This window comes from Myzus persicae, unplaced genomic scaffold (genome assembly GCF_001856785.1).
Source record: "Myzus persicae strain clone G006 unplaced genomic scaffold, MPER_G0061.0, whole genome shotgun sequence".
NCBI lineage: Eukaryota > Metazoa > Arthropoda > Insecta > Hemiptera > Aphididae > Myzus > Myzus persicae.
The window spans coordinates 1464744-1608922 of record NW_019103933.1 but is presented as its reverse complement, the minus strand read 5'-3'; the positions used below and the strand labels follow the sequence as shown (position 1 = coordinate 1608922).

General features: G+C 29.6%; 6 protein-coding genes across 11 annotated transcripts; 2 read left to right on the top strand and 4 right to left on the bottom strand.

The window, feature by feature from the left end:
• The first annotated feature begins 2349 nt into the window (after positions 1-2349).
• Positions 2350-4695, top strand: LOC111036546. Its single transcript, XM_022318600.1, has 4 exons — positions 2350-3535; positions 4066-4134; positions 4192-4281; positions 4341-4695. Exons 1-4 carry the CDS (start codon positions 2711-2713, stop codon positions 4404-4406), a joined length of 1050 nt encoding a protein of 349 aa, XP_022174292.1. The 5' UTR covers positions 2350-2710; the 3' UTR covers positions 4407-4695.
• A 2741-nt stretch (positions 4696-7436) lies between these two features.
• LOC111036562 (cathepsin B-like) lies at positions 7437-10444 on the bottom strand. Its single transcript, XM_022318625.1, has 6 exons — positions 10279-10444; positions 8869-9093; positions 8602-8802; positions 8138-8297; positions 7929-8039; positions 7437-7855 (listed from the first exon to the last, which is right to left on the bottom strand). Exons 1-6 carry the CDS (start codon positions 10399-10401, stop codon positions 7650-7652), a joined length of 1026 nt encoding a protein of 341 aa, XP_022174317.1. The 5' UTR covers positions 10402-10444; the 3' UTR covers positions 7437-7649.
• Positions 10445-13448: 3004 nt separating this feature from the next.
• Positions 13449-16665, bottom strand: LOC111036568 (cathepsin B-like). The gene is made up of 5 exons (XM_022318631.1): positions 16416-16665; positions 15963-16340; positions 14682-14838; positions 13836-13943; positions 13449-13761 (listed from the first exon to the last, which is right to left on the bottom strand). The coding sequence occupies exons 1-5, from the start codon at positions 16512-16514 to the stop codon at positions 13550-13552; spliced, it is 954 nt and encodes a 317-aa protein (XP_022174323.1). The 5' UTR covers positions 16515-16665; the 3' UTR covers positions 13449-13549.
• Positions 16666-28114: 11449 nt separating this feature from the next.
• Positions 28115-35538, top strand: LOC111036516 (sodium channel protein para-like). 3 transcript variants are annotated; one of them, XM_022318550.1, is made up of 13 exons: positions 28115-28315; positions 28392-28602; positions 28879-29009; positions 29081-29364; positions 30563-30736; positions 30946-31068; positions 32547-32669; positions 32746-32940; positions 33043-33187; positions 33703-33806; positions 33887-34157; positions 34229-34533; positions 34681-35538. In XM_022318550.1, exons 1-13 carry the CDS (start codon positions 28297-28299, stop codon positions 35470-35472), a joined length of 2877 nt encoding a protein of 958 aa, XP_022174242.1. In that variant the 5' UTR covers positions 28115-28296; the 3' UTR covers positions 35473-35538. The 3 variants fall into 3 exon arrangements, with proteins under 3 accessions (XP_022174242.1, XP_022174241.1, XP_022174243.1); XM_022318549.1 differs by lacking the exon at positions 30946-31068 and adding an exon at positions 31635-31757 and having other exon boundaries at positions 28117-28315; XM_022318551.1 differs by lacking the exon at positions 30946-31068 and adding an exon at positions 31635-31757 and having other exon boundaries at positions 28117-28315; positions 28376-28602.
• Positions 35539-38941: 3403 nt separating this feature from the next.
• On the bottom strand, positions 38942-39538 carry LOC111036517. Its single transcript, XM_022318552.1, has 2 exons — positions 39242-39538; positions 38942-39165 (listed from the first exon to the last, which is right to left on the bottom strand). Exons 1-2 carry the CDS (start codon positions 39421-39423, stop codon positions 38985-38987), a joined length of 363 nt encoding a protein of 120 aa, XP_022174244.1. The 5' UTR covers positions 39424-39538; the 3' UTR covers positions 38942-38984.
• Positions 39539-40573: 1035 nt separating this feature from the next.
• On the bottom strand, positions 40574-103447 carry LOC111036515 (sodium channel protein para-like). 4 transcript variants are annotated; one of them, XM_022318544.1, is made up of 25 exons: positions 102788-103447; positions 60433-60526; positions 60011-60239; positions 59728-59760; positions 56698-56853; positions 56253-56458; positions 55602-55730; positions 54899-54990; positions 54571-54783; positions 54434-54500; positions 54203-54347; positions 53841-54005; positions 53491-53772; positions 52940-53083; positions 51920-52168; positions 51760-51856; positions 51245-51313; positions 47054-47361; positions 46744-46917; positions 46492-46654; positions 46241-46428; positions 45061-45265; positions 44044-44166; positions 42769-42883; positions 40574-42230 (listed from the first exon to the last, which is right to left on the bottom strand). In XM_022318544.1, the coding sequence occupies exons 3-25, from the start codon at positions 60161-60163 to the stop codon at positions 42224-42226; spliced, it is 3483 nt and encodes a 1160-aa protein (XP_022174236.1). In that variant the 5' UTR covers positions 60164-60239; positions 60433-60526; positions 102788-103447; the 3' UTR covers positions 40574-42223. The 4 variants fall into 4 exon arrangements, with proteins under 4 accessions (XP_022174236.1, XP_022174237.1, XP_022174238.1 ...); XM_022318545.1 differs by lacking the exon at positions 59728-59760; XM_022318546.1 differs by lacking the exons at positions 40574-42230; positions 59728-59760; positions 60433-60526; positions 102788-103447 and having other exon boundaries at positions 42765-42883; positions 60011-60163.
• Positions 103448-144179: the final 40732 nt, after the last annotated feature.

Genomic DNA, 144179 nt, shown 5'->3' with positions numbered 1-144179 from the left:
CTTAAAATAAATTTGCAATAAATAAACATCATTCTTCTATGAGTACAATATTAATGTTCCGAAATTATTCTTTCATGAGCCCGTTCCGTCGTTTGATTAGAGATGTCTCTGGTCGCTGGACGGTTTGCTGAATCAGGGATGCCTCTTGTCGTTGTCTGCAGGGGCGTAATTTGGGGGAGGAAGCAGGGTGTGCAACGGCACCACTAACTAAAACAATTTTAACATTTGGCCCACCATTAATACTCTAATGCGCCGTCATAATTCACTTATATATTATGATTTTATACATAGGTAATATAAATAAAGTATATATTTTTTCAAGTTTTTGTACATTTTTGGTTTATCAGGTTTATTGATTATACCTTATTTGCGTTTTTTTGCAAAAAATAGTGAAATGGCTTTATAGCTGGTTGCTTTAATTGCTTATAAGCTTTTAATTCTTTGAATTGCTAACTACTTAAAAGTTGTATCAGTCGTTATGAGTTTCAATTGGAATTATAAAAGGGAAGGAAAGAATATTTACATAGGCTTGCATTGGTTATCTACATTTGTATACATAAATATATATATTTTTAATGACCTGGTGAAATGTCAAAATTGGCCTGCCTAAGAGTTTGCATACCTTGAAAAAGAACTAAAGTTATGAGGGCCCCGGATAAAAGACTTGAGAAATAAATTGCTTGATTAATTTATTGTCAAATATAATTGTGTGTATTTGTATTTGATTATACATTTTAAATTCTGAGCGAAGCAATGAATGTAAAGGTTTTTCATTATTTGTGTGCTATTTTTGGATCTACCTCCAGCTTTTGAAGTTGTAAAAATGCTTCAAACTTCAACTTCAACTTTTAATTAATTTTTTTTGGTAATAAAGTGGACATAGTTGGTACTTTAAGGAATTAAAATTCCTTGCAGTAACTACTTTTTTTACGATCGGGGGAAAAAAAATTAGGGAAAAACGGGAATTCTTACGAAAATTCTATTTTGTTATATTGTATTATAATTTAAGAATAATAAACTGTAGATACTTGAAATGTTCACAAACATTACATTTTGTTTGTATATATTTATTATTTAGTAATATTGTAATATTTTTGTGTTGTATTTCGTGTGAATTTACTTTTTTTATTTGAAAATGTTAAGAAGATATTTTATTTTTTCAAATGAACATCAATGGCAAGAGAGGCAGATGCCTCCGATTAACGGATTTTACAACTTATCAAGTATCCACAGAAGGATGAAGCGAAGAAAAAATCAGGATTACAGTCAAAGGTGTTTTATATAATTTAAATAAGATGTTAATTTTAAACGGTACACATGCATAAGACGGAACCATAGGCCAAATCGAATATTTAAACTAAAAAGAACAATTTTAGTTGTTTCGTTATAGTTAAAAAAATATTATTCGTTAGAACTTGAATTTTTTCGCTAGTTTGTATATTATTTTTAATTTATAAAAATCATAATTTTCAGCTTATTTTGATTAATTTTAAGTTATTTATATGACAAACTAATTCAAGTGTCTACAGTACATCGATATTGATTTACATATTAGTTTTTAACAGCTAGTAATATCATAATAGGTAGCCTGTAGGATAATATGCTATTTATTTTTTTTCTTTCAAAAATTAGTTCAACCTACTGCCACAGTTAGAAGAAATAAATCACTTATGAAAATATCATTAGAAGAATAGCTTGAATGACCGCATCCTGTCAAAATCGTTTTCCTTATGATTTATAATGATTTTAAATTTATCATATCGCCATTACAGTGACCAATTGAATGAATAGGTACAATCCTCACATGCTATATAGCAGAGTGATTTTCCCAGTTTTTTACGATGTGATTTAAAAACGGTAAACTGTAGAGACTTGGATTTTTCTCAAGACATTTATATAAACCTTTCTAGCCATAATGTAATATTCAAATTATTTTGTTTTTTTTATGATATTCATATACATTTTTATTAATCTATTGATTCATGTATAATATAATTTTTGTTTTTAAGTCTAGACTTGTAACATTAAAAAAACGTTCCCAAAAATAGTAAGATTTTTTACTAAAATTAAAAAAAAATTGGACGTTTGCTTCAAAAAAAATAATGCAAATAATTACACATGAATTGTATTGTATAATATAATATTTTTATATGATCTAATGCCTAAGGGTAAACAATAAATTTGTTAATATCATTTTTTCACAAGTTTTGGTTTGTGATTAATGTAAGCTCATTTTTGTAATGTATGTATACATAATACATGTATAGGTACATAATACTACATGTGTTTGAATTTCAAAGTATTTTACGTAATGTAAAATTCATTATTGAATAACTCAAACATGGACTCTTTTTATTATTATTAAAAAGTGTTTTTGAGGGTGTACACTGTGCATACAGAACATGTTTATTTTAGAAGTGTTCTAAACTAATCTTGTATAGGTGAATAGTTACATGACCTAACCATTCATTGTATTCATGTTTACATATTCACTTGAGCCTTGAGGTTCAAGAAGCGGTATATCACTCGAAGGTTATTTGCTACCATTAATCGATCTTAATGATTGAAATTCTTATATTGTTGTAAAAAGTAAACCGAAATTCTTTACTATACGTCTGAATCAAATATTGCCTGTAGTATCTATCGAGAGAAATACTATAGATATTGTACTTTGTTCATATAATTATTTCGCTTGAAGTACGCATTCACCATGCAACCGTTAAACTGCCGCATGAAACCGATGATGTATTTCTGCCACCTGTATGGTATGGGATTATACCGTGACGGTTTTCGGATCGTTTATTTTCTATTTATATTCGTTAATTTGTCAGTAAGTATTTATATATACTACGAAATGTTCATTTATGTCCAAAAGAATCTGTCGGAAATGTTCGACCTGTCTACAATAACGTCCGTGGTTCGACTCCATATCAGGTTTTTAGCGCATCCGATAATGATCGTATTGTTGTGTGTCAAAAAGACAACCATTATGAACTACATAAGCGATTTCGACGATCTCGTCTACAGAATCAATGATGTCTCTCTAAAGCCGTATATGATACACTTCTTCGGTTGGCTGTCGATTACCATGGTCGCGGAACTCATACAGATAATGGCGTTTCACTATCGCACGGACTTAAAATTTTTTTCGATCACTGCCACTGCTCAGTTCGTCATCTCGAACGTGTGGTTAGTAACACCAGTATTGATGTACATTTTTCTCATCTCCTTGGTCTCCCGCGGTATACGAGAACTCAACAGTGACATAACCTCGATCAGGGTGTGGAAAACGCACAGTCTCAAATGGAAAGAGCTCCAACACATGGGAATAGTTCTAACGAACACTGTGTTTGGAAAGATTATCATTATTTTTATTATGTTCACTATTATGGAATTAACCTTTTTCTGTTTTACGATATATTTAAGTTGGAGAGCTAATTCTCCTAATGAAATTGTTGCATACTTCATAAACCTGTGTGTTCGGGCCAGCTTGATGTTTGAACTTTTTCGAACAAGCCATAGCTGCAAGATAGAAGTAAATAAATTATTAAAATATTGCATGGTTGTATTTTGTACATAATTTGTTTAATGGAAAAATTTAGCTTCAATACAGTGGATTCCGCTTAATGTGGGCACGTTGGGACCAGCCCTGTTTGCCCACATTAAGCGGTTGCCCATAAAAACCGAATTAACATTGTTAATATACATTTGTATTGGGACCAGCTCTGTTTGCCCACAATAAGCGGATGCCCATATTAACCGGTGCCCACAATAAGCGGATTCCACTGTACTTTGCAGTAATTTCAATACTAAAATTTTTGGAGTGTAAAAAGTTTCATATATTTTTTAAACTCTTTGTAGTTCGTATACATATATATCCATGTATTCTTCAATATAACTTGCAATAATAATTAACTAAAACTATTTTAGATGGAATATAAAAGATTACAATTTATTTTTGAATTTGGGGCCATAACTTGATTGTAAATAATTATAATTACTAATTCATTTATAAGTAGTTTTTTTTTTATTTTCAATAATTTGTCTAATTTTTTTATTTTTAAGAAACAGATGAAAAGGACACAAATACTTTTGAATGGTGCTGTTAAAACTACAGTATCAGATTATAAAGAAGTAGATATGCAAAAGTAAATCGAACAATATTATAATAGCTAATTTTATTTTATTCAGTTTCAGTTCACGTCTATGTACATGCTGCATACTGATTTCAGTTTCATGCCGTGTAATATTTTTGATATTACCTATAGAAACTTAGTTACAGTAAGTAATTATTGAGTTATAAATATAATAGAAAATTAAAGTAAAATTAATTTTTCTAGATATTCACCATTATTGCTGCATATTCGATTTTTCAAATTCAAATGAAACCAGGTACCCCCAGCTAAAATAAACATTTATTAATATTTGTGGAGTTATTTAAACATATAATAATTAATAACGTGTTTTTTCTTATAATCAACTATACATCCAAATAGCATTCAATAGCATAATATATTCTAGAATTTAGATTCTGAGCGATATGACGTAATAATTTTACAATGATGAGTGTGATTATTTTTTTGTTAAATAAAAAATGTTTTGCTGGGTCGAAAAGTTTGAAATTGTTACATAGGGTTCCTCATAATTTATTATTATGGCAATTTAAAATATTAAAGAAACATAACTTCAATTATTTGCATATTTTAGTTATAATTAAAATAAAATGAGATATTTAAACTATGAATAATGATTTTACTTATATTGTTGTAATTAAAAATTCGAATAATAGAATATAATTCGTTGTTATTTGAAACATTTAAAGTTTATTATTATATGTTATACACACTAAGACATTTGAAAATTGTTTTTGGTAAAAATTAATTCAACCTATACTGTAATAGTAAAATAAATTACTTTAAAGTAATGATATCATAAATTATAATTAGCAATATATATTGATAGACCTTCTTCAATCAGAATAGTATACTTTCGTTCATATCAATTATTTATAATAAGTACAGGAAAGTGTAACACTATAACAGTATGGCATAATATTATATCGAAAGTATGTATGACGTATGTTATAAGTAAAATATACCTACTTATATATTATATATAATCAAAATATTTCAATATCGGATTGATCACAGGATATCTCACTAACTTGACGCTGCGCTTGGACTCAATCACGAACATAACCTAGACTATTAATCCATTTTCTAAAACAAAATAATTAGTAATTTGTGTTATTGTATAAAATAATACATACAAAAAATGATGTTCCTCTATGTTTTCATAATACCATAAGGTAAAATATATTGTGTAACTAATGGCCTGTGATGTCAATGTTGTTTTTGGAATCGATAAAAATAAAAATAAAAATATTAATCCTATAAGTAAATAATAATATGTATCTGTATACGATTCTTATTATTCAGTTAACATTTCAAAAATTCCGTATAATGTTAAGTTATTGTTGTAGATTGAATGTAGTAAAGTTATATATTTTGCTAAATTTAAAATTGATGTATATCTATATATTATTATTATGTGTATAGTGTATACCTATTACAAATCTATTATATTATGTGTATTATAAACCGACAGACGGTATAAGAATTCAAAATGTATAGTCGTAGATTTGCATGCGGTGTTTAGTATATCATATTAATTATAACATAAATAATTATTTTTATATATTAGTTTATTATATAAATATAATAAACTTTTACAGTTTTTTCGTCTGGGCGTACCAGTGATTATTTGCCGTGTGAAATATTACCCCCCCCCCCGTGAATATCACTAGAGATTAGGAAAGTAAAATTTTCGGGCTAAAAAATTGTCATGTCCTATCAAATTTCTAAATTACCAAAGTTAATTTCACAACGATAAGTGTGAATGATAATTATATTGCTTTTAAAAATTATGTTTTTGACATCTATTGATTTTATTAATAACTAATTAATATAAATATAACGTACTTTATAATATAGATTTTACTATAGAAAGCCTTCATCTACGGAATCACTCTATAAATTCACAATTACAGATAAATAATTTTTCACAAGAACCTTATGGAGCTAATAAAGATGGAGTCGCGGAAGCAGTAAGATCTTAGATGAAGGTGCTTTCTCCATTTATAAATAATAGCGTAATAATATTACACTGTAAATTAATGATAACAACTACGTGGAATAACAAATACACAAAGGCGTCACCAGACTTCTATAACCTGGGGTGCTATAATTGTAAAGCACCCTGATACTAAAATTACATAACCTTGTAAGTTATAAATCAACAATAATCGATATTTAAAAACTTCTTATACATATTTTAACACACGACTTTTCGTTTGAGCAATGATATAAAATAACATCAAATCACTCGAAAAAAATGGGGATGCTAAATTAGAACTTGGCCGAAAGGGTCTTTAGTACCCCCCAGTTGCGCCAATGATAATAAGATGACACGGAGTTATAAACGTTCAAATTTATACACAATCAATTATGAACAATTTGATCACTTATATTGTGTCATTTGTTTGATGTGTTTAAAATGCATTAAATTTTGAACATTTAATGCAATTTTCTTATAAGCTCACTTTAAAATAATTTTAAACAAAGTTTATTGTAAAGCCACTTTTTTACACTCTGGTAACAAAATAGTTTATTAAACATTAAAATATTTGAATAAGTAGAATATAATAATATAGTTATAGGACAAACGTTTTCTTTCTACATTGATCCATGCTATTAAATTGCATACGCATATTGCCGTATTCTTTTATTAATTAGAATATTTTGTTTTTTACAACTTTGAAACAACTTTGAATAGAAACATTGAATCTATTAAAAATGTTCTTATAAAATAAATGTTTTTAGACAATTTTAATTTACGCAGATACTCGGTTTGTTGATTAGTAGTTTTAAAGTAATTATAATTTATAAGAGCAATCAATTTGCTGAAAAGTAGTTACAAATATACCAACATACCAATGCACGATTAAATGCATCAATTGACAATGGCACAGTACCAAGGTGTTGAGCGTGAACCACTTGCAGGATGTTTTTAATATCTTATAGACAATTATTAAAATAACACATAAAATATTATGTTCTATCTATATATTATGATATACATATACATAATATGGTCGCTTCTGGCTGTGAAGAAATCGTTGTACAGCTTATACAATCTATCAGCCCCGAACAAAACTGATCAGTCAGTAACCAATCCTGCATTGTACGAGACTCGTATTATCATGCAGCTAATCCACATCAAATAGTCGTGATAAGGATTATAAATATTTTTGTACGAAAATATATATATATTTTTTGATTTGTACATATATTCTTAGTTATATATTTATTTTAATTTTCATAACTTGATGATAGTTATTTGATTTACTTCGTTCTTGTATAAAATACCATTTGTAATTCTTAAGTGTTACTAAATATTTATTTATAAGTGTTATTTTTAATACAATTAATACGAAATTGTTTGTTGAAAAGTATAACGTATTATTATTATGTATATAGTCATAGATTTGAAATCCCACATGGCCCCATATATAATATGTATATATATATTATATATTGTTTGCTAATGTCTAGTATATTATTTCATCAACGAGAACTATTACGTTTACGTTATAATACTGGTCTTCCGCTTATAAAATAATCTTCAAACAAACATTCATTGGAACCACGACGGATTTTGAAAAATCCTTTGTCTCCCCAAGATGTGCCCCATGAATTGGCAGCCAACCAATATTGAACGCCTCTGTTTACACCCCATCCAATGACCTTTACCGTAATCTGTCCAAGTAGCTTACCAGTTACATGTTGATAAATTCCTGAATATAAAAATAAAAATTTAATTATCTAAGAGATATTTTTTGTAAGATTAATTATTATTTTATATCATACCTGACTTGTATGTTAGGAAATCTTCATAAACACGCATTATAGCAGTTGCAGGTCCGTGTTTTTTCAATTCATTCCTGATTGTGCCAGGACAGTTCCAATCAATTCGTACTCCTAATATAAATTAAAATATTTCAATATTTACGAAAAAAATAGTTATGATATTAATAAATTATTAATATCTAATTTGAAAGAGATTTTCCACAACTTACCTTTTGAAATGTCTTTGAGGAAGGGTTTTGAATAGTTTGGGTTGTAGCAATTTAAATTGCATTTTGGTGTCTCTGATTTATATTTTCCGCACATATATGATGGACTTCTTTCGTCCATAACCGTATGGTTACATGGTGGTATTAACCATGGTTGACAGCCCTACAATGGTGTAATTTTTTTAATTTATTATTTAAATCTATACATTATAATCTATATTTTAATAACATCTCACGTAGTGAAAACATATTGGATTGCTTTAAAAGTTTTTAAATGTATGGAACTCTAAAATTGTGAGCTTTATTAAAATTTCTTCAAGAAATTGGAAAATAAGGAAATGTATGATCTATCATTCCAATATCGAGTTGATATATTGCGTGAAAATGATTGCTAAGTGAAATATATGAGTCTCAAATTTATTTCGTGTATTTAATATTGAATATTGATCAAGAGAAATTCAAATTACTTCATTGCTACCGTAATCGCCTCCTGTGACCAATCCTCTTTTCATCCAATATTGCCACGCGGCTCCGGAATAGCCGCCATTGCATCCATCACCACAGTCATCACAACATGACAAAAGTTTTTGTGGAGAATAAAGCACTGTAATATTTTTTTTCGACTTGATACATATACGGTCGTTAATAGCCGAAGTGACGGAAATCGCCTGAAAAAATACATTATTCACTGGGCACAAGTTTTGATATTGAAATTGAATAAATCAAATACGCACCCAGTCGGCAGCACAGTTTCCCTGGTTCCATATGTGAGCAATAGAAACGCATTCAAACCATTTATTTCTGGCGTCGAAAGTTTCCGGCATATCGTTTGATCCATCATCCGTACCGTGATTATTGTCTTTACGACCGATAATATCGATCTCTTTACCATTTTTTTGAAAGCCCCAAGTTCCAACTATGTTTTTGTAATCAGACGTACCAAGTTGGTTAATTCCGGCCTACAAATAAAAATTGTATATTAGATGGTCCGAGATTCATTTAAATAATTTATTTGTATTAGTTTTCACAAACTCTGTGGGACTTATGATTAGTGTTCACAAATTTCGTGAAATATAAAATTGAGACATTTTAATACATTTTTTTTTCGAGTATCTAAGTTTATTTGACTATAAGTACCTAGGTTATAGTATATAATATTATAGGTATCTAATAATTTTTCAACATTGTTTGTTTCTATTTTATCTATTGACTTATTGTAAAATATTAAAATTACTCAATTGCAGCGTATTCAATAATTTTAAATTAAAATGACTACCACTTTTGAGAGCTATCTTTCATTGTCATGGAGTTCAATATAATTTGTTTGCATACATTTCGAAATAATACTACGCACGGGAGTGTTACATTATTTTCATTAAATTTTAAAATAATTAAAAATTATTGGATTTGAAAAACATTTCTGAGTGATATTTCTAAGAATAATTAAATGCTTACATAACTTTCATGCAATAATTGCGGTAACCTGAATATTAGTAAATTTGAAGTTGAAACTTTGTATTGACTTTTAAATTGAGACTTGTAGTAGCCGATTCTAAAAATCGTTTTAATTTAAATTTAAAATTAACTTAAGTAAATTAAAACCATGTAATAAAAGAAACCTAAAAAGTAATCTCATAATTATATAAGGGTGATTAATATGAATATGTATATGTGATAGGTTTGTATTTAATAAATATTTTACCATACATAAATTGTTAGCTGAACATGAAAAATGCTTAGAAAATAATTTTAAGCTATATATAAAAAATCGTCATAAATATTAATATTTCAAATCATTAAAAATGCTATGGTATAATTTTGGATGAAGTGAGTTAGTTGTTTGTAGGTTTCATGATAATTTTTTTTTTAGATTTTTTTTAGATTTCAATATTTTTTAAAAAACAAATGAGATATATTTTAAGGTACAGAGTCAACAAGTTTCTAAAAAAAACCTATTTGTAGTAATTTTAAAGCCTTCAAAATAATGCGATTTGTAATAAAAATAGTACTGTCAATAACTTAGACATATGAAGTATGAATAATTGTTATTTTATTAAATAAACGTGAACTCGTTAATGACATTTTATCTTAGTAGTAGTATCTTGTTTATTTTAATTTATATATAATTATATTGTCGAACTTACTTCCCATGGTACGTTGGCACGGTTTACGTGTTCGACGATGTGTTGTAGCTTAAATGTTGCATTACACGACAACCAAATATTGCAAAATAATAGTAACAATAAAATTGTATTATTTCTCAACATGGTGATGATTGAAATTATTAATTTCTATTGTAAGGGAGTACTAAAAAATAATGTATACTGATACTGATATTTATTGTTTAATGTTGACTGATATTGTAATCTTTTAAAATAACACTTAATTTTAAGTGTCATGTACGTTTTTAAGCAGATTTATGTATTTAAATAGGTACTTATTTATTATAAATTAAAATGACATTGTATACTTATAATACAGGTATAGGTATTGTTTAAGAGTAAATTGTATTTTGTCAAATCGTGTAAATAGACTAAATATTTTTTTAAAAATAATATATAGATAAATCCATTTAGATAAAATATTATCTGATACTTCATAGTAAAATATGTAACAGGCACCTACGTGTTAGGTAGTATATTTTTTAATATCGAATAAGTTAAAATTAGGTACACTAATTACACTGTTTAACATTTGAACTCAATAATAAATTATTATATTTCTTGTACGATTGAAAACGTTTTCTAACGGAGACCGTCTTTCAGCCTATATTTCTCAGGATATTTTATTTCATAATTAAATTTAAATTATTAATTCAATAGGTTGAACTAGAGTTCCTTGATAGAGAATCTCTTTCAAGGCACTCTAGGTTGAACTAATTTTTGCCAAAAACAAATAGTGTTTATCATAAAAATGTATCACACTATTATTATTACTATTACTATCTGTTACCTGCTAATTATTATATGTTTATACTGACGTAGGTACCGTGGTGGCACAGTGTGAATAGGTCCATATCATAAATAATTTAAAACAAATCTAAATATTTTTTAATTTTCATTACAATGTAATGTGTAACTATATTTAATTGTACTATTAGTTTGCAAAAAGTTTCAAGTATCTACCTCTTTCCTATAAATAATATTATTTAAATAACAACATCATATTATTTAAAATAGTAATTTTTGTTTAAGTATCCAATTTTTTCAAAATTTGAATTTGAAATAGAATTTTTACCGCTCTAAAAGATGATGATGACAAGCAAGATAAAAATAAATGAAAAGATAAAACACATCAATTTAATATCAATACTCTCTGCTCAGAATCGAATAAATTTGAGACACCTGTCATTTTTGTCAATTCTACTGATATATTAACTTAGTGATGTGATTAAGTTCTGAAAACCAATATATTAATATAGGATAATAATTATTATATATATATATGTTAATATGATGAGCTTACTAGAATGTGTGCTCTTCCCCTTTTATCTAAAACGAGTTTTAAATTTGAATTTGTAAATTAAAAATTGTTATATTGTAAATTATATTTTTTCAATTCATGGTATAATTAATTTATACCGAATTTAATAAGTTTTAACACAACTTAGGCTATTTAGTCCAAACAAGTGTCTTATGAATTATGACAAATTATCATAAACTGATAATAGTGACTAGTGAGTAATGGTATACTTTTATGTTTTATTGATAATAGTTACTACTTACTTACTAGAATTTCATTTTCTATTTTAATATTTAACACCTAGGTACTGTACTTACATTAATAATATATTTACAGTTTATGTATCAATTCCACCTTAGCTATATTTTATTGAAAATAGTGAATCTTAGTAACTTACCCACCAAGTGTTTTGTATTTTATATTGTACAAGTCGCACATTACATTCTTCAAACTATATTATGGCGTTTCAAGTAGGTACGATGAGTTATATACTTATATGTTATTGCCGATACCTAGTGAATAAATAGTCATTTTATTTGTATAAACTGTATTATTGTATTGTGTATATTTTAAGTAAACCATTATGGAACATGTATTTGAAAAACAAATAATTTTTTTCTTCCATTATTCAACATTTGTTTTGTATTTTACATTTAAAAATATATTATTTGGCCATGTTGTCCAACCTCTGGAAAGATAGGTAGCGGTAGGAATAAAATTATAAAGCTGACGACAAAAAGTACTTTATATTTTTTATTTTTACCCGTATAGCACCACACTAAAAGGACTACTGTCTATACTCTATACTTAATATTCAATAGTATGTTGGATTAAGGTGTATTATAGACTTATTATCAACAGTGTAAAAAATCTCAACTCGTGCAGTCGTGCGTAATCCTCTACATAAAATTGAGGAGCTTGAGAACTTCCACATATAGTTAAAATAATAAGTGTTAAGTAAATGATAATATATTTTTAAAATATATATTATGTGTGTGATTAATTAGTTTCTCATATAACTAGCTGATTCATCAATATTCGCTATTGGTGGATTTCAGCGGATTTCAGTGTATATCTATACTTATTATACATATAAATTAATGTTTTTCTGTTGTTTAATACCTAGAGATTCAAAAATTATTGGATCGTTTTCAATAAAAGTTATATCCATGATTTCTCGAGAGTTGGAGGGTGTTTATAGCGTAATTTATTTAACTGGAAAAATGGCACGACTGGCGAATTTTCAAATTTTATTTTGCTGGACAGACGAAGCTACGGTTGTCTTACCAGTCAGATAAATTTTCATAGAAAAAACCAAAACATTTTTACTATTATTATTGTATAATAATATGTAACCTAGCAACAATTTACAAGCAAAAAAAAGAATTTATAGAAAAATTGAATTTGAAAAAAGCCTTTCATTTTCCTCAAATTTACTATTATTTTTACTTAATTAATTATTATTTAATATTTTTAAATAATTGTAGTAATATATTATACCAGTAAAGTATTGTACAATGATTCTATTATCTGGTTAAAATAGTTTTTGAATGACCGCATTAAGTTCTTTTATATCTTTAGTGTTTAGGATTATTATGTAAGAATAAAAATACTTAGATATCCATGAAAAAATTATTGATTGTTTTCAATAGTAAGTACTTAAACAAAATGTAAATCGTGGTCTTTGAAGTGATAGGATTATTTATTTTTATTTTAGAATCATGTATTATTTTATCATGTTCATGTCAAACATGTTAAATATATTACATACCTATTTTGAATATTAGGTACTAGGAGCAAACAGTACAAACACTTGAATGATTATTTTTAATTATATTTTATATATATATATATATATATATTGTTGATGTACATATTTATATTTTATAATATTTATCGTTTAGTCGAACATTAATTGATAGTTATCTTATGACATCATGAACAATACATTTATTAAAATGGTAATCCAGCGTACATTTTTTCTTGGAAGAAGCATCCGTCATTACCTCTTGAAATCTTAAAAGTTCCGTGATAACCCCAATCCGTACCAAACGAGTTGGCTGCCAACCAGTAAGGGGAGCCGTTTTCTTCACCCCAACCGAAAATCTTTACACTATGGACGGTAAAGAAATCGACATCTGACTGCTCATCGTACTGATATACACCTTGAAAGTTAAAAAAAAAAATGTATTATAAAATGTAATTACCACAAAAACGTAATATCGTATAATTTACATACCAGATTTGTAATCAACTAAATCTCTGTACATATAAAACTGAGTTGTTATCGGGCCGTTATCAAAAATTTCTTTCATAGCCATGTAAGGAGATACTTTATAATATTTACCTATAGTTATAAAAACAATAATGACTAAGTACAAGACATAATATAAGTATTGGTACATTATCAAAATTAAAAGCAATTGACAAGATATTACATGTTTTGCTAAGATACGGCTGAAACATTTACTGTTATGATATAATTAATTCAACATGAATGATAAATTCATGTATTAAATAGGTAGACGATTAAAGTGGAACTGAATTTACTACCTATACTGTTGATAATTGTTTTAACATTTTATATAAACAGTTTCAATCGTAACATGTAAGTATGCATGAAAAAGTAAAATACAGAAAACATATTTAAAATGCACTGCGTATATTAACAATATAAAGATATCTTAAATGTAATTTCTGTAAATTTGGCAGTTTGTTTTTATTTTTTAAAATAAATAAAATTCTAATAGCAACTATACATTGTTTCAAATGTATGATAAAGACATGTTACATTTTTAAAAATCTTTTTTTGATTCAAACAAGTACCTACTCTATTATTTTCAATGAATTTATAAATAAACGTTTTTTTTAAAGGATTTATATGATTATTGTTCGATCATTTGTTGATTAATTATTTTGATTAATAGTTAGAATTTTACCTATCTAAAATATAATAATCAATTTGAGTTAAAATAGAAAAAATACGAAACACAAATAAAACAAAACAATAAAAAATCACACAAATCAAACTATGTACGATCATATTAATATAATTTATAATAGGTATACTGAATTATAAATCTACCCCTGTAAATATCGGCTCTGAACGAAGTGTAGTAATTTGGGTTATTACACTTTTTTTCACATGTTGGTGTTTCCTCTCTGTTAAATGTCGTACAGCTGTGTCCAGGTGGTTTTTCGTTTATTAGTTTACATGGTGGGATTGTATATGGTTGACAACCCTAAAAAGTAAAATCTGATTATTAAAACATTTTTCTTGTCATTATTTCTTAATTATTGTTCATATTAGTTATATCTATTTCTTTTAATACACTTTAACCATGACGCCATAGTATCAGTTTGTATATTTCTTATTCTGGTATACATTCTGTGTTCTAGTGACTGATGCTCCAATTCATTCCCAAGAAATAGGGGTTATTAATTATTACTACAATCCTACTTGAAAGTTGAAGCATTTGATCAAATTATCAGTCCTTCAACATCATTTTTTTGTCGTCGGCCGTCACCAATAATTTACCGAGATACAGAGTAATTAATTTATGTACGATTTAACGTGTTTTAAACAAACAGGTCTTAAATTTATATTTTAAACTATACTACTCTAACTTAAATTACTATTTTCACCAAACTAACTTCTAACTAACTAAGTTAGAAATAAATTTGGAAAATAATAAAACTAACTAATATTCCAATTTAGATAGTTTTTGTATCAAAGTAATTTAATTTTAACTTGTTGAAAAACAATGACTAACTTCTCCAGCTTATTGAAAATTAATTTGTTGATAAAAACATATTATTATGTACTAAGCTTACGGCTGTAGGTTCATACAAAATGTTCTTTAATGTTTAATTTAGTGTCACGTTTTTTAAACTGTATCACTAAAAAGGATAAATCAAGAGATCATAAATATAGGATAGAAAACCAATGGGTTTACATTCAGAATCTAAAATTATAGCGTTATTATTAAACACCAAATACATTTTAATTAATAAATGTTTAATTAAAATTTTAAAACAAAATGTAAAAATGTTTAGGATGAGAAGTTTATTTCGTTTAATCATGGTGAGTTTTTCTACTATGAAATCAATTGGTAATTTGAAAGTTAAATACTTTGTATTCAAATCGGTATCTAAACCTATAGTATGGTTTGAAAGATTGACGTCAAATTAATATTGTTTTGTATCATTATTTTAATTTTTAAATTCCACATATTCTGGAATTGATAATTTGTCAACTTTATAGTGACATTGAATTTATGTGTGAATATATTGAGGAGTGACTATAGCAATAATTCCGATGGCTAGCAATAGATTAATTAAACGAAATATGGGTATAGAATAATACCTGGTTAGAGTTATATTCTCCACCTGACACAAATCCATGTCTCCTGTAAAAGTCCCACGACTCGAATAGTGATCCACCATCACATCCATATCCACACAAATAACAGCAAGAAATTATCTGTTGTGCAGACATTATAGGATTTTTTGTGCTGTTGGAATGGATACATATCCTATCAGACGCTGCAGAAGCTGCCGCTACAGCATAACTCGAACGACAGTTTCCTTGATTGTAAATATGACCGATCGATGGACAATTTGGCCATTTTTTCCTCGAGTCGAAATTCGTTGGTAGACCATTTGTAAAATAAACACTATTGCCTCCTCCACGTAGGTTCGACATTGTATCACTTTGGCTGTTAATCGCTAGTTCTGGAAAAACCTACTCAAAATGTGTGTTATTGTAAATACTTTAAAATATATTACTTTTTAAAAACCTATTAAAATAAGAGCTAACCTTGACACGATCGTCGTCATCATATTGGTTATTCGATTTAGTTCTATCCCCGGTAGCATACGCAATAATAATCAAAATAAATACCAATTTTAAAATCATTTTTTTTAAAAATTAAAATAATACAAAAAAGTTGAATTTCAAAGTTACAACGCTACGTTGTAAAACTATTCAGGAACAGTTGCAGTCATGTATAACCAAATAGTTTCTAGAGTGGCCCTATATAAAAAATAAAAGATTACTTAGTACTTATGAAGTATTTAGGCCGCCTATTAAACTTTTCAAATAGGTTTTATACTACGAGAAATATTGATTACCAGAATACATATTACTATCGTATTAAAGTTATCATAATTGTTTGTACTGTCTGATGTTGAATATTGAGACAATATACTTTTAGTTTTAAAATAATAGCATTATAATAATGGTTTTATCTTCCTATGTATTGTCTACAAGTAACTTCTTAAAGTACAAGTGTGTAAATATTTGTTACATACGAATTATAAAAATATAAGTTATTTGAATAATAATTTATTATTTGCATTCCTAATCAGGAGTATACTCCCTATAATATAAGTTATTGGTATTTAATATTGGTATTTCAAAAAATATATATTTTTATAATAATGAATGTAGAAATGTGAGCTTGTGAAAACAATTTTTTTAGTTGATGATATCCTGTGAATTATAAAGGCAAATAATTAAGAATTCATTACGAAATTAGTATGTTTTTAAAATTTAATTAAGTTAGTCTCGTTATTCGTGATATTTTAGTATATAACATTAGTTTGTACCGTGATTCCTGATTACCTTGGTTTTAGTGGAGGTAGTGAAATTATTCCAGTTTAACAGGCAGATGTTTGTTGTCAATATTTTCTAATTAGTCTTATATTAAATTTGTTAAGTTTATTACAGTAATGTTATAAATTTATCAATTGTAAGGAAATCTGTAGTATTTCGAATTGTTTTGTTCTGTATTAATAATTGTAAATCTTTCATTACCTTGTTATACTGTTTTAATTTTTAACCTTTTACCTACTTAAAACTTTCTAAGATAATTTAAAAATTCAACTCGCTCTGCTGTATAGATTTTGAGTGCATTTCGTAATTAAGTAGGTCCCTGAAAATTGTAATGGATTAATTCAATTTGTATTCAATGATGAATCATTATACCTACACTAAAAACAATTCTGAACAGAGCCATATTTATAGTAAATATATATGTATATTTTTATTATTCTCGGTACAGCTTAGCTTACAAAAATATTTAATATTATGTAACATACAAATATAGATACATTGGTTTTATTATATTGAACTATACGTATACATATCTTTAAGTAGTAAGATGATTTTGTTTCCGTTGTTTTGCCATGGGTTCAAAAGTTCAAAGAGGTTGTCTTAAGTTCCTAGACAACTTTTGGCTTCTATTTGGTTTCAGCAGTAAGCAATGAGGTGATTGAGTGTAAGGGGTTCACCACGAGTTAAGCATAGTGTTTGTTTTTCTTTTCATATTAGATGTCCACGAGACATCTTCGAGTGACCTGATAATATATCTATATTAGATGATGATGCCTAGAAGTTATTTATTTTTCTACTAATAATTTGAAAAGTAAATCTAATTTTAACCCATAACTATCAAATATTGCATCATGTATCCAGTATAATCAAATGTTTCTTATAGTTCTATACATTGTGCTAGTAAGATCTCAACTATAATATGGATCCGTGATTTGGAACCCATATAACTATATCAATTACGTTAAGTTGAAAAAATTGAACACATTCATAGGCGTTTATAAATTATATGTGTCCTACGATGGAAGCTGGGCAGACAGGATGATGAGAAGATATTGCTAATGAACTCAAATTTAGAAATTTAGAGTTATGATTGAAATTTATTGATGTACTATAAATTTATAATCTTATAAATGAAAAAAATAGACTGCTCTGAACTTTAGGGTCGGTACCAACTAATGTGCCAAGGTCGGTTCATGTGCTTCACATTGCTACCTTAATTCTATACACCAACATTCTGTGGTAATTATAGGATTAATCCACCATTCAATGGTGCATAAAAATCATGCAATGTGATAAAAGAAAACGATTTATTTTATGATGTTCAAACCAAGTTGAGGTTAAAATGCTTATAATAGATTTTTTTTTAATAGTTAAAAGTGAATAGAATATCGAATTTATATCAAATAATTAAAATTATATTATAAATAGTTGAATTAATAATCACTATATTATATACTATTTTATAAAAATAGATTTGTAGATAAAATGTATTTGTAATTTTTAAAAACTTACATACTTACACATAATATCTACAGTAAATTTTATTTAATCTAATTGTTTGTATGGCATCTTGTATTTTTTAGGATAATTTCATCTGAATTTGAAAAATCAGAAACGCCGTAATTAATGTAGCAATCTTAAAAAAAAAATACTTTTAAATTCGATTAACAATGATTATTTTTATTAAATTGAAACATACTGATCGCAGACTTCGGTAGTTCATTTCAAAAATATTGCAAGGCATGAAACTAAAATCTGCATGTAACATATGTAAAGAAGCATATTTTATCTGAAAATAATATGTTATCACTGGACTGAAAATTAAAATATATAGTTATTTATAAATTCAACGCGTTCCGTTATTGTTTTAATAACAATACACTTTAAATGACATCATTTCACAGCAAAATGAAATTAATTTTTAATTAATACGTGTTTTAATAATTTATTTTAATTATGATTATAATTCATTATAGATACAGGATAATTATTTGAACAGTCATTAAATACACTGTAGAATTTTTTGAACAATTTGTAACAGAAATTCCAACATTTTATATTGAAATATGTTCACTAAATTATTCTTATATTTTTTTGTTGGTGAAGTCACTATATAGCTTTAAGTATTTCTAAATTAAAACTTATATTACTAATTGAATACTCTTCTAAAAATAATTATTTTATTTTTTTGTTACTCAATCTTACTTTATATTTATAATTTACCTGTCTGTAATCTGAATTGAAGTTAATGCTAATGGAACTCAAGACTTTTTGTGTTTTCAGTAGCTAATTCAGATAAAAAAAAAATTATAACAATAAATTAATTAGTATTTTATATAGTCTAAATTATTGAAACCAGTTAAAATTCCCAAGAAAAATTAATCTTGTAAAAAGTACCCAGTCCTTAAGCACTCGGAAAAAGGATCTTTGAGTGTAAAAAATTTATGTAGTTATAATATAACATCACATTTGTATTAAATTTCTTTAAAACGAATACAATCAACTAGAAAAGTGTGTGTCTAGATTTGTTGAAATGTTTGAAGGAGTTCGGAAAATAAGAAATATTCTTAATTCGGTTACTGCGTAACTGAGAAACGAAGACAGTAGAAGACGATACGACAGTTATATAAGTCCATAATTATTGTTATTTTTGTTCATATTTTTTTTTCTTGGAGAATATATAGATAAGATTATAGATTATTTAGAGATTTTATAAAAAATGCACCGGAAAGTGCCCACCTCTAGTTTGCAGTTTTTCGACATGCGGATCACTTCAAACATCCAAGAGGCGCTGAACAAGGCATTGATGAAGTAAATGGACATTCGCAGTGAGTTCTTTTGATTGTATCCGAACAAGTATAGCATGAACTCTTAGAATACGATCTCCGCGATCGTGCACACGATAAACGCGACAATGGTGACACCGAACTGGTGGCGGGCCAGTTGGACTGCCAATTGTCTGAGGTCATCCCAATGGCCACGGTACGTCCGCCATTCAGCCACCGTGGTTAGCCGGCCGTTGATGTCCTGAATGGACATTCGGATCGTGTCCATCAGGAACACGTACATGAACAGCGGCACCTTGGACCATACGTTGTACACGAGAATCATGCCGTACTCGGTCATCGTGAAGTACACGAAATCGGTGTCCAGATGGAACATAGTGTATCCAGCGAACTCGATGAGCACGGACATGCTCAGCCATCTTGCCAAGTACCAAGCGAACGGTTTCAGTGGCGTGGCCGCGGCCGTTTCCGTCATGGCGTGGTCCAGATCGCGCACGGCGTCCGACAGCGACCGCTTGTTGAACTGCCACATGATCAACATCAGCGGCGGCGTCAGCAGTTACGTGTACACCTTGGCCACGCTCATCACCGTCGTGATGTCCCACACGAACGGCATACGTTGCTGCACGAGGGACGTCACATGATCGTACCCATACGCGCAGTACAACAGATTGGCCATCACGATTAGGACGTCCACGGCGGTGCCTACCGAACCGTCTGGCTTGAGCCCCAGCCCGAACAGCCGGCTGACGTTCATCGTGGAGTTCAGGCGTCTACGCAACTTTACCATTATTATGCAGCCGTTTCGACTGTCATCGTTATAATCATATCATCTTCGTCATCATCATCATCATCACCATTCTCCTCCTTCTCATCATCCTCCTCCTCATCATCATAATGTTGGATATTGTTATAATATTATATTAATTGGATAAGGGTGTTCTGGTATTTGTTTTGACTTTCAGTGATTTTTTCGTATTTCTTGTCTCGTAGTTGGAAGTTTAAAAAAATCAATTGGGAAAAAACTTCTCTGACCAAAGCTTGAATGAAAATTCAATCGATTAAACGAAAAACTATATTGCAGTATCACTATTCTTACGACGTGCGAGAAAGATAGTCGCACCCGAATAACCATAATGTGATATTATACATAATATTGACTTTCATTTTTCTAATAGATTCGCGTCACGGTTGGCAGAGCTAAATACATACTTCATAATCTAATAAAAGGTTTTTGATACTTTTGACGTTTTAAATTGTTAATACATTAATGCTCGAAAAACGAAAAATAAACAAAAATAAAATAAAATTTAACACGTAGATGCAATCGAAAATAGTCGTAGTATGATAGACAAAATATATAAATTACATTATTTTAGACATATACCTACACATACAGTTAGATGGTTTAATAGACTTAACTATTGTAAGGAATTCGGAAGGGTTTCGAATCGTTTTGTTCTGAATGAACAATCGTTTATCTTTTTTTTCTATTATAATATATTAATTGTTTACTTTTAACTATTACCTACTACCAGGGTTGGGAATAGATTACTACATTTTTCTCTAGATAAAGATGAAGATAAAAAGTAAATATTTTATCTAGATAAAATCAACATAAATTGTTAAATATGAAAATATATAATTTTTACTAGTTTTACTGCACTATTTTTATAACCAACACAGCTACAGAATTCAGTGCCCTTTTAATATAGTAGAGAGATCTGGATACATAACAAATATAAAATAGATATTAATATTTGTTGTATAATATAAGTTTTGAGTAATAAATCACAGGCCACAGCCAATGACTATCTACTATAAATAAAGTCTCATTTTTAAGGTAGAAACAATTGTAACATTTTAATTTAAAATAACATTATTATGTTATAACTAATATAATAAACTTTTAATATGATTGCACGTGAGAAAATATTTTAATTTTAAGTAACGCAATTATACACGAATAGGTACGTACTTATCGTACTCCATTTCATAATAATGAAAATTAAAATTTATATTGTATGTTCCAGTCCAAAGTCCTTCGCGCTATAACCAAAGCACCCTTCTACGCATTAAATCATACATTACATAATGACCTAGCCATCTCTCCTATCAACGATGTAGCTTAGACCTTCTACAGACGTTTTAATTTCAACCTACAAAATCAAAAAAATCCTTTAATCAAAGAACTTGAGTCTATAAATATACCCGGAAACTCACAAAAGAGGTTGAGAAGGCGGTGATGAAGGGACCTATTAGTCTAGACCAACCAACTTCTTTTGCTCTTATTTCTATATCTACCTTTGTTATTTCTACTCATCTTTCCTTATAATATTTACTAACATTGTTTAACACTTTTTTTTTTTACATCGTTAACTGTAAAAGTGCCTTCACTGGAAGGTATCTTTAATCCGTCCTTCACGCCATAGTTAGCTAATTCATCAATTTCACTTATTGTTCAAAATTTATGTAACAGATTGTAGAAATATAAATTAAGTAATAAAAAAAAAAAAAAAAATACTGTACGTAGTTTTATCAACTTAAAGTACCTTCACACTTCAAGCTGCCACAACATTTGTGAACGTTGAACATTTTTTCTTGTTTCAGTATTTGTAGTACGAACAAAAACTTATATTATAATATAACAGTGGCTTGGTGAGGCGCGGTCGTACGCTCAATCTACGACAACGCTCTGAGCGTACATACCGTCCGTCGTTGTTAGCACTCGGATGGGTGACCATCTGGGTTTTTATTAACACATCGTTGCCACACATACAAACTTGTCAGCTTTTTTTTTTCTACTTATAATTATGTTATATACTCTCTACCACCATCACAAGCATGTGCTTAAAGGTAGTAGATAATTTTTGTTTTTCTTAAAAAAAAAAAAAACATACAAACGTGTTCCAACCAACCGTACCCTCTCCCCCTCCAGGTTATCACTGTAACGGTTAAATTAAATCTGCGTTCAATGATGAATCATTGAACCCCCACAAATATAATTGTGATCAGAACCTCTATTTCGGAGATGGCGAACCTATGACACGTGTGTCACAGAGTGACCCGCTCACACTATTTTAGTGACACACACGAATATGTAAGTTTGATAATATTAAAGTTTTTGAAAAAAAATTTGAGGGTTATCGAACGAGTTGACACGCAGGAAAAACAAAATCCTACCAAAATTTTTATTTGACACGCTGTTACGAAAAGGTTCGCCATCCCTGCAGTCTATTTCAAAGAATATTTGATACATTTATTTTATTTGTGGTCTGGTACAAAATCAACAACTTAGCTTTTTAGCTTCACAAGTATTTATTGTTATGCTACATCGCTACACATGAAGATGTGCGTTGGTTTTGTTAGATTGAATTATATATATCAATATCTTTAAGGAATAAGATGTTTTTGTTTCCATTGTCATCGCTTGGGCTCAGAACTTCGAAGTGGTTGTCTTGAATTCCTAGATTACTTCTGGAGTCTATATATTTTCAACAGTAAACAATTTTTAAAGTGTCAAATTTAGGCAAAATCCTTTATCTATTGTGAGTGATTTGTGACTGTGTGTGAATTCTGATTTTATCTAATTGTATGGCATCTGGTATTTTTTAGGATAATTTCATCTGAATTTGAAAAATTAGAAAGGCTGAGACTAATGTAGCAATCTTAAAAAATAAATAAATTCATTTGCATTAAAATAGTAATCATGATTTTTCATAAATTATTTAAATTTTAAACATACTGATCTCAGACTTCTGTAATTCATTTCAAAAATATTGCATGGCATGAAACTGAAATCTGCGTGTAACATGTACAAAGAAGCATATTTTATCTGAAAATAATAAGTTATCACTAGACTTAAAATAAAAATTAAAGTTACTTATGAATTCATAGCATTCTGTTATTATTTTTTTTACAATTAACTATAAATGACAACATTTTACAGTGAAAATTAAATTTATTTTTAATTGTTACTCGTTATAATTAATGATCCTAAATACGAATTAATAACTATGAATATAATATGCATTAATTATAGATACAGTGTCATTATTTTAACAGTTGAAGTTTTTTTGTATTTCTTGAACAACATTTTATGTTCATTTTAATATTTATTGGAGAAGCTTCAATAATTATTTTTAAATGGAAACCTATGTATTATTAATTTAATAATCTGAAATAGAATACTTAAAAAAAAATGTTTATACATTTATTATGTCAAATATTGTATGAATAGTATTTATTTATAAGCATTACGCATTAAAGAAGCTTTCTTATTTTCATTTTATTATTATCATTTATCTATTTGTAGTCTAAATTGAATCAGTAATCACCTACAGTTCTCATAAATAAAAACCATCAGCTAGCGCAACTGGACTTTTGGATTAAATTCCAAACCTCTAATTATTTGTGAGTACATACTCGTATAATTCAAAGCCCAGATATGAGACCCATAAGGCCATAGTTAGGTGGGTATCTCCTTAGTGTTAATATTAAGATAAAATATACATTTTTAGGTAATAACCTAATGATTGTTAATTTATTAGTCAAACTTACAGTATATTTATCATTTACCTGTCTGTGATTTGAATTAAAGTTGATTCTAATCAAATTCAAGACTTTTTGTGTTTTCAGTAGCTAATAAATAAAAAAAATAAATACATTAATATAACTATTGAATAAGTATTATCTGTAATCTAAATTATAGTAACCAATTGACTTGTCCTTAGCACTCCGCACTCCGGAAAAGGGTCTTTAAATGGGTATAATTATTATGAAACATTAACACATTATTATGAATGACAATTTTTATAACATTTACTTTAACTTTTAGTTTTAGAAATTTTTCATTGAAATTTATCATTACTTTTGTTATTATAATATTATGACTATTATGATTATTATTTATTTTAAAAATTGTTAGTTGGAATGTATTTTAAATTTTGAATAACTTTAGAAAGTAATCACTTTGATAGTGATTCAAGAGTAAGTAAAATGGAAAAAAAATAAATTTTTCAATATTCTATGGAAACGGTAATGCCACGTTAAAATACATAACATTTTTTAGAAGTTTTAGAAGAAAAAAATATTTACTCAATTTTTTTAAGTAGTTTGGTAGATATTTTGATTTATTATAGTTTTTTAATTACATAACACATGACATCAAAAACTAAAATTATTATTTTAACGTTCAATTTTTTGATCTTGGTAAAACGATTTTCTAGAACTAAACTTGTGTAAAATACTAAAATGTATTATAAACATGCGGATAACTCGATAAGAGTGAGTTTCGTTTGTTAAAACGTATGAATGGGTTCCTAAAATAAGATATATTTTGAACTCTCCTACTGTAAAGGTACCAACCAAGAGATAATGTGTTACGACAGTAATAGTTATTCAAATCCATTGTAATTGTAAAAAAAGTATTATTTTTTTCTTCGATGAACAAAACTATATTAACATAAATCGTAAAAAAATTTCAGGACGCGTTAACCTCTAGTTTGCAGTTTTCCGACTTTCGGATGACCTCAAACATCCAGGCGGCGCTGAAAAACGCGTTGATGAAATAAATGGATATTTTCGGTGCGTTCTTCTGATTGTAACCGTAAAAGTACAGTATGAACGCGTAGAAAACGATTTCCGCGATCGTGCACACGATAAACGCGACGATGGTGACGCCGAACTGATGGCGCGCCAGTTGGACTGCCAGTCGTCTGAGGTCATCCCACTGTCTGCGGTACGTCCGCCATTCGGCCACCGTGGTCAGCCGACGGTTGATGTCCCGGACGGACATTCGGATCGTGTCCATCAGGAACACGTACATGAACAACGGCACCTTGGACCATACGTTGTACACGGCGATCATGCCGTACTCGGCCATCGTGAAGTACGCGAAATCGGTGTCCACGTGGAACATGGTGTACACGGCGTACTCGGTGAGCACTGACATGCACAGCCACGCGGTCGAGTACCAAGCGAACGGCGTCAGCGGCGTGGCCGCGGCCGTTTCCGTCATGGCGGTGTCCAGCTCGTGCATGACGTCCGACAGCGACCGCTTGTTGAACTGCCACACGATCAACATCAGCGGCGGCGTCAGCAGGTACGTGTACACCTTGGCCTCGCTCATCACCGTCGTGATGTCCCACTTGAGCGGCATTCGCTGCTGTACGACGGTCGTTACGTGATCGTACCCGTATGCGCTGTACGACAGGTTGGCCAGCGCGATCAGCACGTCAACGGTGGCGGCCACTGGACCGCCGGGCTTGAGCCCCAGTCCGAACAGCCGGCAGACGTTTATCGTAGAATTTAGGCGTCCGCGCAACATTTACATGAACTACGCAATTGTTTCGACAGCTATTTTCGTAATCATCATCATCATCATCACCACCACCATCGTCATCAAAATAATAATTTTTATAAAATTATATAAGTCGGAGGAGGGTGTTCTGGCACTTGTTGTGTACTTCAGTGTTTTTTTTTCGTGTTTCTTGTCTCACGGGCACGTGAATTTTATCTTGAACATTTAATTTTATGTGGTTTATTTTGTATATGGTAGCGATTTTTAGCGACTTTTTACTTGATTACGAACTTTACGAATAGCAGAATAATAATATTGTACATCGTTGGTAAAAAATCAATCGGGAAAAAAACTACTTTGTCCGAATCCCGGAAGATTATTCAATTTATAATAAGGGGAAAACCATATTTGTAACTAACATCAGCCTTTTTGCAAATAACGCGCAAGGAAAATAGTAGCACCTGAATAACCATAATATTGACTTTTTTGACCATAATGTGATATTATACATAACATTGACTTTCATTTTTCTATTAGATTCATGTCACGGTCAACAGAGCTAAACACATATTATATAATCAAATGTTAGGTGTTCGATACTTTTGACGTTTTAAATTTTTAATAGTTTAATGTAGAAAAACTTCAATGAAAATTATTAAATACTTAAAAACATTTTTTAGCTTACATTATTTTATTTACAATAATTTCATTTTATTATTCGGAATACGAGTGTTACTTTTTACTTAAAGAACATAGAGGTAAACTTTATTGTAAAGTTATCTAATAATATTTAATTTTTTATCTCATATACATCTATATACCCTTCTGACTGAAGTCCCAGATAAAGTATTTGAAATAAAAGAAAACCGGTACCTACTACAAAATTAGAATTTCAAAAAATGTTGACATATTTTATTATATACTGCTTTATAATTTTTGCTTCTAGATTTGTATAGAGGCTCGTGTTAAGAATGACAGGTTTGCTTAAAATATTGTTTTCATTTTTAAAATTCAACTCAGCTATTTAGTATTAAGATAAACATATTTTAACACCTACTTAAATAATTAAAAATTTAAAAAAAACGCTTCTAAAATTAATAAACTATTTTGTTTTTATTAATATTTTTTTTTTGCTGCTTTTTTCTCCAACATAATTCCAATCTCTAATTTTCAAACTTTATTCATAATTTATATGCACCAAACATCACTTATCAGTCCTTCCAGTTTTGTTATCATTCATCCTTAATAATATTACTCTAAAAAACAACAATACATTTCAATATAATTGAATTAAGTTGCAATTTAAAATGTATAGGTTATTTATTTTTGGATAGTTGTTATGTGTTTTAATAATAAATGTATTTATGTACCTATATATGAATGTATGTAACGTATACGTTATCTATAGATGCTAACTGTAAATAAAATGTCTTAACATTTTTTTTAATGAATCATAATATTGTACAGCTTATCTATTGCCAATTTAGTTAGACTTGTTTTTGATACAAATAATGATTTAATTATAATACTAAAAATCAGTACTAAGTTTTAGTAAAACGGTTATATTTTGAACGTAGGTACGGTAAAACTGTTTTTTTGAAAATGGAATGTAAACATGCACTGTATTTGTATAAAATATAAAATATAAAGGTATTATTTTAGTAAACAGTTAATTTGTACATTTCCAAATAATTTACATGGACGTTTTTAACCATTGAAACATTAAGTAATGAAACAAAACACACAAATAGTATATTTAATATTATTACATTTAAAGGCAGTGGACGTATCCCAGGAGCGCTCCCGCGACCTCTTTGAGTAACGATAAAATCAATAACATGGACTCCAGTTCGGTTTACAATGTAGGTTAACTCTCGTGTTATTTACATTATTTCTAACATATGATATTTTCATTTGTTTACCAATCAAAATAGTAATGTGATCGCTTAAGTTTTTAATATAGTATAGTAGAGTGGTCAACATAATATAGTTGGAGATGAGTGTGTACAGTAGTGGTGAGTACCTACCTATATTACTCGTTTTTTACTTGTATGGTGTGCAATAATTAAAAGCAGCCATTTTTGTGTTCAGAGGAACTCCTGGACGCTGGAATCATTTATCGGAATAAAAAAGAACAACTAGATGTGACCATAGGCGATGGAATGGAGTTACTTATACGTGGAGAAAAAAATAAGAAAAAGAAGCCACCGACGAGTAGCTCGTATAATTCGTTTGGAATGCACCAAAGCAGTACGGACGAGAACTATTACCTAAAGGATAAATATGAATATGATACTAGAAGGTAACATTTTTGTTTTTATTAGTTGTACGTACAAACTATTTTACAGAATAAAAATATAACAATACAAATTAAATAAGTTTTATTTCTACAACGTACTTGTATCTGTACGTTTTTTTAGAATATTGACTAATTTAATCTACTGCGTTCTATAGGTTGAAAATAATTGTCATTTATCAAATTTAAATAATATAATAAATATAATAATTTAGTCATTCGTATTCATTTATGAAGCATCTGTACAAAAATTGTAAAAAGTTGTATTTATTGTTTTAATAGTACTAAATCTTATGGAAGCCATGAGCATGATCCTTACGATAGCGAAAGTCATAGAGGAAGTAAAAGAAGCTTACACAATGCTGAAGAAAAAAAAGATCCTTGCAAAGAAGACGTCGAAACCAACCAAAACGGTGTGCTAACCTAATCAACCTAACCGGTCGTTTAAAATATTTTATTAGAAATATTGTCAATATTGTTTTAGTTTTGGGAGGTAATGACGCGATCGCCGCAGAAGAAATTAATGACGACGAATACAAAGAACAAGGTCCTGTCGAAATGGTTGAAGACGTATTCGAGGAAGAAGAATACCCCGAAGACTGTTTTCCTCCGAACTGTTATAAAAAATTTCCATTCCTGGCTGGTGACGATGAAACACCATTTTGGCTAGGGTGGGGGCAGCTCAGACTGAAAACATTTCAACTTATCGAAAACAAATACTTCGAAACAGCTGTGATTACTATGATTTTACTTAGCAGTCTGGCACTGGTACGTACACAAACGCTCATGTTATAAAAGAATATAAATACATTGCACACGCCTACTTTTCTCACAAATATGGAAATAAATTGACACATTTTTTCCAGTGTCTTTCTCTTCCCAACGGTCCAAGGCGGGCGTATGTTATTTGTGTAATTTGATAGCAATACTAATTGCTAATATCAGTAATAACTAATAACTAAAAACTATATGTGCAATAGACATACAAATCATTTACCATGTTACGTTATTTACTAGATATAATAAATAATATCACTGTCAATATAAAAATACAGATCGACGTATTCCTAGGTCATAAAAAGTCAACTAATTTAAGACTCATTAAATCATTAAAAAGTTCTAAAAAAACATAAATATAGCAACTATATAAATACAAATATAAAGCATTCATCAAGGTATCATGGATTCATTTGAAATTAATTCATTAATAAAAAATAATACTATGTTATTATAATAATTGACAGTTTAATAATAGTAATAATAGTAAGAACAGTAATACAGTAATAGAAACACTGAGTATCTATTGATTATCAATTTATTAGTTATTATTTATTTCATATTTGTTCTAAGATCAATATTTTCATTATTTTTTTCAGGACGTTTCTTATTTAATTTTTGTGTAGATTCAATTTGTTCACATTGACAGTTATTTATTATACTCTATAAATTAAAGATATTGTATGTTATCTAAAGAATATTAAAAGTAAATCTTAGTATTTATATGTGCAGTAAATACAGTTAGGAAATTTGTAATAATCTCTCAGCAAGTGATATTAAAAATGTACATTGAAATCATCAGTGAATATTATTAAAATATTTTTAACTACTGACCAAAATTAAAAGTCACAACTCTCTTTCATAACATTTATCTAAACCATGCGAATTTAAATGATAAAAAGCAAATTCAAAATAGTTCATCACATTTTTTCTTAACCAAATAGCATTTTATAAAAATGTGCTTCCTTTAATAAAAATACTTTATTATTGATTTCAATAAAATCGGATATTAGTCAGATAATATATACAGGAAATCAGGTTTATTATATTTTTGAGTTTTTATTAAAGTATTTTTAAATGCATTTAGTTATTACTTATTTAATTTCAAAAACGAGCTTTAAGATTTTCAAAAAATGACAGTTAATTAAGCTAAAATATATGTTTGTAAAAAATAATTGTATATCCATAGGCCCTAGAAGACGTACACCTCCAGCACCGACCGGTATTACAAGACATTTTGTATTATATGGATCGGATATTCACTGTTATATTCTTTTTGGAGATGTTGATCAAGTGGTTGGCGTTGGGTTTCCGCAATTATTTTACAAACGCCTGGTGTTGGCTGGACTTCATAATTGTTATGGTAAAAGAAAATTTTTTTTTTTATTGATTTATTACATGTACCATACTCGTTAAACTTTAATCAATGTTCTTCGAAATTTGTTTGAAAAAAAAAAAAAATGTGTAATAATTTTGAGCTCTATTTTTGAGAGGAAAAATATTACTATCGCCGCCGTTCTGCGCCATGGTTTTTGTATACATCGGACACCACTATAATATTATCTTATGTAGTTGTCATTAGTTAACTTGGCTGCAATATGGGCTGGGGCGGCAGATATACCAGCGTTCAGGTCAATGAGGACTCTTCGGGCTTTAAGACCCCTGAGAGCGGTATCTCGTTGGGAGGGTATGAGAGTAAGTACGAGCTGCCGGAAAATTTGTGATGTGGACATTTATACTCACTATCTGTGTTATTTTCTTTCATTGTGTACAAATATATATATATATATATTATATATATATTGTATAATGCGTTTGTTATACTTTTTCTTATATGGCCACAATAAATAAATACAAAGCCATAACAGCTGCTACACGATGTTAAATTGATATTTGACTTGCAGTGATTTTTTTGCCTGGGATGCGATTTTGTGTGCGTATGCGTGTGCATTTGTTTCGTTGCAAAATCGGCCGTCGGGATCTTCCCATAGGTGTTATTAAACGAATCAATAATAATAATAATTATTATAACATAGAAACACGTTGGATTCGTTTACGAATGTAATATTTTCTAAGTGAACAATTATTATAAACCGTCCAAAGACCGACCGGATGATGCCCTATGTTGAATATTATAATATTATAGAAACTTTATTTTAGCCTAGAAACGTACATACCTATGTTTAAGGAAACACAGCTAAATGATTTTTTTTTTTTGCTCTACCGTTGTAATGCATTCTCTATGGCTCTACTTCACACAGGTTTCTCTGATAAATTTTGTTGCTGCCTTGTTGGGAGCCAGTGGAATCCAAGCTTTCAAAACTATGCGAACTCTAAGAGCTTTGCGGCCACTGCGAGCTATGGCTAGAATGCAGGGTATGAGGGTACGTGATCGACAATATATAATAATGAAATACGGTTTTAAAATCCAGTATTATTTTTATTGTTTATATCTATACAGTATACATATTATATTATTATATAATTATGAATTTTAGTTTCGGTATTTTTCTCCAAACGCTATACTAGAACATTTAGATGTGATAAAATAATATTTTATTAACAAGTTCGTAAAATTGTCGCAACACTGTAGTGCTCGAAGAAATTAATTGATTTTTTTTTTTTTTAAACGTTATTAATAGGTTGATTACATTTATTGATATTATTATTATTATTTTTAATCAATTTTTGATACGAACATAATGTTATTAAACTCGTGATCATAATATTTTATCATTATTAGGTATGGCAACATGTTATAATATATCATTATGTATACATATAGTTAGTTATAATATTGTGTATATGGTCTGCGCGCGTTTCGAATTGTTTAGGTAGTTATTTTAATGTGCGCAGATATTAAAAACGATTATACTTACTTACTTGTATGAACTTGGCTGTCATTCTACTTAGATGAAGACCCGCATACCCTTATTAGCGCTGTTTATTGTAGTTTCGCACCGTTTGGCTTGCTAGTATATGCTGTGTGGTTTACATCCTGTGCATGCAATATGGTATATTGGTATATACCATATTTTATTACTAAACAGCATGTATGATTTTTACTATTAATGCATCATTACTATTCTTATATTTGTATGATATAACTAGTTTGGTTTTAATAATATTAAACTGTTAACCGTATTCGTATTTACAATATCGTGTTATACCAGGTGGTGGTTAACGCGTTAGTACAGGCCATTCCCAGTATCTTCAATGTGTTGCTGGTGTGTCTGATATTTTGGCTGATTTTTGCTATAATGGGTGTACAACTTTTCGCTGGCAAATATTACAAGGTATTACTAATATTGTCTTTTTAAATGTGCCTTATACATATATTTTATTTTCAATATCTACCAAATATTTTTGCAGTGTGTCGACATAGACGGGAAAACGTTGAATCACGAAATTATACCCGACAAAAACGTCTGTATAGCTGAGAATTACAAATGGGAAAACTCTAAAATGAACTTCGATCATGTGGGGAACGCTTATCTTTGCCTCTTCCAAGTGGCTACTTTCAATGGATGGATGGAAATAATGAGGGACGCTGTAGATTCGAGAGACGTAAGTGTATACAAATATTTAAATTAAAAGACTTACCTACATTAGTTTATGATGTGAGTATCTAAAGGCCTCGATTTATTACAAATATTTTTTTTTTTTTAGACGTATGGGAAACAGCCAATTCGTGAAATCAATAATTATATGTACTTTTATTTTGTCTTTTTCATTATTTTTGGTTCATTTTTTACTCTTAATTTGTTTATTGGTGTGATTATCGACAATTTCAACGAACAGAAGAAAAAAACAGGTACCTTAATATATTATACATACAGACTCATATTTTAGTATTAGTTAATATTTTTTTTAAAGTAACTTGAAAAATACTGGGAAAATTTCGAACCTGTACGGTTGCCATTTTATAATCAACTAATTCATATACATTAAATTTACAAAACTCCCAGAAAAATGTTGTGGGTTAGTTACATGTCTTCAATCTTCACTTGAAGCACAATTGCTCCCTCTCTAACGGTATACATTTGAATACTAAATATTACATTAAAAAAATGACGAATAAAAGTAAGAACAATTTCCTCGGCCAAAAATACTGAGAATATTGGTTGAATATTAATTTATGGACATATATTAGGAGTGTATTATTATTTATTATTAATCAATTTTCAAACAATATATAAGTATATTGAATTATGATACTGGGAAGGTATTAATGGTACCTAATGGTAATTGTTTTCGCTAATCAACTTTTATATACCTACAGTCTTCAGTAAAATATAATTAATCTACAATTAAGTTATGAAATTTCAGGTGCTTCCCTTGAGATGTTTATGACGGAGGACCAAAAGAAGTATTACAATGCTATGAAAAAAATGAGTTCCAAAAAACCACTCAAAGCAATTCCCAGACCTAGGGTGAATCAAACAATTTATACAATAACTATATTATTTTTTAATAACTAAAATTATAATGTAAACGTTTAAATATATTTTAGTGGAAGCCACAATCTATCGTCTTCCAAATCGTAACGGACAAAAAGTTCGACATGCTAATCATGTTGTTCATCGGATTTAACATGTTGACTATGACACTCGACCATTACCAACAGACCAAACTATTTACTGACGTATTAGAACGTCTTAACCAAATATTTATCGCTATATTTTCAACCGAATGTCTATTAAAGATATTTGCATTGCGGTATTATTATTTTAAAGAGCCGTGGAACCTATTTGACTTCGTTGTTGTCATACTTTCCTTAGCGGGTACATAGTGAAATAATAACATTACATTACATGCAATTTTCTTTTCATAACACCTGGTTTGTCTTCTACAGGTTTGGTGTTGAGCGATTTGATTTCCAAGTATTTTGTGTCACCGACGCTGCTTCGAGTGGTCAGAGTGGCCAAGGTGGGCCGAGTGTTGCGTTTAGTAAAAGGAGCCAAAGGCATCAGAACTCTACTGTTCGCTTTAGCCATGTCACTTCCAGCGTTATTCAACATATGCTTGTTACTGTTTCTCGTCATGTTCATTTTCGCCATATTTGGTATGTCGTTTTTTATGAACGTAGATAGCCACGGAGGCTTGGATGACGACTACAATTTCCGTACTTTCGGGCAATCGATGATACTTCTTTTCATGGTAAGTTGCTATAGAGTGAGTCCCATAAATGTCTAATACATGTCACTGATAAAAACAGTGTGATCCTATAAACTATTATATTATAATACCATAACATAACATAACCTAGTCTATCAGGTTGTTGATCAGTTACATAAATACTTTCAGCTGTCTACGTCGTCCGGTTGGGACGCCGTACTGGATGGTATAACGAACGAGGAAGACTGTGATAAGCCGAACTTAGAGATGGGTATCACGGGCAGTTGTGGCAGCAGTGCTGTGGGCACGGCGTTTTTGCTGTCTTACCTGGTGATCAACTTCCTCATTGTCATAAACATGTACATCGCGGTCATCCTGGAAAACTATTCTCAGGCCACAGAAGACGTGCAGGAAGGCCTCACGGACGACGATTACGACATGTACTACGAGATATGGCAGCACTTCGACCCCAACGGCACCAGATACATTCGGTACGACCAGCTGTCGGATTTCTTAGACATTCTGGAACCACCACTGAAGATCCACAAGCCGAACAAGTACAAGATCGTGTCCATGGACATACCGATATGCAAGGGCGACCTAATCTACTGTGTAGATATCCTAGACGCGTTGACCAAGGACTTTTTCGCGCGGAAGGGTAATCCCATCATTGAGACCGTGGCCGAGATCGGAGAGATGCAAACGCGACCCGAAGAGGCTGGATACGAGCCCATTAGTTCGTCTCTGTGGCGCATGCGCGAAGTTTATTGCGCAACAATTATACAGAGCTCGTGGCGCAAGTACACGATGGCCGCCAAACAGCAGACGGCGGACGATGACCGGAGCGACGGGGCCGCTTCGCCGGACGGTCGTGAAACCGCCGTGTTGGTCGAAAGCGACGGGTTCGTAACCAAAAACGGTCACAAGGTGGTCATTCACTCGAGGTCGTCGTCAAAAAGCTCAAGACTCGCCGACGTCTAAAACGCCACACAATACGTCCGTATTGCGAAAACAATGTATTTTGTACGTTATTATTATTATTATTATTATTAATGATATTATTTATATTTATTACGATTATTATGGCAAAATTTACGATTGAGGCTTCATATTATATAATATTGTTATATTCTTGATTTTCACTTAACATTTTGAACACTCTTATAATATTACTATTGGCCAACTGCTGTGATATATATATATAAATTTAAAAAAAAAATATTTTATAATTTGTAGTGTTTAAGGTTTAAACGAGAGCTTAAAATGATTATTAAGTGATATTATGCGTTTGTTAACGATGTTATTTTTTTTTCTTAAGCATAGTGTTTTGTATCCAGCAATGAAGTTAAATTACTCAAACAAAACTTCACGGCTTATACACACCATATTAAAATACTTGTATTATTGTTACTATTATGTTTATTATTTTTCAAATTTCATAATTTTATTAATGTAAAGTTTTTAATATAAAATACACAAATATTATTATATTTTCACATGAATATGTCCAAAAAATTATTACAGTTAAAACAAAAATAAAAAAATGTATTTTGTTTAAAGCATCGATACTTGGACGTTGGACGTTGTTACTGAAAATCGTTATGTAATAAGTTATGTGCTTTTTATGAGCACATACATTTTAAATTTATTTATTGGGGGCCTTTTTGGGATAGCCATAGACCATAGCTCTTTTAAATTTTATACTTCCTAATAATGTTGGTATTTTAATCTTAAGAGGTTAAGACTTTTAATTTTTAATTTACCTAGATTTTGTAATGATTCTGAGCAGAATAATAATTTTAGTTCTATAGATCATGAATTAATAATAATATAGTTGGTCCTTTTAAAAGTACAGGCGTTGTGCAGAATAATTTAAATACCATTACTGGATTTAATACACTTATACAATTGTTTAGTTTTACGAACATAAAATAATTAATAATAATTAAGTTGGATTGAAATTCAATTTATTTTTGACCATAATAATATTATGTTTTCAATTTTACCTTCCCAGATAACAATTTGAATGTTATCATGTTTGGATTATTCTCACTTTCATATTCATATGTTATTTTGTGAGTTCAAGTGGTATAATTAAGAATAATTAGTCCTTAATATATTTTTAAGAACATAAGAAGCAATAACAATAATACTATGAGGAATATGCATGTATATTAAACCTATAAAGTAAATGGTAAAATCTATATGATACTATTTAAGAACAATATGACTGCAAGAGGAATGATATTTTCGTACTGAATTATAATACATCAAGATAATTATATAATATATTATTATTATTTAATTTAGATGTTTAATCTATATTAAGCATTATTAGTAGGTATAATATTATTTCATAATATACTATACAATTCTTTTGAGTAAAGTCTATGAAACCATCGAACATTTACCGAATCGTATGTGGTTGACAAATTTAACAATATTTATGATGTTCACGATAATGATGTAGGAACAATTCCAACCATCCAATATATCCGATTTCTACCACCTCATAACTTGTGACACATTTTTATGAGAATATGTGATATTTTGAATCACTAATTAAGTTTTATTTAAAATATTCGTATAATCTATGAATATGCACTAAAAGTTAGCAAAATTATAAACAAATAATAAACAATAATGCAATAATTTGCATTTAGATTTGTCCCTTATTTATGAGATTTGACTAGGACATAGGTTAAGGATCTAGGACTAAGGTAGTGGCCGTAATTTATTGGTTAATACGTACAAATTAACACACAATAGATAACGTTATTCAATTTTGCAATAACAATTATGATGAATTTGACACTCAGAATGAAACTTGAAACTGAGCCTAAGCTTCATAAGAAATTAAGCAGAAGATATCCATTGAATATTATATTGTTAGAGTATTATTTTTTCTTTTCATTTCACAATGCTATACAAAATCTGTACAAATTAAAGCACAATGAGCATATATGATAATGGCTATAATACATAATATGATGACTGGCACTTGATTGGGATGTTTGGTTATCAAACTGAATCATTATTTTTTTTCTCCCCTTGGTTTCCTAGCAAGTCCCGGGATCAGTTCCTTTTTGTGGGCGTCGCCTGGGGTCGCCAGGTAAGGTTTGGGTGGTACGTTTTTGATGAGTTGGTTTTGGTGAGTTTGAAAACGGGTATGAACATTTTCTTTTAATCTTGCAGTTTCTTTTGACACATTTTTAATTAAGAGGTCTTTATAGTGTAATTGGATACAAAGAGTGGGGCATGCGCTGTCTTCCTAAAGGCTATATTCTGGAAGTGTTGGATGTTTGTTGGTATTGGACACTTTTGCAGTACCTCATAATTTAAGACTATACGTCCATAGTGGTTCAATAGTAAGTAAGTAACGTTTTGTGCATAAGAACTTTAACTTTTAATCTTTAGTGTAAAAAATCCTGTGGATACGGGCGTTTAACTTCAGTCTCTTAATACGGATATGTCTATTCCAAGTGTGGCGCTTATCCAAGTTAAGTCTTAGGTATCAACTGGGTCAGATTTGGGAATAATTATTATAATATATATTGAAGCGTAGCATACTTTTTGTTGAATTACACAATAATGCATACAATGCAAAATTTAAAATGGACATAATAACTATCAAAAAATATTACATTTGTAATATTTTTAGTATTTGAATAATATGCGTAATAGCAGGTATACATTTATATAAAATTAAATTTAAAAAAAAAAAGCCTTTGAGTCAATACCAACTCATCGTAAAACATTCATTTATGTTTACGTATACATAATGTCTGGTCGGTGGTTCTAAATACACAATACCATACAACAATTAATAATCTAAATATTTTGAAAATATCATTGTGTATCTATATAAAATATATAATAATATATTTAAAAGTTTCAAGTCCCTTCGAATAATATTTTTGAATTGCAACAACAAATTTCAATCATTATTCATTGCTTAAACATTTAATTTAGACTAAAATTGAGCTTTAAATGTTTATGAAAAAAAAATAGTGTTCAAGTTGGTATTTTAAATATTTCTAAGTTTCTAAAAGAATATATTTTGAGGAATATTGTATTTGAGTATAAAAAATGATAATTTAAATAAACGATGCACATAATGTTTTCTTCAGTCCAATTGATTTCCCCCCCGGACCCACAGCACTGAGAGTGAGTTAAGGTCGCTTCAACTAATTTATACGAAAAACAATGTTTCTTCGTTTAACACTTTTTAAGTAGGTACAACAAAATAACTAAAACCAATTGATGAATCATTATTGTTTTTTTATATCTGTGAATCTCCAATTGTGTCAAAATGTATACCTTTAGTTGGTCATAAAGATATTTGTGAAAAGACTGTAAAATTTTTTTGAATTCAAGAATATAATCAAAACATTTTTTTTAACATTATTTTTCTTAAAAAAAAATAGAACTTATTATTTTATTCAAAAATATCACAAGCATATTTTGTGAAAAAATGTAACATTTCAATGTTATTATGATTTAGGCTGTCGTCGTTTTGGTGGTGTTTGTTTATTTGATCTTTGTGTAACACAACATTTGTGATTTTCTTCGATTTCTTGTAACAGTTTGATAACCGCACAGTTTACTCCTATAAGAAGCGATTCTGATGGTGCTGGAACATTTTTGTATGCATTTTTCACAAAAACCAAGTTTCTAAAACCGACGAGCGTAGCATAGGTAATCGTATGATTCCATTAAATATAATCGCTTACTATGAATTATGACCTACCTGATATGAACACAACTGGTGTCTTCTGGACTGGGCGGTGGTTCGTATTGAGCAGTTGAAGTAGAAGGCATACTGTAGTCACAATTATTAGCCATGAATGAAGTAGCTGGTTGCTGTTTTTTAGAGTTATTAAATTTAATTGTTTTTTTATTTTGACAATTGTTTTCGTCGGGCGATGACATGTCCAACACTAAATACAAATACCGTAAGTGATCGATGATGTTGTTTTTATTTTGTTAATGCGTAATAATAATACTTATATGAGTAAAAATAATATGTTTTCACGAAACCACTAATCGGCAGTAATTATTATTAGGTAGTCATTAAAAATACTAGCATGATGTTTAGTATACATAGGATGATGTAACTATAGTAATGACTTGGAAACAAGAATGGTTGTTTGTCATTGATTATACAGGTATTAATTTAAATGTTAAGTATTTTTTTTCATAAATTTGATGCTGCTGTTGTAAAACAAAAATAGTGATTGACGTTTTTTTTCAGCATGGTTAACAAAAGTAGAATATCAAGAATTTGATACTAAAGAATTTCTAGTTTATCCTAAGAGTTTAAAACGTAAAAGAAAAATGTGTTATCATAATCATTAAATTAATGATGGTTTGTAATGACGAACAATGTAATAATAATAATAATAATAATAATAATAATATGAGTAATTGTATTATTAATAATCATTTAATTATATTAATAATACATGTTATACTGAATACCATCTTCAGAGATTTCGCAGTTTCGATTGCGTTTGTAGGATCCTGTAAGTATACGAAAAATTGGCAGTAAATAGGTAGGTAGGTTCTACATTTTAAATGCAAATAACAGTAATCTATAAAAATATATATAACATAAAAATCATGGTATGGTCCAAATAGTGGGTTTAAAAGAATACACTTTTTTTTCTCAATTTTTTTTATTAAAGAGACAAACAAATTATTGCAAAATATGAAATGTACATTATTAAAAAATATCCGTAGGCAATATTATCCGACAATTTTCGTACCGCCAAAGAGGGAAGGACATGCCGGTGCGAAAAACGTCGCATACATATTTTGTTTACATTATTCAGCGTTGTCCTTGTCTCAGATACAGCAGATAACAATATAATTAAATTAATTTGGTTATTAATTTGTTTAGTATAAATTTACCCCGAAACAATAATAATAACGTCTCTTAAAAAGTATGCGTAAAAACAATAATTTTGTTAACCCTTTAAGCAAAAATTATAGGTAAGAGGGTGTTTACACAATACTTATCATCCATCAATTAACAATTTTTTACAATATTTTCTAAATCTTAAAACTTTCAACAATATTCAAAAGTGTAACAAAACGATTTTTCAATATTTTTTTTCAGTAGTACAAATTTTGAATCTAAAAATAACAGTGCGTTTAGGACGAGTTTAATTGGTTGTTTTCCAATAAAAATGCATCGTTACAAAATTTGTGCGTTTTTCGAGTGATTGAGTCAAGCGTTTTTTTTTGTTCTTTAAGAAAAAAGGTCATATTAAGTATTTACGCTTCGTTTTCTTTAAATATTATTTTCTCTCCAAAAACTGATAGTTATTGAATGCTTTTAAAGCGAAAGCGACGTCATTTTGGTAACTCTAATCTACCTAACACATTTAATCTTGAACTAAAAACTTAACAGATTATAACAAATTTAACTAAAAGCTATGTTAAAATTCATTCATTATTAATAAATTAAATTTATCTAAAGCGCTTGATGTTATTTCTTTCTTTTCATTTTGGTGTTATCGCTTGTTCAATGTTAAATCCCATATTTTAAACACGTATGTATATATATATATATATATAAATAAATAAATTTATATATTATATATATATTATATATTTATATATATAGGACTGAATAAAAGCAATACAAGGTCAAGCCAAAACGAAAATGAATAGTGTCTACAAAGTAGATTATTTTATTATAAATCATCAATATACGTTTAATTATTTTTATTATTATTATTAAACATTTTTACAAATAAATTCGTTTGTTATGTACATTATTTTACTTTCTCTTGAAAAAGTGTTCGTCCGTAGACAAAAAACAAAATACAAACAAAACAAAAACGGGCGAAAATAAAATAAAAATTCAATCACAGATACGACGTATATAGAAATATCACAGATCATTTTATTTTAAACTGCGTATTTATTATTATTAAATATATGTAAATGTAGGTAATTAACTTTATTTTTAAAGGACTGTCAAATAAAGCCTGGTTTGCTGAATTGTTTTTTATGTGTTCTGATAATTATTTTTGATTGTATTATATTTTACAGTCTATTAGAAAAAACTGTTTTACCGGTCAAACTGTATAGTGTTACAATATTGAAAAGCGTGTCGAGCTTAATTACTAAATAAGTTGTTTTTATCGTTTAGGTTACCAAAATGACGTTCAGTATAATGTATACAATAAGTTAAGTGTGAATATACTTTAGCGAGTATAACTTAAGCTCTTCAGTGTCATTTTCACAGACCTACCTAAAACAACACCACAGGCTTTTGTAAGTGCATGTGCAATGGAAATATTCAAACATGCGTAAAAAAATCACATCTGGCACGGTAGGGATCGAAACGTTGAATTACCGAATAATTTTTTTGATTGTGTTTTCAATTTAGTAAACGCTTACAGACATATCAATTATTCACGTTGGATGAAAAGAAAAGAAATACCCACTGAAATTTACACGGAAAAATGTAATAATTCGATCCCTAGAAGTCGTGGAGAAAAACATCGTTATTTTTTATCCAATAACAGTGCACGTGTAATTCATTTATGGCATTTCTTACAGAACAAATGTAGTAATTTAAATTCTCAGTGCTTTGTTTCGCTTCTCTTTTATTTGTTCATTATTTTCATAAGAAAAAAAGAGAGAAAGTGAGCTGTTTTCCTAAACAGCGTGGTGTGTAGCCGGCTGAAGCGGTTCTAACAGCCGAGTTAATTATATGCTAGCATCTGAAATATAAAAAAGAAAAAAAAATTAAAAACAATAAAAGTGACATGAACAATAAATATTAATTATTTTTTAGTCAGGTATGTATTTTAATTTTTAATACAGTTTTCAAAATAAAACAAACAGTTATTTTCTATTTTAGATTATGAGTGTAGCGATGAATGTATTGGTTTCAGTGTCATATTTGGTTTTTGTCTATGTATTATCATCTTTTTGAACAGTAAAAATTCTTAAATTTTCAACTTTCAGAATGGTTTCTGGTAGAAGATAATTTGATATAAACGGTAAAAATAGTCATTATAAAATTAACACATCCAAAGTTGCCTACTACATTGTTACTTTCAGTGCCTACTATACAGCAGAACAGGTCACTGTTTTTTTAATTTCATCCTATCGAAAAATAAATTTGTTTCGTTGTTCCAATCGTATTAATATTAATGTAAAATTAAAATTTCATGCCAAAAATAATATCCTTTTAAGACATTATAATTGTATGATATGAAGTGTATGAATTATTTGTATAAATTGATTTATCATTACTTTAAACTATCCAGGTCGAAACTTTCCTTTTTGTAATCGTTTCCAACTTTGTTTCCTTGATGATTTCCGATCGAATTCCCAACTTGATTCTTTTTTGTTTTTTGTTTTACATCACCTGTGTTCACATAAAATGTATAGATAAGACGGAATTACAGATATTTATCATATTCTTATCATCTATCATTGTGTTCTTATATATTTTAATGAATTCTGTGTACATGAAAAAATCCTCTAACTCAATGCCGGGTTTTATCAAAACAGCTTACGTTTTTATTCGTTAATATAATTCCATAAAATTACTTTAAGTTTAATATAAATATATAATTGTGTAGGCATGGTTCTAAGTACCATACACACTGTCCAATGTAGAAAAACGAGAAACTTCTGAAAAAGAACACTGAAGGGAAATTTAATTTTAAAATAGGCCAATTTAAAAAAAAATTCTTGGAGCCATGGGTCTTACGTTTAAGATTTGGAATTCCGATGAATACAATATTTATTTTCCATTCTTAATTTTATAATGAATTTTTATTTTATTAAACTTGTAAATGTATACATCTTATTTTCACATTTGCCTTTTTGATAGACAATAAATATGTTTAATATCATACGTATCTAACACTGACCAAATACTCAACTATTAAATAAATACTTTTTTTAATCATTAAATAACTTAACTTCCTTATTAAACTCTAATAATAATATTCAATTGAACATAAAATGTTAGTAACTCATATTAATAAGCATTATTGAATGATTTTGAAATGGCCAATGTCTCAGCTATAGAACATATTATGTAGACAATGTCAAGATAATCCCATAATATACACTGACACACATCGATCTATTAAAGTAAAAATGGCCAGTGCCCCATGTATCGAACCATATCATTCTGTATCGAAGACATTGGTAGTTTTAGCCCAAGTAACATAATAAAATATTAAAGACATTTGCCAAATAATCTCAAATTTGTCCTATGTGACATTGGCCCTATTCTTGTAACAAGCTATAGAATTATTTTTATTTACCTTTACAGTTTAGTTACTAAAACGTATAAAAAAATTATATATTCATGTACCTGCTATATTTTATATACTGTTTGAAAATGAAAAAATAATTGTAGCCCGTTAATTTTTTTATGTTATACACATAATATTATGACGAACAAATAGTGCATTTTTATTGGCATTGATAAATGATGTCATTTATTTCTCAACGAATTGTTGTGGTAATAAATGTAAAGATATAGTAGTATTTTTAATTATATAAAAGTACCTGGTATTGTGAATTCCATCCCGTCACCAATTGTCATCTCCACTGGTTCTTTAGTGTCTTTAAATGGCGCTATAACGTCTACAATCGTTTCGTCAACAGGCAAGTCAATATCTCTGTCACGACCTATGAATTCACAAACGTAGGGATAATATAAGTAATCATTTTTTTGTTGATATCTACTACTACAGACTACAGTACTAGGTGTAATGTATAATACTATAATATTACACACGATATACATAATATATATATATGTTATACATTTTGATTTTATGCATAGGTATCGGTTAAAAGAAACGATGCGAAAACACATTATTTTATCAGTGGGTATCTATGCGTTTATTCATTAATTATTATAAAATATAATTTACGTATGTTATTATAATTATTATTATGATTAATTTAGAAGAATTTTGTTTTATTTATTAATATCTTTATGTATAACTTCATAATTATTAACTGGATAAATCATATTAAGAGGATGCTGTACAAAGATATATTTTGTCATCTCAGTATTACACGAGCTTCATACACCGAATGTACTCTCAGCAGATCACGTTTAGTTTTGTTGGATTAAAAGTTGGAGTGAATTGACCTATGCCTATACCTAACTTGATGGTAAAAATATTACCTGTATATAGATTGAAGATTTTTTACCAAATTTTTTTTTAGTAAGTTATGAGCATTTTAAATTTTCGTTGTATCATATACTCAAAGCTTGTTAAAAATTGAACTATCGTAAAAAACCCACCCACACACATATATTATGTTTTCAGAGTAAAAATAGGATGTGTGTATTATAGAAAATTCATGCACTCATGTACATATTGTACACAGTGTTATATAAGTATAAAATGTGTATATTATATTTTAATGCTATTGTATACTCAATATGTGAGTTCATGGTTTATTATGTTGAGTTCCGATAAAAAAATAAAAATAGAAAATAATTATGATTTTGTCATTCAATGGGAAGTAGTTAGCCTTTATCCAAATCTGGGTTTAAGCACTTCTCACCTGACGCTTGGACCGATATCTGATTGGTGAGTTTCGCTCGGATTGCTTTGAGGAAGTCCATTATACGCGTTTTCACCCATTTATTGAATCGGCCAATACGTTCGAATGCTTCTGTGATCTTGTTCGTATCGCTGTCAGCCGTAGGCACCGATAAATTCGACGAGCCAAAATTACTCAGCAACAACGCCAAGAAAAGATTGAGTACCTGAAATTAATGATTTATTTGAGCAATGTATTTTTATATTTTGTGATATTGTTATATGATACGTATATATTAGATACGTAATTATAGTTAGTAAGCCCTAGTTTAAGTTTTGATGCAACCCCTATAGTTACCCCCTTTGAAAAAAATGTGACAACTTCTTGGATACAAACATTTTACAATATCTATAACTTACCTACTAAAACTCTACTTTTAATACATACATGTGACAATGTGACATGTAAAATCTTTAGGTTTCTTCTTTATAAAAAAATTAACTAATTTAGTAATTTTATAGAAATAGAGTGGATTTTTAAAAATTTGTTGATGACTAATTTTCAAGGATCCGCACCATGTAATTTTAGACTAACTTGTAGGTTTATTATGTAATGTTGTTTTTAAAAAATCAAAAAATTATCTGGCATAAGTCTAAGAGTAATAAAAATAATGAATATAAAAATCAACAGCTATATATACCATGATTGAAATTTAAAATTTCTTATCAATAACTAGGAATATATTAGATTCATAGATACAATTAAAAATATTGTTTTGATTTTCGAATTACTGTGTTAAACTATAACATCACAGATTATACATAATAATTTGATATTATCGATGAGTTGTGATCATGGTTTTATATACTATATGGATATAATAATAATATTTTATTAAGCATAATAGTAAAAATTAAATTATAGATATTTTACAAAGACAATTGGTTGAATTTGTATACAATTTAAGTATGATCGTGATTTTTACATTATATGATTTTGGTATGATAAAATATGTTCATGTAAGATACATGAATTCAATGAATGATAATAGAAGATGGTTGTAGGTTCTGGATAGCAATTGTTGCACCAATAAATTCCTAAAAAATTGACACCTGCTAAAGTGTTATTTAATCGCCCTACTAAATTCTTGCCCCGAGTAGTACATATTTATCATTCATGTATAAATAGTACTTATACATACCACGAAGTTACCAATGACAACAGTAGCCAAGAAGAATGGTATACACGTTGGTTCTCCGACGTGTAAACAGTCCCACATTGATTCTATCCATTCGCCACATAATACACGAAATACTATCATAAACGAGTGCAAAAAATCGGTGAAGTTCCACCGGGGAAGCTCGTGGTCTTTGAACATGTACATTTTTTCTATAAAAGAATATCATTTCATTTATGTTTTTCATTTGTGTGTTTGAAAATAGTATACAGTACCTGTGTAGTTTTTTCCAAATAACTGCATACCCATGACGGCAAATATAAATATTATTATGCACAAGACAAACGTTAGGTTACCCAAAGCACCGATGGTTCGACCTTTTATGGATATTAAAAGATTCAGTGTGGGCCAAGATTTTGCCAACTTAAATACTCGAAGCTATAATTGAAAATTTCAAAACATTAGTTTAGTGTAATGACGTTATTTTATCACTATATGGCAACCTTAAGAAACCAACAAATACTCACCAAACGAAACGAACGTAATACGGACAGTCCTTGGTAACCCGCTGAGAGCAATTCTACTACAGAAAGAATTACGATGATGAAGTCAAAGATGTTCCAGCCCATTTGGAAGTAATATTTAGGGCTCATCGCCATCAGTTTCAGAGCGGCTTCGACTCCGAATGTCGCACTGAAAAACTGCAATCGTATTCGGAATTAGTCAGAAACTCAATATGGTAAGCTTAATATTATCACTTTCAAGTTTCAACCATTTAATATTGATTTTGTTTCATAGCTAGTCATTCTACGATTAATGCTATATTGCATTACTTACAACGTTGGCCTTGTTGAGGATGAAATCCAATTTGGGATCCATTTCGTGATGATCGAGGGCCATAAATAATGTGTTGACTACAATGCATAACGTGATGTAGAGTTCGACGAACGGATCGAATACTATGAAAGCGAGTCCTTGCTGAAATTTGAGCCACGGCCATCCACAGTCCCACACACAAAATGTATCAATGAACTTCAACAACCATACTTGGAACTTTTCCCGAAAAGTCGGTTCCTCGTCTTCTTCTCCTTCATCCTCGCCATCTACCGCATCCTCATCTGTTGGAAACACGTACACCGTGGACACTGTACCCCAGACACCCACGAGAGTACCCCCCGTTATTACTATTAATATAACATACATTTACTATCTCAGCACTTTTTTGTTTTAATTGCTTATAAAATATTATTCCATCATAATTCAATGTATAATAATTGATTTTACCATTTTCATATTAATCATATTAATACATATTTTATTCAAGAGTCTGTAAAAAAAAATAATTTATTAAATCCACACTCAGTCTTTTAAAAGTATAAAAAATATATATTTTATTCACATTTATTTATTTTTAAAAACGTCCTAGAATAGCTTGATTACGGATTTTTCGAATTCTAATCTAAAGTCTATTGAATAGAATATTTTATGCATAGATCATTTTTTAATGTGGAATATAAAATAATAAACAATCAGTGATAATAAGTGATTTTAAAAACGTTCTTTCATCATTTTTTATCGTTTTGTAATTGTAATAAAAATCCATCTGTGTTATAATCATAGGCAATGTGACTAGGCTTCCCTCGCAGAGGCAGCATTTAATGTTTACTGCCATTAAAATTGTTAGCTCCTTAATTTTTAAAACTAAGTTAAAGATAGTTATTCTCTATTAATCAGTTATTTCCTTAGGGGCAAACTAGTAACAAGGTTTATTTTTTCATCGGTAATTTTTTTCATTACACTAGGCTAGTGGTTTAGTGTAATAATTTTAAGTGGAGCAATTATCGAATATATCGAAAGTATAATTAAAATGTATACAGTTTAGAACATATTGTAACTATCACCTAATAATTGTTGTTCGAATATGTAAATATTTTCTTGACTATTGACCGGGCGTGGTGGTGATTTTACAAAATGGCAGAGGCAGCACATGCACCTCTGCTTCCACCGTAGTCACGCCTATGGTTATGCTTATAAAATACTTTAAAATATATTTAAGACACGTTGTCAGAGTAAGACATCATGAGATCAATGTAGTGGTTTTTTTGATATATCAAAACTTTTCTTGTTCTTAAAAAGGTAAGTATTCTAAAAAATGTGAGTATGAATGTCATTATTTAAAATCGTTTACATACAAGCGAATTATTGTAATAACATTAAATATAATTTGAAAAATTAATTTGCCATCCAGTGATAAATATTAGTAAACACACGTGTGAAGTATAAAAAATAATATTTAATTAATAATGAATTAAGTCAGTTTGATAAACTTATTGATTCTACAAGATTATTATTGTAATTTAAAAAATATAAGCTAATAAAATGTTATTAAATTGGCATTAGTGCAGTATGAAAAATATAAAATATAATAACCTCCAAGCGAATTTACATGTACTTAGAAAGTAAACATGTTTGGTTGCGTCATCGTAAATAATAAAATATAATTATAGATAAAATAAAAAATTTATTTAGAATTTCACTTAAGAATTATGAAATAAAGGTTACAATTTTGTATACGATTGTCACTAGGTATCTACTCTGATTAGTAAGCTGACATCAACTTATGGAATATTTCAAATTATAAATAGGGCTATTTGGTGATAATCATCTAAGTATGTATAATTAGTTTTATTCTTAAGAAATAAATAAATCAACGTAATTAACAGTGAAGTTGTAATGCAGCGTGACTGTCATACTATATTAATATTACATTTCACATTTGTATAAAGTCTTATTAGTAAAATTATCTTTAGAGAAACCATGTATACTTTACGGAAGTTATAAAATATCGTATGAATTAAAAAAATAAATAAAACTATCGATTCCTTTAATTTGTTAAAGTGCAAAATGTTTGATTAAAAATTTAGGTTACAGCTATTGGAAATTAAAACTAAGGTTTTTATAATGTAATTATCTGTAAATATGTTTGTGCTCTGGCTTACATTTGTAATGTACCTAGGGTAAACAAATTGATAAATTCATAAAATAATTCTATTAATTTAGAATTAATTTATTATTATTTTAAACACTAACTTTTTAAAGTAGTCACCAATTCATAATGAGAATGTGTTCGTCAATCACTCAGTAAAATTCGTTCAAAATATTGATGAAACTTAAATTGTATTAAATTTCGATAGCGTATAATTACAATATATTTATTAACAATTACACTATGAAAATTAATTCATAATATCCAATGTTTTATATAGATTGGAAATTGTATTACCTACCTTCAAATTCGTTATGCATGTATATATATATTATATATGTATATATATATATTGTATATTTTGTATTGTATTACATAAAATAAAAAGGTAAATGTGGATTTAATTATCAAACATTTAATAATGTTCAATGGGTTGTCGCTTCGTATTGATTTTAAATATGTTAAGAATAAAAAATGTTGGGTAGCTCGACCCAGCTTTAAAATTATTTATGGTATTATAATAGTTTATACGTTGCTTATGTTATTTATCCTAACTATATATTATATATAATTATTTCTAACTACAATAAAAATATCTAAGTACTGTATAACAACATTTCAATTTTTCTAGTCATTACTATTATTGTTTGCAATCTACATATAAAATGTGATTAATAATATATTATGATACATAAAACAAGTGAAATAAAATATATTACGAAGCTTGATTAGTAGCTAGAGTAGTAAGCTTGATATACCCAAATAAAGTTAAAATATACAAACTATAAGTACTACCAAGATGATATTCATATTTCAAAAAATATCAATCTACGTGATATAATACTCCATGGTAGTTTAAAAAAACCCAATGTAGTAAAACGATAAATATTAATAAAAAAAAGGCGATAGTTATTTTTCTTTTATGGTATAAACTAAAAATGATTTAACGTTCACATAAATATTATTATGATCGCAGACTCTTGGATCTTTGTATTTCATTTCAAGAAGGAGAAGAATTAGACGCCATATTATACTGTCATGCACGGACAAAAGTACTGATTAGCAATTATAGTTATATTAAGAGTAATAAATAATAGAAACACCTTTTGTCTAATAATAATAATAATATTATACCGCACACATGTTCGTGAATTGTTTTTCGTTTGTGGGCACGATGAGTGTGCTGTACAGGGATGGGCTGTATCTCAAATACTTGCGCATATCTAAGATACTCTATCTTTGATAAAGTTTATTTATCTTGTGTCTTTGATTTTATTATTTTATTTAGTATTTTGTAGATTTGTTTTTAAATGTTTTTTCTTGGCTATCTATTTTTTAAAAATTGTATTACGTTAAGATAAAATTTTTTGTTTTTAGAACTATGCAAAAATTTGTTCGAATAATTTGTCTAAAGTTCTTCATGTTATTTCCAGAACTGATTGACGAAATCACAAATATAATCGTAAAACATGCTTCTACTGTCGGAACTTTGAAGTGTATATATTATCATTACTTGTAGTATTAATATTTCTTAGTTTTCAGTCTATACAACCAAAAACTATAGGTACCTACCAAGATAAATAATTAATAAATAACATGGAATTATTTTAGATTTTAGCAATATTCTATACTAAAAATAAAAATAGTACAAAAAAAATTTTGTATTTAAATGTAAACATTGATTTAAGTAACTAATATCTTAATCTACATTTTAAGTATTTTGCCCATCCCTGAAATAAGATAAACCAATAGAACAATAGAACGAAGTGTGCTGCGTCTGGCGAAGGACAACAAATCGTGTCGACAGAGATATAGTGTATGAGCACATATTTTAACATGCAAATCTATACAGGGTGATAGCAATGTATTGTTTGTACAGCGTTTTTTTTTTTGTCTTGGGACATGTATTACGTTATCACAAACACGACGCGTACGACATAAACATAAGACATAAGTAATTACATTATTATTATTATTATACACATTCAACAACGACAACAAAAACAATAAGAAGAATATAAACCATTTGGTTAGGTGCATACCTGCTTTTTCGCTACCTCTACTCTGACGTCCAGCTGCCTGTTCAATGATATCGTTCAACACCATCACGTCTGAAACAATGATCAGTATTATACAAATATATATTATAGCTGCTGCCGATCATTATAATCATTATTGTATCTTTATCACCTGCACACAGGTGTGAATCTATGAATGAGAAAAGAGAGAGCTAGACTCCAAATGTATATAGATACCTGTTATTAACTTAATAATTCATGCATACACTCTTAGAAGCATAAATGTTTAATTATACACAGTTTGAACAAGTGATGAACCTCAAATAAACATTTAAATTATAATAGCTGATACAGATTGATAAGATCATTACATATTTTAATAAATCAGTTAATAAACGAGAAAATAATCTTTGAGAAACCATCTAACAATAATATAAGCTGCTCATCGTCATCATCATCATTATTATTTTATGACGTTAACCCCCTGCGGCCTGCATATAATAAAAAACCCTATAACTATTCGGACACGATCGGTTTACCTCTCATGTCGACAACTGTGTGCTTTTGCGAATCGTTGTACCCGCACTCGTCCACTTGTTGTTTCGATTTGGACATGGAACTCGAATCGTAATCGTCCTGAAATTCAATGCATGATTAGTTAGTACTTGTTAGTATATTGCTACTGTCTGGATGACTTACGTCTCGGTTGTATCTCTGATCGGATGGGTTGAAATAGTTTCTGGCCGACCTCGACCTCAGCTGCCTCTCCTTGGTCATAGGTGGTTTGAACAGATCCGCGTGCGATGTGTACGTAATTCGGGACGTGTGAGACGTATAACTGCTGTGCCTCGAACCGAAGTTCGCGTATGACACGGGCACGATGATGGCGCCATTTTCCTCGCTCATTGGCGTCACAGCGTTCGAGTCGTCGGCGTACGGTAAGTGTTCCTGAAAGTTAGTGACTTAAAATATTTGGAAGCAACGCTAATCACAAATAATGACTAGTCAAAGGAAATAAGTACCCAAATAAATAAGGCCTAAAAAGTGATCTATCTACAGTCCGACAAAATTCTTAAAATCTAAAATTGTATCTAGAAAATTGAAATAATGATTGTATCTGGCTATTGTAAGATTGACGTATGGTTGCGAAGCTTGGACGAAGACAAAAAAAATAGAGAGAAATTTGAGAAGTTTCGAGAACAGAATTTGGAGGAAAATATGTGGACCTACGGGATCCTAAGAAGTCCTATGATGAAACAACAGGGAACTGGTAGAGCCGGTAGAGGATATATAATAGAGAGCTGTACGATATGTTGAAACTAGCACCAGTAACAAGCTTTTATACAATGATTAGGCTGAATAATGAGAAGAGAAGAGAACAAAACAGTTAGAGTAGAATTATAATGGAAACCACATGGCAAGCAATGTGAAGGAAGACAAGAAATAGTGGATTGAAGAAGATTTAAATGATCTAGGAGTTAAATACTGGAGAGAAGCAATACAAGTATAGACAAAAAAACTCTTAAAGACTAGACATGACAGAAGAAGAATAAAAATGTACAATTGAATATAAAAATAGTTTTTTGGGATAGTTCTATCACCGAATTCCTCCCCCCATGTGTGCCACTGCGATAGTCGTTTACACTCCAGTTTTAGTCAGACAAATAGATAACGTAGAATCGAGAAAGGTCGGAGTTTCGTATCATCTTTCACACTTACCTCCGCGTCAAGTAACGTGTTTAAGACCAACGGCTTGGTATCCGCTCCGGTGAACCTAGGTCTACCGTTTCGGTGGGACAGTTGGTGGCTACCACGTGATGCTCGTCGGATGTTGAATGGCGATCCTGGTAGGCTGAGACTGGCCTGGAATTAAAATGAAAAGATGAAAAATGAGCTAGAAAGTAGACTTGGCCGTATAACTGCTGTGCTGGGAAAAAACTCCACTTGTTAACCGATGATCAAAGTTTATAAGAATTACACATATTATTTAAAATTGTGAAGTTCCAATAAATAATATATCGATTGCATACATTATTAATAATAATCGTAGTATAAATAATATCGTTTGTCGATACTAAACGATCATGACTACTCTTGTATTATTGATGTTAAAATAAATACACCTACCGTTTGACTAAAGCAAAATACTTGAACTATATTGACGTAATTATAATAATTTGCAACAATTCAAAACTAAAAATTAATCTTTGTGTTTTTTCCCAATACATTTTTTAAGACGTTGCGACCAGAAAACGAGCACAGCGGCGTACTTTTCTTGTTTTGCCGCTCTGCCTATCCACACTCCCGGTGTCCGAGTGTTTGTCGTGGCTAGTGATCGACACCGATCGCAGGCTCATTTTCTCTCGATGATGATCGTTACCCATCCCCCGGTCTTGGCCACTGGCGAACATATTGTCATAGCTTTGGCACGAAAAGTCCGAAGGCGATTTCGGATGTTGGGTGACGTGCCGCGCTCTCTCCGCACGCTCCGCCACTCTTTCCTCGTGAGCTTGCCTCCGGACCTCCCTGTCTTTAGCCGCTTGTTCAGCTTCCTGAATATTATACATAACACGTTGATTACTACACGTTTTGGAGGTCAATTTCATTGCAAACAACTCACTCTGATCGCTTCTTCTTCGGCTGCCTCTTCTTCCTCTGCTTTCTTCTGCAACTCGTCGTATGACATCGCTACGATAGCTAATATCAAATTGACAAGATAAAACGAACCGAGGAATATAATCACAATGAAGAAGAACATATGCCATGGTCCAGCGGCTCTTAACACCTAGATATGAACATTTCATAACTTTTTAGAAGATAAAATCTAAGTATACGGTGTACACATAATTTAACCATACGTGGTATAGGTTTTTGTGATTCATTATAAATATTTATGTATTATGGATACAATTATTTATATTCATATATATAATACGTGTCACATATAAAAAAAATATTATATAGACTGCCAACGTCAAGTACCTGTTGGTATAATGCTTCCCAGTTGTCTTGAGTCATTAATCTAAATGCCGATAGTAAAGCCCATGCAAATGTATCAAAACTTGTATACCCATAATTAGGATTTTTTCCAAAACCCTGGATACACATATAACCTTCTTTGCATTGACTAAATACAAAGCAAAAATATAAATGAATAATAATTACAATCTAAAATGTGAATATGACGTTACTCATCTTATAAATTATACTTACCCAGCGCCTGTACCGTTTCCGCATAATGGATAATCTTCTGGTTCCTCATCACCGGGCTGCCAATTTGCTAAATTACACGAATAAGATTATAATTATTACATTATACTCAAATAACTAATGGCTACATTTTTACATACATTTATTCGACATGAACGCAACCCAATTTTCATTGGTTAAATTTCCGGCTGAACCGTCAAGGGGAAAATATTTTATACATTTTTGTGTTAGCACACCCATATAAATTTGTAATCCCAGTAATGCGAACACAGATAGTGAAAATATTGTTAATATTATGACATCCCTGAGGTTTTTCACGGATTCTATCACAGCTCCAACGATAGTCTTTAATCCTAAAAATTAAATCATAAAAAACTTAATCTTTAATCTTTGTATACACAGTATCAACTATATATGACCAAACAAACATATGAGTATAATATAATATTTATGTCGTTTTATATTTACCAGGCACAATGGCTACAGTTTTGAGCGCTCGCAGTACTCGAAATGTTCGAAGAACCGCTAAATTTCCAAGTTCTATACCCATAGTAACGTAACTGAAAATTACAATATTTAACTACACATGCTATAATTAAGTTATTATATTGTACTAGTTAATTTGGATACCGATAGTCCACAAAATATTTAAACCTACCTTCTAAAACAAAGGGCTATAAACTAAGTATGCTAATTAGATAACAATGATATATACTATATATATATGTATGTAAATATAATATATATAAATATATATATTTTAATATGGCTATGTTTAATTAAAAAACCCGATTCTAAATAGTATCGGCTATTGGTCTAAATTCCGAGTAAAAACGATTACACTAAAACTATAAACAAAATATACATTTATATATTTTGAAATTCGATACAAAAAACAATAATAATATATCGACATATACGTCTATTGACATTAATAACGTAGGTACCTAGATACGTAAAATAAAACAAAATGTATTTTCCCATTTTCAATTAGCGCCATTTTTTTTTTTTTTTTTGAAAGTAAATAAACTAAAATTTGATTTTATCGTATAGCGCCCTGCCAACCTTAACCCCCTCCCCCTTCCATCACCAAAACACAAATACATTATATTTTCAATTGTGGTTATATCGCCCTAATAACGGTATCTACAAATCTACTTCTACTACTCACGCTAATGCAATAACAATGAAGTCTAGCCAATTCCATGCATCTCTAAGATAGGTGAAGTGTTCTAATATGAAACCTCGGGCCATTACTTTCACAGCCGATTCGAATGTGTAGATGCCGGTAAATATTACTCTGGAAACGATTAGATTACAATATGAAACATAAATTATAAAAATCAATAATCATCCTAACGCTACATACACATAATAACACTATCCTCAACAATTTACCAAGTTTGCTAGCGATCTAGTATGTATAAGCTAAGACTCACTAACGTATAATAATAATAATAATAATAATAATCATTAATTATACAAATTTCGGTTCTAATAAAATATAATATAAACCTAAGGTTGAATAAGATTATAAATTAAACATAATATATGTGTGAAACGTTAGATATTATTATAGGATTTAATAACAATAACAATAATACCTAATAGTAATAATAACAATAATAACAATAATAATAATAATAATAATAATGATAATAATAATAATAATAATAATACCTAATAATAATAATAATAATAATAATAATAATAATGACAATAACAATAATAATAAAAATGAAATAAAAACAAAAACAAAAATTAAACAAATAGACTGTAAGATTTTAATAAAAACAAGTTTTACTATAATTGATTAACTTACTCAGACGCTTCAATAGTCGGAGTTGGGGGCATTATCATGAACACACAGTTTGTAAGTATAGTAGTGATGATTGTTACAGAAAATATCGGGTGGACTAATATGTAAATAGCCACCCGGCGGATAGGGTTGAAGGGGTCGAGTGCCCAGAGGCCGTCGGTGGCGCTGAACCTGAAGATATCTTTTCCTTTGCTAATTACTACAAAAGTCTGCGAAAACAAAAACGAAAAATGTGATGGATGGTCGTCTTAGGCAACGGAGTGTCACCAAACGACAGTATTTTTAAAACATGTACGGACGTGGCATTATACATTATAATAATAGTATTTATATGTACAAGCAGTGACCACTCTGCCACAGACGTCTCCACCGCTGCCCCTAGACCGGAAAACGGCCTTCTGCGGCAGTGGAGACCTCGTGAGGTGGCGCAAACCCTGGCCGTACTTACTTTTTGATTGTGATAGTAAGGGTCGATATCCTCGAGCGGAACGGACGCTAATTCCGGCGGAAACGTGCCGACCAGACGGACCGGCAGCGGAGCTCCTTGTTCCAGAGTCGCGTCCGGCTGGGGACCTTCATCTTCGTCCTCGTCCTCATACCGAACCTGTTAACAACAGAGCTGTACGACTGTCGAGTCTAGGTCAAACCACCGGTGAGTTTCGCCGGCGAAACCCGACCGAAAGGCGTTTGCATATGACTATGTAATAGCGCTATAATTATAGTATGATAATGTTAGTATAATGACAACAAAATAATACTGCCTATAAATATATATTACAAATTATACGACGATGCAGCGACTATTATACTTGTTGTCTTAGCGTGTTTTATTATAATATAGTTGATGGTATATGAAATGTCGTGAACACTTGTGTACAGATCAAAGGCGAAACTAGAGAGGGAAGGAAAGGGGTGATCGAAGATAGATTCTCGTATTAAGTGGACGCCATGCCCCCGAACTTAATATTTATTTAATACATAATATATAAAATATTTATAATTATGTACACTATACGCACGTCTTGACGGTGTCAAAATTTTAGATTTTCCCTAATCACTGGCTTTAGATAGAGTAATATCATAATATATTTAATGAACTACAGCGGTCATCGATATCGGTCCTGATGTGTTTTGCCGTGGGCATATGATGTTTTTTCAGACGACGTGTTGTTCGCCCTAACCTACAGTTGTTGTTTGTTTATGGATGTAATTTTAATGAGTTTAACTCTGTCGAGTTTATTTGTCAATGACCAGTGACTGCCCCACGTCAATTATTCATATTTTTAATGTTATCTGTGCGACCGTTTCTATCAAACGACGACCTCTCGTGTGTGGCAACATGGCGTTTATATAGGCTCGCAAGTGTATACGAGTAAATATAGATAAAATGTCGAAACGTTCAAAACGTAAAATCGGTGTAAAAGTTATTTATCAGTTAGATTCCATTTAATATCGATAATATTTATTTTCTGAGCACGCGCGTTATGTACTTTACGGACACCTATAATGTGCGGATAATTGAATGTGGACAGCCCAACGAGCGCAATTCACAGTGCACTTTGACGGTATAATTATGCACGTCGTGTCGGCCGCATACATTTTATACGATGTTCAACCGATTCGATACGACACACGATTTTGTCACGTTAAGTTGCACCACATTGTGTTCGACCACAATGCAAAAGCAGTTATATTTGTTCACGTCATCACCTGGTACACCATAGTACACCGGATCGGTGTACAATACAATGCACTCCTATTATTACGGCGCATCGTAGCCAAACGCATTCCAATATTCCAATTATTAAAGGTCGTGACAATTTTTTTTTCGCACAGCAGGCGCAATCGATATAACGTGCAGGTATATTAATTGAACGTGGGTTTTTCAATTTTATTTTTCACTCGCCGCGTTTAATTCAAACTCTTCAGATGGGTTCATTGGTGGGTGGCACGTCATTGTTTTAGGATACGGAAAATTGAAAAAAAAACCAACACATTTTTTCCTAGAACGAATGATAAGTAACAAAATGTTTTGTTCTCATACAAAAACAAACATCATTAAGTTTGTTTAACCGTTAAACTATTTGCATAAAATGTTTACATTAAGTTGTGTTTTGAACGTTAATGAAAGTAATTTAAACAGCAGTCATATCATTCATGTACTGTAAACTTATGTTGTTATTAGTTTTTCTTATATTAGTTACGTATAAAAACTCTTTAAATGTATCTTAGGATGTAGCTAATTGCACCAGTAGTATAGATATTGATAGGAAAAATGTTTGATCACATTTCATGAGAGTTATATATTTTATTATCTATAAATATGTAGCTTTATTAAATGTTAATTAATTTGAATTTATTTCACAGAGAAACCAATTTTATCGTTAACGTTGTATGTTAAATATTATTTAGCAAACAAAAATTGACCTATTGAAATTTGTAGGTACACAAATAAAAAAAGAATATTTTTTAAAAACGTTTTATGGAATCATATTTTTTTTCACTATATGGTATTGTATTTGAAATTTAATTTTGACTTTTTATCAAAGAACTTGAAAAGTGAATGGAATGAGTATTCACTATAAAGTTCATATCCATTATTATTTATTAGCTTTTAAATTCTGTTGGAACTGTTAAATGAATATAATTAATATCTCATTCCTATAATATAGTAACAATTAATGCAATTTGAACTTACAATTAAATACATAGGTTTTGTCATAAAATTATTGTTTCTATATATTTTTTTGGACTGATGACTAATGTTGATATAAACATTTGTATAATTATGGTCCAACCAATATACATTTATGGTTAATCTTTAATTAAAGAGTAATTCCTTGATAAGTTTATTAATCAAGTTTAATTAATCAGCTGAATTAACGATAGTCATTATAGCGTTTTAGTGTTATATCATTACTTTAATAGTTTAGTTCAGCTCATTCCTTTTATTTCGAACGTGCTAACTTACGTTTAGTCTAGCGATAACAACTATTCTAGAAACTACTATAACTATAAATATATGCACCTTAATAAATTACAATAACTACTTTAACATTTTAATACAGACCTAACTAAATGTACATTACAATATAATAAAGGTATGTATCAATATATTTAAATATATTATATGTATATATATATATATCTTTTATAACAGACTTTTTGCTTGTTAAGCTCATGTTCATGACTCATGAAACTATACATAATTTAGTATAATAAATTACTTTGACATTATGGTATGTGATACTAAGGATTTGTGTGATGACATGCTTTTTGTACATTTGCTAAAAATATTAAATAGCCAGTAAATTAGTACGTACCTATTATGTACATGGTAATAATAATAAATGTAGATATAATGTATAATATATTATGAATATATATTATATCATGAGACATGAAAAATGTATGAATTCTAGCCTAGTTTGTGGCCTAACTATAAGTATTTCCGCTATTTTTTTTTCTACTTGCTTACGTCTTTATTTTTATTTCTCTTCCATGGCAAGGGCTGTTGTCAAATAATAAAACAAACAACATTAATATTAGATCGTTTCCAGAACTTGGCACAGATATACACTAGTTCCGTCTTAAATTCCACATTTAAATCACATTTAAAGCTAATTGTAGTTTTATTTTGGACGTCAAAAAGTGTTCGGCTATAAATTACGCTTCCAAAAATATGGTGGTAGGGTCAAAATTTAACGACGAGAACGTGGGATGGACTCTGGCCGACTTGGCCAGAGTTCAACCAAACTCACCTCCCCTTCAGCTCTTTTTTCCTCAAGTTCTTTCTGTTTAGCATGGTCTTCAGCTATGCGCTGTTCGATGGCCCTCAGTGAATCGCGGGTGAACGGACGGAATAGGCTTTTTTCTTCACTGGAGAATGAAGAATCGGTGTCAGCAATGGACATGGTCGAGTGCACCTCTTATACCCTCGTCGGCCTGCCCCCTCCGGACTGCTGGAGAGGGCTCAAGCACGTTAACCCTCTGAAAGAATAATATAAAGTGCTCGAATCAATACTTAATTGACAACTTTTTACTGTTCGGTTATACATAATTTTAGGACCCAAATACGAAAAAGTTTTCTGACATTAATTATGAAAATGGTTTTCAATCGATACATTTTTAATCTTCCATTTTTCATAGTTATTATTGGATAATTTAATATATTAATATTTACCTCTCGTCCATCCGGAAAACGGCACCTGTGGCTCTCTATTTTGGATACATCCCTTAAACAAGACAGTTTGAGCAGGGTTTGTACACTTAATAATCTGAAAATACCAACAAATTTAGATTAAACCATATACCAACTATTATTTATTAATTATGATGACTTAGCTGAAATTAAAATTATTTTTAAATGATTAAGTTTAGGTAGTTATTAAATGTTTAGTGTTTTATTATAAATTTTAACAACATAAATATCTTCTGGACAAGTAATAGATTAAAGATTTAGAGTTATAGATTTAGACTCTAATGAAGTATGCCACAGATTTCGGTTTAATAATGGTTATTGAACACATACAAATTAAATTAAATTTATAAAGGTTTTTATTTAATTTTTAATTATAGTTATTATATTATATCCCAAAAAAACCATGATATATGGAAAATATATAGCTGGGCTATCTTCATTTAAATGTATTTGGGCAAGGCGTAGCAAATTACATCGATTTCTATTCGGCCGAACCGTGTACTATACCGTAACAGTAGCAGGAGTAGCATGAAGCGACAATACACGGCAAAAAAAATAAAATGAAAGAGAAAGTAGAGAGAAGTATAAGGGAAGCTAAAGATAAAGGGAGAAGTGACGGCGGTGGAAAAGAAGAGATAGACAGAGGAAACTACCAAGAAAAAGAGAGAAGGAGGTTGTTGACCCGAAACTCTCCCAGGTCTCGCTTAAACCAAGTACTTTATCCGCATACGTAATTATTGTTTTGTGTTAAAAAAAAAGTCACTACACCCAATTTTAAACTTTATGACATGAATGTCGTTCGAAAGTCTCGAAATTAATGTCCTACCCGTTGTAGTAAACGAGTAAAAAATGACCATTAGCTGTTTAGCATAATATTATCTTTGAAATATCTATAGGTTAGGTAATATACGTTCTTACAATATAAGTAATTACATTTAGTATGAGAAATTATTTACAATAACGATAATTTTTATTTTTGCGAGCTTAAATATAACAAGCAAATTAAAAAATATAAATTTCCGAATGGAAACTCCTCAAATTGTTGACATTATAGAGTAAATGCTGGACGAATCTATATCGAATTATAATAATTATAAAAGAGAATTGTCCAATGGTAAGTACCTTACGTCCTTACCATCGTCGTTTCTATTGGTGCATACATTTTACTTTGGATATTTTAATACTATAACTATAGACAAACCCATTAATGACATTATTATCATGTTAATAATTATCATTACCATTATATATTTCATTCACTCATTGTCCGAACAGCAAATGCAATATCTTGTCCCATAATATTATTTGTCGGTCTAAATGTACCCAGAGGAATCGTTGTCACTTTCATGAAAACATCGTGAACTCTATGTACCCTAGGTACAATAAACGAACCAATAACAATAAAGTATTTCTTCTTGCTCAAGTATTGTACGAATAAAATGTACTCGTATGTATTTCATAACAATACATACACAAATATAAATATATATATATATATATATATATAGAGGTACCTACGTTATTTATAAATGTATATATATATATATATATGTACACGAAACAACGCAGGGAAGTACTATCGTAGGTATATGTATGGTATAATACATGTATGCATTTACTCCCGAACAAAGCTATAGCTTTTATAATATTATATATTTTCTAAAATGTTTATTGATTATTTCTTACAGTTTTATTACATTTCTAAGGTTGGTTGAAGAGGGCGTGTGTACTTGCGGGTACAAACAATTGGCTTTGTCCTTGCGCACTCGAATTATATGCGTTACGAAAGTATACGATGCTTAGTGAATATTTCATTGCGAGTTTTATCAATTGTTTACAGAGGATTTATAACATATGAATATGGGGGACGACTACACGTGAGTCTTTTTTTTTATATTATGTTTACCTTTTTTGTACAGTCCATTCAATATTGAACATGGTGTACATGATAGATACACAACGGACGTAATGGCCTTAATAAATCTAAGCTATTATATTAATTGGGCGGTATTGGTATTCTCTATAAGAAGTAGATGTAATGGTAGGTGGGGTACGCTATAATAATATTATAGACTGAACATACAAATAATGTAAAAAACTATTGCATAAATGCATTAGTATAACTATTGACTATGGATGCAAAATAAACATTAAACAAATAAATAAAAAAAGTAGCAATAGTAATGGTTTTCAGAATAACTACATTATTACGACGTGTGCTCTTATTATTTTTCTGTAGTGAAGTTGTTCATGAGCAAAAGAAAAATCGTTAATACAACAGATGAATTATTACATAAACTACTGAGGAGAATGAGCACAATATATACTTCATAATATTTTCTCAGTATACTAAATCTCAAAACTAAAAACACATTAAGACAATATATTTTCAATAAAATATATTATGATCGTATGACGAGTTCTATTTCATACAGTACAACAACATCATTTTTATAAGAAACTGTTAATTATTTTAAAAATACCCTACGTTAAATTATCCTAGAACATTTCGAGTGACCATTATCATATGATATATTTCATAATTTTATAATGATGTGTGTAATTTTTTTGTGACTGTCACCATCTTTTATAGGAGTAAAAATGCTTCAATCAACAATTGATATAAGAATAACATATATAACTAAACAGAAATTTTCTTTTTCTTAACAATTGTGAAAAACAAAAACAAAATAAGGAAAACGGGAACTTTTGTGCTCAGCCAATTTTAAGAAAATATTTACAATGACATTTAGATTAACTCTAAACGATTGTCTATTTATACTGTATTACTGATAGTAAAAAAAATTGAAATAATAGCAATATATTTTTTCCTTGGCCTTTCACTCCCGACTTTATGAGGTCAGCAACCTTTGTGAGTTGTCCTAAACCTCATCAGGGCACTTTTTCTTTACTTACGCCAGCTATTCTGTATATTCATCTTTCCTCCGGTCTTCCCCTTCCCCTCTATACCAACAGTATGCGTGTATAATAAAATATACCTACGTAGTAATAAAGGCTGGCAGATCATCTCGGCTCAAAATTGTTTTTCGTATTCAGTGATTCATCATTGAATTCAAATTAAGCGCATACATTACAGCTAGTGACCTACTCAATGATGAGGTATATTAGATACATACTGTACATCTATGTACCTTTTTACTATCTTTTTATTATTTTTACTAATTAAATATAACAATTGTAACATAATATCTTGAAATAGGGTAGGTAATTTATTAGAGACGATGTTTGGAACATTAATTACCCTAGACATTTTTTGTTTGGTTGAATTTTAACGTAGAACATCATTCACAAACGTTGTAGGTACACGTTTTATTGTTTGTACTGTTGAACTACCTATAGTTGAAGTACGATTGTTCTATAGAAATTAAACTCACTTCGAAATAAACTTTTATAGTAAATACAAAACAATTTTTTTACATCGTAAGTATTATCATTTATCACAGAATATACGAAACTGGTAATATTGACCCGTCAGCGGCCTACTGGCCTTTATATTTCGAAGAAATCATTCACATGGCGTGTTGTCTCAGAGTTACTATAGCATATCCTAGTATAACCTAGAACATTTTACTTTCAGACAAATCTATTTTACTCTATTATTTTCATATTGAAGTAAATCAAAGAATATTATCTAGAGTTCAGCGTAAGATGTGTATGATATTTTAATTTTTAAGAAGTTATGACTGTTTTAAAATGTACATACAATAAACGATTTTAATGGGTATTCCTGAATTGGTATATCTTAACCATACCCGAATTACAGTTGAAAAATAACAACTTTAAATCGATATTTTAATAATATATTGTTGATCGTTGGTTTTATAAAAAAAGTTTCGTGTCAAATATGTATTTATCTATAGGTACATTATCAAAAGCTTCTGTTCTAATGTAGGAACTTTTTTACACACTGTCTGGGTCGGCAAGGAATTTTAAAACATTTTGACTTTATGGGTCGTGACGATTTTTAGGAATTGTTTCATACTGTATATTTTATTATCACTTGTCTTTTACCCTAACCATTCGCCAATAATTGATATCCAAGTGGGAGGTATAAATGGTGTCTAGCGGCGCCGGAGTTTGATGGTATAATATATAAATTGTTATACCCACGCGAATTCGACTATTCAAAATAATAGTGCCGAAGAATGATACCCGATATGTGGACTTGAAGTTTTTGGGGGGGCGTTTGGGGAGTTTGGGTGTGCGAGAATTACCTTTGAATCTTATCAACTTCAGTAGTATAATAAGAACCGAATAATATACGATATGGTGAACGACATAACAGTGAAAAATTTCAATTACCTATTCCTGTACAGTTACTTATACACTATATCGATTTGCCGATTTCGTTATGTGGAAAAATAATGAAAAACACGACTTTTGAAACTAAAATTGTAATGGTATGTAACTGGATTTATAAAATATGACTTTTGTTGGCATTATAATGTATAAATAGCACGCACTCTGCAAGTAAGGTATACCTTATACATCGACAGCCTACGATGGAATTAAATTAAAAATCTATTATTATTTCACAGTTGCAGCCACAGTCACAGTAATATTCAAGAAACACGTTTACAGTAAAAATGAGAATCTCATTGTTGAGTTAAATACATATAAGACTCGATTCTATTTCCTGTGGACAAGGTTGGACCAATAATATAATAAGATCGTTCTATCGTTTTTACAGTACAGAAGACCACGCATTTTTCAAAAACTTGTTTATTTTATATTGCAGTTGTCCTGCCTACCTACGCACTGTTCTGGTATCTTTTGTATCCAAAAATCGTGTAGAAATTCGTAGGTGTCGAGTACTATACTGATACATTTTTACAGCTTTGTGAAATTTTCGTGACACATCGATAGAGTCGCTTGTAAAATATAAAAATAAATAGTGGGTGGTGTTTGGGCGAATACCTAGCAGCTTTATTGCGCTGCACGAGGCAACGTGGTTCTGGCGTAAACTCCATGAACCCCAATTGTATAATAGCAATATATAGTACAGGTCACGCAAACTACTATGGTCGTCGCATTGCAGCTTCTCCCAACTTTCCAAGTGAGGCATGCACGATTCGACGATTTTTTTCTTTGTTTTTAACGAAAATAAAAACGCACCAAGAAAGTTATTTTCACCATGCGATTAAATTATATAGAAGGGGTGAAACATTTAAATACACTCTTTCTTACTCATTCTCTCTCTCTTTATATACATATATTTAGCATATTATATATTCTAATACTATGTAGTATGGCACCACGAATTATTTTTATACCATCGTCGTATTTAACTTCAACAATGCGCCGAATATATTTTATTATACGCGCATCGCGTGCTCGCGGAACTCAACCGACGAAATTGCATAAAAGTTCATCACTACGACGACAATAATAATGGGACACCATTCAGCTGACGTATGTGTCATTTGTGTGTAGAACTACAAAAAATAAAGAGAAAAAAAATAATCGTAATAACGACGTAAAAAATACATAATACATTGTACGTATTTGTGCTGTGTGGTGTTAATAAATATAATAACAAACTTCTTGTATACGAGCATGGGTTCCGAACAAAATATGTAAAGCTTTTAGCGAATTTGATATGTAGGTAGTTTGTACCGGTAAATGTATAGTGTAGTAGAAAGTTGTCCGTGTATGTAAATGTAATTTTATCACCTCTTGTGAACAAAACCAAAAATAAAAAAAGCCTCTGCTAAAGTCCATGTGTACCGTGTAAGTACGATATACAGTATACATTTTGTTTTTACATTGTTTCATTCGATGGCCTCATTTTATTTTCTAAAAAATGGATATGTATAAAATAGTCTGTTGCTGGATCATTACATTCCGTCAACGTTATTCATGAAATGTATTCACCTCGTCCTACATGGTAAAAAACTTATTTACCTCAACTACGTATTGCTGTAGCGTTCACGTACAGAAAAAAAATTTTATAAAATAAAAAGAACAATTACACACCTAACTGAAAATCAGTTTACTGTAATTAAGTTTTATGTTTTATATTATTTCTCTTTAATATTTGCAAAATAAATTGAAAATTCATAGTAATTTTTGTTTTGTATAATATGATACAATTTCTATAAGAGTAATATAAGTAAAATTAATGCAGTCTGAAATAAGGAAAAAAAAACGTTTCAAGAAGTAGCTTTTGTAATTATTATTTTTTGAAGTTTTAAGTATAAGAACTATAATAATACAAGTAAAAATAAAATATAGAATATGTAAAAAAAGATCAAAGTTCAAAAGATTTATTATTTTTCTTTCCTTGGTATTATTTAAATATTCCATAATTTTAACTTCTATGAATAAACTTAAAAAGGTATATAAATATCACAAGGCAAATTAATCACCAAAAATTGCGTTTTGATTTTGATACTTTTTTAGTCAATCTAATAAACAAGAAATTCTTTATATTAAATTTGTAAACTTAGAGTAACAATTATTTTCGTAGAAAAATAAGGTGTTCGAAGTGATGTATAACGTGTACTATTTATGCTCAAAACATACATAAATAGTTTGGTATTTCATATAATATATAAGTATAAACCATAATATAGTATTACACTATTATACACTGACAAATAATATGAAGATAAATGTTTTAAGGAAAATTGTTTTTATATTGAATATGAAATTCAATGAAACAAAAATTATGCATACTCATTATAGTTAACTGGATAAAAAATACTAAAATTTACTTTGAATTTGTTATACATTATGCTTTCTATAAGCTAATACAATATTATATTTTTTACAGTTATCAAAAACTGTAATTATATATTTTTTAATTTTGCATTTTTATTTTAATTTTTGAAATACACGTTGTTTTATGGTCATAAATATTCATTATACTTATACGCAACAAAACTAACACGATATCTACACAAAAGTGGTCACAAAATAAGTAAAATCGAAAAAATAAAAAAGGTAATATACACGAATATTTATTATATATACTAGAATAATACTCAGTGAAATTTAACATATTTATATAATTTTATATTTTTCTTATGCATGAGAATTAAATTTTCATTATCTAAAATAAATATTTAAAAAGTATATTACTCTTAATCTTATGATTCCATGCGTATTTATGATTTTATAATATATTGTAGTACCTTCAAGACATTCTTAATTTAAATCCATAAATATATAATATACATACATAATATGCCTATATCTAATATACTTTACAATTCAAAACCTTTTAATATTTTATCCACCCAAGTTCACTAATTTATTAATGGTTGATCTATTTTTAGGAATCCACTAGTTTATTAATCAAATATGCTGCCCACTTTTTATTCTTTGTCATTAAAGTGATCAATTATAATTAATATTTTATTTAGTTTTGAAGAAATACATTAGTGTGAAATATCTATATTTTTATCTTATCAATAAAATATAATAGATATCTGCTGTGTGATTTTTTTCATCGTCTATTCTTAACTTATTATTATATTAATGAGTGGGTTTTAGATTCACATTGATTAACGTATTGGTTTAATAACTATGTATGTATTTTATTTTATTTTTCGTGACTTTTTATCTGTTTCTGCTGTTTTAAAATAAAAATAAACATTTGAGATTAATAAATCTGTAACAGGGATTTGTCAAAAACGAGATACACTTTTGTATAGAATTATAAAAGGTGAGTTTTAACTACAAATTATAAAATTGTAAATTGTATTTAAGTGTAACACAATAAAATCATATTTCAAGAAATTAAATTAATGAATTATTGAGTTATAGAAACATAAGCCAATAACTATTTTTCTTTAATTATACATAAATTCAAAATTTAACTTTGGAATTTTGAAGTATACATACTAAATGATCATATTTTCTTATTTTTGAGATTTTCGTACTACTTGAGTAACTAATAAAGAGTATTTTTCAAATTAGAACTTTCACATCTTTTTCTAGATACTCTAAATTATAACCTATTTATAAAATAAATTAATAACTTATCAATAATTAAAATCATTCAAAACTTGTGTTTTCATTAAATTTAGTTAAAAAAAAAAATATACATTTTGATAAAATAAAATTGAAACCAATATACCTTCCTACTGATAGGTTTTCGACTATTTTCGATAAAAGCTCTATACGATTATGATTTATGATTATATGGAATTACATGGATATTATTATAAAATAAAAGTCTTTCGGACTACGTCGTGAAAGAATGGATCTTAAAATAATTATTATTGTAAACAGCGGGATGTTCTTATCCTATCGTTCAATCTCCTCTTAATCCAACGAGTAATTTAAAAGTACCACACTTTTAGAGTCAACGTTGTAATGGCTCCCAAAGCACTTTGACTAAAATAAATTGTCACATCCGCCACTTTTTGCCCTCTTAAGTCCGTTGAGTGGTACCCGAGTACCAACGATTTTAAAGCTCATTATATATTTTTACGTTGTAGACCCGTAGTGAATTATGATAAAAAAAACCACACACGTTTGTAATATGCAATATATCTGTACAGGCAAGACTTTTCATCTCGAAAAAAGCACCCCATGTGATTATAATAAAAGGCGAGGACGTTTTCTTTCATTGTTTGTATCAAAATAGCGCATTGATTCGATATACAACAGTCAGACAATACGCAGACGAAGTGGGTTATAGTGATTAATTACTAGCTACTACAAGCATACAATTTAATAAACCATAGACTATAGTACACCGTCTAATATATATATATAAGTATATACTACTAAGGTTAGCTTAATGGATTCGAATAAGGTGTGTGTGTGTGTGTGTGTGTGTGTGTGTATGTGTGTGTAGGGTGTTGGCGCTCGATCGGCATGTCGTTGGAAAAGGGTGAAAAAAAGAGCTCACAGTCAAGGTCCACCGCGAAAATCTTTAATCATTGTTGTTTGCCAGCGAGGGGGGGGGGCAGTCAGGGTGAGACCGCGTAAGTCGCGACGGCGGTGGCGGCGAAGAAAAGAAACCCGAAGAAAGCGCATTTGTCAAAGTTTAATTAAAACGAAATAAAAGTAAGTGTATATAGAGCTGGCCACCACCGTTCGAAAAACAATAAATTTTAATGGATATCCGACAGATGGGTGTATAATGATATAGAGGTATTGTTTGTGTTGGTGTGGTGGTGGTTAGGGGGCCGGATAGGCGTATTAAATGAATGCCCAACGTCGTGGTAGTATTATTAACGTAGTTGTAACGGCAGTAGGTCGTTATGAAGTCGTCGTTTTCGTCATCGAAAATACCGAACAATATAATATTATATTATGTGTATATTGTACATTATACATAAAGGGGTACAGCAGCGGTTTCCGAACTTTATCCGCCAGTCAGTTGTTATGTCGACAAAATTGACTTAGACCTTACTCCTTATCCATGAATGTACATTAGTCGAATTTTCGACCGAAGCCACACACATTATACAGCTTATTACTATTATATACGCTGTGGTATTACGTAACCCATCTAACCATCAGAAGTTTTAGCGAACTCCAAATACATGTACATGTACTTATAGTTCTACCGATTCATATAAAAAAAGGTTATTGGCAAAGTAGAATGAAATATAGCAAATCTAACCGTCTTGTTTGAAGAATAACACTTGAATAATTTTTTAAAACTATGAATTAGTGTATTGTGCCTGTAACCAATTTTTTGATTTGAAGCCGGTGCTTCAAAAACGTAATCTAACGTTTACACATAAATAATATGATTTAATCTTAGAAAACTTAATAATTTATTCTATTGAGATTCCAGTTAAAAACCATACGACCAACGAAAATGTTGTAAAATGTGTATAATACCACATTCATTTAAGCCACTGCCATTTATGTATCATTGAACCATTGAGTGGAACTATTTAATAATACAGAATTTAAATTAAAAGACTTAAACTGATTTTTATTTTATTGGGTTTTCAATAATTTTAATATTTCAAATACAATTGAACTTTGACAAATGTATAATTTTATATTTTGTTATTATTCATTAGTTTATTACAATAAAATAATACTGTATTACTGTTCCATATGTATAAAAAATAAAATTTACCAACAGTTGAAAATTATATTCGAAAATATATTTCTATATAATTTATTCAATAAGGGTTGTAACTATTACTTTTTATTTAACAAATTTAAGTTCGTAATCCGGAACAATACATTGCATTTTTTTAAACTGATAAAATACATCACAATTCCTTTAAACAATAATAATTGGCCCGATTATGAAGTGATATTAATGATTAATGCAAGAACAGACTACTTCAATTTATTAATTGCCTATAACTTATAAGTGTAAAATAAAAATACAGCACTCGTAAAATCATTTTTTTTAATTATGTACATATTATTAATTAAAAAACTATAGAAGTTTTAGGTCACAATACGAAATATATACTAGAAACTCGTTATAGACTTGTTCTTTATTTTGATTTATTAGTATTATACTTAAGACTTAACTAAGTATGTGCAAACGAAAATAAAATCTAATTTGTCTAGGATTTATATCATGATATTATAATATCATACATATCTAGTGGATTTTAAAAATATTTGAAATCACATTCTTTCGATGACTGATTTAATGTGTTTCATGATTATCAATGAATTACTGTGTGGTAAATTGTAAATTTATTCCACTAAATATAATAATGACATAATAATGTTATAAACAAAACAATAAGAATAAGTATAAAATTATGTTTCACGTATTAACAAAACAATAATGTAGTGCAGATACCTGTCTATTAATTAATAATTACTATACTTTTATATACTGTTTATATTCTATCAGTATAGCATTAATCACTCAATGCTGAGTTATAAGTTTTTGCAATATATGTATTTGAAAAATGTTTTTTGTGGACGGTATTCGTTAATTGAGTGACAACTGATTGGTACTACAGTCTAGACTTCTAGAGTCCACACTCTACAGTAGAACTCAATAACTACCTAGTGACTTATGTAGTTATATGATTGATGTTTAAGATGAAAGACTACTATTCTGATTCCCAACTTTTTACACGAAAACAAAGAAAAATACGTCCATTTTATCAAAGATTGTTAACTAAATACGTTTAGGAATAGTTTTTTTTCGAAGTTAAGATATATATATATTTTTTTTTTTTTGATTCCATAAGTTTCATGGAAAACACGTTTATCAAGTATCAACACATTTATTTTAATATATATTTATGATATCGAGTTATCCGTATACAATACGCACCATAATTCGTTTCATAACAACAATATAATATTTACACAAACAAAATATTTTTAGAAACATACATTTTCAGCAAACACAATATATGAATAATGAATAATATTATTATGTGTGGATTTATTTATTTATGATCCTCTAAGAGTTAAACAGTGAGTGTACAAATAATCGTGTTTTAGATACGTGTTTTAAATTAATTATGGTTCAATAATTCAAGACCTTTTGGTAAATGTGTTAACCACTTTAATTGGCTTGATAACATTTTAGTATTTCTGTACTGTCAATATAAACCATGGCATATTGCACAATACGTATAATACAGATGCATGTTGTAAAAGTTTACATTAAAAAAGTTTACTAGGTAAAACGGTTTGATTCCAAGTGTGTCGGTCGTTGCATGTGTGTAGTTTAACACGTGCGGACTTTAAGGAGTTTAAACGACTCGGGGGGTAATCACCGAGGCTCGATCCTTTAAACGATCGGGACGGACAGATGTACAGATGGACAGTAATCGTATAAAATATAATGTATAAGGTAGTTAGATTTATCGATATATTATTATATTATGGATCGAAACATCGTCAGGTCGTTTAAAAATCGTTTTTCCAAGTACTCACTTGGTGCTCTGCATGTGGCGTACCTGTACAAGAATACCGTGTCAAAATGTCTCCACACACACGTGGACTCTCATTTTGTATTTTCTTCGTTATGGTCTGTTGGCATGTGCGCTTGACATGCATTTCTGGGAATTCAAGATGAGCGAAGAGCGTACAAACCCAATTTATTTGTTTTACCGACAGATGTGATACAGGGTGTATCGTCAAGCATGGTTACTTCCATTTTTTTTCCTTTGATAATGAATTTGTACAAATTCTAATTCACAGGTTTTCTAAATATCAATATTTGAGGATCGCATTTCCAATTATTTAAATTGTTATATCGTTTAAATGGTATTTTAAAAAATTAGAATCAATAATGATTCATTTTATGCATTTAAATACAGTGTCAACAAAAAGTTTCAAGTTATGGAAATGTATAAGTAAGCTGAGAATAGATATTACTGTATTATTAATCCTTAAAAGTGATACTTATTACTAAAATATAAGATGGTTGTAACATTGGATCTAGTATTTATTACACATGGGCAATTTTTACAAATTGTACAGATTATAAAATGTTGATAAATTATTATGAATTACCTACTAAAATGTTCAAATCATTATGCCTAACCTATTACTTTCGATGTACAATGTTACAGTTGTAGTATATGACTCGAAAACTACTAGTCCTAATTTCAATTTTAATATATATAGGTCCACATTAAAAGAAAAGTCACACGATTAACAATTTACAAGAACAAAATGGTGATCCTCAATTGAAAAAAAAGAAGTACCTAGGTATCGCAACAGCACGCTCATTAAACGGTATAAAAATCAAAGTATACGGTCATATTATGTTCTTTAAGCATATTTAAAAATTCCATGAATCAGAATTTGAATAAATGTATTATCGAAGAAAATAACGGTGGTGACCACGTCGGTTGAACCACTGAACCACCCTGTACACTTATATACACATACAATACCTGTCGAACCTACATTGGCAGTGGTGTTGATAAAATATTGACGTGTGGTTTTCTGCCACCACCGTATCATGAAAGTTTTATAAAGCTGAATTTATGTCCGCGCGATATACCGAAACGTGATTGCCGTCGAACATACAGTGTGTATGTGTGTGTACAAAAAGTATAAAAACGTTTTTATAACGTTTTCGACCTTTTTTGGCTTTTTATGACTGACGTTTATTTCATATCACTTTTCTCCTACATTTTCCCAGTAATGACATTGCATTATATAGGTGTCGTATAGGGAACGACGACGACGACATTCTATCCTTTTACTTAATTTTTTTCAGTTTTTCCCACGAATACATTTTGACATGCCGCTGTCACCGCCTTGTTATGGGCACACACACACACTCACACAAACACACACATACATATATACACACATACACATACATACACGTACATACACGTCTTGTCTCGTCCTATTATAAACGCATGTGGTCATCGCGTTCTATATGAGTTTTACTGTATAGGTACGTCATGCTGCAGTATCGGGATTATCGTAAAGTAGCTTTCACGAGGAGAGGAAAATATCATGATTGCCCTTTTGCACATTTCATAGCCCTCTAATCGTACATATGATTTATGACACGGTTGATGTATTATATTCCGAGTATTGATGCAGACCAAACTGAATTTAGCCCCAAAACTATGGGTTCAATTTGTCCGCCTTTTAAAAAATAAAAATTAATCTAACTAATGGAGTGTGGAGCTCGACTAAACCGGAGGAAATAAATATAAATCGGCAATGTTGGAACTCTGTGCGTAAAAGATAATAGATATATCCACTACAGACGTCGAGATCAGTGCCACGCATTTGCGTATTGCGAAAAGAAAAATAACCATCTATTGAATCGTAATAATTTTATAGAAAAACTCGTTACTTATAATGCGTATCAATGTTTCATTAATATATACGGGCGTTCAGTACCATTGAATTTATAACCATCACTTTGTTTCATCAATTTAGCCTTATTTTCATGGTACAAATATCAATCTTATGTAACTCGTATAAAATATAACGATAAACACTAAAAATATTTGGAAAAATGAATCAGTAACAAAAGACATTTGATCGAGTGTTCAAAATGTTTTGAATAAATTATGCTTACTATTTCCAATTAATAATCAAATAAACAATAAAAATGAAATATTTAAAATGATGCAGGTTGATTTGGATGTATAAAAAATAGTTTTATCATAAATCTGCAGGTAGCCTAATTTTAAAATAATATTTTTTTTTTTATCTAGAACTTCTTATAATATCTATACCAAAGAAAAAGTACAATAATCATAATGTGTGTTTTTCAAATAAACAAATGAGAAAATTACAATTTGTAAAATTAAGAACAGTAAATATGTTTGTGTGGGATTCAATAAAAAATTAAACTGGATGACTTGATGGGGCACCTGGTTTCACTACTTCAACCTGATTGAACAATAATTTTTTTATGTTTGTATTTTTAATTATTTAGAGATCACGAAGTCGATTTCATTTTGAGTGACAATGAGAATTATACTAGATAGTATTAGAAAACATATTAGATAAAAGGTAATTCAGATGATTTATAATATTAGTGTGAACATTTATATAGTGTATAGGAATATTATAATATCTTTATTAAGAGTGATATCGCTATTATATAAAACTTACGGAGCTATAATTAATAAACGTTGATTAATTTTTTAGAAGACAATACAGTTTAGGTTTGAAACTTTAGTCCGTTCACAATTTTGATTCCATAATTCGTTGCACCATGAATCATTTGCTCTTAAAGACGCAATAAATTATTAAAAAAGATGTTTGAACCGATAGGCTTGGGTTATTAAGTTTTAATTTAAGGAATATTTATTTTTATTTTAATGTAGGTAGCCCAAGTTAGCCGTTTATTCAGACGGATAACTAAATATTCAACTGAGTTTTTTTATTATTTAATGTTTCTTTAATCTTTAAAATAATATTATATAAAGTCTTGAATACCACGGCATGTGTGACCAAAGGCTAACTTCATGATTGAAATACTTCAACAACTACTGCCATGCCGATGTCGTGGACTGTTTAGGAACATAACTGAACTCATTTAAACGGGTCGCTGAAAACTACCCATGTACAATGTACATCAATGGTGTTTTGAGTAGTATTATTTTTTGTAAATAGGATAAAATATTTATCCCCCCATTTCCTAACCCAAACATTTATGAAAGTCGATCATAATGGATCAAATACTTTATTTTATTTTTCACTGAGAAAATAAAATAACAAAATAGGAATTGGAATACACGTATAAAAAGACACATCATTCAATATTTACCACACTATTGCACAAGTATCTAGTAGCTTACAGTGTCAAAAAAAAAAAATGTACTTCATAATTATAGCATACGATATACCTAAAGTCATCACTGGACTGAAATGGATTTAAAAAATGCCGAGAAAAATAACTATTGATTTCAAAGCTTTATTAAAAAGTTCAGTTTAGTAGAAATTCTGTGTTTTTTTATTAAGGTGATTGACCCACTGTTTCTTAACCTACAAGTGCATTTATTAAAACTATTAACCTCAAATTCTAGGCACGGTGCTGCATGCGGGAAGCTACCCATAATGTCGACATTGATGTACATTCCTAAATAATTTTATTTTTTGAAGACAACTGAAATGAAACTGATGCGGTCAGAGTTCGGTGAAATTTACTTTTTCTTTTAGGAATTATTGTTATCCAATTATCTCTATTAACTTTTATACCTTGGCGGTCGGATATGAAGAGTGGTAGTGCGTGAGAACGGTGGGGGTGGGATTCAGTAAAATTGTTCTCTTTTCTTTTCGTTTTTCTTTATATTTTATTTTAATAATATGTTTATATTATTTTCATACTAGGTACGCATAGTATGTATATGCACACACACGCGTAAATAATGTTCAATAACAGCGACCCGGAGGATCAATACCTGTGGTTATATTTGTGTTTATGTGTACCTTGCTAATTCCAGTTGCTCACGAACACAGAACGCGAACGTCACGCCAGTAGAATAGTCAGTCAAAAAATATTAATTTACACTAAGCATTGTGTGACCTGCGGGGTTCCCGTGCATAATAAAATAAATACATAATACAACGATATGTTAAATATATGCACGTGATTATGCGGTTTCATTTACTAATTACTGTAATATACGAGCTATTATACATACCTACGTCATATTATAATAATATAGTTAAATATTTATTTATAATTTATATTTAGTAGATGAGAAGTGGATCGGTTAAATATATACATTTGACCAATACACATTCGCCTTTGCTCATTACTGTATGAGCATGTGTATTGACGACTTTCAAATACATTCGTTTTTCTTTTTTTTTTCACCATAACAATAATTATGATTAAATTAACAATTTTAATTTTAAAAATATTTACATTTACTTACTTATACTATGTAATATAATTTACAATATTGGAGTTTATAATGTTTCAATACATTTTATTCAGTTTTAACTTTAAACAATAAAAAAAAAAACCGAAGCAATAGTTCTTTATTAAATAATAATAAGAAAATTATCAGTGTCTAAAATTTAATAGGTATTTAAATAATAATTGTAATATATTACAATTTATGTATAAATAATTTAAGAATTTCCTAATTTAATAACTTTAAACTATTTTTGAATGAAGCGTTAGACACAAAAAAGTCTTACATTTAGACAATTTTTAATGAAACTTTAGTAGCTTCACAGTACTTTATATTGAAACTTTTAAACATAACTGAATAAAATAAAACTTTGTACTAATGATTTTATTGGATAAAATTCAGTCCTAAAAATATTACGCTATTGCACAATGTTTTCATTAGTTGTGCCATTGTTTTAATTACACAAGTATAAAACAAAATACTTGACCTTTGCTTTAAATGACATTTATACGTTTAAACCTCGAATTCATATTAATATTGTCATTACGTTGCGATCCATGACATTTTGTCACTGAGTTTTAGGTAATATGTTTTCATAATAATATATTATACAGATTAAAATTTTGTCGCAAGTAGTAATGTTCATAAATGAGTTTGCTATTAATTTTGTTTATAGTACATTTATTTACGGATTTTTCAGAATACATTTTAAGTGTTTAAAAATAAAATGTAGGCATAACTCTCTAAAAATTATGTTTGGTCATTCGTTTTTTACCATGCATTCAGAAATACTTGGCGGATACTGATAATAATAACAATCGTGTGGCATTACATATATTTTCACATAGGTACAATATAATAAAATGTGTTGTCTTGCCGTCCAGATATAATATGATATTATGTAAAGACATCGTACAACACGTATATTGTCAGATACCTATAAACATTGAAAACACGAAACTTGATTTTTGACTCAATTGAAATTTTACTTGTGACAGCAGACCTAACATTATTAATTATTTTGAAGCATAATATGACCATAACGAGTAAGGAAAAATATTGCTGGTGTATGAATGATTAAATGCTGTGCGTACAATGTACATAGGTCCTATGATGTAAGAATTATACAGTGTAAATACTATGAGTATACATGACTATACAGTATACTTATTTAATCATATTTTATAACTTGATTCAATATTTATAGAATATTAAAGTGTACTTAGAGAATAATTTTTATTTGCGAGGTTTCTTAGTATGGAACATTTTATGTTCAAAAAGATAAAGTTATAGAACGAAAAACCATTTGTTTCATGGGTCACGTATTATGAAGTCTTTGGCCCTGTAGGCCGTAACACGTCTTGTCTTGGTACTGAATAAGGTGAACATTTTGAGGCCAAACAAAATAATAAATTATCCATTGCTTAGCTTATTTTTCTCTATTCCTTATTTATTCATTCTAGCGTGTAACAAATTGTATTTCAGGAGGATTATGGATAATAACGCATAATTTAATTAAACAGCAAGATTACCGCATAAGTGCAATAATTGTGTTATAGCGTTAATCTAATTAAACAGTATTAAAGTAGTCGACGTTTTCTCAACATTGTGACTATAGTAGAATAAACAATATAATCCAAACTGTGAAAATGAAATGCTTATGCTATAGAAACGCATTCAAGTATGTACATACTTATTCATAAATCGATTAATCTTACAACGTCGTATTTATAATCGTTAATCACTCATATAATACCTAATTGAACTCTGAAGAAATTGTATTTAAAATATTGTACATAAATTATGTATGTGCCACCACATAGATACCTATATTAATAATATTAACCCTACATTTGTTGCGTGATATTTTGTAACGTTATAGTTGTCTCATGGGATATAATGAATTGTAACAATACCAATTATTGTTCTAAAATCGAAATCATTCAAATTATTTTGAATCTATAATTTTTTATTGACCTTCAAACAATAGTCAATATTTCAACATTATTTACTACTGAGCAAATTAATACCATGATATATATCAATGGAATACAGAATTATAATTTTATTATTCAACTTGGAAAATAAAACCTTGGAGTACATATGCACAAACGAAGGGTTAAATTTAAAAGTTTTACTATAAGACAACTCATATTTTTGAATCATATTATAATTTATTACTGTAATTAAGATTATATTCTACAGTTCTTTAAAATAAATTTGTTTACGAATATCGAGAATTCTACAAAACAATATCCTACACAGAACTACTTCTTGAACTTGTTGTTTGGGGTTTATATCGACGACAACAGAATACATGGTCTTTGTTGCAGGATGTATTCGGAGACTTCGAAAACACTTATTTTCCCTTAATTTTTCATTAAAATACAGTAAAATAATATAATAATATAGCAGTCTTTTAAAAAGGATTTAGAACAATATCTTTTAACCCTATATGTAGTACGTCGTGCAAACTGAAACAATACCTGTATAATGTATACGCATTTCTCAATTTGCATATCAAATTGTTCAAATGAAATAAACAAGAGCAATACATAATTAAGTACAACATTTTCTAATTTGTTATTATTATAACTATTGCTCTACGTTAGAAATTTTCATGTTTTTATGAATACCATTTAAAAATTACAAATAAGAAAAAGAAAAATATAATCGATAATATTAATTTCTTTAATAATTTAAATATCAACGTGTTATACATAGACCAATATATTATTAATACCACTTTCAAAGAAAGTTTTGTGCATTTATGTAATTACGCATAGTTAATTAGAGTAGTTTGTCTGTTGACTAAGAAAAATAAAGAGCCGTTTTGCAATAGTAATGAACCTGTGACACTGGAAAAAGAGGAAGAGTTGGTATTATTATTTGATAGATATACATATAACACAGTGGAATTTAATATCACAATAATATTTACAATTTGGTGTACATCCTCTATACATTTCTGAAAGAACAACTCACAAAATATTTTCTATTAGATGTACAGAATTTTTAAACGAAAAATTAAAATCTTAACTAGATAAATTCAAAAAAATATGGACAAGTGGTACCACTCTGCTTTTCAGTAATTGTCGAGTATGTCATTGTAATGGATGTGTTATATTTTAATTCAATGATAAATCATTGCACACAAAAAACGATTTTGAGCAGAGACGTTGGGTTATGCTACTATACTAGCAAACTTGTATAATTAATAATCAAATTTAATTGTAAAAAAAATTAATAAAAATCAATAATATTGTGTTATAGCTATACATTATATGGCTTAATTTTAGCTGAACTTTTTTTTGATAAAAGTAGAATAACTGAATAACTAACTGGGATTCTTCTATTAGAATTCCTAATGTTACCTATGAGAAGAACATTTATATGATTATGCAAATGTTCAAAATTTTGATGAATTTTGTCAAAATTTGAAATTTAAATGCATATAAAAACAATCGTGATTACGTATCTTTAATATTTTTGTTCTGCTATCAGAGCATCTTATGAGAATTCTTGCATTAAATTTTCAATCTTTTTCACTAAGTAATAAATTTACAAAGTCAAACATTTTCTCAAGACTATCAATAATCCAAAAAGAGTCAAAATATTTCGAAAATGTAAAAATATATGAAAATGCTGGAATAAATCTATTTTGAAAATGCAAGTATCTACGGTTATTCGTTTTTGAGTTACATCAAAAAAATAAAATCAATCTCAAAAATTAGTTTTGCGTAAAATTTTTTTTTTTTATTCTCTACGCTTTTTAAAACAACTGAGAATTTTCAATTTTGAACTCTTTAAAGTACCAACTATATTTATTTTATACCAGAAAAGATACTGATGTTGAAAATTGTTGGTACCCCAAATTTTGATGAAAGACCGAAAAAAAAACATAGATACACATCGTTGTAAATACTAAATATAATACATTCATAGCTATAATACGCTCAAAATCTAAAAACAAAATCCTTTAAAAAATATTGTCGATTTTCCAGTGCTTTTCCAATTCACCAAGAAAAGTTCCGTATATGTTATATTTTTGTCGTAATACTTAACGTCCTAACCTAACTACCAAAGTATCAGTTTGATGAAATTCACCATCAAAAATCATCCTTAAGAGTTAAGATTCAAAAAATAAAATAATATTATTCCAGGCGATTAAATAACGCCTCACTAACTAATAATATAGAATTATAGATACCATGTCTTATATTATTATATTATGGTGATGGAGACAGCATAACATTTTCATCATTATAGAAATAACAAATACTGATTTTATTGACAGCTCTTGTTTTTTTACGTTTTTGTTACGTTCGATATTATATTTTTGTAGTTATAAATTATCGTTGACATACGTCATCTAATAAGAAAATATTTTATTAACACTAGGTCACCATATATTTACAGAGCTAACGAACAGAATAATATTATATCTGTATACATAAACAAGAGCGATTTTTAGTATTTGACCAGTTGTAGTTATTACTAATATCACATATTTTATTATTACGATACCCGGTTAAGAGATAACGTTATTTCCGAAGCCTTATTTTTACCAACTATTTTCAAACCCAAATATCCAACAAAGTTAATCGAACTTTACCAAATATTTTCAATAAAACGTGTACAGGAGTGATGTAGGTGTTTAAAAGATTTTACATTACAGTATTATACACAATATTATTGTACTTGTACTTGAACATCTCAAACACAAATATCGGTCCGTTATAGAAGACAGGATATTTTGAGCTGTGAAGTCGACTTCGAAGATTATTTTAACGGTACGACGATCAATATGAGTTCAAAACAAGTCACGATTTCGTTCTCTAATGTTTTATTATAATATGCATATATCGAATCCTATCAGACAAAAAATCGATCTAAATGTCTGAGTGGGGAAATGGGGGGGGGGGGGTGACGTCGATGCGGTGTTGTAAAACGATTTATGCTCTTCGCGCATAGATTTGGCGGACGTTTGGGAAAAATAAAAATCAGACGCCTCTTCCCGGCGACATGATAGTTTATGCGTGGTGATGGTATAAACGGCCAGCCGACGGTAGATTTGTATTCTGATAGAGCGGTCGTATGTACTAGCGTTGAAGCGTTATCTAATATATATATAAACAACGTGTTTGCACGCACAAAAACACACATTTTCATAGGTACGTTTTTATAGTCTCAGGTAAGTAAGGTAGGTATGTAGGTATAGGTAGGTAGGTGTGGGTAGGTTCTACGGCACGACGTGTGTGCGTATGTTCTATTCCCAAATGGTGGGTAGTGTTGTAGACGGTACGCGAAAATACGAAAAAAAAATATATAATAAAATAAATAAATAAAAAAGAAATAAGACGACAAAAGGTACAAAAGGACAAACCGTATTCATGAAAGAAGCGAAGAAGACGAGGTAGTCGAGACGGTGGTGGTGTGGTGGAGCTGATGGTGGTGGTGGTAGTGGTAGTGGTGGTGGTGGTGGTGGTTATAGTAGTGCGAGTACTAGCACTAGTATATAGTATTCTGTATTAGTAGTTGTAGTAGTGTATACAGTACCTAGTATAGTAGTAGTAGTAGTTGTAGTTGTAGTTGTAGCAGTATAGTTATAGTATAGCAGTGGTGGTGGAGGTGGTGATGTCGGCAGCTGGAAGTCGGAGGGAGGGCACACCGGTACGAACGGCGTGTGGGGGATGGGTGGGGGGCGAGCGGAGGTGGCACGCAGGGAAACAAGCCCGGACGACGCCCTTGCCACGCGAAATGTACGAGCGCGTGCGCGCGCGTGTGTGTGTGTATACATGTAAGTGTGTCTGTGTGTTCGTTTGTGTATGTTTGTGTGAGTGTGTGTGTATGTGTGTGTTTGTAGTCGTGATCGATACGGCGGCGTCGAGGCGCCTGGCCCATACCACTACTACCATAAAACGTCAGGTCAATATAAGATTTTTAAATGGGATATATGTGTGCGTATATGTGTGTGTGTGTGTGTGTGTGTGTGTGTGTGTGTGTGTGTGATCTAAGGTGGTGCAGTGGTGGTATAACGGCTGAGCGACTGCATATAGGTGCCACATAGTATGTTGTGTGTAACATTGTGCCGAATTTGTGAATGAAAACAATAATTCTGCGTCACAGTACGCGATACCGACAGGGCTTTATATTATTATCGAAAGTATATATTCCAATGTGCATACCGATTACCAAAACCATAGAGTGACCAGTGCACGGCGATGGATGGAAGCCGACACATTGTACTAACCCGAAAAGCTGGCGGAGCGCCCGAGTGGGTATAGTGGGTACCTGTGCTACTGTCGAACAACGATGTGGCTTTAGAGTACAATACGAGTAAACGATCAGCTCAACAATACTGTATTTAATGTACACGATAATATAATATAATAGTATAAATAATTTTATACATTGTAATTTTTTGTTCATTTTCCCTTGCACCCCGCTGTCAGGCGGTACAATAATATACACAGACTCCACGACTTTAGTTCAAGTCAGCGGATACCTCCACCATCTAAGACTAGAAGTCTTTATTTTTTTCACATATATCGGCACACAGTAACGTGGATTTCTACAAACGTGCGCCTTTCTAATTTTGGCCATCACCATCACCACCATTCATCCTTCATTAAAACAACTCCATCGATCGTTTTTGATCACCCCGATTTGAAATTAATATCAGTACTTCTTTAGATATATTTTTTTTATTTGACAATAAATAGGTGTGAAATATGGATGCATCTGTGTGCGACTATTAAGTCAAAACAATATTCCAGAATTATTACTATTTCCGTACTCGATAACTGATTAGTCATGTCATAACTAACAAATTAACAATTTATAGTTCACAGAAACACGACTACCGGGTTTTGGTGGCCACGTGTCTTGTGGTAATACGAACTCGATGAGAAATGTTTTTTTTATCCTTATCATTAAATAGTCTTCAAATACATATTATTGTTGGATTGTTTCAATTGGCACAATAATATTTACAATGACCAAATGTAAAATAGCATTACTTATCGGGCCCACGTGTCGGTGACCATAAATCATTAATTACTTTTTCACTCTGATAATCGTTTGGTGTTTACCAAACAGTTTGAAATATACTGTTTGATAGTAGGTGTTAATTTAATTCCGTAGATAACACGGTCGTATTCCGATAGTCACGAACCAATATTAACTCTAATACCACTGTTCGTTTGTTATTTTAAATAACTAAAAAGAATAACTATTGATAAATATTTTTGAATAGCAGAGACATTTACAACCTTTATTATATTATGTGCTGTGTAAAAAATGAATTGTAATTACTTTAAGTTTATTTAATTCAAAATTTTCCAAGCCGCAGTCTAAAGGCTACGTTTATTTTCAATGCATAGAAAATAAAATGTGCGACCAAATATCCACCGAATAATAATATTGAAGTACGAGTAGTAAATTAAAAATTGTGCGATAGTAATTAGTTGAATCCCAAATGTGTCAAAACTAATAAGAACGATGTGGTATGAGAATTTACAAGATTATGATATAAATTATAATATTATAAGTATCGCTCGGTTTTCTTGTTTTTCAAAAGTGTTTTCTACTATTTAGCCACTATGTTATTGTACATTCATATATATATATGACTTAAGTACTCACTTTTTATTATGAATAATTTAAAGAAAAAGAAGGTGTGGGCTTAAAAAATAATTATGCTGTGAATTCCTGCATAGTAAAGCAAACGTATATTGTTGTGACAAGTTGTCATAATAATAATCATATGTTATGGTGGTCGACCAGCAGAAATTACGATTTACAAACAGTTTTGATTTTATGAATTTTACGGTATGCATATGGATAAATCTATGGCGTAAGCTGCTTGGCGGCCAAACTTGCAGCGGCCAACCGGAGCAGATCAATATTTTTGAGAGTCATAAACATCAACGGGCGCCCGCCCGTGTACCACGACGTTGGGAATAGTGCACGGAATTTCAAATGTTCACTAGTCCTTGAATAGTTAAAAGCAACAACAAAAAAATTATTTATTTTTATTTTCTATGTTTATGGCCGACGAGAAACAATACAATTTAATATTTATATTTAATAAGAACAAAGTGAACTTTTGCGATTAAAAAATGAAACAGCGCAGTCTTTTTGGCTGAATTAACACTATTTGTCTTACCATAGATAATATTATTTTAATTTATATTTACATTAGTTTAAAATGTAGTTAAGTATCTTTATGAAAAATATAAAACCATAAGACACTGATTAATTAAGGATTCCATAACAATGTCTTAAAATCATTAAGTCAAACTTACGACTAGAATTCCCAAACGCAAATACTCTGTAAAAAAAATACCTGAATAAAAAATAATTTGATTTTTCTACACGACTTGTCTGTAAACAGTCTGAGTTCTTAACCCCGTTATAACCAAAAAATTAAATTGAAGGTAAATACCGCAGGATGCCAGTGCTATAAAAAAATAAACTGTATTTTGTCTCCAAAAATACCCTGTGCATAAATCTCACATATTAACATATTATATTATAGTTTTCATATAATATGGCATTGCATAAGATGTGGCGATTGTGAATTTAGGTATTTAAGTGAATTAGTATAATATATTTAAAACATCGTTTTAGAGGAGTAAAATATTTGCAGTAGAAAAATATTTGATAGTTTACTGCGATAAACAACAATAATTGATCGTTTCCTGTATACTGAACAGTTCCGGACATGCAAAACGCTAAATTTCTTTTTGTAGTTTTTAATCAGGCGAACGGGTGTTCTTTTTTAAATTATAATAATAAATGTAATATATGAATAGATATTTAAAACAAAAAAGTGATAAACTTGTTAGAGATATACACAAAAAACTCAATTTATATTGCACATGGATAAAATAAAAGTTTAAAAAAATAAGAATAATAAAGACAATGTAAATTCGGATGAAAGTATGTACTTGTATGTTGGGTGGTACAGATAATTTTAATTTATGCCTAATCGATATTCAGAATAATGATAATTTATTTGGACATGTTTTAATGTGACAATTTAAGTTTAGAATTATATTATAGTAACTTTATGTTTTACCTATTGTGAATATTACGTCATATGATTGTTTCTATTATTTATTTAAATTCTAAATTTTTTTTTAATAATAATTTCAGCAGTTGAATTTAAGTAATAATAATAGTTTCTTACATAATAATATAATTTAAAATATTATAGTTTTAAGTTGTTAGCAAAATTCCATAATTTAAATTTATATGTCAATATTTTTATGAAAAAACTGTTCCAGATATAAGGTATTCATGATGTGCTTATCATATTGATATCATATCCAATATTTATCACATTTATAATATTATACAATTAATATGTTTATCATTTGTTATAAACTATTTTTGATTTTGTACTAACTGAAATTACAGTACCTACGTATCTTATCATAATCCATATGCAAGAAGTTTAAAAAATAAATATATTTCATTTTTAATTCCTTAGTTTATGTACTTATACAAATTTTTTTTTTTGGTGTAGTTTATCCAACGTCAAAATTATATGTTACCAATATAATATAGCAATGATTACATAAGAATCATTTGTATACTCGGTAATTTTTACTCTTGAAATACTCAATTTGTCATTTGGTATATAGCTACTGTAGATTCTGACAAAAATATTTTCCCGTTTTCTTAGTCCAATTTTAAACAGCACAGTAATTTTATTTTATTTCGGTAAGCATAATATTGTTATAAAATGTTTTTTTGTTTATAACATGCCGTCAAATCAGAATGAAACCGTTCAGTTCTAATTTGAAAATATATTATTTGTATTACTTTTTGTCTTACTTTACAATTTACCCAGTAGACATACATATCATTTTAAATTATTTCAAATTAAATAATTAAAATTAAATTTATATCAGTAATATACTTTGTTTCGTTTTTGAAACTAGTATTATCTTCTATACTGAGGAGTATAGTATAACAGATAATACGCACAAATTACAATTAACGAAAAGCGTATACGCCATTCATACTGTTTTTTCTTTGGGCGTTTCCTCGTGTCTTGCGTGTCTTGCGTGTCATACAAATATGTGTGATAGTATGTATTTTTATACTAATGCCTTAATTATTATTATTTTTTAACGAATCGAGATACTCCATTAAATTAATGTTAAAGGTACCTTCAGTTGTTGAAATTTCGTTTGTCACAAACTCAAAACTAATAAAATAATTAAAGCTAATTGAAAATAATATAATTTAGTTAAGGAAAATATATATTACATTATGCTATACCATAAAAAGGTTTTAGTTAATTAAGCAAAATCGATTATTAAATAAAACAAAAAATAGTAGGTAGATTATTAATGTGGACAGTTAGTATACAAATAGATAGGCGATCAATTTATTATGGTATTTATTTATTTTTTACATTTCATTTTTGTGAACGATAATATTTTGTTTTTTTTTTATAAAAACTGATCAACAATTTTTAAAATTTAAAATCTATTGAAAGGTTTCACGTACGCATTCTTATAGGTATAGATTTAAAAATATTGAAAATACATAGACAAAATATATATTTTTATTAGTGCTAGAATTGCAAATTATTTTATATTTGAAAATGCATTAAATGTTAATATCTAAGGCTTGAAAATTGAATCTAATGTTCCTCGTGTAATTTTTTCATACAGAAACCAAAACATAATTAAAATACATAGGCACATTTTTTTGTTTATGGACATTTTAAGTAAATTTTTTACGATATTCAAGATTTGAGATTTAAGTTAATTTGTTGTAATTCAAAAAGACGTATCCTTAGGAATTTTTCAACATAACAAGTATCATTATTTATTAGGTGTATATAATGAAAGTGATTCAAAGTATTTGGATTAGTTTAAAGTCGCATATAAATTGACACCGTCAACCGTTGTTTTGCATCTACGTCGGTATTAACTTAGAAGACCACCAGTAACAACTAGTATTATTATTTCAAAGAATATATTATGAGATTTGTTTTTTGAAAAAATTAAGCCAGTCATCCGTACTAATAATTGAGACAAATTTCTAATAACAATGAAAATAATAAATATATTCTAATAAAATATCCTATTCGTATGAAAAATATGAAGGCATCATCATCAGCTCAGAATCGTTTTCGTGATTCATTGAATTCAGATTTAACACATCCACTAGAGTGACCTACTCAATGACCGATTCAATGCTCAAAAAATACTATAAAACAGAGCGATTCTCTGTATTTTTCTTCAATTTATGAGGAAATTAGAGTTGTTCTAATTAGGTAATTATTTTGTAAATAAGTCTATAACTATTAAGTATATTTAGTATAAACTCATTATACTAATAACTAATTATCTCTTTAAATGATATTAATCAATTACCTATTTATTTTAATTCCAACCTATAACCAAACTAAACATTTTTTTTTCTTTTAAATCAATTTAATAGAAATAATATGTGTCGGCATGATTTGAGTTTATTTTTTTTTTTTTTTTTTTTTATTTTTTTTTTTAATTGATCCTGAGCCCGGCAACTGTGGCCATTAGCTATTAGTAGGTACTGTAGGTTTTTGTATTGATGGTTTGTAGGTTTTTTTTGGAACGGTAGGGGGAACACGTGTGTGTTTGTTTTTTGGCAGAATTTCGAATGGGGTTTCTGCCATGCCCCGGGGGTGGGGGATGGCAGCACTTAATCTCCGGTCACCGCGACTTGTCCGGAGAAAAATGCCGCCCGGTGGCCGAGGATCGAACCGCGACCGGCTGCGTCGCAGCGGAAGAGTCAGACCACTCGGTCACCTCGTCCCCCTATTTGAGAGTTTAATTGTTTAAATAAAATATGAAACATTTGACTCAATCAATATACACTATTATATGTAATAAAATAATAATCATTGAAATATCGTTTAATTAGGGGATTTTTATATTAAAAATACATGCAGATAAGTTATCAATTACCTACCATAATAATATTATAATGGGGTACGAGGTGACCGAGTGGTCTGACGCGTCCGCTGTGACGCAGCCGGTCGCGGTTCGATCCTCGGCCCCCGGGCGGCATTTTTCTCCGAACAAGTCGCGGTGACCGGAGAACAAGTGCTGCCACCCCCCACCCCCGGTGCATGGCAGAAACCTACGGGTGCCCCATTCGAAATTCTGCCAAAACAAACACACACGTGTTCCCCCCTACCGTCCCAAAAACCTACAATACAAACCTATACAACACAAAAACCCAATGGCCTATGTCGCCGAGGGCTCTCTCCTTGAAATTAAAAAAATAAATAAATATTTAATGTTATAACCTTTCGGTTTTACTACTTTACTTTATACTTTTCGGCCAAAGTATGAACGATCCAATAAATTATAAAAGAAACCTGAGCGGCTAGAAAGAAATAGTCATATATTATGGGACGTTGTCGTATCATGTCCTTAAATTTTTATTTTTACGTTTTAATAGTATACTTAAATGGTATGCGGTATTTTATTAAAAATTACTCCTTAAAAGTCATGTTAACACTGTTTAATGGAAGCTGATTACAACAAAAACAATTTCAATCGTCCAAAGTCATAATAATACATTAAATAGTTACAAATCTCAAATGTGTATCATACAAATGTCGATATTCTGAATACTAACATACAAATATACAATTAATATAAAAATAAATTAAATATTCGAGTCAACAACAATTTTCGTTTACATCTAATAATAATTGTGTTCGAGCCATATGACCTGATAGTTATGATCACCATTAACGCTGCAGACTTATTATAGAGTCTAGACTATATTATTATTATAATTTAGTCTAGATCTAGGTTTGTTTATTTTTCTTTTATAAATGGAACAATTTAATGCTGTTTTTTTCTACAAATATTATTTTTTGTAAGTTAAATGCAATGGTTAATGATTGAAGAAAGCTGTTTGTAGCAGGAAACGGTTGATTTGAAGCACGTGTTTGTATGTGTGACAAATATGTATTGCTAAAAACTCGGGTGGTCACCCATCCGAGTGCTAGCAACGACGACTAGTGCCTCATCCCGCTTCATCAAATATTATTTATTTTTACCTACCTTAAGCTGCTTATTTTTCATTTATAAAAATAAAGGCTTTATCACTTTAACGCTATTCAAAAGGCTGACTTCTTTAGAAACTTGAGTACCTACGTAATGATTGTTTTTTTTAAACATTATTTCAGTACCAATCAAAAGCTTTCACTGCCATCTGCTGTGAAAAAAAAGATCATCGGTCAGACAATAGGATACATGCAGACGATACGTCATATTCGTATCGGTGTCGATTACCCATTGACAGCGCTCCCTTTTTCTAACAGTTACCGAAGTCTGTTTGTGCCACACAAACACACAATCAGTGATATTTTTCGGACACTTAAATATAGAATTACATCGATTTTCACGCCTCCAGTTTCGCAGAACTATATCTTGTTGGAAAACACTTTCGAAACGCAAACACTTGTGTAAATAATTGCATTGTCCTTTCGTATTTAAAACTCTCATATTATAAAACAATATTGATCAACAGTATAATTTTGTCATTTTTATAAAATGTAAATTTATTCACAAAATAAATAATATGCAACGATGCGATATTAGAATTTCAAATTGTAATCATTATAATTTTTCATCGTAATACGCAAGTCTACTTGATGATTGCATAAGAAAAATCCATCTGTAATATTATTATTATTATTATTATTATTATGTAATCAATTGATTGAGATTGAATGGTATTCCTGAGTAATACAATTTTACCTCTAGAGTTTAATTAACAGCATATATGATGAAATATTTGTTTACGTAAATAGTACATTTTATTGTATAATATGTTTGATTTACTCAATAGTATATCATGATAATATCCCAATATTGTTATTTTCCCTAAAATTCTAAATATACGTGAATTCGAAAAATAGAATATAATTTTTGGTATGGGTATATGTATATATATATTTTTTTTTGTATTAGCTTCCAGTAAAATACTATTAAAGGTATATATTTTATTATTGTCGAGTAGAAACATCATTTGTGAAAAAAAATTGTTACATTCTAATCAACATAAAAATAAAATATTATGTAATCAAATATAAAAGCTTTGAAAAAAACATTGATCTACTTTGAAAAAAAAATATAATCATAAACTAGTTTACCGAAAATAATTTTAAGTACGATACTTAAACAATTTGACAATTCTAAATGAAATGTGCTTCAAAACAATCGTACCCTGAATCATGACTTTCTTTTTACCACTATAACAATTTTCATAAGATCTCCTTTCAATCACATAAACCTCTTCCAGTCCTCTTATCTAAACTCTCTTTTCACACGTTACCTAGCAACCCTCACCGTTGTCTCAAACGCAAATGGCCACTTGATCTATTAAATAATATTATTTTAGTTGTACAATAGAAACTTATCCCCCTTAGTTTATACATTGAAAGTAGTTTACATAATATATAAGCACTACATATTAAAATACACACACACACACACACACATAATAATACTACAACGACAAGAAAACGGTTTGTTGTGGGTCCGGACTTCCAGAGTTTCATCGCACTGTACTACACGCAATACGTTGAAATTAATTACGAGAAAACAAAACGCTAAACCAAAAAAGATAATGATTTAACATGGCCGAGATGACTGAGAAATAAACGGCTGCTATGACCGTTTCTTGACCAACCTGCTTAAAATATCACGGTTTGCACACCAGTATATACCGTAAACAACATGGTCGGTCGCGGTCGTATCGGCCACGCTTATCGCGGTCGCACCGTGCAGGTTTAGATCCTCGCCGGGTTCCATCGATAAATGTTTTGGCAACAACTTTGAAAACGCATTCGTCCGAAAATGTCATAGTGAGGTTGTTTAAGCCCTCGACTTTCCGCACACCAGGAAGTTAACCTCTCGGTCAGGAACCAACCCAACCTACGGTAGCGAGCGGATTACAGCAATATTATTCGAGGGTTATCTGTCGTCGCCATCATGACCGTCTCGACTTTAACCGATTAAAGACAATTTTCAGTAGAACCGTTATTGCGTCGCCGTCCGCGAGGTACCTTCTATCTACCACTTGTGACAGAATTCCAATGTAACGAGTGTTCATATTACATAGAGCCCGACGAAACACCACCACTCGTTTACCGAGGATATCGTGAAATACAGTTGTTTATGTCATTTGATATATTATGGCGTATAACAAATTTTTAGTTAATATTTGAGTTTGAAGATGATTATTTTCCAGAAGCACGCTAAATCTAAACCCAGTGATGAGTTCGTGGACATGGCAATGACGTAAGAGGAACACACACTTTCAGCAGAAACATCACTAATATTTCAAATCTAATTATTTAACTACATCGTGATATTTAAAAACATTTTAGCTGTAATGCTTCCAATTATAAATTAAGCATTCCAAAAACACAAATATAATGCAAATATTTAAAGCGATCAATAAAATAAATATATATCCATTAATGATACTATGACATTACCCTGTTCAGAAAATTGCAACACTAAAAAAAATATATTTTAATAGGTATCGTCTTAAAAACACTGATATAACATATTATGTTAGTATTAATATAAGCACGAGAAATCTCAACTAACAATAATGTAATTAGATAACTTGTAGGGTTCCTTACATCGTTTTGTGAATAGTTTGGAAAGTAAAATATTAATGAACAATATTATCAGTGTTATTGTTTCGCTAGGTAGACATTTGACGTTTAACGCGTAACAAAAATTGCATTTAATCAGATACACCGCAGATAGATGTTCAGACCTTTGTAAAATCGAACTATAATGTGTTTGACGGAACGGTATTCAAAGAATAATACTATGCCAACTTACCAAGGTGGTGAGGCTACTGTGGTATTGTAAACGACCGAATCAAAGTTAGTATCAAATGGTCAAAGTTACCAGTATCGACCGTCTTTTCGAACCGACACGCTGGTAAATAAGTGTGAGTTGTAAACCGTAACTCCGCGTGCGCAGCTCAAAGCAGCGTTGACGTGGAATTCAATGGACGGGAAGAGGAAGTAGTCGTGTGTTAAGGTTACAAACTATATGTTGCAGGAAATCGGTGGGATTATATTTTATTCAAAATAGGTGTCTATATTCTTTCTTTTTCAAACGTAAAATAATTTGTCGTGCCCACCTGCCCGCCCATATGAACGGCGTATTAATGAACAATATTCGGATTGAAATATAATATATATGTCGTGCGATGCTCCGTGCGGACATTAAAATGCATATGACACTGAGTTTAATTCCTTTAGGGACCACCGCAAAAGGCCACAAACAAACACGAATATAATATATATACTCGCTCGCACGCACGATACGTCCGATGGGAATTCCACATGCTTAGTGGACACATTTCCAGAGTGTGAGTGTGTGACTACAAAGTTGCATTGTAGGTGTAACGACTTCAAAGGACACCGTACACGTATCTACGTTTATTATTATCTAACACTGACAGAAAAACAACAGTACCTACCAATATGTATCCGTCCAAGTCGGTTGCGTTCGCGTTTTCCGATTGCATAAAAAATATAAACAACTATTTTATTGCCAGACGTTACAACCACTAGTCCCGGGTTCGATTATAATGATAATAATGATAATAATAATAATAATAATAATAATAATAATAATATTAGGTGTTATGTTGTAGGTAAACGAACGTTTCCGAGGAAATAAATAAAATAAATAGTGTTTTGAAAATTTGCTTAATCCGAGATTAGATTTATCCGAACTCATATTATGAGCATGTTACTATATTATACTCTTCGGTCAAGTCGTATAAGTTGTAAGTCCGTCAGCTGGTTCAACAATGTTCATTGCGCTTTTATATTTATACGTTGTATTGTCACGTGGACATTTCCTTCCAAGCATTTCGTTTCCAACAATAACGTGTTTGTGTGTAAATGTACATACAACATATTATTATTATGTATTGATTTAACATATACTAAGCTATTTTTAAATCGTTTTGCTCGTATGCATAATGCATTGTATATACGTATCTATTGTTTTTTTTAATCATAATAATCTTTAAATTAAATTTCCATTAAAACGTATAGTTAATACACTCATATTATTCAACATTCTTGAATCATTTAATGTTTTAAAATTAATATTGAATAAAAAATGTTCCTCAAGTTAAATTTCCTCGAAATTAGCCACAATTTATTATTATTATTATTTTTATTACGTTTGCTTAAAATCGTATTAATTATTAAAATTGCATTGCCATTGAGTTTTTATATAACTTTAATTCGTTTTAAACGATAAAGAGTATGTTAATGATTCTTGACATAGCCACTTTTACTCAATAATAATATAAATTAAATTACAAAAGTACCGTTTAATTGTACTGCACCCACTGATAACATACACTATTTAAAAAATATATCTTAATTAATTCTGATGTAATTTTTAACCACCGTCGCCATCAAAATATTGATCTAGATATAGATGTATAGTATTTGTGTATTATAAGAATAAATATTATACCTAGTAGGATATGCGAATATGCGTACGTGCTAATAAATTAAACTAAAAATAATCTACCTAAGATTGATCCTGAAAATCAAAAGAAAGATGAAGATAATTATAATTGATTTTAACTCATATACAATAACTTCATATGACTATAACTTTTGAAACAAAATAATTCACAAGAGTATTAGATTTATTCGATGAATGGGATGTACAAATTAATATTAATGCATTATCGTGTTAGAACGTGCCTCGGAAATGTTCAAAATGCATACTAATCGTCAATGTTGACGTAAGATGTTATATTTATAATAATGATTTTGCCATAAAATTAATTACAAAATGTTTCTGCGTTAAATGATTCAGATCAGTTATATATCGAAATAAACAAGCAGTATTGTGTACACGTACAATTATTTTAATAAATAATAAGTTAATGGAATAGTGTTTATTGAAATCAAGAAATACGCACAATAACTTAAGCGATACTGTTAATTTATGGTTTAATTGCCAAAAGAATTTAAAAAGCATACAGTAAATATAATAAGGTCATGAGAAACCAATTTAAATATTTTAGGAAAGTAGGAAAACATTTTTTTTACAGTTACAATATTATTATAGTTAAGCATGTTTTATTTAAGTGGTTAGAACTGTGTCATTAATTTATAATGAATAGCTACCAAAACTAAAAATCTTTGATCAGTAATACTTTTAAAAGAAAATCTTAAACTACCTAGGTATATAATTCCCTGCACCATATACGAGCTTATAGTTCAAGTGGTATACTTATAAACTATTATTCATGTAATTTATTGTAATTGTTTGATTGTAATTGATTTGGCTGAAATTAATAAATAAATAAATAATAGGTGTATTATACAATATTTAGTATTATATTGTATTATTTTTATTATATTATTTATTATACAAACTAAAATGAGTTTACTTTTCTATTTGCTATAGGTACTCAGGTCCAAATTTATTTAACCCCCATCAGTTTATACTATTATAATATTTATTTCCTTTGAACCAGTGGCTTTCAAACTGTGCTCCACGACTCACGAGGGTGCATGAACTAGTGACTCCACGGAAGACCTATACTGATTAAATCGTGGTTTTTGTTTTATTTGGTTTAATATTGCCATTATTAGATGTTAACCTAAAGTTCATGGATATTCTCTTGGAAACTCAAGGTCTCTGCAACCAAAAAACGTTTGAGAACCGTTGATTTAAACTATAAAACATTTTTATATATTATATTTGTTTAGGAATAAAAAGAAAGTGAAACATATTTAAATAAACTTTTAAATGATTTGCTGAAATGTCAAAAAGTGTCTGTATAAAATACTATGAGGTCTCTAGATACCTAGAATACCCTTTGAGTTAAACTTGATTTATTGCAATGTATCAAAAACAAAGTTACGGTAAGTAAAAAACACAAATTGAGTTTACATCTGTATAACAACCATAACAACCATACTCAAATTTCAGTTGCAAAAAATAAAATAAATAACACTAGTTTAAAGTTACATTAATTAATGTACCCATTTTACAATAAATCATAAGACCTTATATATTTAATATTTATTTATCAAATTATTATAATAATCATGATTTATAAATTTATTTTCAAATATTAAAATGTTTAATTAATATTACTTCTTGAACAAGTTTATTAGGAAGTACTTCAATGCGATTATTCATCCATACATCGATTTACGGTTTACCGATATTATATTGTTGTTTTATAGGTTATCACAACACCCAGGTAATTTTATAATGATAATTATTGTAATGCGAACTTTAATTTAGCACAACTGCCAATGTCCGCCTATAATACCGCTAATACAATACAGTTAAATTACTTAAAAAACAAATATTAATTAATTTATGACACGTCATGCATAATATATAATTGATACAGTTCAAGTAATTTTAATTATAAACTATACAATTATTGGTACATGATATCCATTATAGGTATCATATAATATGTTGTAAATGAGTGTTTTATAAAATTTTAATTTCTCTCGCACAATTAGAAGAAGAAAGATCGTCAAAATATAAATTTTGTTTAAAACACAAAACAATCAAAAACATAACAAAGAGAGGTTCGCAGTATAGTACAACGATTTCACGAATTTGGCTGTTACCGCGATTCTTCCCAGTCACTTGAAGTGATTTACTGCCCGATTAACTTATTTGATTTTAGTAGTTATGTGCAATTCCTGACTACCTACATTAATATAGACCGCAGATGGTTTTTTAATCTCTTGAATTTAAATAGTATCTCTCTTCAAATCTTTATTCCTTCGAGTTTTTTTTTTTTGTTATTCATTTTACTTGGCATCACCGTTGGTGTCTGTGTGAGAGGGTAGAGACGAAACGATTTCTTATATTACACAATTTTCGACCGAAAAATAAATATACGAATAAAATAACGTTCAAGTACATTATTTTCAATTATTCTATAATATATTACGTCTCATGTTCTCTTGTGAAATATAAATCCAGTAGATCGAGTCAAAAAATAATACGTAAGTGTACTACCTAACATCAAACACCGTTGTGCTATGCCGTCTCATATTTACACACGGAATAAATGTTATCTCATTTTACGAAATAACAGGGTTTGGCAAATTATTTACCGGAAAAACAGACTATAATAAGTAATAACAGAGTTACCTGCAAGGAGATGGAAAATAATAATACTTATTCACTCACATATAATTTATCATTGTCGTCATTGTTCGAACACGTCAATGAATTAACCCATAAAACAAATACTATGAATATTGCAAACTAATTATTGTCAGGGAACAAGTTTAGTTCCTGCAAAAATTAAAAGGAGGATATTTAAAATTATAAGAATCTCATTACTCAAAAATTAATCTTCGTTTTCATAAATTGTTGAAATTGTTGTGTGGTTCATTTTATTTAAAAACATGAATTTATAAATATCTATTCATTCACATAAATATATTTCAATATTTTATCAATGAATCTAGATAACATTTTAGTAAAATCTAAATGGGGAGGAGGCTGGCCAAATGTACGTAGTTAAGGTGTCAATCGCTGTCAAATGTTATTTCATTCAATTAAATATATTTTATTACTATTGTTAAAATATTAAATTTTATCATGTTTATTAAATAAATAGTTCATAGCAATAAAAAGTTACAGGAACAATATTTATTGCTACTTACTTACAATATAGTACTTATTTTAATATTAATACAAAATGTGTAATTAATGAAAAAAAAAATAGCAATAGGTAATACAATTTTAGCATGAATAATATTAGGTATTTACATTAAAAAAAAAAATAATAACAATAAGTAAAATTATGCCTTCCAACTTTCAATATGCTATTGCATAATATCTATGTTGACTTAAAACAAAAAATATGTGGTATTAAAAATTGATGGGATAGTATTATCTCTTATATTGTTTGAATTACTATCATTTTTATTTTTATTTTTTTTGAGTTAAGGCTCAAACAAGTATGGTAATTTACCTATAGGTTATTTCGTAGGTTTTTAATTGTAAGGAATGGTAAAGTTGGTTTGAACACGTGTATATGTGGCGAGGATCTGTTAGTAAAAACCCAGGTTGTCATTCATCCGAGAACTAGCGACATCGGCTGATGCTTGGTCTCAGAACACGTGTGTGACTAAAGCCAACCACCACGCCACACTAGGTCACATTACTGTTATTATAGATATTAGTTAATGCATAATGTCTACACTTAATTATGTAATTTACATTACATGATTACATTACTTTATATTGTTATGTATTAACTACCAAGTTATTAATCTATAAGCAACGGAGCGACTAATTAAATTTGGGTAAGATAATATTATAGTTGATCCACAATTGAATAATTTTACGATAAACTGTCCTTGCGATCAATTATCATGTAAAAAAAATGATTGCCATTGACGGTTTTGAGGCGAATTATTTACGATCGACTGAGGCGTATATCCAAATAAATATCAGCTTTTCAATTAAATTTAAATGATTCACAAAGCTATAAAATAATAGATGCTAAATGATAAGCACGGTAGGTTATTTACAATCAATAAAAATAAATAACAGTTGTATACAATAATTATATTATATGGATGTATTTTATTTACTGAAACCGGACCATTGTTAAATTCTTGGTAAAGCTTTCTCCTTCAAATACCTAATTAGTAATTACCCACTGTGGAAACCGTGCAGACATCAGTATAAACCACACAAATACAAAAAGAGTATTTTCAAAATGTTATAACTTTATCTAATTGTTCTGTGTATGTATGTTATCAGCTGTAGTCTAGACTTTATATGTGCGCCAATAAACTACCTAACTATTGGTAACTTCAATATTAATAAAAATAAAAAATATATAAAATCTTAATTAACCCCTTGTGAGTTGCGGAGCCTTGTGTAATTGTGTTGAAAATTAAATAATAGGATATCATTTTATAATAATTTACCTAAGTTTATTAAAACAACTGCTCGAGACATAATGTAAATACCTATGATAATTTGTGTAATTATGTTGCAATGTAAAGGTTTTAATTATTGTCATATGAATATATCATCCCGGCGATTAGAATAGGCAATTTAGCTACATCACTGTCCAGTCACAACATTTATTCATAAGACATATTATTATTAATTTCATTATGCATTTCATTAGTATTAATGATTAAATAAGAGTAAGATAAAATTATAATACAGCATATTATGAAAGGTATATCTTTAACAATTTAACTTAATTTTAGGTAACTTAGAATAAAAAAAATTAATATTTAGTTCAAATTACGACTTTCCATAAAACATTATTACCTAACGTATATTTTATTTAAATGTATGTAGTTCCGAAAAAGTTATTACACAGAAAACTGTCAATATATAATTGTATTTAAAATACTTCAAGCCTCTTTAATTATGTTTCTGTATGAGAAAAAAGAAACTTTTGGATTCTAGCCTAAAGTAAACATTACTGTTTTATTTAATGAGATCATCATCAATTATTTAATCATTACAAAATTGTGGAAACTCATTATGTTACCCTTTTATTTATTTACTTCTCTATTTTTTTTTTTATTGATTATAAAATATACAAACTATTTTATATATGCTATAGGCAGGCACATTGTATAATATATATACTTATTAATCACTACAAACAAATGAAAATTATTTAAAAATCAGACATGGTTTAGTTTCAACTTCACAGAAAAAACCCAGTAAAATGAAGTAATATTATGTAACAAGATCATAAACGTACCTCAAAATGCTCAACCACAAACGTCAGTCAACGAATAAGTTATCATTTCTGCTAAACTTCATATATACAACTTTAGTCAAAATATTTTTATGTAATGGAAAACCAGGAATATTGTACTTTTTTATTAAAGAAACATGCAATGAATTTTTTTTAAGGGTTCGTGAAATGTGGTAATTTTTGTTATCGAAAGGAACACGATAGATAATGTATAACATGTATATACGAACATACAACAATATGACTTGTAACGATGGTTAGTTGGTTTATGGAGGCTTCAATTAAGAAAACTTAATAATTGCCAAAAAAATTTGCTGGTGAAAAATATATTGATAGTATTGTTACGTAGTTACATCATAAACTTCATATCCTGAAGATAGAATATATGGTTAGGTTATGGTTATGGGTTTTCATCGTTACATTCGTATGCGTATACTGCACTAAGATGTAAAAATAAAAATATTAATGCTTTATGGACATAATTCTATGACCAGGTTATTGTTCGTATAATATGGACAAAATATGTGGTTGTAACTTGATTATTATTATTTTTCTTATTAGAAAAAGGCGGTTGTCAGAAGAAATGGTACAAAGGTAAACGAACGTCGGTTGACTAAAAAACGCAATGTTTGCGAATACCTAAAGTATAAGGTTGAAAAATATGTTGTACTACCTGCCGTTCGTGTTTACTCACATTTAGAACATTAAATTTGAAATTATATATGTATATAAATACATAAACAAAAAAAAATAGTATTAAGACTTTCATAATAGGTCAAGAAGGTTTGACTTGCTAAATGTAAATAATTACGCTTCCATGACGTACAGCTTATAATATAATATAAATTCATGCCTTCGTTCAAAAAAATACAATGACGTCATTAATGAGGTGAAAATATTTTAACATGATATTTTTTTTACCTAGTTGTATGGTAATACAATTATTTAAACTGATCAATATGGTCTCTGACCATTTTTGTGCGTGCAAAAATATTTTCCGTTATCGTTGAATTATGTTTCGTTCAACGACACACGTGTTATTTTATTATTATACGCTTTGAATTCCATTACATCACATGATAAAGTCTACGAATATAATGATAAAAAAATAAGTTAACTTTTATGCAGATGTGTGTATGTATCGAAAAAAAAGTTGTTGTTAAGCTCCAATAACTGAAATATTATTATACGCATTATTATATACCATGTTTAATACTTTAACAACATCTTACTATGGTTACACTATATCTTAAGTGGTAAATATACATAATATTATATAACATATCAGATACTTTAACAATTATAACTATTCAAATATTATTATGTATTTTATAAAGAAAAACTGTAAAGAACGAACATATGCATAAACTCACAATGTAAATTATTATAATACTATGTACCAGTACTATAGATAGAAAGAACTTCAAGAGGTATATAATATCACCAAGTACGAGATGTCTTTATTTGTAACTTCTAATTTAGACAGAATACAAATAATTAAGCATAAGATAATTCTGTGTCTTCTGGCAATTGGTTATACAATGTATTAAGATTTATGATAAAAATTGTCATGGTAAAAATACACAGTTTAATATAAACAATCTTAACACAAACAATTAATATAGTACCTACCATAATATTATTATTATTCCATTTGCATTTATCAACACAAAACATTACTAGTTATAAAGCAACTATTGTATAACTTAGTAGTTTTTAACATGTTTAATAATTGTTTAACAACGCGTAGATATAATAACCGAAATTCGATCAACTATTAAAAAAAAAAAAATGTAGGTACTTTGGTCCCAAATATAATTTCGGCCACGAGCACTGGTGCATAACACTGAACTCGCACAAAACCAATTGGATAATAATAGCGTCAGAAAATCGTATACATATTGTAGGTATTACAATACCATTATTTTACACCATAATAATTACTAAATGAAAAAATTAATCACTTTTTTATTATGTATCGGACTGCCAGCTGTTATAAAAAAAAAAATGTATAAAAAGGCCTAAGCGGGGCCAAATAAATAAAAATTTAGAATCACACACAATCAGCCAAATAAAAAGGTGTTGAACTTTCGATCAAGACAATAAAAAAATATAATACAATACGAATAATCCGGCTCGTTCTCTTCGCTGACAGCAAAAACAAACGAAATTCTCCGATAAATACTTAAAGCACATTTTTTCAACTGTCTTTTACATACGCCAAAGATAATATAATATCAACTACGTTATAATGATATATTTTATATTATTTATATATACTATAATAGTACGTCGGTCGAACTATAATTGCGTTATTATAATACCGTCGATAGAAAAATTTGAAAAAAAAAACAAAAAGCTATGATAGATATTTAAATAATTATATTACTTTCGTGTAAGCTCCGGACACACACACACACACACACACACACACACACACACACACCGACCTATAAGGTTTTGAATATTTAATGGACCACGGTGTACCACATCATAAAATATAACGGTATCGGGTGTATACATATTATTGGATACCAATTGCGTCCATAAAGATTGATATACCAGCTACTGGCCACCACGACACGTTGTAAGCAGTGCACAATAAAAGTAGGTACAAAAAACGCATAGTCAACTAACTCGACGCGCTGCACCGAGTGCACTGTTCGTTGGTATATTATATCACCCATAGGTTGATAAAAATAAAGTGACCACGGTCCATTTGGTCCCGAGACCGTCGGATTTGTACCGCAGCCGCCCTCGCAAGGCCGGTCGTGTGTGAGCTCTGCGGCCTCAAATCCGCAGACTTAAGTCCCGGCGGCCGCGAGCGCCTGACGCGGATAAGTATATCACTCTGTTCCGCCGCCGCTGCACGAAACGCGACATCCACACCGTCCCCGAGCATCCCCTCTCCCCCCTCTCATCATCAATTGCCCGGCAACCGTTAACGAGATTGCTCACTCGAAGACGCGCATCGCGACCTGTCCCGTGATCACGGTACGCAATGGATAAATTTCCCGCGGAGACGACATCGCCTCGCGATCGTTTTATATCTTATGCACATACGACACCGTGAACACTGCAGTAATGTTACAAGGTCGAACACGCGTTGTCCACATCAAACAACAACAATAACAACAACAACAACAACAACAACAAATTGTAAGTCATAATATGTATGGGTATGCAATAGATTATTGTCGTCGCATACTATGCTGTATATAGATTTTAGTTACCTGCGATGCGCGTGTCAGTGGTGACGAGAAGCCGCCACTGCCGAGCCGGATCGTCGATCGGGTTCGGTGCTTTCCATTTGCTGTCGGTCCGACTGTGTGATATGGTGCCGGAGGAGTGTTGTAAAAATATTACGTTCGAGAAAGGAGAAATTGAAATCAAACAAAAAAAACGACGAGAAGAATTTTTGAATAATTCAGTTGGCGAGTCGTATACGAGACAGAGAACTCGATAATCGATCTGTGTTGTATTACACGGAATCGAAAGTGAGTGACACCGACACCACACGATACGGACGAACTGTAGACGACAAAGCAGGAGACACGCGAAGTATATTACAACAAACGGCGACGGCGACGGATGGGTATAATATAATATAAATGTGTATGTGTGTGTGTATGCGTGGGTGCGGGTGTTTGTGTGTATATGTGTGTGTGAGGAGGTGAGTGTAGGTGTGTGTGTGTGTGTGTGTGTGTAGAAGTGTGTTTGTGTGTATGTGATGGGAAAAAAAAACAGTTTTTACAAATAGTGTTGCAAAGCCCTCCAAAATTAGCCGCGTATCGGTCGTCCGGCTCGCCTAGTAAACGTCATCCCACTGCGGAGCGGGGTTTTCGTCGTCGTAGCCACCGTAATCGTAGTCACCGCCGTAGTCGTCGTAGTCGTCGTAGTCGTCGTCGTCGTCGTCGTCGTCGGCGTCGGCGTCGGTGGCGGCGGCCGTCGGTCGGCGTCGTCGGTGGCTCGTGTGGCGGTGCGTTCCAGCGCCGAGCCGAGCGTCGCCGTCGAGTTGCTCCGGAACTACACTCACACACGCACGCCAACACACTAACACACTAACACACACTGACACACAGTCGCTGAGCGCCCCCGTCCCGAGCAATCGATAGCCGATAGCCGCCGCCGCCGCCGCCGCCGCCAAAACCCTGGGACCGCGCCCTCTCTGACCCTTCCTCGCCACGATCGCGGAACGCGTCCGTCCGGTGATGGGAGGTTACGGGGACGGGGCCGGGGACGAGGACAGGGACGACGACGACGACAACGACGACGAAGACGACCTATGGACGGCGGCGATTCGTGAAGGGTGCTGTGTGCAATAAGGGGGTGAGGGGGCCCCGAGGTTTACGATGGAGCGTGGCGGGAGGTGTTACAGTGTATAATATATATTATATAGGTATGAGGACCGCGCGGGTGGTGTGCGGGTGACACAGGTGCCTTTTAGGTTCACTCAACCCTTCCCCACCACTGACTCTAACGAGCTACTTTTCGGCCGGGCGGCATGTATAACATTATTATAGGTATAGACTATATTATACAGGTATAGGTCGCCCTGGGGAATACATCATGGGCTGCGAGTTTAGAGCGTTTTATATATACGCTTATGAGCACGTGGTGTTTCCCAAGAATTTTTCTCGGTGCCGAAAACCAAAATTTTCCAGACCACAGTTTTCTTATTGAACACTACACTAACAGAAATACAAAAAATTTATCAGACTCAAATAATCATCTTCCATAAATTTTTGGAGGATCGCTTTGGTATAGTATTATCAAACAATACATTGTCACCGTCGCGCGTGGGCTTATACGTCTCGTGTGTATACTATTATATTATGTGGATAAAACGATCATTTATAAGGTATATTATAAAATATTGATATTTTTATTGTTATTGTCTTTTTACAAAAGATGTACTGGATACAGCAAACAGTGTACATAGATAGTTCGAAACTTCTAGTGTTTATGAAACATTATTGTTTTATTTTTATAATATATGTTTAGTATTAGTGTACAGGGTGTTTCACCAAGCGTCTCCCCCTTTCATCGTATGATAAATAATATATTCAACTTTTGATTCTTGACATTTTAAGTATACTTAAGGACCATATTATTATTATGGCCCCCATATCTCCTCACCATGAATGCATTATTAAAAAATACGAAGGTATGCTACGTAATATATTTTATTATTCACAAAAAAGTGTATCGTGTCTATCAACTTAATTTTTTATTTAATCGATTCGTTGAACAAGTACCTACTATAATCGTATTGCGTTAAAATTATTCTGAAAATGAACCTTCGAAATATTATACTCTCTAATAATTCGATCAGTGCATCGATAATTAATGCACTAAATAAGCCGTATTCGTGTTGAAATGTTAACTCAATAACGATATTGACTTCTACTGTAGACCTTGAACAACAAACACCATAATATATTTACTATTGATATTTTATCTATTTATTCGAAAAGTTGATGATCATATACTTACTGCTTCTTTGAAGTTTCACAAACACGCTTGATGGTTCTCAAATTACATTAAGGTCTCTTTTCACTTTATTATCTTATCTGCCTCTCGTGTCGTTATTCTATAGGACAGTCTACAACAATTATGTGAACAACGAAAATAGATAAAGTTGTAGTATTATGAAATTTAATTTGAACTTTCAAATGATTTGACGTATACCTACTAATTTTGTTTTATTATTAGTTAAATTTTAAAGTTTCTGACCGATAAGTAAGTAATATGTAAAGATAAATTATGCAAAATTATGCCATTATGTATATTATTATTATATTATACGTATTATATATATATTAATATGTTTAGAGAGCACATAGTTTTAAAAATTTTTAAAATCTAAGTTTTAGAATATTTTTCAAAATTGTATTCAAGAAAACTAGTTGCTTGAAAATATTATTACATTTTTTTTTTAAATTAAAATACAATAGTCAGAAAAAATATTTTATTATGGCTCTGTACTTTTATTTATATTTCTAGTGGTAAAAATAAACTGGATATTTGCAATGTTTTCGTCTCAAAAGTTTTCCTGTATGTTGTTTGTATCTGAGTGAAATGATTAACGTAGTGCCAATATTGCACCGGTGCAGAAATCTAGAAATAGGACAACAAGCAATCGACATAATAAAAACTGAAAAACTTATGCACTTGACAAGTATTTTTCAGACATTTACAATTCGTTTCTTTATAAAACGATAAGACGTATGTGGTCTGAAATTGCAATAAATTGGTACGAGTAATTTTTTCTTCGTTACCCTTTTCGCTTTTTCTAAGAAATTTCAAGTAAAAAGAAATTTATATTTGAATTAAAAATATGAAAAAATTGTTGTGTCATCACGATTTCACGCATTAGATGTGCGGATAGAAAAAAAAATGTAAAAACAAAAACTATTTGTTCTTCAATAAAATTGTAGCTGTCACATGTCGCAAATATAATGCAAATTGAAATAAAAATCAAACAAATTCTAGAAAAGTATCAACAATAAAACGTAATTTCAAATATATTTATCAATGGTAGTGCAATATACTCGTATAAGTACTTTATGATATAATTTTTGATATTGTGAATACATCACAACCATAATATATTATTATGGTTTGTATATTGTTTGCTTTTATAGCATACAAGTATACAACGTGTTACTGATGGATTTCAATGATGGGTAATTTAATTGACCGTCAAGTAAACTTTTACACTCAGACCATTGGACTTTTGTCCCGGTAACCTTTTGGGCTATGATAAAATATAGAACACGCAATAACGACTGGTTAAAAAAAAGGCAAGACGAGATTTCAAAGAGATTGCGGTGACGACTATACCATTATATATACGGATTTTTAAAGTGCTATAGTGTGGTTAGGTTGATCATATTATTATATTGAATCATTCTTAAGCCCAGGAACAGAGTGCCTTCGTCATTTTTCGTAGATGGATGCCGTTCGCACGTCCGGAAGGATGAATAATGAATACCTATGATATAATATTATTATCAACACCGTTAATATAATGTCGACGCGATCTATGGAGACGAAAAATGGTATTTTAATCCTCCTGCGGACGTACCCCCGGAAGGGGGCAGAGTAAATCAAGGGCTAAAGCCCGAATTGTGCAATAGCAATGCCAGAAAATAATCAGTTTCCTCATACGGTCACGGTTATGCATAATAATATGAATAAGCGGCCGATAGTTAGAGTTCGTGAGACCTTTATAAGAAAGGGGCCGGTCAACAACAACAAAAAAAGTGTATAAAAAGATTTTTTACACTGCTGTCGTCGTCGCTGGACGGCCGAAGTTATGACCGATAAAAACACACAGTTGTCAGCACTATAATAATTTATATATATCTATAATATATTTATAATAACATAGACTATGCTCTGTAATAACATCGTTGTAGGTCGGTTTGTCAATTTGTGTATCTGTGCCATCCGAGACTTCGTTGATTAACTGTGTATATAATATAAATTTTATATATATATATATATTTAACCTGCAGTGTCACCATTTGCTGTGGTAGTTGTGATGGTCTCAGCGAGGAATTTCATTAAGGGGAACGACGACCCGAATTCGTCATTTTCTCGGAATATTACTATCTACACCTGGCCTTACCAAAGATTTCACGGTGACCGATTTCACCACTTGGCCAAACCATTTTCCTTTTTATTTATATGTTATAAATAAATACGTTGTACTCTCTCTCTTTCCCTCCCTCTATCTCTCTCATTCTCTCTAATATACACACCACACACCCATGGGTCAACAAAATTAACAGGGTTATAGTGATTTTATGAGGAGTAAAGTGATTGATTTGTAATAATATTTTAATTAGAGATTACATAGTGGAATGAAATAAAATATCATGAACCGTAGTTCTATGATATGACATATTGGTGCAAAAAGTAATCAGTGAATACACAATCTATACATTGTCACACATGCTGCCTGATCCTCATAAAATATAAGCACACAGCCAAATTTAATTTTTAAAGCTTTTTGATATATTTCAGATTACATAATACTCATAATTGATACTGAACGAAATTTAAGCTCAACGAAAACAAAATTCCGCCTTTTCATGATAAGCTCACGCTTTCCTATATAATGTAAGTACTCACGCTGTGGACAAAGTACTCCATCAAACCCTTACTTCGACATATAACCTTTTTCTATGATTCAATAACCAATGATATGGAATAAATAACCAGTAATGCGTTCACCTGTATAATCGAATAATGCGCATAGGAAATTACAAATGCAGCGTGGTATATTATGTAAACCGTATTCAGTTGTTCAGATGCATAGTTTATTATTATAGTTTATCCAATATAAATGATTTATTTTTGGTTCATATAAAAACTGCGACAAAACGCAACGTGCAAATGATCCATATCCGTGTATGACTATAATGCCCATGACTCTGTATCATAATATTTAAAAACTGTTATGAATAAATATTAATATATTATGTACATTGTACACATAAAAAACAAAATAAAAAAGCCCGTGCATTCCATACGTGATATTATTATACATTTATAACATCCTATATAGTATACAGTAGGTACTTTGAATATGTTATTACTTACTATTATTATTATTATTTTTCATACAAATGGGTGAAAAGAAATAAATTAATCTCATCGAGTAGGTATAGCACAAAACTCGTTAAAAGTTGCAAAATTATGTAACGCGAAAAAGGATGTATTAAAATAAACAGTGGCATTGTATAATTTAATGGACATATTATGCGGTAAAACGTACACTATACACGCGCAATAGTACATTTTATTGTTATGTTGGTTTATTGAAAAAAATAAATTATCGTTTGTTACGATACGCTTACGAGTTACGTATGCGATAAGTAGAATATCGATTTGCGGTGTTTGTTTTTATCACAATACATCCCAACGTGCTATTTACTAATATTTTGTGCACATCGACCATAAAAAAGAAGATAAAAAATAAAAAAACCTTTCTATGGATAATCAATAAAAACTTCGGTTTTAACAGCGACACGATGGAGTTTTTCTGGTCCCCTGAAATTGAATAAAATGCATGCTGCACACATAACTGTAATCTTCTTTGAATTTTTCCTAAGCCAACGATCACGAAATACAAGATGACTTGTTTGATCCACCGATCACTGCACTAGTTGCACAAATAAATTATATTGTATGTACCTGTTAAAATCAACTAACAACTTCCACGTAGGAACTTATGTATGAGTAAAACTTTCTAGTTTCAGGATTTTGTGACATCCAATATGCGTAATGTTTGTCGGTACCTTATCGCATGTGACTAAATCGAAACGACATTAATTCTAAATGATAAGTGCAGTGCTTCTCTACCCTTTTATTAACCAAAACAATGGCTTGGAAGATTTATTTATTGACAAATTATTTGTGCGTATGTATAGACGTAATATATAGTAAACAATTGATAAAGTAGATAAAAATTACGTGAACACAGTTGGATCGTAGTCTGGATGAATATAAATTATAAAAACGAATTAAATGAATAATATATAGTATACTTTGTAAATATCGTATGGTATGTTCAGTAAATAATCAAACATCAATTGATGCAAATATTATGTAAGTAATTTTATATAAATCATATTGAATATTAGATAGTAATATATTATAATGAAATAAAATACATAGAGATATTAACGGCATTCTTGTTTTTAACAAAATTGATTAGCTAAATAAAACAATATAAAATAAATAATAAATAATTATTATTATTTATTTACCTATGCAAAAAATAATTATATATTTTCAATAATGTCGAAATTTTATTTCTTTATAATAATATAATATAATATTTTAGATTCTAAATGAATATAAAATAATTGTTTAGTAACAAAACTTAACAAAAAGTTAGATCGTCTTCGCTCAGAATCGTTTTTCGTCATATACAATGATTTATTGTTGAATTCAAATTTAATACACCCATTTCAGTTCCTACTCAATGATGATTGACGAAGTACACTCAACCTCTACTATACAGAAAAATGGTTACCACTTCACCCCTTTTATTTTTATCATATTAAAATGTGTAAAGATAATATAGTTAAGATTATACCTAAAGATTTCACATTTGTCAGTGATTATATTCATTTAAACAATATATCACTATCAAGCGACGAGGAGAGTGTTTGTCCGACCTATTTGAGCATATAATTTTATATATTGAACGGTGTACTGTATGGGCAATATAGGTACATTTTACCATGTTCAATGCATATTTTAGTAGCTCAAGCCTCAAGATAATATCGTAAAATGATATGATTTGAAATTACTTAATGAAAAAAGTCAAGTGATCTAAACACAATGGTCTGGTAGATAGTTATTCCCATTTATACTGAAATTCATAACCTAGGTTATCCTTAACTGGCTGTTGAAGTTGTACCTATATTATACGCCTAGAAGAAAGAATGAGTACCATTTTGTTGGAATATTATTTTTTTCATCTATTGTCTGTGGTTTGCAGTGTATTCAAAAGCCTGAACTACAATAAAGAAAAATGGCATATTTTGGAAAAAATAAAAGTGCTGTTCACCGGTTATGTGGGATCAGAAAATATTAACCCAATTAAACGGTCAGTTAAGATTCAAAGCAAACCCCTTTTTTCAAACCTTTATTTATTATTATTATATAGTCGTAAAATAATATTGAGTAGAGTTTTCTTATCAAAACCAATAATTAACTTAAAATGGTCATTTTTAATAGTTAAGAAATTAAGTATACCTTATAGTTTGACTAAAAATACCATAAAACAATTACCAAAATATAATTGTAAAGTATAGTAAATTTTATTTGAAAAACAAAATCTTTATGTTAGCATAAACTATATTTTTGTAATGAATTAAAATTTGCTTATAAATAATATTATATACTTTGTTCAAAATAATTAATGAATGTTGAATTAACTTTCATATCTTTTTAGAAAGAATTGTTTTCAAGTTTGCCTAACATATGATCAATAATAATAATAGAGTTATTAATTATCATAAGAATAGTGATAAGTGATATTAACAATAATATGACAGATTTTACGATTCATCGATACATATTATCCTCCCTCTTCATCAAATGATAAGTATAAAATAACCATGGTCAGACACTTTTGACAGCTTAATATACCCTTAAAAAAGTTTATGGAAACATATCTACATTTATATTAAGTTACTAATCTACATAATAATTATTATATACTTGTAGTATAGGTATACTCAGGTGCTTGACTTTGGAGGGGGGGTAGGAGACCTCAAATCAGTTTTCAGATATTTTTTATACCTCTAATTTTTTTCACAGAATGTTTCTTATTATAATTAAAATTTATTGCTCATTTAGACATTTTAGACAAAAATATATATAATTATAGTATCTATATATAATCGGTAGGTAACGTACTTAAAATACAATTTTATATTTAAGACTATAATTTATTATTGATCCATTAAAAAAAAATCGAGTATTACGTATGGAATTGCCTGCAAAATTCTACCGCCTACGCACGCTATTGGTTGAAACTACAAAAGTAAGTAATATGAGTTATAAAATGTTTCAGAGTGAAATAAAGCTTAAAAACAATGTAATTAATAAATTTGATATTATATTAATTAGCTTCAGACGAACCCTTTTTTTGTTACATAAAATTTAATTTGTCTCTACTGTTTCTTTTCCAAATCAAGCTGGAAACACTTAATATTATATAGCTTTTAAATGTATATAAACCATGTGTATTATTTTATATTGTACAAATAATAAGCATAGCGATTTCTGTATAATCAAACATTGGTATAAACACGAAGTTCCCGGTGGGCCGATAGTCGTATTATAACTCTAGGCTGATGTCAGATGTACTTGGATTACAAATTATCCGATATTTATGTTTCACATGTGAAAGGTCTTTTTCAGTTCTTAAATGTATAAAAACAAGGCTTAGAAGTACTTTAAGTGAATCAAATCTTTATGAAAATGGCTATTGAAAAAAAAACGTTTAGCGGTTTATTAGAAAAGGAATTGACATACTGATTTAATTATTTTGTTAATATTAATATGTAAAATATTAAGGCGTTAATAATTAATTTACACTCTTGTTATTTTTGCTGCACTAGTGGAAGCAATATGCTTGGAATATATTTTATTTTTAAAGTCTAAATTTTAATAAAATTTGTTATAATACTTTTTGATTTATTAATCAAAATTCTTTGATGCATAGAATTTTGCTTGCAATAATATTAAGTACAGCTAGCTGATATTTTTTTAATTTGTGACTATAAACTTACTTTTTCAGAGCTAATTAAATTAGAAAGTTACATAAATACTCATATGTTTAAGTACATATGTAGTTTGGTTATTATATCTATTGGCTATTAAATTATAAATAATTCCAAAAGAAAAAATATTGATTTTTCCAATATCATATTGGTAATTGGTTTGACTGTAACACTGTAATTCCCCGGGTCGAATATTTTACCTAATCCGCCGCTGGATATAAAGATGTTTTCAAGCAGCTATGAGTGCTATGACTAAAGTCTTAAGCATAACACGAATTGCTTAGAACTCCAATACATTTTGTTTTTTTTTTTAAATATTCAGTGTATACATTTAGGTTATTTACAAAATATACACACAAGTTTGTATAAACTATAAAGGTCAATGCAATTTCATTGTGTTTAAGGAGTTTATACTTAGGTAGTCAATCTTTTCGTTGCAATTATGAGAAATAAATTATCATTAGAGCGAGTCATATTATATGTGGATGTGGATCAACTACATAAAAAAGAAATATATTGCTGCAGAATAAGAAGATTACTTGGAGGTTGACAAGTTTTCATTCTACATGCAAGATCGATCCTGATTGGTTAACATAATATGCCACATGCTCATATATTATGCATCATGCATGTCATAAAAGATTCTACTCATAGGCGTATGTAAACTTTCAGGGCTAAAATGCAATATCAATTTATTTACAAGTAAAAAACAGCTGCACACGTTTGACAACAATTTGAAAAAAAAATATATTGTAGGTATTCATTTTGATATGCATGAAAAAGTTCAATTTACTCAAAACCCTAACCTTAAAATAGTTGAAAAACATTTTCCATTTGTAAATTGATAAGGTAGCAGCCATGAAAAATTTACCAATTTTTAAAAATCCCAAACTAATTTTTCTTGTGACACAAAATGTGATTAGATAGATGTGATATAAAATTTAACTAAATATAAGGTTGTACATACGTTATCCCTTATTAATGGGATGTTTTTCTCACGTGAATTATAGCCATATGTCAAAAAAATTTCAAAATAGTTTGAAAATTTCTAATATGAGTTTGAGTTTGTATGAAATATTTAATTCAAAAATAACAATGTCTGTTTCTTCGTTGTAACTTTAAAAATATATTAATCACAGAAAAGAAAAAGAACATAAGATAACTTTCTACTGTAGTGTATATTAAGATTTTCTATACGCAATGCAATTTTCAAAATGTTGTTAAGACTGTCCCTAAGCTGTTTACGTTGGTTTTTCAATAATACGTTAGTAAAGATATTCATTAACATTATAAAAAAATATACAAATACTATGCATTGGGATAAATTAATTATTTAAGCATACCATGTAACTTTTTTAAATAAGAAACAGTAATATTACACAATATTATGTATTAGATATGAAATATTCTTAGAAACAGTATCTGACATTCTACACTCAGAATTGCATAAAAATAAATGTAGAAATGAACTGGAAAACATTATTGTTATAGATATCTCGAACATTATGTTGGTAGATAGCGTAATACGATATCAATATTATAGTTCATGTACCTACATAGGTAGCTCGCGGCATCATAGTTATCAAAATAATAATCGATACATTATAGCAATGTATACGTTATGCGTCATGTATATAAATAAATATATTTGGTTTCAAAATATAATATAATATTATTATAAATCGTATTATAAGTACCGACATCCGAATATAAATATTTATGTATACAGTGTGTTCGCCAATTTTGGGATTCTAATTCTTTTGCAACTCTCGGCTAGATTACATTGGAATAAATCGATTTTGTTTTTTACAAGCTAGTGGTATAGAGATACATGTTTTCAGATAAATTTCAAATTTTTAATCCTCTCGGTACGATCATGCGCAATACAACTTGCATTTTTTTTTAATGGTATTCGGTATTTTCGATACCAAATTCGGATAGACTGAATTCTTTTAAATCATTTTAACCTGTTAACCATGGCTCTTAAACCAAAATGGACTGAATAAGAGCCATTTAAATTTTAATAAATAATTCATTTTTAATATTGATTAAAATGCATAACACCATATTTTATAATTTTTTATTATTGGTTACTTTCTGAATATTTTTACTTACTTTTTTACGTGTTATAGAAAAGATTAACATAATATGGATGTGAAATTATTTATTATGAATCGAATTTTTTGCAGAGAAATTCAGTGTTCCATAAATTGGCGAACATACCGTTTATTTTATGTAATATATATAGACACATGCGTCATGGTAAAAATATGAAAAACAGATTGGAAATATTACAAGAATATTTGAGAAGCAACTTTTTGAACTGAAATTATTCAATTCAAGTAGGTATAACCTTTACAATAGCCATTTTTAAGTTGGCACGGGTTCGTAAAAATGTATATTAAGTTATTATAAAATATCAAAACGTAACACATAGGTATTAATAATAATACATTTAAAATATTTTTAATGGCTACAATAATTATTGAATAAACGGATACAATATAGAGAATGATTAAGTTAAAAAAATTATACTTTAACATGGCATAATTAATGTTTTATTGAATTACCCAATAAGAAAATTTTAAATAAAACTTTGTTAAATATTTTATCTCAACGTAAAATTAAAAATGCACATATTTTGACCTAGTAGTAGTAACCTCCATTTTTACCCTTTTTATCTCACACACGTAAATATAGTTCTTGACTTAAGTAGAAAAAAGAGTTTCCATAAGCAATTAATTTGATTTTTGAAGAGGAATTTTGTATTTTCCACAGAAAAATGACAAGTCTTCCATTTGTCATTTCGCAATATGAATGTTTTGTCACGTTTTTTTTTTTTTTACAATGTTTTTAAATCTATATGAGTATAATTGTATGATACATTGTATAATGTTATGTCATTTTAAATGGAAATTTGTTCATCGATTGATATATGACTTGAGTATAATATACGTCGAATTATTAAGTGTCATAGGTACCTATCACAGTCATTTTGCATGCATAGACCTTACTGGTAGTAAGTATGGAAAAAAATGTTTTACCCTGTGAATACAGGACTAACCACTGAACCAATACAATATATTTTTATTTATATCCTATCTAATTATCGATTTTTAATTGTAATAAAAAATAATAATAATAAAGTGTAGGTATAAGTGTATTATTTATTATTTATAATGTTATACAAAACTACTATTTACTATTCCTAATTATGTACCTAAGTTATTATACAAACATTTTTTCCATCGTTTAATCCAACTAAAAAACACCATCCATACATCCGTGCATCATGGTGATTTATTTTCATGATACTTGGAGTTAGGAAAATACTATTTTATAAGAACAGTTTATTATACATAACGTGTGTAACAATAAATAATGTTCAAGAAATTGCAAAATGTATTATCTCTTTTACAGTTGCGTTATGTCGACCAATTCAGTCAATTTTTTAATTGGTTTTTCCCAAATTTGAAATTATTGATAGGTAAATATTACGTATGACTCGCATATACATATTAATAATTTACCGTTGGCTGATTGTTTTCGAATTCCAATTATTTTATTTTAATACTATTATGTTATTCAAGACTCTTGTTGTTTGTACACATTTTCGGCGGTTAGTTCGCCAGAACGGATCTAATGCTTCAGCTCAACGGCAACAGATGGCGTTAGTAATTCATTTTGATACAAATCCTACACATTTTTCTGCCTTTATTTTAATTAATAAATCGTATATTAGATTTTTTGTGGACATATTTTGTTCGGATTTTCATTTTATTTTTGCTCAATACATAGGTACATTATTACCATTAATTTTATTATTATATTAAATTAAACATAATATGTATTAGTGCAAAGACTTGTTGTCACCATTACAAAATGCCACTACTTTTCTCGATTTTGAATTTTGTTTTTCCAGCTGTTCCCTGAAATTCTTTCCAAATACTTCTCAACCACATCCAAAACATTTTTCTATATAGGTATAATTAGTGCTACGTCAGACAATCTTGGTATACAATATATTTATTTTATAATTTCGAATGCCTACTTAAATATTGTCTTTATCATTTTATATGTTCAGTACCTAATGTAGTTAGAAATTAATTGGTTTAATAAAAATGTTAAATTATTTTTTTCGTCTAGAAGAGTATCAGATAGTTTTCTCAATGGTTGTAACTTTTTTATTGAGTGAAAATAGAATTTAGATGTTATACTACTTATTGTGATTATATGATAAAGCTAAACTACTTTCAGTAAATTCCCTAAGAGTAAAATTTACTTACTATCGTTGAAAAATTTTAACAAACATGGTTTTAACTGCTTATCCTTTAGAATCATTTTTAAAATGTAAAACTGCTATATACTACCATATATTTTGTCATAAGATGATCAAAGTGAAATTAATTAATGATAAATAATTATTATATAATTTATTAATTTCTGGATAGTTGTATTTGGTTCTATTGGTTGAATTTAGTGAAGGATTCCTCTTGGTTTATTTTTTTTTGTTTACATTACTTTCTATTTTCTTGATAGTTTTTGGATAATTTGACTGTTAAATAGTAAATACAATTCAGTCTGTCTGATAATTATTTAGATGTTCCAGAATTACAAATGAACAAATACTAAAAACTGTGAAAATGCAAATAATTTATATTCGAAAGGATAGATTATGAGTCTGACAACGTCATCTTCAAAGATTATAATACCTGCTGTTATTAATAATAATTTTTTCATTAATAAGGTAAGGTCATTAATAAAAAAAAAGATCAAAGGTTATCTATATTCCATAACGTTATCACGGCGATGTTGATAGCGAGATAGTCGAATTGCACTTATTACCAACAAATGAATGGTCGAATTGCACTTGGATTGAAAAAAGGTATTGGTCGAACTGCACTCGTTCAAAAAAAAAAAAAATTAAAATGGAAAACCCGTTAAAAATATTGTGAAGAAAAATATGTAAATGATGGTGTTAAATGACGTGGTACCCATCGTGGTTGTCTTTCAAAACTATATGTAGATGAATTTTCTAAAGTAATTTTTCGGTCTGAATTGACATATATTCATGAAGAACCACTTAATTTACCTCGGAGAATGATTTCAAATTCAGCAAAGAAAAAAGCCCTTCAAATGCATGATAATTTTATTAAAATATTTTTTTGAGTCCAAGTGCAGTTCGACCACTACCTGTTTTTTACCCGAGTGCAGTTCGACCATTACCTTTTTTAAACCCCGAGTGCAATTCGACTAAAATAAGTGAATTCGACCATACCCGTTGATAGTACAGCGAGATCTGAAGGGAAGAAAATTGTTGGGGGCAAAGAAACAATTCATTATTATAATTAATCACGGTATAGTATTTAAGTATAAATATTTTCATACAATTTGAGAGTAAAAAAAAGAACAATCTCTTATTTTAAACTGAGTTTGAAGTATATTGCAACATGCATAAACACTTTTAAATAATATTAACTCGTTATGTATCTTGACTTTAACTTTTTAACTCTTTAATGGCCAGCCTTCAAATTTTCAATTCACAATAAATCGTTACTCGACGAGTGATACAAATCAAAGAAGTATAAAACGAAGTTTAAATATTTGTTACTGCATATTATATTATAATAATAAAACGTTCAAACAGAAAATAAAGTCTTTAATAAAAACTTATAAATATTTTTCATAGTCTATAAATCTGTCAAGTCGAGTACAGATTGCAGCTATTTTAGCAGCCTAGAGTGGAAAAAAAAACAATATATTGAAAATAAAATGAAAAACTGTTGATATTTGAATCCAACCACGGTTTGTATAACTCATTAATATACGTACTTTTCAATAAAATATGAAACAAAAAAACTGTTTTTACTTTAGACCAATCCACCAAACAGAAGGCGGTTCATCGCTTACTATACCTACCCGAATTCGATTATAAAGAAATGTACACAAGAAATTTTTTTTATTTATTACCCAAATTATGATTCATATTATACAACTATCGTTATTATGTTGTTAGTTTAACGATTTTGTTTTACAAACCGAACCCGCCAAAAGGGTTTTTAGTGGTATTCAATACGGAACAATAGATAAAAGACGAATGTTGAAGATGCCGCCACCGCCGCCGTCAACAGGTGCGGCCCTTATTGTGGAATACCATTAAATCGATAATTGAGATTGATCGTTAATGATGAAAGCGAGTTGTCGAGTTTTAATGGTGGTGTATTGTGAAAAAAAAAAAATATGAAAAGTGAGAAAACTGTCTAAGACTACTCGATATCAAAAGTTGCATTCTATTGTCCAACACAACGGCACAATACTCAGCGTTAACTTCAGTCGAGTATTTTTCGAGTGCTCGCGTAACAATTCCCGGGAGTGTTTTTAATCGTATTATTTTTTTTCTCTCTTGAAAAGGACTACAGGCTATAGCACAATATCATATTGTGTACTGCCGTTGAAGCGGTATTTTATATTCAAATATTATAATATCTACTTCGGGGAATATTATGTACTCGCCGTGGATTGTAAACCCCAACGTTTCGTATTACGTGTCAAAAGTTTTCGGGTTCCTGCCGTTCGCCGGAAAAAACAGGTTCAACATATGTTTGTTGTACTCTTTGTTGTTGTGGACATGTCTGGGCTCGTCCGGGGCTTATGTAAACCTGTACCATTTCAAGAAAAACCAAAACGTAGGGCCGAAGTACAGTATGTTGACGAAGGTATGTTCATCGTCGTTCTAAATAACAAACAAAACCACTGTCTTGACGAGAATGAGCCGAATTCTCTGGAAATATTAGTACATTGTATTACTTAATAATAGTAATATTTTGTTTCATATCTTCGGGAAACTTATAAAGTTAGTATGACTATAAAGTATAAACTGTCATACAAGTCGATCAAATCAAACGTTTGAAAATAAAAACATAACATTGAAAATTCACAGTATTACTTTTTTAATTAAAACACTTCCGCGGTCACGGTAGTCACAATGAATGACAACAATCGATCTCTACGGTCTAAACTTTTCAAACTTTTAGCATATCCCTTGCATAATATGATAACTTAACCTTATTCCTTAGATAATATTATGCTCATTTAGAACTATTCTCATCCTGAAAAAATGCACTTACTGAGGGCTTAAATTCTAAATATTATTAATTATTATACTCGTCAATTTTAAGTTATACTAGGTCTGTTTAAGCTAGTATGAAATTCTAATAACGTTTATAAATGTTACAACACAAATATTTCTTAATTTAGTTTCAATTTCTGTATACCTAATATACCTATTACTAAAATAAATGATATATATTTTAAAATTCGAAATAAGTTTAAAACAACTTTTTGGGTATTTTTCTGTAATTCGACTACATATTGATATGTATTATAGTTTATAATGTAGTCAAGATAATTAGTACTTGAGTAATATTTTGGAAAGGGGAAGGGAAAGGTGCGTCAGGATTCTTGAGTTAAAAACTACTGACCAACAAACTATATTACCAATATTCTAAAGGTATGTCAATATTCAATAAATTACTTATAAGATAAAATTAACAAATGAAAAAAACTGAAATAAAAATATGTATATATATATAATATATATGTGTGTGTGTGTGTGTTGGAGTGACGCATTCATCAACTATTGGAGAATGCCAAATTAATCGACTGTGTTTTTATTGTTTTAAATTTTATTGCTATAGTTGTTTTTTTTTTTTTTTTATTTGTGCACCAAAGTATTTTAATTTTGATTACATACACTCTTTTATCTTGATCTATTTTTTTAATATTTTATAATTTACTAGGTATGTATCTTTCGTTGTATCAGTATAACTATTTATTTTTAGTGTTATCAGTATAACTATTTATTTTTAGTGTTGAATCTTAATTAATATGGCATTGAAAGCTCCTTCTCTCTCCAAAAGCTGCTTAAAGAGAAAGTTAATCAGCTTAAGTGAGAAACTCTTGACTTCTACTATTGCATTTTATGATCTGAGTTAAAATAAATCATTATTTATTTATGTCTGTTTTTTTGTCAAATGTTGATTTAAAAAAGCCGTTAAATGTGAACAACGTCGCATAACATCACCACCTACCCGATTTCAGGTGATTTTTATCGAAGTGCTAACCAAGCTCATCGTGACCATCTTCAGCATCTCGATTTCGGTGCACAGGAGCCAAGGCTATACCCAGGTGCTGGAAAAATTCTACAAATTCGATGATTCGGCGTCCAGGATTCCGTGTCAGCCAGACGTGCGCAATCAAACGTTCTACCTATTGTACGTCTTGCTGATCGGCGTCCACAATTTCGTTGGATGTTTTTACTACTCGGACATCGCTGGGTATATACTGGTGGCATGGAATGTGTTTTGCTCATCGACGATGCTAATAATCGTCCAGTACATTGCATATGTTCGGATGCTAAGGGACAGGTACGAGTTGGCGAACAGAATTTTCAAGAAAAGTGAGCACTTATTCGTTTATTTGATAATTACTATACGTTAACTTACAGATAACATCATAACAGATCAATAGTTAATATATATTATAATACATCCTTAATCCTACGAGTTCTGGTTAATTCAGTGCATGCATAGCTGGTATGTTTCTGGTATACCTGGTATGTACATGGTGAGTAGGTAATTGGTACCGAATAAATGTATATTTTACACGCCAAAATGTCTTACTCTTACAGTGTTGTTTTGACCTCGAACTCAGGTTATAATAAATTATTTTTGGTAGGTGATGTATGTTAACCACTTATGTCTATACCGAGCATATTATATTATTTGATACGTGCGTAGTGTGTCACCTTGCGTTTTGTAAATGTATTTCTCAGTTTGTCGGTGAGTGGATGAAGTCAAAAAACAGATAAAAATTGTTTTCTCAAGAATACAAAAAAATAATGTTAAAACGTAGACACTATTAATTGGGTGTTACACTTGCATTGTATCAATTCGTGTCCCTACAATATTACCTAAGTGTTATCAATACATGACGTAAATACGTAATTGTAATGTAATTCGTTGTATTGCAACTATACCAACTTTCAAATTTATAACATGAATATTTTTCCCCAAAAGCCACACTAAAATTTTATCTGTAAATAATTATTTCCGGGTGTTGACAAATAAACTTAAAAAATCATTTTAGATTTGAAAAAATTGATATTATTAGATATTATAGTCCAATGTCCATCATAGATGAAGACATAATAATATAATAAATTATAAATCGTTGTTATTATAATATGTATGATGATAATATAATGAATTTGTAAATCTATGTACAAGTGTAAACTGATTAATATTGATCGTATACAGGTGTTTTAAATAACTCTTTGCCTGATACAAAATACATCTATCCAAAAGAATTGAATAGTTTGTTTACTGAACTTCGTGGATTGACGGAGGAAGTAAAAGCCTATTACGCATATCACGCAGTACTAATCATCATCGAATCGGTCATAATACTCGTATCGACTGTGACGACATTGACAGTCAACTTCCTCAATGAGTTGGATACCGATTTCGTCCGTAACGGATATTTCATGGGGCACTGTTCTTTGAGGTTTTTGTTTTTGTTTTTTGTGGTTCGAGAAACACATACGACTATACTGGAAGTAAGCATAAAATGATTTGTACCTATTTTATACAAAATAAAATATTATCATTACAGATTAAGATTACTAAAAATATTTAAATTTCCTTTTTTCATCGATTAATATTTCTGTATTTGTATTATATTTAATTAAGTATTTCTGTAGTTTTTATAAATGTAAGTATCTACAAACACTAAATTACAACCATATCTTAAAGCAAATAATAACCGTTAGTAAATTAAATTATAAAACAAAATATTTATTGAATTAAAAAAAAAAAATTAAACGCTCTATACTACCTTCACTGCAGTGTTACAGAATAATATTATAACTGTGTAAGCACTAAAAATTTATTTTGCATAGGCAAAAAATACTGTTTTGATTGGTCACGATGCATTGAGTATTATATCAGACATCACTACTGTGAAACATGTAGGTAAATTAGTATTACCTAACTCGAATACCTTATACCTATTTAAAGTAGTTAACTGTTTTAAAATTTAAAATATTAATTTTTTTATAGTTGGAAATAATTATACTTAACTGTTGGAACCATCCGGTTATATTTGATGTTTATGATTTTTTCGATTTGGACTACAAACTTCTTCAGTCGGTATGTATTTACTTTTAAGAATACATTTGTCGCTATTTGTAACTATTACCGTTGACTAAAGACTTAAAAATTATGATATTAAAAAGCATCATATTTTTAACTAGCAAATTAAAGCTTTGATATTTTATTTAAAGCCCGGATTAGAACGAGTTAATTGGTAGTCATGATGGTTAGTGCTGTATATTAATATTTGGGTATATTAGAGGGAGTGTTGGAGATTGTTACGATTGAAAAATGATACAGTGGAACTAAAAATATGAGCATTAGATTATAGGTAGGTACTAACTACTAGGTATATTTATGTTTTTTAATTTTTCGTCCAACCACCCGATGTACCTACCTATTTACGATAAAATATTCTACACTTATTTAGTAAAAAAAATAAGTAGTTAATTTCAAGACATTCATTCCACATTCGTACAACACTGTTCACTACCTGCACTGAGTGCATTGTCATATTAATACTTTGTCCTAATCTTCAAAAATTAATTTTGCTTATGTACTTATGTACAATGTTTTTGGTTTTTTAATAATTAATTAGTTAATTTTATATTGTTCATACTCTACGTGCATAAGCCCTCATGGACTAGCGGGGAAGTATTTAAACTCTTATGGGAAATTTTAAATTAATATTTTTATCTCAGAATAAGTATATTATAAAATGTAATAGGTATGCTTTTGGCAACACAATATGGCTTTCGTTGGGCCCGAAGCAATGTATCTTATTAAGGTCTGTGCTAGTGGTAAACACACGAGTATAATTATATGCGCATCATGCACAATATTATTATAGTTACATGATGATATGGCACCTTTCTGTCGTATTATTATAATAATCATCAACTATCGTGTTTCCAGATAATAGCATCCGTAGTGACATACGTAGTCGTTTTGGTTCAAATACAGTTGGTGATCACGGAAATGTAGTCTTAACAGTTGTTACCTGTTAGGTACTCTCGCACTGCAGTTAACTACAATGAATTCATTTATTATCTTATAATATATATTATTAGAATATAATCAATGTGTATCAAGGTATTATAATATATTGTAATAGCTTATTAATAGGTCGAATACGTACTGGTTACCAAAAGAGTTGTCTGGGTAGTATGTTGGGTGATCATAAATTTAATATAATTCGTTTTAAAAACAAAAAAGGTAGGAACATCATACTATTATGATCCTTATAATTTTATCATCGCCATATTTGTTACGTGAATTTATAATCACCCTGCCTGCCTAAACAAATAGTATATTTATAAATATTAATAAAAATATAATAATGATTTAGTATTACAGTACTAAATATTTTAATTGAACCTGACATTTCAGGGTGGGTCGTTGCCCATATGGTCACCCTACCCATAAGCCACTGATGCATGTATAAGCTATATAGTATATACATATTGTATCATTTTATATATGGGTACTATTCGTATTGGTGCACAGGTTAAAATAATTTTAAAGTTTGAATAATTTAATTTTATCACAATTATTCAAAACGAAACAACAGATTGTTAAAATAAGTACTCAGAGTTTATATTATTTATTGTCATGCTATTTGTATTACATTCAAAATAAAATTGTAATTTGTTAATTTTGTACATTTTCCATTTTTTAAATCATGCGATTTAAATGTATTATTTAAACGTTAATAGTCGGTACTAGTGTATGTATTGTAATATAGTAGATTTTGTGGTTTTTTTTTGTAATTATTCTTAAAAATGCAATATAATTATTCGTTTCATAAGAATCAAAAAAATTGTATTTAAATAATTTAATTGTTTTTTTATTTATTATTTAATGAAATAATAATCTATAATGTATTTAATGTGAAATGTATTTTCATATTTAGTATGAATTTATTAATTTTGTTAAAGTTAATACTAAAATGTGCAAAAATAGCTTATATTTATAAATAGTAAGTTAATAACTAATAACTAAGAAACAACTTCCTGGAATTATGAATTAGGTACATGAGAATCTAAAAAAAAGTATCCACTACATAATTTACAGTAAAAATGATTCTCATTTGAAGAACAGAAGTTCAAAAGAATTCAATAATTTGAAAATATGGTCTTTGAGTACCTTTATTTAAAAAAATCACAATTTGAATAAATTCATTATTAAATTAAAAAAAGCCGGTAAGTGGATGTCGCTCCACTGTACATTTGATATCTGATGAATGGATGGTATTAAATTTGAATTCAATGATATCATATCATTGGTACGAAAAACGATTCTAAGCGGAGACGGTATGTCAGTTTAGGATATTTTATATTTTTATTACTTATTATTAATATGATAGCTGGTAAAATGAATTAATATTATTCTTAAATTATCAGTGATGTTGGAAAAATATTAAATATACCTATGGAAAATTGGGCTGTTTTGGTACCGAATTACAACAAAATGATGAACGTTATTCTTTGTGTTAATATGCTATTTTGTCCAAATTTGAACTTAAAATGTCTGTAAAAAATAACTGCATTCAAATATTTTTTAGATTTCTTAATTACGGGAAAAACTGCTTATGTGGAACTTTTTTTTAAATTTTGGATTCTTAGCTAAAAAAATTGAACTTTTTATACATTTTTAAATACAAAATCATTTTTAATTTGATAATTATTGTCTATATTTAAACTTTAAATGCTTAAAAAAAAAATCGTGCCCATGTATTTTTAATATTTTTCAACTGCTACTGTACAAGTTATCAAGAGTCTCGTATACAATTTTCATACTTTTTGACCGCATCAATAAAATTGTATTGACGTTTACAGAAAAAAAAAATGAAAATTGAAAATGTCCGTCACAGCTTAAAACGAGTCTAAATATTTTGAAAATTGTATCAAGTATATGAATTGATGAAATAAACATTTGGTGTATATTTCAAGTGTCCATAGTAATTCTTTTTTGAATTACAATAAAATAACAAAATCGCAACAAGTGAAAATCCAATGTCCTAAAAATTTCAGCTTCAAATGCTCATAAAAATTTAATTTTACTTTAAGGTAGAAATTTATTTGTTGATAAAGGTAGACAAACTTTTAAGAAATTTTGTATTAAATTTTTTAAAAATCTAAGAAATAAATAAAAACATTTTTATGAATTTCTAACTAAATATACTTAACTGATTTTCGTGATTTTTAGAAATTTCGTCAAAATTCTAAATTTAAACGCTCATAAAAAATTATTGTGGACTTACGCTCAACTATTTTTCAAACTACTATTAACAACAACTTTCGAGAAACCTTGCATTATATTTTCAACTTTTTTATTGGCTTGAGTTTAAAAAAAAACAAATAATAATTGAAAATTTCATTTGTCTTTAAATAATACTGCACAAATCAAAATATTTTGAAATTTATATAGTGTATAGAAAATGTTAACACAAATATTCAGTGAAAATTTCATGCATCTACGGTCATTTTTGTTAGAGTTACACTAAAATCCAAAATCGATTTTTACGAAAACTGGTTTTCCCGGTTTTTCTTAATTTTTTGTTTGTCTTCCCTGTTGCTTTTGAAAACTATTGGGAATTTTAAATTTTGACCTCCCAAACACACCGATTAAATTCACTTTCCTACCAGAAAAGTTGCTGTTGAAGAAAATCGTAGCTCTTTTGCTGTCCAAACCCGTCATGGCAGGCACAAAAAAAAAAAAATAAATAAATATAGAAACACGCATCGTTGTAAAATCAATACATTCATCTCTCTGCTCAGAATCTAAAATGTGGGTGAGCATGCTTGATGAATTACTCTGTGTAAGGTGGGTGAGCATAATGATCGTCTAATCACCAATATACAGCAATATCTTAGGGTGTGGATATATATAAATCATATTTAACACGGGCAACGGCTTACGCGTACACTATTATACTTGAACACGTATTTGACACGATAAACGAATTATTGCACTACCGTTGTACACGTAATTTCCACGAGCTGCAGCTGCTTGAAAGGCAACACTCGACTCATATGTAAAAGCATGTCCAAGGCAGTCGTTATTTTATACGGACGAGATGTATTGTTTTTTGTACGCGGGCCTTCTTTTTGATCTTATTCGACGATGACGATTCAATAACGTACGTATATATATATATATATATATTATATATATGAAATAAATATCTAATACGGCGCAGTCTATGAGTCTATAATACGCTTGGGAGACTGCGCGCCACCTGCCGCTACCGCGCGCGCGTGTAGAAAAACGCCATTTTCTTTGGAAGATTTTTTTCCTCTTTAATCAGCCGACAATCTGTTTTTTTTTTTCGTCATCATCGTTGTCTATTGTATAACAACGACACTCCAATCCGGAGCCGAGGATTTTATTTTCCGGTCCATCGGCCGTCGTCGTGTATACGCACTCGCGCACGCCATGCCCACGCGGTAGCGGGAGGAGATCAACAGTGTGGACGAATTCGATTAACTGGCGTTTCACGGTGTCCGTCTACACAGACACACACGCGCAAACACCTCACTCCGTACCCGCGGCTATTGCCTATGGTCAGGTATCTTGGACACTCGTACACAATATCAGGATATCGTTATAATATATTACACGCCGTGCGGTTGAAATCACGGACGGTCTGATAGCTATTACCCGCCGCGTTGACTTTTCGGTCTCGTCCAGTATTATGCAGTGTAAATGTTATGGTATTATATTGTAATGGTATGCCCACAGACAACCGTAGGTGTATTGTACTTACTGTGTACACTCTGCAGCACGGTAATATTATGTACCAGGTCCGTCTGCAGCCGAGACGAGCGCTGTACAATATTCACCTGTCGGCTGTCGGCGCCACTTACACGCACGTCGGATGACCGCGACGGTATAGGATGAAAATATGAAGAATAATAAGAATAATAATATTATTCCTACCTACCCACAATAATAATAAAAACCGGCCAGAACGTGCTCGTCGACGGGCTAATATCTGTAAACCGCACGCGCACACTCATACGGCACGCCCACTGTTGCCCCGTACGGTATGATATAATTTTATTCTCATTAACCCTTTACGATATCGTATATTGGTTACCCTTTCGCTCCCGATAGTAATAATAATAATAATAATATGCAGGTGTCGACGGCGGCGAATTGGAAACGGATCTAATCGACCGTTTAGTTCACATGACCGTGTCCGGGGTTGTCTCCGCACTGTGTTATAATATAACGCCGCTCGATAATAATATTACGCAGTCGTCGACAGGTATTATTATGGATGATATATTATATTGTTATGTATATTGTAACGCAGTTATATCGAAATATGGGAGGTGCAGCAGGTAGCGGTCGTTTACTGATCGCAAGATGTGAAAAATGAACAATACATAACTACGCACAAGTCTAAAGTATACCTATAACGCGTACCTGTAGTTAGAACACCCCTTGTGTTCATTCTCTCACGTAGAACAGTACACAAGATAATTCACTAATCACTGGATCATTTGCCATTTCTCACTACCTAGTATTTATTCAAATCCCAATTTTTGGAAATTGTAGTTACCCTTAAATATCATATTTTTAAATACTCGGATATCGCATTCCATTTTTAAGAGCGCTCTGTAGTGGTAGAATAGGTAGGGGGTATTCATATTATTCAAACGATATAACTACCCTTTTTCCCGGAAATTGTTTAGCAGAAGGTTTGTATAAAATGTTGATGCATTTAAAAGTATAAAAAGTAAATCAAACTTGGTAAACTTTGAGTACTTATTCATGATAATAATCCTCAATTGTGGGGTTTAATATGAAACATAAAATAAATTTAATATTTAGTCAAGTACCTATACGTATTTGCTAAATGCAAAAAAAAATGAATATGCTTATAGTTAACTACAATTGATTGAATGAAAACGATCATCCATGGACCACTAAAATACTAATTACTAAATCATGTTTAAGAGACCATTATTAACTCACTATCAAATGACTACATTTCTAACAATTGCTTATGCAATACCCATTATGCACTTTTTATAAATTATTAAGTTTTAATATTAATTACTATATATATAAACCTAAAATATATTTTTAAATCATCAAAGCTCCCATATTATCTTCTAAACTTAATATTATGTACTAAACCTTATATTTAGAATATATAAAGTTAATAACTCAGATATTATATTCTTTTATTCTTTAGAATTTCGATTCATGTAAAATGTACATCAACATTTACGAAAAATATATAATCAGCTAAACAATTATTCAAAACATTTAGAAAATAATAATGGTACATAATGGTGAAAAGTTTCAAGACTTTACGTGAAGTATTTTTTGAAATTATTAAAATAGGTAATTAAAAATCGTTAAAATATAGCATTGATAATATCATAGTTGTTCCATGACAATTACGGCATCAGTTGGATATCAAATGTATTTAAAAATAAATCGTGACTTTATTTTATTATTAAAACTTTTAAATTTCTGATAGAGTCAACTCTAAAAGTGTGAACACTCAATAAAACTACACTTATTTGTAAAGCCAATACATTCATTTCTACACTCAGATTCTGAATTGGGAATGAGGATATTTGGCAAATCTCACTATACTACTAGTAATTGTAATATTAAATATTTAACAGAATTAGAATAGAAATTAAGCGATTCCAATCAACACGAAATATAATGAGTGTACCACGTGTCCACGTCCTCTATTCTCGTGACACGTCGCATTATCGACTGCTTCATAATGACATTTCTTCTATACCAATATAGGTCATCGTTTTTGGATCGTTTTTTTTTATAACAATTTTAATTAACTTTTTGTAAATAACAGTATTAATTATTCATATTCTCATTTTATTAAAAGGCTATGAATATCATATTATTCCTAATAATAAAGTGGGTTGAAAATATGAGTATAATATGAATAGTTAATAAATATGGTTATTTATAAAAAGTACCAAATATTCAAACAACTACATTTTACCAAAATTATTAATAATTACAATTAATAATTAAGTTTTAAAATATAGACACTGAAAAGTCTGAAACATATTGTAATATTATTATTATTGAAATGTTGGCAGTTGTTGCTGTTTAATATTCTTGCTCCTTTGTACTTTTTAAAAAGTTTTAACCATCATTATTAATGTTAAAAATAATTTAAATGATCATATGTTTTGAAAGTAAATATTTCAAATTGATTTACGCCATTCACATATTAATCCTCCTACATAAATTAACATAGTATTATATTAATAATAATAATAATAATAATATGAAAAAAAAAATAAAGTAAACTTGTTTAGTTTTTGTTGTACTCAATTTCAAATTATTTGAATATACTTACGCATAATAAGTATGTTATATTAATATACATACATAATATAATATAAAGAAGATAAATTGTTTTATTGTTTTTGATTTGTATACCGTGTGATTAATGTTGTGAATTTAAACGTCTGCGTTTATCTTAATATAAATGTGTATTTTTATGATCGGTATTCACTGTATATTTTTATGCAGTTCTGATGCTAATTCTTTGCATTTTATTGAATTTTTGGGCTCATGGGCATGTTCAATTATCCTACAACACTTTTTGCTTAAAAATCTTAAGTTTTAGTTTTTCTTTATATAATATAAAATACACACTCAAAACAAAGTGTATTGATTTATTATCAGCCCCGCAAGACTTTTTGAAAAATTTATTGTTGCCATCATTTATGATAATATAATTACATATAATATAATTACATATAGTATAAATATCAAACAATTTATTGAAACGCACTATTCGCTCGATTGATGAGATGGTCTATAGTAAGTTATCATAGCTATTTTCTGTATGAATTATGTACCGCGTATTGTGATTATCGAATTATGACGTAAATATATGCAAATAATCTAATATTATGTAAAAATAGGAAATAATATGATTTTTATCGGTTGCACATAATAAAGTATAGCTACGTAAATAATTACGTAGCATACAATAATGGTATTGATTATTTGATTATTTATAGTCAACGATAAAACATAAAAATAAATAATTATATAGCTTCAAACGATGAGTTTCTGTGTTACGTATGAGACAATTAAATACTGGTTAGAGAAACCTCTATATGTCTATATATAATATATAGTATATATAAATTGTACTTTGTGCTTTTTCTATATATGGTATAGACCTAATACTTTTTTTTATAGACAAGCTTTTATTATAGTGTGTTACAATCAATGTTTGTAATATTTCAACTGCACGTTTCGTGTCGTATAGTAAACTTTAACGAGTTTAGTGATTGATATGTAAAATTACGATACTTACTACCTATAATAATGGTTTTGGAAAATATTATTGCAAATATTTTTATTTCATAAATAATTTAGGTATAATGTCCTATCCGTTAGTTAAAATAAACCTTGGACATAATATGGATGATTTGAATTAGTGTCTTTTAATGTAGGATATTTTGTCTTCGGAGTCGTAAATATCTTCGCTCACAATAATGAGATAACTTTCTAAGATTTGCTGGGAGATTAAGATATTTGAAAGAATTTTCTAGTCAGGAGCGAAAACGTTCGATTAAAATTAAAGATAGGTATTTCAGAATTTGTTCGTAATCATACGAACATTTGTGATCTTGTGGATTATGAAGCATATGTATTTTTAAATATTTGATTGTTAAACTGCTCTCCTCAGTAGGGTACATTTTATATAAAACATTAAATATAAAAATCAAACTCGCATATAATATTAAGTACGAGGTTCGCAATTAATTAATAAATCTATACCTATATTATTTATTTAAACGCTATGGTTGTATGTACATTATATTTTTTGTTCCTAACGTTGGATTTGAAAATAACTTGCTATATTATATGCCATATAGACAATTATACATATATTTATTGTTCGGAAAAATCCAATTTTCAAAAATTAAATAACAGCTATTACTTATTAGTTTCCGTACAGATAATTTTAGTAAAACACGTATACACGACAATATTAATAGCAGTATAACAACTTAAAATATATTCTTGTGACAAATGTGTTATTATATATTTTAAATGTATTTGTGTTATACGTTCCAAGGACACTGCTATTTACCAAGGGTTTGACACTCTGTCTAGGTTTTTTTTTTCGGGAAAAATCAGTGCGTACTACTGTACCAGTGTTTTACTGTACAATCAACTACCTACTACTACACTCGAGCTGTCACAGTACGTGAACTCGAAGTCTGTATTGTGTGTGTGTGTGTGTGTGTGTGTGTGTGTGTGTGTGTGTGTCACTTTGAGAGAATTAAACGAACCACCGTGCCATTGATAATAACACAGTCATCTACCCACATCAGATTCAACCACGTTGCCGTTAGTTAGTCATCGCTCCAAATTATTATTAACGAATTACACTATAATATACACTATGCTCGCTGCGTATAATCTACCCACTAATATGCACGACCATTATAATACACAACTTGTTGCATTATAATAATAATAATAATAATAATAATAATAATAATAATAAAAATGAATAATAAAAAAATACTAGGTAAGTACCGTCGAAGGGTTTGCGCGCATGCTCCGGAAATCCTATACTAATGTCCAAAGTACAATATCCGGTCGAAAATTGACAGACCGTGTCAGCATCCCCATCACACACACACACACACGCACATAAACATGAACAAACGTATACCACATCACATAAATCACTAAATTTAAATAACATGTTTTCACCCGAACGAAATAACACACGGAATATACGTACCTACAGGCCTACAAGAAATTAAAATGCAATGTTATGGCCACAACTACTGGTATAGTATAATAGTTTTATACTGCACCGCAGTCATTCCACAATAATAATAAATATCATCGTACCTGTTGGTCGGCGACGGCGTCTATCTAGCAATACAACCATTAATATTATACCGAATAATAAGTAAACAAATAAAGAAATTTAAATAAAAAACTACAATTCACACGAGTGATCTACAATAATAAAATAAAATATTGTAACGAAATGCGATTCTACAACGGTCCTGGGGGCCGAAAGCGGCTTGCGTTTGAGCCGAAGCTCACGCCTTCGCCGGAGGACGTTCTTAAATCTAGCACCGATAAACGAGGACCAAACCAATAAAATAAAAAACAAAACAAGACAGAATCGTGTGTCGGCACACACGAAAACGGTTAGGGCCCGCCGCTGCCGCCTGCACGAGTAACATGTTTTCAATTTTAATTTGTATACACTACGTGTCGGGTTGTTTTTATTTGGTTTATTTTGTTTTTACAGTCAGCGGTCGATGATCGCGTGTGCTCAAAATTGAGTCTGAATAATTTATAGCGGTAATTTATTGGCTGCAAGAGATCATCAACCATGTCACTATAGTTGATGAGAAGTGCACTTGGTGCACTATGATTCTTCGTGCTAGACTTACAGAGTGGATACTAACATGATAAGTTATACAGTATCTGTAACCATCCTAAGTTCTAAATATGACTGTAAATACAACTCAAATTCTCGTGAAATACACAGCGTAGTTATAAATATGTATAGTTTTTTTTACCTCGATAATTACTAATTAGTAGGTATTGTTTAATTGTTTTAGAATTTATTATAGTTAATATGATTATGTTATTTCATACGTTAAATTATTAAATAATGTTTGTAATTGAATCTATTTTTTTTTAATGCTATTATTAAAACGTATTATATTATATATCTCTTCATCGGTAAAATATATTCTGATCAACCAACATTCTCATCAGTACCTAGTTTAATATTTGCGTATGATCAAGTTCTTTATGTAGGTACTGCCGACGCCAATCTCACCATAATAACCAGTGAACATTATCAGTATAACAATATGCACAATATATGTTAAAAATAAACTTTATAAGTTGAGTTAGGTTTGCTTATGTATAAAGATTTTTATGGTAATGAATATTTTGCTTGTATGGGTTTTTTATAAAACTCAGATACAATATGATATCAATACCTACTGATAATTATAAATAAGTTAGTTCTGAATACGAGTATAAGAATATAATGAATAGATTATAATAAAATAGTTTCAAAATATAATTAACGTGACGTTATTATTATTTTTAATTTTATGATAATATAAATTCAGAAAAAATAAATATTTATATTTTTTCCATAATAACGGTATAATATATGAATTATAGTAAAATATACATAGGTTATGTTAGATTATATGTTATGCTATATTCAAATTTTTAATTAAATGCGTACATGTCGGTGTTCATTATAAACTTATTAAGCATTTTTTATTGACTTGTTTTGTCTGTAAAGTATTCAACGAGTCAAGTCGTACTTGGGTTTAAACAATAAAATGATAAAATATATACAGACTTATTTCAAATGTTTCATGGACTATAAACATTAATTTTGCAATTTGTTGTTTGTATACTTACTGGTAATATTTATTATCATCAAAACATTTTTTTAACGTAGGAACTAAGAATGGTATTATAATTTATTATTTTCAGCTGATCTATTTTCACATACACTATTCAATATTAGTTAAATAATATAAATAGTTACGAGAAACTGCAGAATTACAAAGCATTCGCAGTTTTACTTTCCTCGTATATTTGCCCCTCTTCACTGCCTGTATGAATAATCTAGAATATTATAATACTATTATTATTGGAATCATTATTATATGATTATTTTACTACCACTAAAAATGTATGAATATGAGATAACTCGTGTATTATTAATATTAATATTTACAGGGGGCAAAAGAAATATTTGCCAGATTACATAATGAACGGTGAATTGAGCATTGACCCCACAAATATTGATAGGTCGGTTATGATGTACTATAATAATATACTCCATTAACCCAATTACAACCGCAATGATACATCAATAACTCAAAGCTAAACAATTTGCCTTATGTTAATATATTTTTGTAAAGTAAGCATTTTTATTTGGTATAATAGTGTTAAGTAATTTATAATTATCAATAGGTAGTATATTTGTGTATGCACTGTGTAGTATAGAACCTACGATTATCATAAAAATAATTACCACCACCGAAAAGTCTGTCGGTCGGCACTCTAGTTCGATTAATAAAATTAACCATTATACAACTACTGTAAAGTAACTAAATGAACAATATTTAAAAAAAAAAAGAAAAAAGTAAAATTAAAAAAACAAGAGACCTAAATCAAATGAAAGTGTCATCACTGGGTAGCATGTTTTCTCAAATTACATAACTTATGTTCTATTGTTTTCTTAACCCACATATACCTATTATGTCTACGGTATAGATTGTATATATTCTCCTTAAAAAAAAAAACAAAGTACATTTATAGGCACATTTGTGTACTGCTTTATCTGTTCAGAAAAAGAACCACGCAAAAATCGATAGATCGTTCAATAACAGCAATAATAGTTTACTGTACCGTTTTCGTTTATTATCGGTGGGAAGAAAGTCATATATTGTAATATAATATGTTAAATACATTATAATGCATATGAAGTCCACAACAATATAATATTTAATGCACATAAAACGCATTATATATTGTGTGCCTCGCACCATCAGCACATAAACGGATGGACCGATACGATTTTGATGTACGCTTGCAGAGACTGCAGTTTACGCCTATCCAACTACTTAGGAATGAAAATAATATATTATGCGTATAATAACAACATTACACAATATCGACTGTACATTTTATCGTACACTCAATAATAACGTTATGGGGTTTTTAGACAGTGGGAAAAAATATATAACGGTTCGATATTTGGACGTATAGATTATTACTGTTTGCTCACGCTTGAAGTTTATGGATATGCCGGAAAGAACATATTATTATTGAAAACAACGTATGTACATTCGAAAAATAATATAGGTACATCTATTTATAATTTATTCTTATTTTATCTACGTCCCGGCTCCTTTCACTGTATAGTGCATAATATTATGGAAAGTATGCTATTGATCATGACATTCATAATAATTCAATAACCCTTTGGACCCAAAGTCCATCAATCACTAAAAACTTCCGAAATGTGCGTTCTTTTTAAATAAGTATATAACGTGCCAAAAAATATATAACTATATTTATGTATGAATTTATTTTGTTTTTTTATGTGTAAACATAAGTACGTATTGTTTTTACAATGTTACATTAAAAATATTACAAAAATATGACATAGGAGACATCTTCTTTATTGATTGTCTGCAGGTAGCTGATTATTTAGTATGAACCTATTCGCTATTCTCGAAAATTTTAATTTAAAGAATTTGTTATTTTTTTTGTATTAAATTCAATATCGTTTTGTTTTGTTGCATTGGTAAAAGTATTTTGCATTTATATTCACATACAAGCTTAGATAAACACAAAAAATATTTTTTTTAACGAGAATTATAAAAAAATTATGAGGTTTCATTCAGCACACCGTAGTATGGGTAGAATTTAAGTTTTTACATCGAATTTAAAATCAACAATTTTTGCCAGAAAAAATAAGAAACTAAAAGTATAACAATAATTTTAGATGGCATTTCTTGTCAATCAGCAATATTATATCTTTTGGAGGTTCTCAATATTTTATCACTTCCTCGAATATGGTTGTAAAAGCCAATAAGATGTATGGTACGTAAATACATAAACTTCTGAGCTCTATAATCATTAGCGGTTTTAATAATATGTTTAAGTATGCCCATACAGATAAGGTAATACATTAGTGACGAAACACTTTTAATAGATACCTAAGAGAAATTTACCGATTTCGTCATGTAACAAACGGTATGTAGGTTATTGACTGTTCAATAAATTATACGCTTTCCTATAATGAAATATTTGTTCAAAATATTTTCAACGATTATAATGACATGTGCATTACACAAATACATTAATTATTGTCTTACAGATTCAAAATGATTTCTTGTCAACTGTGATAAAAATGCTGAACATTGTATCGATACTCGACGTAGGTAGTGCACATGTTTTGGTAGGTATATCGAGGCGAGAGTAGGCGATGAGAAAAAATATTTAATTCAGCTACAACGACCGTGTTATATATTTGAATGGCACGTAGGTAATAAGTTATAGGTCACCTATGCGTGTTAGGATGTATTAATAAATTATTTTTTAATAATTAATTTCACTCAGAACGCAAACGTCACACCGACAGTGGAATAAATTTGAGAACTAACGATCAAATATCAGATTAGGCCGTATATGACTAATGTAATAACATTATAATATAGTAATGAACACAGATACTGCAGTATTCGGTAAGTATATCGTTTTGGTGTTGTTTTTTTTTCATTCATCGAATCAGCCACCTGTTATTAGCATTGTTAATTATTCAAAATACATTGCCTCTCCGTCGCAGGGTGTCCGTTCCATAATCTGCGTCTGAATAAATTCCAGTCCCTAATTTCCGTGAATACGTAATTTATCCAAACTAAGTCCGAATTACTCTTTTATTTTCATTATTTTTTTTTTTTGTCCATAATAATTACCGGAAACAACCGACGGTAATATCCTTTTTATGTGTACCTCGGTACAGACTGTAACTATATATAGTATACGTACCTATATACACGTTGAACAATGGACCTGTTAAAAGCAGTCAAATTTCTCCATGGTCACTGAATCAAGGGTTAAATTAAATATACATATATATAATATATAATATATGTATAATATGTATTATTATAATTCACTGTTAACTCGATCCAAATAATGTTTACCAAATAATAAATAAAAGGATCAAGTGGATTTGTTATGGTTATTTACTATTAAAGTGTATAGTGTATTATATATTAAATAAATGTACAATTTAATATAATATACATATTATGTATTTATGTATCTGTATTCTGTATAAATAGGTATAATACAATTACGATGGTTATTATTTCTGACTGTTCGTTACCTACCTGCTTCGATTATTTAAAAAAATTATAGGTTTTCTCTAAATTAATTTTTCGTAAACCTTAAGCAAAAATATTTATCATAATATGTAATCGTCCGAGTAATTTTGTTTTTGGTTTATTAACTATAAAATTCGGAATGAGAATATAATAATTATATATACGTTTAATATTATTTTTAATTATTTTACTACGGATGGCACTGATTGTACATAGTCTGGTTGCCCAGAGATATTAAAGTTATAACTAAATTATTATTACAATACATAATACGAATGAATAATATACTATGTATAGCAAGTACAATATTGTACAATATTATGTATGTACATTTTATATTATGAACAATGTACATAATATAAAACAAACCACAAGATTGGAAATGAAATAATACGAGTTATTGCAATGTTATATAAATATATCATTAGGAAGGTATTAATTTATTATGTTTTATGCCGCATAAGCTAACGATCCACTATCACCACTAATACAAAAAAAACCACTACAAGACCTAATTAACGTTTGTGTAATAGTCATAAAACGAGTCTCGTAGGAATAAAATGTATATATTATGCATGTACACATAGCAAACACGTGACTTCGCTGAGTCAGTCATCAAAACTAAATTCTAGAAAAAATTAATTTCCTATTATTTAACACAGAGAGCAGAGTTTTCCCTGGTGGTATTCACTTCAATATATTATAAGCCCTTCAGCTATATTATACAATTTAATTTACACGACTAAATACTAAATCGAATTGGTTGAATTAAATTCTGTCATCAATTGACAGTGCAACTCGTTTCGTATAATCGTTATTATTGCGTTCATATGTGCTTTTTTATTTAACATTACAGGCGTCCTGAAAAATTAGATGAGTGAGTTATTTGCATATAACATGTACATTCATGAACATTTTGTCGTAATATTAATTGTCGAATGAATGCTTAATAATAAGATTAATTCATGTTAGTATAGGGATTGTAAAATACTGAAATACATTTTTTTTTTTAAACATGTTACATTCATATAGTACCATACATAGAATGTTTTTAAGTTTCTAAAAAAATTCTCTTAATAATACAAGTCTAACTTATATGTATTTATTTTTTAATCACATAATCATAATATCCGTTCACCTAGGTAAATAGTAATTGTATTATATATATTAAAGTATTAATGAAAACTAGAAAATTTAACAATTTACATTTGATTTAACGTTTAAGGTACTGAATTTAAATAATCTAATAAAGTGATGTATTTTATCAAACTCATATTATAAATCAATAAAGAAAAAGAACTTGATGTTTCGTTCCAGTATAGGATATCTCAACAGACATAAACATTAAACAAAATGACTTTATTTGAACGTTTAAGTATCGAACATCAGAATAAAAATAACTATATTAGGTACATATTATTGTTATCAACTATTTACCCTACTTAGTTCAAAATAACTATGTATAATGATTATAAATTATAACTCAGTAGCATTTTCACATTACATTATATTTATTCAATCATTTAAATCATAATAATTACATACTATGATCAAAGAATTTAAAAACATTATACCTACTACTTTATTACACCAACTTCTAATTTTCTAAATTTTGCTCCTTGGTTCACGCGTATTGTTTATTTACATATTATACTCGTGGATGCTGTAATCTAGTCACATAGAAGTTTGTCAAACATAATTAATAATATTGTACTAAATAAAAAGTTACAACGATTTTTTAAAGTAAGAACACGAATTTAGAAAGAAAACAAATCTAACTAAATTAATACTTTTAATTTAAATTAGTATATTTAAACAAAACCATTAACTATACATTTATTATAAAAAAATATGATATAAAATATTATTGAACTCAAAACAAGTAGATAGGTACCTACATAATTATAACTAGTTATTAGAATACAATACAAGTTATAACATAGACAAATGGTAAAATAATATTACAATACAATACGTACGTCATATCAATAATTATTCTATTAATGATACTAAGCTAATATATCGCCATACAAGGTGGGGTATGTCAATTCATGTGATTGAGAAATTATGGGATTTAATTAAATATTCTTCGATAATTATGTTAAGGCACTCGTTGATAATTCCTATTTCCGGAGTATATTGTACTTGTACTATATCTGCGTCTTATAGTAGCATGCATAACATTAATAATATAATAATATTACACAAGTACTAAACCAAGTTTTTTTTGTTGTCAGAATTTTAACGATAAGAAACTGGTTCAGCTGTGTTGATGGATCGGATTTTAAGATCAGGTTAAACCATTCAGTTAATCTCTCACTGTCTACGGCGTAAATAATAAATAAACACACGTCAAACTGCTCGTGTAATGTGTTTACTTTTTGAAATAGGTTTCATAATTCAGAAGATAATAGGTAGGTACGTAATCATAAAAATTATTTCTAACCTTTTTCGGATGTTTTAGCTTTATCATCGAACAAATTCAATTTTGTATTGACGCTTACGTATCTTTAAGTCATCAACTAATAATTGTGTGATTGTGTTTTTTATAGATTCAATATTTTTATTTGTTGACATAGTACAACTAATACTTATAATATCCAACTAACTTTTACTTTTGTGAGACAATGAACAAAAAATTCAGATTTACCTTAAAACTTCTTAAATGCATTCTATGAACACAATATATTTTCTTATTATATTCAAATAAAATAATTTTATTTAATACATGAATGTATAATGCTTTATATTATGTATTAAAGTTACATGTTGTATTTATTAAATTATTATGAAAATATAAAATGCATTTATAATATTTTAAATATGTATTTATCTACTTTAGTATTGCATTGAGAATCGTAAGTATTGTATTACAACATTAAAAACTACCCAAATATATAAATAAATACCATCTCAGTAAAACTTACTATCAACGATTCATTTTTTTTTGTAAGGAATGTATTTTGAACATAATTAGTATAAACTGAAAACGTTAATATTAAGGGCAAAACAATGATTAAGAAAAAAAATTAGTGTGGATAATAATAGTATTTGGCCATATGTGTATTCGTTAGAGGTTTCCTTGTTACAAATAATAATTACCTGAATATTAACGAACACCTTGGTTATAAAAATCTATTGTACCATCTTTAACCACAAATTAAAAAATTCAGAATAAAATAATAAGTTAACATTATAAATGTATAATATAATGTACGAAGGAAACAAGATTGAATTACACTGTTTAGTGTAATAATGATATATTATACATTTTTTTATAGCGGTATTATACATTACCGTCTACAAGTATATTGTTCATTAAAATAATCAAAATTTAATTGTCTGTTTTTAGAAAGCGGTGCTAAATTTCTTTTTTGTTGAATATTGTATAAATTACTAATTATTATACCACTACATAATAAGTACGTATGCAAATTAATTAATTTTATATGTTTGCAGGATGTATTTAATAGCTAGCACGAGCCTATTTTTTTTTTATAATACTATTAGTTTATCTTATTTTTACACTTACCTATTGTATTTAGTGTTTATTAGCCGAGTCTTCCGGCTTTGCTCGAGATAAATTGTACTATTATAGTATTATACATAATAAATATTGAAACTGAGAAAAAAAAAACAAATTCGAAATTCGAAATCTGAAGTAAATAATAAATAAATAAAATTTTTTTTAGATAATAAATATTAACGCGTATTAAATATTAATCATTTCGTAATAATTTTCTTTCTTGACAATCAATAGTAGCAACCTACCAAGCTTTTATCGGGAGCTTTTTTTAGGATACATATTTAAATCTGATAGTGATATATGAGCATTTTTATATTGCAATATTTTACATACTTGTAACTTGATTTTCTACCAGCATGCGATCTTATAATCTCTATATATAAAGGAAAGTTAATTTAGCAATAATCAACACAGGGCCGAACTTATTTGAGTTATCGAATTGAAATTTGAGAACGGATTAAGTAATATTATAATATCAAATTCCACTAGAAAAGGATTTTTCAAAATTTTGATTTTAAAGGGTCAAAATCGGCAAAAATAAATTGTTTACGCACAAATTGTATATCTAAATACATATTTTACAACACGGTGACCTGTGGGTTTCCATAGCGACATGCAACCATAACTTTTTGTCCGTCTAACTATGTGTTTGATCGGCGAGTAGATATGAATTGTTTCGAGAAGTAAAATTCTACAATATATCTATATCTATCTATGTATATAAAAATACATCCCTATTTCCCTCAGTCGAGACATCAAGCTTATCGCTTATCATTTAAACAGATCCATCTATCTTTAATCTATCAAGTAAAAAGGAGTTCGATGCGAGCTGTAGGTTATTAGTTTATTACTTATTTTCCTCTATCAATAAAAAAAAAAAAGATCAAAATTTGGTTAATTCTACGGGGCAGGATCATTATTCCAGTAAAGCGTGTTTTTGAGGACAAAATCACATTAGCACCGGACGCCTTAATTTATACTTTTTTAGTGCTCATTTCACAGTGGAATCAATCAGAAGATTGATGAAAAATTGTACAGTGAATTTTTTTAATAAGTGTTTGTTCATCATGTTTAGTTTAAGCAATCACGCTTAAAATTTTAAACAAACTTAAGTCATATAAGAATAAGAAAATGTGAAAATATTTACAGCGCGAGTCACGTATTAAAGTATTGTTCAAATGTCCTGAGTTGTGTGAGTGACTGACTTTGTCGCAAAACATGATAATAATAATGTAGTCAATACGGGTCAATAAATTTAAAACATATTAATAAAATATTTCCGTCATTTTTAAAATAATACAAGTACAAAAAAAAAAAAACAGAATTTTCAAATTTAATATTTGAGATAATTGTAACATAATGTTGACATGAGTGTTTCAGTGACACTATCTGCTAGAGCCAAAAAATAATAATAATTAGCAAATGATGCAACTCTCAAGCACTGCTTATAAGTTATAACACTTATAACTAAAGACCGACTTTAATTGACATTGCACCTGTGTTTGCACACAAGATGAATCAAATTTGATCAAATATTGTGTTGAATATATGTGTTTTGGTACAATATTATAGAAGTTAGAGATTTCAATATAGTCACGATTTTCACAAGCTACATAAATGAATTTTACGCTAAGGTGTTGAGTGTTGATGCGTTTGATTATAATATAATACTATTTCAATTAAAAACAACTAGACAAGAAGTATAACAAAGCTGCAAGTTTATTTATGTAAATTAAGTGCATGAACAAAAATTGTTTTCTAATTAGTTTTTTAATAATGAATTACTTCATTCAGCAACTAAGTGGTTGCGGTCACCCTCTAAACGAATTTCTTCGCCCGGCTCCATATTGAGCGACGCCGTTTATGATTTATCGGGTCACTGACCAACTCCTGCTCGTTGCCGTCACTGCATTCTGTTTCCCGTTCCGGGTGGTCTACCAGTCCAAAAGTTATATGTATATTTGGCGCTGAGGACCATCGACTCTGCGCTGAACAGTCTTCAAATTCGCTTGTCTCCCGGACTTTGGGCGATGTTGATTTTGACTGTTAGTCACCCGTGGGCCGCCGTGCCATACAAAATTGAATATGTGTATAAGTATTTGCACGTTTATTTTAATTAATAACTAATTTTCCTCTCAACTTTCTTAATTTTTTTAGTAGAACTTGGTATATTTTAAAAAGTTTTTGGGTGACATTGGTTAATCGGGCAGATCAGGTTTAAGCACGCATCAAATCGAATTTTAGTACATTGCCTACCAAGGTGACGGTCAACTGAATTACACGTATAGCCGCTCATCGGTATGTACACGATCAAAATAATTAATAAAATTAAAATTAAACATATTATTCATATAGAGTGTGCACCTAGCGGGGTATGCAGTCCACCACAGGTGGATAGCCTACTTGATAATATACTGCTCACATTATCACAAGCGAGTCTCATATAGAGTTGGCATTTTTAAAGGGCAACGAAGTGCATATTATATAAGGCGAGTAGTATTAATTATAAATACACTTTGTTTATATTTAATAGACTATAATAGCCATAAGGTGTATCCACCGATAAACATATAAATATATAATACACTATTTTGAGATAATTCTTAGCTCACATTTTCACAAGTTATAATTAGGTATTCAAGTAAATCATCAATTAGATATTTTTAGTCTTGGTCATACAATCAAAAGGTTTTTTTTTTTTTTAATTTGAAATGAATGCATTTATAATAGTATTTAATAAAGTTTCTAATATTTTTCTGGCCGATACAAAACCAACAAAACATCGTTGCGATAAGTTTGACAAGTATAAATTATTTTTGTCATTTGAAGATTATTGACACGTATTGATCACTACTCACTAGCTAAGTTACGCCAAAGCATCTACTTGCGTATCGTGTTCTGGACATTGCCAGTATTAATTGTTATATCGTTGTCGCGCTTAAGTTGTATAATATGTCTACGATGGCGTCTAACGACAAACCCGTTATGCTGCAGTTGACGGAAGGAGACAAAATGAAAATGATATTCGAAGAGTTGAGGTTGGCTAAGTTCCACATTCGGACTACATTTTCGACACGGGTCGGAACATGGCCAGCGTTGAAAAGACACGAGTCTACGTCGAACGTGGCCACGATTTGTCGTCAACCAGCCGCAGCAGTAGACTCCGAAATCCATCAGCATTTGTCAAACCTGCAACCCTGCAAGCCTCATGAGCTGTCCGACGTGCTGGAACAGAACGGGCCGCCCCCCCCCCCCCCCATTAAGTCTACCGAACCACGAGATGTATGTTGTGAAGTACGCAGGATACAGCACGTCGCTGCAGGAGAACGGTGCTGTAGATTCGATGGATACGAAGAACGGTATTGACACCTCATCGTGTACGTCCGTGCAGCCGGCGCCGGAACTTCCAGCAACATCACCCAAAGTCCGGGAGACCAACGTATTTTCAGGAGGTTGTTCAGCGCGGACTCGATGGTCCTCAGCGCCCAACATACATACTAGTTTTGGACTGGACACTCCGGAATAGGAAACTCGCGGGGAATGCAGTGACGGACGCTCCTGGTCAGAAGTCGGTCGACGACCCCATCCGTCTTAAACGGCTCCGCTCGATGTGGAGCCAGACGAAGAGATTCGTCAGGCGCATGTTTTGCTGCGCCGCTTAGGATTACCAATAGACTCGCTTTGATATGCTACTT

Excerpts from the sequence above, each read along its gene's own strand:
- LOC111036568 (XM_022318631.1), bottom strand. The coding sequence starts at position 16,514 with ATGATTTTAAAATTGGTATTTATTTTGATTATTATTGCGTATGCTACC. Across the intron at positions 16,341-16,415 it reads ATGACGACGATCGTGTCAAG|GTTTTTCCAGAACTAGCGAT; the intron begins GTTAGCTCTTAT and ends CATTTTGAGTAG. Across the intron at positions 13,762-13,835 it reads TTTAGTTGATTACAAATCTG|GTGTATATCAGTACGATGAG; the intron begins GTATGTAAATTA and ends TTAACTTTCAAG.
- LOC111036515 (XM_022318544.1), bottom strand. The coding sequence starts at position 60,163 with ATGTCCATTGCTGACACCGATTCTTCATTCTCCAGTGAAGAAAAAAGC. Across the intron at positions 56,854-59,727 it reads AGAGAAATAAAAATAAAGAC|GTTCGGTATGAGGACGAGGA; the intron begins GTAAGCAAGTAG and ends TGTTGTTAACAG. Across the intron at positions 53,773-53,840 it reads CCGAAGAAGAAGCGATCAGA|GAAGCTGAACAAGCGGCTAA; the intron begins GTGAGTTGTTTG and ends TATAATATTCAG.
- LOC111036517 (XM_022318552.1), bottom strand. The coding sequence starts at position 39,423 with ATGTCATCGCCCGACGAAAACAATTGTCAAAATAAAAAAACAATTAAA. Across the intron at positions 39,166-39,241 it reads ACCAGTTGTGTTCATATCAG|AAACTTGGTTTTTGTGAAAA; the intron begins GTAGGTCATAAT and ends CGTCGGTTTTAG.
- LOC111036562 (XM_022318625.1), bottom strand. The coding sequence starts at position 10,401 with ATGTTGAGAAATAATACAATTTTATTGTTACTATTATTTTGCAATATT. Across the intron at positions 9,094-10,278 it reads GTGCCAACGTACCATGGGAA|GCCGGAATTAACCAACTTGG; the intron begins GTAAGTTCGACA and ends TTTTATTTGTAG. Across the intron at positions 7,856-7,928 it reads TTTCCTAACATACAAGTCAG|GAATTTATCAACATGTAACT; the intron begins GTATGATATAAA and ends TTTTATATTCAG.
- LOC111036516 (XM_022318550.1), top strand. Across the intron at positions 28,603-28,878 it reads TATGAATATGATACTAGAAG|TACTAAATCTTATGGAAGCC; the intron begins GTAACATTTTTG and ends TTGTTTTAATAG. Across the intron at positions 33,188-33,702 it reads CGAACAGAAGAAAAAAACAG|GTGCTTCCCTTGAGATGTTT; the intron begins GTACCTTAATAT and ends ATGAAATTTCAG.
- LOC111036546 (XM_022318600.1), top strand. The coding sequence starts at position 2,711 with ATGCAACCGTTAAACTGCCGCATGAAACCGATGATGTATTTCTGCCAC. Across the intron at positions 3,536-4,065 it reads GCCATAGCTGCAAGATAGAA|AAACAGATGAAAAGGACACA; the intron begins GTAAATAAATTA and ends TTTATTTTTAAG. Across the intron at positions 4,135-4,191 it reads CAGTATCAGATTATAAAGAA|TTTCAGTTCACGTCTATGTA; the intron begins GTAGATATGCAA and ends TATTTTATTCAG.